The sequence below is a fragment of the Acipenser ruthenus genome, chromosome 26, assembly GCF_902713425.1.
Source record: "Acipenser ruthenus chromosome 26, fAciRut3.2 maternal haplotype, whole genome shotgun sequence".
Lineage (NCBI taxonomy): Eukaryota > Metazoa > Chordata > Actinopteri > Acipenseriformes > Acipenseridae > Acipenser > Acipenser ruthenus.
This window is the reverse complement of record NC_081214.1, coordinates 19,407,258-19,551,436: the sequence shown is the minus strand read 5'-3', so window position 1 is coordinate 19,551,436 and position 144,179 is coordinate 19,407,258. Positions and strand designations below refer to the sequence as shown.

General features: G+C 39.2%; 4 protein-coding genes across 8 annotated transcripts; all 4 read right to left on the bottom strand.

The window, feature by feature from the left end:
• Nucleotides 1–12,314: 12,314 nt before the first annotated feature.
• Nucleotides 12,315–16,000, bottom strand: LOC117963447 (thymosin beta-like). 2 transcript variants are annotated; one of them, XM_034903594.2, is made up of 3 exons: nucleotides 15,863–16,000; nucleotides 13,734–13,847; nucleotides 12,315–12,703 (listed from the first exon to the last, which is right to left on the bottom strand). In XM_034903594.2, exons 2-3 carry the CDS (start codon nucleotides 13,834–13,836, stop codon nucleotides 12,660–12,662), a joined length of 147 nt encoding a protein of 48 aa, XP_034759485.1. In that variant the 5' UTR covers nucleotides 13,837–13,847; nucleotides 15,863–16,000; the 3' UTR covers nucleotides 12,315–12,659. The 2 variants fall into 2 exon arrangements, with proteins under 2 accessions (XP_034759485.1, XP_034759486.1); XM_034903595.2 differs by having other exon boundaries at nucleotides 15,887–15,952.
• A 2,733-nt stretch (nucleotides 16,001–18,733) lies between these two features.
• LOC117412148 (solute carrier family 25 member 53-like) lies at nucleotides 18,734–25,040 on the bottom strand. The gene is made up of 3 exons (XM_034020155.3): nucleotides 24,973–25,040; nucleotides 23,888–23,977; nucleotides 18,734–22,373 (listed from the first exon to the last, which is right to left on the bottom strand). Exon 3 carries the CDS (start codon nucleotides 22,348–22,350, stop codon nucleotides 21,466–21,468), a length of 885 nt encoding a protein of 294 aa, XP_033876046.3. The 5' UTR covers nucleotides 22,351–22,373; nucleotides 23,888–23,977; nucleotides 24,973–25,040; the 3' UTR covers nucleotides 18,734–21,465.
• A 3,813-nt stretch (nucleotides 25,041–28,853) lies between these two features.
• On the bottom strand, nucleotides 28,854–37,671 carry LOC117430780 (ribose-phosphate pyrophosphokinase 1). 3 transcript variants are annotated; one of them, XM_059001026.1, is made up of 7 exons: nucleotides 37,346–37,671; nucleotides 31,816–32,011; nucleotides 31,364–31,462; nucleotides 30,993–31,117; nucleotides 30,657–30,830; nucleotides 30,220–30,379; nucleotides 28,854–29,913 (listed from the first exon to the last, which is right to left on the bottom strand). In XM_059001026.1, exons 1-7 carry the CDS (start codon nucleotides 37,465–37,467, stop codon nucleotides 29,821–29,823), a joined length of 969 nt encoding a protein of 322 aa, XP_058857009.1. In that variant the 5' UTR covers nucleotides 37,468–37,671; the 3' UTR covers nucleotides 28,854–29,820. The 3 variants fall into 3 exon arrangements, with proteins under 3 accessions (XP_058857009.1, XP_033907136.1, XP_033907139.1); XM_034051245.3 differs by having other exon boundaries at nucleotides 31,822–32,011; XM_034051248.3 differs by having other exon boundaries at nucleotides 31,828–32,011; nucleotides 37,346–37,670.
• A 2,039-nt stretch (nucleotides 37,672–39,710) lies between these two features.
• LOC117430241 (FERM and PDZ domain-containing protein 3-like) lies at nucleotides 39,711–128,613 on the bottom strand. Of its 2 annotated transcripts, XM_059001346.1 has the most exons (17): nucleotides 127,707–128,613; nucleotides 93,684–93,802; nucleotides 63,523–63,638; nucleotides 63,127–63,281; nucleotides 62,257–62,359; nucleotides 60,648–60,693; nucleotides 59,345–59,449; nucleotides 58,598–58,705; nucleotides 54,869–55,000; nucleotides 54,424–54,543; nucleotides 53,237–53,373; nucleotides 52,678–52,804; nucleotides 51,022–51,111; nucleotides 49,368–49,547; nucleotides 48,749–48,884; nucleotides 46,825–47,649; nucleotides 39,711–46,102 (listed from the first exon to the last, which is right to left on the bottom strand). In XM_059001346.1, exons 3-17 carry the CDS (start codon nucleotides 63,561–63,563, stop codon nucleotides 43,281–43,283), a joined length of 5,127 nt encoding a protein of 1,708 aa, XP_058857329.1. In that variant the 5' UTR covers nucleotides 63,564–63,638; nucleotides 93,684–93,802; nucleotides 127,707–128,613; the 3' UTR covers nucleotides 39,711–43,280. The 2 variants fall into 2 exon arrangements, with proteins under 2 accessions (XP_058857329.1, XP_058857328.1); XM_059001345.1 differs by lacking the exon at nucleotides 93,684–93,802.
• Between the last annotated feature and the right edge of the window lie 15,566 nt (nucleotides 128,614–144,179).

Below are 144,179 nucleotides of genomic sequence, written 5' to 3'. Positions count from 1 at the left end.
ACAAGCACCAAACCCGCCCATGCCCTGTGCAATCAAAGAAAGACAGGTGGCTCCAGTACTGTCACTGCCACACCTTTCACAAGTATAGTTTTAACCTTTCCGTGTTCTACTGTATGAGTCCCTGAAGATGTACGGTAGCTCTTTAAGAATGTGACATACACTGTAAAAACTGTTTGCCAGGGATCGTCACAACTCAGACAGAATGTTTATTAATTTGCAAAGCCCTCCCCTGTACGGTTCAGTAAAATTCCACTCCAACCGTTAAGTCAGCCTGATAACTTCAAAACAGTAAATTCCAAACTGTAAAGGGCACCCTCTGTAGGACATCTTTTAACAGTTTGGTGGTTGGGATCCTTTACAAGGAAGCCACTGCCCTCTGAAAGAGGACCTGATCTGACAAGGCCAGTTCAGCAGGTAGGACTGCAATGAAGCCAAGCACTTCCCCTCCCATCAAGGCTGCCAGGTGAGTTTTTTCCTGAGGACAAGTTAGAGAGGAGTGATGAATAGGAGAGGCATGCCCCCATAATCCCTTCCTGAATCAGTATATATGATGGACATTTTACTACAATATTTACTGAAACCATATTTTTCTATGTGTTTGGTGTTGTTAATAAATGGATAACTAAATTACCTGCAGGATTAATATATGCACAAGTCCTCTGCTGTTTATTTAATTAAAATACACACCCCCTTCCTCCCACACACCTTGTATCATAGAGCTGTCCCTAAACTGCTCCTTAAAGAAACCCTGCCCCTTTAAGTCCTCTGCTTGTAAACATTGTTAATGAGTAGAGCAGAGGACTGTGGGAACATCCTGTCTGATGGAAGCCCTGATTGTGCCACAGTGTTTTGGAAATACCCAGTTCCCCAGAGGAGAAAGTTATTATAGAGAGAGAACAGAAATCACACACTCGCAAAGCACTGTTTTTCAGGAATCAAGACAAGAATAGAATAGTCTGTCTGCAGTGGTGGATTTACTAATGCAACCAAGGTTATCTAAATAACCAGCCTGATAGTCTGATGGTAACCTAAGCTAAGAATGACCTTCTTCAGCAGTCCTAGTACCTTAGGAGATCACAGTGAACATGGTCACTCTATCAGTGAATGACAGAAGCACTTAGTAGCCACCAGTCCAATTGGCCATAAATGTTTAGTACAATTGGTGATCAGTTGATTCAGATTTTGCTGTTCGAGTACAATGCGAGGGTACTGCTAGATAAAGTAGGTCAAGGTTATTCATAATTACATGATAAATGGAATCTCTCTGCCATACACTTTCATTGGGATTCCAAATCCTGTTATCCTCCATAACAAGACAGTGCAGTTTCAATAAGCAAATGTCACAAAGGTTCCCTTTCCAAGCACAGCACAGGCTGCCTTTTATTAAAGAGCAAGTGACTTCAAATGTAATATGAATCTTTAGATAGATAGATAGATAGATAGATAGATAGATAGATAGATATGGATACAGATAAAGTCTGTTAGTAAACAACACACACTAATATATGTTTCTCCAATATTGACTTATGTGTTTTTTTTTCTCTTATCCCTGCCTCTACGTGACTGTTTTTCACCACGTCGCTCTCCTTCCTGATCCCAGAGAAATCGTGTGACTTTGTTGGCCTCCGATCAGAAGCAGGTGGAGCTTTGCACTTGAGAACAAGCTTTGTAAATCTGTCCCGTAGCGTAGTGATGATACAGCCCTTGTTATTGTGTAACGGTATCTGCAGAGTAGAAAACGAGGGGGGTTGTTTTTCCCATGTCTCTGTGTTGTGATGGGTGACTACAGGAAATCCTGTTGGTGGAGCTGTGTGTTTGTGTGGAAAGCAAGGCCGAGGGAGGGGGTCTCCTTATTTCAGGGTTCAAGGCAGGGCTGAGTGTGGTGATGAAAAGCAACAGGAGGTGAAAATTCTGCAGCTTGTCAACTTTCCAACTAAACACATGGTGTCAGACTAGAGGAATGAGGGACATGTTGATTGAGAACTGTTTAAAATACGCCAGTTGACTGCAGATATAAAAATGTATTTGATATCTCTCTTTCATAGTCAACCAGAAATGGTGTTTCTGCTCTGTTTTTCCCATGGGAAAATATTTTTTTGCGATGTCAATATTTATTTGGGATACACTAACTACATTTTTATTACATGTACAGTATTTACAACAAAATTATATGATCAGGAAAAATAACTAAAAATAATGTTTTTAATCTCTTTCCTCACAATCACAAAGCTGCATCTAGTAAATATCTGTACATTATAAATACAGTATAACTACATGTAGTTAATGTATCTATATTTTGAAGTGTATCCTTTATTTTTCATGCAAAATTATTCAATGTGTTTCGTATTTCTAAGCCACCATACAAAAGGGTACAGCAATGTACTACAGCGTATTGATTTATATAATTGTTAAACCATTGTGTTCATATAAAAATATACCACTTTGGTACCAGTGCACAAATGCTACATTGCATCATAAACTATTGTATTGTTCTGAAAGATCAGTTGTTAGGTAAAGCATTGTAAAATCATGAAGGATAAATAGGTGGTAAAGTACAGACATTAAACATGTTAAATACATATTATTGGCAAGGCAAAAACATTTCACTTGGTAAACAGTTACCAAGGATAAACCATGACGACAATCCACAAACCCCTTTGTTTAGTATTTAGGGTTCATAGCTCATAGACCCCAGTGGAGACAGGTAGGCTATAAGTAATTTGTTCACTTCTTTCCAGGAATACACTGTCCTTCTACAGACCTGCTTTTAAACTGACCTGATTGAACAGTAATGTTGTTTTAGATGGTATTATGTTAACAGATTCTAACTATCTACATCAGCAAACAAATAAAGCAATCCACATGATATCACACTCATTAATCACACCTGCCACAAAAAAAGCTAATAAAAAGTGCCTTTGTGTTTAGGCATTAACATGCTCACTTGATCTACAAACTAAATGTCGGCCTGTTTGCCTTTTCTTTGTTGTGTTTGTTTTTTATAATCACGATAGCGGCTCCCAAGTGGCGCATCCGGTAAAGGCGCTCCGCGTGGAGTGCAGGATGCGCCCTATAGCCTGGAGGTTGCTGGTTCGAGTCCAGGCTATTCCATTGCCGACCGTGGACAGGAGCTCCCAGGGGGTGGCGCACAATTGGCCAAGCGCCACCTGGGGGGTGGGGGAGGGCTTAGGTCGGCCAGGGTGTCCTCAGCTCACCGTGCGGTCTGGCCGGGCGCCTGCGGGCTTGCCTGTAAGCTGCCCAGAGCTGCGTTGTCCTCCGACGCTGCACCTCTGAGGTGGCTGCATGGTGAGCCTGCAGTGTGTAAAGAAGTGGGTGGCTAACAGCACACACTTCGGAGGACAGTGTGTGTTTGTCTTCGCCCCTCCCGAGTCAGCTCAGCACTTTGTCTTTCTTCTGAAGACATGGGTCCAGATCTAAGGTGCCAATGTGTCACATTGTTCTCAAGGCAGTGTTTCTTTAAACAACCTCCCCTGAAAAGGCCTCCGCTATCAGTAGGGCTCTGCTCCAGCAGCCGACTCCTCAGGGAGAGAATTCCTTCCAAGAACACACAAATCAAGACTTGCAGTTCTGTATCTTGTGGGCTGAATTCCTCAATTCACAGAGAGAGAGAGAGAGAGAGAACTGCTATTGCAGAGAGAGCTCAAAGCTGGGTTATATCAGCAGGGATTGCAATGAAGAGAGATTAGGGGGATAGCAGACCCTTCCAAGCACACTGTATTGTATTGTACCTACCAGTAACTTTTATTGCAATCAAAATGTGTTTTCTCTGCACTTCTCTTTCAGAATTGAACACTTTGAATACTGTGTTCAGTTCTGGTGACAACATTAACGCAAGGACATTGTGGCCTTGAAGAGAAACCAGACTAATATCAAAGTGTAAGATATACAGCAGGAGCTGAATTTATTTAGCATAGAAATCAAGAGTACGTGGAAACACACTTAGTAGACAGAGGGTATGAGACGTTTCTTTATACCGAGGGTGATGAGGGTATGGAATGGGTTCCCAGTCATGTTGTTGATGCTGAATCACTGGGATCCTTTAAGACCTACCTTTGACACAATGAGATTAACCAGTTCTAGTACAGTTGCTCTAAATGTTTGCTTCTACCCATTGCACAGCAAACAACCCAACTCCTCATGTGATTATGTGAGTTTCCCATGATCGCAGACACTAGAAACTGAGGTACAAGATAAAAACAGTTCCTCATATTATAGGATGTGTTCTGCTTTTATTCCCCAGTTGATATATGGTCTTTGAAGTGTGAATTAAAATATCAATACTCAGGGCTGAATATATAACATTTCATTTCAGTTCATTTTTGCTGTCAAAATCTACTGTGCTGGCTGCAGCCATAAACTGAACCTTAATTTGACACAATGTTGTGCTCCATTAAAGAGGAAGTTCTAAAATTAGATTAACAGCTTTAGAAAACTACTATCAGTGTGCTGTGCATCAATGAGTATTTAACAGTAAACAGGAAAAAGATTAGGTAAAGTACTGCAAATACCTGCAATACAGAACATATTATCAAATTGTACTACATTAAAAAGTAGTACTATAGCTGCATTTGAGGTCCTATGGCTTGTGAATGTATTTTGTAAATGTATGAATGCACAACTTAAATGTATAATACAGTGGAATCTAACATTTATGTGTACAATGATCTTAGAGTTGGTCCTTATTGAAAACGATTGACAGAGATGGTGACCTAGTCTTCATATGAAGCAGTTTATTATATGTGGAATGGATGGCATTTAAGACAACAACTTGCACTTCGGATTGGATGGTGTGGTTTGCGTGTTTCACATCAACCCCATATGAAGGCATGATTGCCATACATTCCAGTGAATACAGCAGTAATGCCAAAAATTCTACAGCACCTCTCTATAATTAATTGCGGTATAGAGGTGTTGGAATTTTAAGAGGCGTTAAGACAGAAACACAAAAATGTCACTTTAACTGTACTCTACAGAAGAAAAAAACAGACGTGTACAGTACATGCAAGTTGATATTTATAGGAACCCATTATCTGGTAGTGAGCAGTAAGTTGTTTGCTATACAATTCTTTCATTTTCAGTGCAAAAAAAGAGATGATTTGTGCCTTATGTGATAGGCACTACAGAGACTGGTACAGCATAAGTACATAATACAAATGTTTTTTGTGTTATTTTTAATATACATTTTTTAAAATCAGTTTTACCCCAATTTCACCCCAATTAGAAATTTGAATTCTAATGTCCAAACAACCTTCTGAGGTCTAAAGATCAGTGGATGACCTCCTTTGCCTCTATCCAGCCTATCTGCTCGCCTAACCTGCTTAACCAAAACAACGAATATTACCGTGCTACTGAACCCTGGAGACATCCGCTGCTCGGCCAGTAGGGGTCACTGTAGCGTGATGAGGTGAACGATCTCCAAGGAATATGCAAGATTTTAAAAAAAATTGGTATGCATGAAGTCCTTCTTTGTGTTTGTATTATGTTTGAAATGTTTTTTCTTCAAGCTTGCATTTATGGTCTTGCACGTCTTTCTTGACCCTTTTTCGGCATGGCCCAGTGCAAACTGGAATTGAAGCGCAATGGAAAATGAAATGTATGCATAATTTTATTGGTGCTACTTTCATAAAAAAAAAAATGCTATGAACAGGTATGTCTTGTAAAGGGAAATGAAATAGTTATGATATTAACTGCAAATGTATTTGATTATATTTCTGATATAGAAAATCACCATATCTGCAATTTATAATCAAATACTTTTGCTGTAAACAAGCAGGTCTGTACTAAGAATATTTATTTCAGCTGTCAGTTACACTGAAGTCTGTAGCAGGGGCAGAGTGTTGCTGAACATTCCACAGCAGTGCACGCTGAGGCCTGGCTGGTTTCAAAACCCAGTCTGGTGTTTCACAAGACAGGGCCGATAGCCAGAGAAGGAGGGAGCGAGCACCTTCAGAGACCAGAGTGAAGAATCCCATTGAAATCCCATTATAATAGCAGCGTGCTCCGCAGAAACCCTAGAATAACTATTAGCAGACCACAGTATTTAATGGCAATGCAGTAGATTTTGAAAAAATATATATTTTCTGAAAAAGTATCTACACACAAACTGCTTTTAAATCGCTTCTGATTATAAACTGATCAATCTTTCATCAGGATTTTCCTGAAATATCTTCTGTTGATTTTTTTTCATAACCTAATCTTTTGAATTGTTAATATAAAAGCCTGTTTCCCTTTTTTCAACCCTGATGTTAACACTAACAAATACTTTTAATCTTAAATTGTTTGCAAAAAAAAACTCAAATAAAAAAAATTAAACTTGTATTAAAAATGAATAAATAAATAAATAAATAAATAAATAAAATAGCATATTCCGAACTGAGACGCAAACTCCATTCTACACAGTGGAGGTTTGGGACGCAGCCTCCTGTGCCATTCAGGCATACAGCAACAGAACAGCAACCTAAAGCTTAAAGGCACCCGAACCCTGAAATATATAATAGGAGGCTGTGTGGTCCAGTGGTTAAAGAAAAGGGCTTGTAACTGGGAGGTCCCCGGTTCAAATCCCATCTCAACCACTGACTCATTGTGTGACCCTAAGCAAGTCACGTAACCTTCTTGTGCTCTGTCTTTCAGGTGAGACGTAATTGTAAGTGACTCTGCAGCTGATACATAGTTCACAAATAATAATATAACGTTAGCTCTACGGTACTATATTCCTAAGTACAAAAACACTTCTTTACCCTTATAGTGCCATTGAAGATTTGCTAAGTGGAGTCTGGTTTGACCTTGTTTTCTTTATTATTCTACAATGTACATTTTTTATTATTTAAGTTTTTTTTTCTTTTTTTTTTTTACAAGAAAATGTATCTTTTTCTGTTTGTAATATGTCAAGGAAGCAGTCCAGGCATGTTTAAGTTCTCCCGTTCTCCCCGCAAAATGTCTCCCTCCCTTTACTCGCTCGCCTTCTCTTTGTCTGTCTCTCTTTCAAATACAAAGCAAGCCAGAGCTTGTCTGGCTAATATAACAAGTGAACTAAACTCTGCTCCTCCGCCCTTTTCTCTCATACTGGTTCGGTTAGACTGACTACACTACAATGTAGCCCAGCAATCCTACTCTTACAGAAAACTTTGATTAGAAACCCCATTGCGATACTATTCTAATGCCAGTTTAAAAGCCAGAAGAAACATTTGAATTACCCGCAAAGACAATACAATGGATTTGGAGAGAACATTGCACAGTGTTCAGATGTACTGGTACTGTAGCACACTGCCACTGCTGTTACTTCTGCTATGGTACCATGGTATTTCCAAGGATTGCCATTGTCCGTGTGTGTTGGTGGTAAAGTGATGTCACAATACCACTGTGGTACTATTCTACAGTGCTCTTCTTAGTATGATCCTATTGTTGTGTGACATTCCCAGTTTTGAGGCTACTAATGAGTTACAGTCTATGTTACCAAGACATTTAACCCTGATAGTACCTGCTAAATGAGCAAGCAATTTGACACTGTGATAAAACATACATTTACAATACCACCTATTCAGCATCCAGCTATTCTGGTAATACCACTGTGATATTTGCATGCTTTTTGCATGAAAACTCACTGTTCATGGCACTTAACAGTAATGGGATTGTTCAGAACTTTTAAGGATCTTCTGGGTAGGTACAACTGTGTCCTCAACACATCAGCGTGTATTTTTCTAATTTCAACAGCAGCTGTACCATGTAGACAGTTAAGGCAAAGGCATGCGACAAAGGTTCAGGTGACTGGTTTTAGATTTGAAATCCATGAAAGCGGTACATGCTGTGAAAGGTTGTGGGTAGCAGTGCTCACTTCATGAACGAAAGGACTCTTCACCTTTGACATGCTTTTAACGGTGAACCTACTTGTTTTGAATGGATACAGTTTGTTCCATAAAGTAGAAATGGTTATTTTCTCTAGTTTAAAAACAGACCTCCCAGCTGTATTTAGTCAGGATCCCGAGAGAGAGAGAGAGAGTAGCTTTGGAAAGTTCACAAAAATAGAGATATTACCAAACTTGACTTTGTTTAAACAGTCAATGGGAACATATTTATCTACCCTGTTGTTTAGTTACAATGTCACAATACTTAATTACAGCTGTCAGCGTCATGGAAAAATATCTCCAAGACCTACCTAAAAACAGTATGCACATGGACATGCGTAAGTCTGACATACATACATATGTACAGACAGACAGACATCATATATATCTGGAGTTTGTTTTGAGCTTGTCAGCCTTTACATTGAGTTGGGGCTGAAAGGTCACATTGTCAATTGATTTGAATGGGATGAGGAAGGCTGTTCAGTTCTGGAATGTAACTAAAAAAATAAAAAAAATAAAATTGAAAACACCATTACATAAGGGGAGGGGAAAAAGGGAAATAAAACCAAATTGTAAAGAAGCTAATCTTTAAAACCCAGTTCCAACTGATGTTATTATTAACTACCTGTGCATACCTCCACGCATGCATTAACATGCATAAATAAAATAAATAAATAAATAAAAAATAACTACAGCTAAAGGCTCCACAGCTGCAAAGTACATTCCGAAGAGATCATTTCCAGTTGGCAGGGAAGACGTAGAGGTGGAGCCTGAGCTGTTTACTTCCTCTCTCTCCTCAACTGGCTGCTCCAAACAAACTGTTTTATTTATTAGCCTGTTTCGGCCTTGTGCTCGCTTCACACAGTGCAATAACATTAATCATGATAATAATCTTTTAGAAGTGCTTTCACGTTGTCTCGGGGTCATTAGCAGTTTAAGTAACAATAGCCATAATTTACCTCCTGAATCCCAGTTAAGTCTGGTCTTGAGAGTGACAAACACATTCTTTACTAGATGCCCTTGTATAGAAAACTAGACGGGAGATTGGTCAGAATCTCTGGAACACAGAGCCAGAGTTGAATGCCAATAAGGCTTGCAGTGGATATGGCTCAGCTGTTTTCCTTTCCTTTAAATTATAAGCTTAAACTAATATTCGGTGAAGGGATCATGGGGGCTTGCTTCTATTGATCCCTCCTCCCTTGCTTATTTAAACCTCAGAGAATCTCACATAGCTATTGCTAGTGCAATCCCAGTAGTATCTTCATCCTGCACCTCCACTTTATTTGCAGGCAGTGTCCTTGATGGATCCATCCTTCTGAGCTGGCCTCCTCAGATCAGCTCCTCTTACAGGGGGCAGCAGCTTCCTTCCCCCCTTGAGATCTATAAGTACTAACATACCCCTAACACCCATACCGCCACAAATGTACCTTGGTCTTCAAAATATTGAACCTATGATCAGGGATCGATACACGGCCACCGGTACTAATACATGTTATCTGAATTTCAAGATGACTGAATTCTTCCATGTCAACGCTATTGGAGCCCCAATCCATGTGCCAGATTCATACCCTTTTCTACTCTAAGTCGACAGACTGACTCCTTTTTAGACATACAGGGGTTGATGTAAGTATAAGCGCAGTGCAAAAAATTTAAACCATTGCAACCAGGCAATTATTGTGCACTGTGGCCTATGTAAGCTTAAGAGCAATGCAAATTACTCAACAGACACAAATAATGATCCGCAATTATGATAATGAGGGTCTCAATGAGCGCATCAGTCTATTTAGTGGCGGCACTTGCAGCCCAGAGGTGAGTTAGGAGTACAGAGAACAGTATATATATAAGCCTTCTGAAATCTTGTTTTTCTCTTATTCTTCCAAACTCCAGCACATTTTGCAATACTGACATACCTGGGCATGTGTGATCCTGCAGCTTCAGGGAGAAGGTGTCAGCTTGCACAGGATACATCTGGGTGTCTTGAGCTCCCATTCTGGGGTCCAATATTGATCTGTCTGCAACAGTGTGTTTATAGGTAAGAATTTAGCTGCAGGCGGTTACTGAACTGGGCAGCTCACATTCCTGCCAATCTTAGCTAGCAAACCAGCTATAGGGAGTCCATAGCTCTAAGGTTCTCAACACCTTTTTTTTTCTCAAAGCCATTTTTTATAAAAAAAATAAATAAAAAAAAATGAAAACTGTGAGACTGTGTTTTAAATATGTGTGAGTATCAGATTGCAAAAAAAGGATGCATTTCTAATTCAATCCATATTAAAATCATACCAATGTGGTTTTTCGGGGTTTCCAGAATCAATCTAGCATTCATTAAGAAACTCTTCCATGGCTGAAACCCTTGTTTGATATATTATTTCCCTGTTTTTCATGTTAATTTCAAATATAGTCACAAAATATAAAGTAGCATATGCCAAATTGATTTGGGCCAAAATGATTGACAAACATTTTATATGCACTTTGAGAGATTAAAAAAACACCAGTGGTGTGATCTTGGGAAAGGATTATTTGTGTTTTGGGCAAGATGGCACAACTTAAGGTATTGGTACCTATCCAATATCCTTCCCTCATAATCTCCTGCGCTCCATCCCCAAATTGAAGCAACTCAAATAAACAAACTGAAGAGACACTAAGAGGCAGGCTGCCTGAGGCACTGGCTCTGGCTCCAGTCTGGCGTGTGGAGGCAGGGGGAGCCTCACTCTCAGGGATCAGGTACTATGACTGCTGGGGCAGGAGAGAGCATGTTTAAGACCAAGGATGAAAACTGTGATCACTGCCAGCACTTGGGATTTTTCATGATAAAAATGGCAATAACTCAGGTTTGGAGCAACAGAACCCAGAACCATTCAAAGGAATAGCACACCATAAAATAGAAAGAGATACAAAATAAAAAGGCAACAATTAAAATAGCATTTAGCTTTGCTCTTTAATCAAAGAAAACATGGCATTGTGTTAAACAGTGTGGAGCACTGCTTAGACTGATATTCAATACTGTGCAAAAAACACAACATAGAGCATCTTGATTACACAGGTTTGTATTTGACCAATAAACCTGGCCTTAAATGTAAACAAAGGAGCCTTTTTGTTAACCATTGAGTAACAAGCAATGGAACGTTTTTGCCAAAAGTGGGAGAGTCTGCAGGTCTGTACTTAACATTACAACCTAACGGCAAACTGGAAAACAGGACTAACAGCTTTCTATTTAACTTTCTACATGCATCACTGCTGCATTGAACTACCAAGATGAAAAAATACTGTGCTGCTCCACTCTCTTATGACACTGTGTTCATATCTCGGATGTCTCCTTGTTGATTCTGTTACTTCACTCATTTCAAGTTTGTTTTCAGTTTTTACATGTTTAAAGCACAGACACAAGGATCTGAAAGACTATGTAGCAGTGGTGTGCCACAGAAGGCTCTGCAGTCCCATGTATGTCGGCCTGCTAATGATTTATTAACATGGCCATGGTCTGGGACGGGGAAGTTAGAATATTGAAAACTATTTGAGCATGAATGCTTATGGACATAAAGGGCACATTCGCAAATTTAAACAAGGATGTGAAAATAGTTAAATTGGGACAGAATAGCTGTCTGTTTTCAATCAATGATTTGCGATAGTTTAGTTCTTCATTTGACATATGGTTCAGCAGTTTGGAAAGTGTAAGCACTAGTTCCCCCAAAACCCCTCATCCACAAATACAGTGTCATTTAATAATTAATTTGTTTTGGTGAGGGGAGGGCGATGACAATCAACTTATTTAAATGACTCAATAACTTCTACTGGAAATGTTTCATAGCATGCTTCTTTTCTAAACTTGCAATATGTTATGTGTATGAAGGATGCTTTGGAGTTGCTTCTGGTTATCCCTGGCCCAGAGTGCCGCCCACTATGAAACCGACACCCAGGAGAATGAGTCACTCACAATAACACCACCAGTTGGATCTTGTGTATGAGACAATCCATGTTTATCTTTGAAAGTGTCTCTTGCTCCAGAATGTTCAGGGGTGGGTGAAGCCTGGCAGGAAGCCAGGTTGAGTGCGCTGTGATTGGATGCTTCTCCACAGCATGGAGCAGTCACATCCGGGTTTTCAGTTTCTGGTTTTAACATTCCCCGTCCCACCCTTATAACACCCCGTTGAAACACTCCGCAGAACACAATTACGTTTATAGAATAAAGAAAATGCATTTGCTATTCAGCATTTCCTCTGCAATGATTCACAATCTAATGTCATGCAGGTCTTATTTTGCTGCAGTCAAATACTCTTGTTTTACTAAAATCTAACTATGGCTTTAGATACTCTACATTTAGCTGTCAACTTGTGGAAGTCAGGTCTAAAATACTAAAACCGACTTTCAAAAATGAATTCACTTTCCGCTAAAACCAAATTTACTTATCCAGAATAAAATGCAAGACAAAATATTAAAAAAATCCACTTTAACACATTTACATTTTGTATTTTTTTTTATTTATTTTATACATTTCTTAAAAAGGAAGACAACTTATGTGGCACCAGATACAATACATGTTAATCTTTGAAGACATCTATCCACTACAGACTAGCTGGAAAACCCATGTGAACACTTAAAGATGCGTCAGCGATGAACCCCCTTTCCCCTCCTGCAGTGAAATCACAAAGCAGATTTTTACAAGCTACACTAGCACATGGTCTGCAGTTGCTCCCTCTGCTTCCCCAGCCCTGCCCAACAGGAGTGCTGTGAAAGTGTTGAAGTGATGGAGGACAGGTAGAGACGCAGGGAATGTGCAGCTGGTGCAGGACCGCTCCTCCTTCATGTTCTCCCTTCAGCATTTAATTTCTTCTCCTGCTCGATGGCTGGGGACAGAACACACAGGAAGGAATGTCAGACTGGGGCAAAGTTTCAAATACATAGTCTCTCCCCCTCCCCCAATAGAGGAGACCCTTTAATCTGATGGTGCAGTACTGGAACGGATTATCAGTGTGTATCAGTCCATGCGGTCAAGGTGCCTCAAGCACTGTATACAAGAATCTGTTAGAATGACGGATTCAAAACACGGAATTACCAAACTGGGCAACAAGCCTTTGTCAAGATTTGCATCATTGTTAAGTGAGGGGGGGATATTCAGGATCTGGAGATGGGATGAGACTGTCTATGTTTAGACCCGGACACCCAGAATAAAGCACAGAAGGGAATCGGTTGCTAAATTCTTTGGGAGTGCGCTCATTGGGTTAAGGCTACCGTAAACAGCCATAATTGGAAATAAAATAACTCATTTTTTGCTGCTTTCTCTTTTTTTGGTATTATCTAAAGTACTGGCAGAGCAGGACAACTGAACAAAGTGTATTGTAATAACCCTGCCAAGGATAACGTAAATAGATAATTGCAATTGAATTACAAAAGTTTCTATTAGTTATAATGAATTATAATGATAAAGTAGGTCACACCAACTTTGACAGCATTGGAATGCAATCTTGTAACAAATCTGCATACAAAGTCTTCACAAGGTGAAGTTCCTAAAGTATTTCTTTAAGATAAGGCAATCTGAGGAAAAATATTTGACAGAATGACCATATCGCATACCAGCGCACCTGGACGAGCTGGTCTTGCTATAAAACGGAAGCGTGACTGCAGTGCCTGTAATGGACTTACATTACTATCAAATAATGGACTATTTGAATTAGGCATTGCTATCTGTATAGCGGTTATTGAATGTAAATACCTGCATATCAACTAGTTTTAATTGGATTGGAAATAATATTGTTAATCCACACATAAAACATGGCCCTTTTGCAAAGGCGGCTATGGGGTGTCCTGACCAGCAACACAGGCCTCATCTGAGCTGAAGAGCCAAGTTCCACCACCCCCAGACTCTGCAACACTTACTTTCTTGGTTTGGAAGCGTGTTCTTCTCCGAAGTACTAACCCTCTTCAGACTCTTCTTGTTGAACTTCTCCACATCCTCTTTAATGACCGGCTTGTCTGACATTTTGGAAGAGTCTTTTAAAAAAAAAAAAAAGTATTATTTCACAGATTTTTGATTTTGATCAGACCCACTGACATGATATTTGATCTGACCTTGAATGATTGTTGGATGAAGTTTGTTGTATATTTAATGTGGAGTTAATTTTGTACGCTTTATTTTAGTTAAGCATTCCTTGGACCAGTAACTGTTCAGTGTGCAAATAGGGATTTTGCGGCCGGTGCAGTCCCAACCTTCCATAAAGCAGAAGTCTTTGCTATGCAATTCTCACACAGTGCCTTTGTTGTTCTACTGAAAACTACCTGCTTATATAAATAGAAGAGGGCCATAAGACACACCTATATCTCAGCAGATCGGCCGTGAAAGGACCTGCAAATGGGGAAGTGAAAGCCACAAAAGTGAAAATGCCCCAGCTTCTATTTTAATTGTATTTGGCAACAAGCAGTACTAGACTAACAAATCTGCTAGAATTTAAAAAAAAAAAAAAAATTACCAATCATTAAAATGTACAGAATAACTTAAAAGCACCTAGGACCATATTTTCAAAGCATTTACTTGTGATCTACCCAACCGCCCAGCAGAATAAAGGACTGCACCCTTATTTAAAAGCGGTTCCCTTATCGGATAAAATGCTGGCAATGATTTTGCTATAGTCCCTTTCCACGCTCTCTCTGGCTCCCAATACTCTTTATACAACTCTGCTGATGAAGTGGATATTGTGCTGTTCTCCCCACACACCTTCCTGTAACTTGCACAATGCCAGTCTCCAGTGTGCTGGATTGCAAAACAGGGTGTGTGCAGTCTTTCTTCAGTTAAGAGGGAGTGCCCAAGCCAAGAAAATGAAGCTTTCCAGCTGCTGCGCAAATTCAAGCAAATGCAGTAGCGCCCATAATTATGCTAACAAGGGTACAATTCCTTCATTTAAAATTATAATTTTTTGATCTATGCATTCTGTTAATGTTTATTTCTGCACCAATAGAATTTATAAAATAAAAACATAAGGCTATGATTTAGGAACGTTGCTCTGTAGTATACCTTCTGGAGGCTGTGTCATCCAGTGGCTAAATAAGAGGGCTTGTAACCAGGAGGTACCCAATTCAAATTCTGGCTCACCTCACTGTCTGATCTTGAGCATGTCACTTAACCTCCTTCTGCACCACTTTTCTGGTGAGACGGTGTACTCGTCTTACTATTATTATTATTATTATTTATTTCTTAGCAGACGCCCTTATCCAGGGCGACTTACAATCGTAAGCAAAAACATTTCAAGCGTTACAATACAAGTAATACTTGTATTGTAATACTACAAATGCAACAGCCACGGTATGCAGGGTACTTCTGAGTATGTCGGTATGTTGCAGCATACCAGTTACAATAGGAAAACTATAGTTTTCCAGACAGCTACTTATCTGTGGTGTAGGCTTGCTTCAGACAGAACTGCAGATAAACGTGTACCAGCTGCAGTCTCCTTACTAGACTACACAAGGAGTGCGCAGTACCACACCATGTGTTCCACCAGCTCACACTACTGAATTGCAGGACGAACTCAAGCACGACTGCAATATATATATATATATATATATATATATATATTAAATCTCGTGCCTTAAACGACGTTATTAAAAAATGTTGCGAAATGGTGGTTACCTCAGACTCGATAGCAATAAGGCGGGCGTGGTGCCCAGCCTCCTCCCCCCCCAAAAAATAAAAAAAAATCTAGCATTTTTTTGCACATAAAATAATAATAAATGCACATCAGTTCATTTTTACAGGAATGTAGCTTACATCAATATATTACCACACACATCTCCAATTCAAAGAATATAACCGTATATATTTAGTCTAGTATGGACACCTATACACAATTGTTCTTTTAAAAAAAAAAAAAAGCCGCATTCCATTAACGTTTACATGTTTTTCATTCGGAAAATACACAAAACCCGTCCTTCGATTAGCGTTGCTCACGAAATCCATAGACAATATTATGTGTTCATTTTACTATGCTTTCAGTAAAACACTTTAGAACCATTACCTGTGATGCTCGCTGCAAACTAACCTTCGTCAAAATTCTCCTTAAGGTGCTTCTGAATCAAACATCACCGAGATGGGGGTTTAAATACAGCAGCACCGCCCTACGCCACCTTAAAATAGAACCCACCCGTTTAATCTCATTGGCAGAGACTCCGAAGAGGCTAAATGATTGGTCAGTTCAGCAGTCGTTAAATAACAGAACCATGTCCTTCTTGATCAATAATTAATTATGGAGCGACTCCAATGGATAACTCTTAATTTATTAACGACAGTAAAATATTTTAACACTAAACACTCATAACAATAACATAATTAATGCGATATATGAATAGTTTAATATTGCATTATTTGTTGTTTTATTTCGTTTTTGCATATTTTAAATCTGGACAATACTGACCTCCTGTGGCTATATAGGCACATTACACCTTCCCTTTTCAATGTTTTTTAATTTTGTGTTCCACTGCATTTGATTCACTTGTGTGGCCTCCGGGGCACGCATTTTCTAACATTGCATATAAACGCTGGATCTTTGTGTTGTTCTTATTTTCATTAAAGCATAGTGAAAACATGAGACAGTATAAAAAAGTTTCCAGCCATATTATACATGGAGTCAAGGAGGTCTATTAACATATTTACCAGAGGTGCATGTTATACCGTCCAAATCCAGTCAGTACAACACGTAACCTCGGGGACAGAACAGCAATCTAAGCATATATCAGACGGGCTGCCTTTCAACGGCTCCCTGGTGCCCTGCCTTTTCTCGACCCCTTTCTCGTGTTAGTTATTGCTTACCTATTTCTTGTGCTCCTGTGCTGCCGGGTGTGTTTTTAGACGCAGTCTATTTATTGGACTGCTGCTGGTAGATTCATAGCTGTGTGCGTATTGTATGTCTATGCAGCACGTTGCTTTCATGTACAGTACCTTTATATGCTGTCAGTGTTGTCAACACAAGAGAGTGCAGGTGTATGTTCCCTGCACTTCCCCATTTGAAGAATAATCCTCTAGAAAAATAGTATAAACAAGACTAGTACCTGTAAGTAACAATATATATATATATATATATACAGTGCCTTGCGAAAGTATTCGGCCCCCTTGAACTTTGCGACCTTTTGCCACATTTCAGGCTTCAAACATAAAGATATGAAACTGTAATTTTTTGTGAAGAATCAACAACAAGTGGGACACAATCATGAAGTGGAACGAAATTTATTGGATATTTCAAACTTTTTTAACAAATAAAAAACTGAAAAATTGGGCGTGCAAAATTATTCAGCCCCTTAAGTTAATACTTTGTAGCGCCACCTTTTGCTCCGATTACAGCTGTAAGTCGCTTGGGGTATGTCTCTATCAGTTTTGCACATCGAGAGACTGAAATTTTTGCCCATTCCTCCTTGCAAAACAGCTCGAGCTCAGTGAGGTTGGATGGAGAGCATTTGTGAACAGCAGTTTTCAGTTCTTTCCACAGATTCTCGATTGGATTCAGGTCTGGACTTTGACTTGGCCATTCTAACACCTGGATATGTTTATTTGTGAACCATTCCATTGTAGATTTTGCTTTATGTTTTGGATCATTGTCTTGTTGGAAGACAAGTCTCCGTCCCAGTCTCAGGTCTTTTGCAGACTCCATCAGGTTTTCTTCCAGAATGGTCCTGTATTTGGCTCCATCCATCTTCCCATCAATTTTAACCATCTTCCCTGTCCCTGCTGAAGAAAAGCAGGCCCAAACCATGATGCTGCCACCACCATGTTTGACAGTGGGGATGGTGTGTTCAGGGTGATGAGCTGTGTTGTTTTTACGCCAAACATAACGTTTTGCATTGTTGCCAAAAAGTTCGATTTTGGTTTCATCTGACCAGAGCACCTTCTTCCACATGTTTGGTGTGTCTCCCAGGTGGCTTGTGGCAAACTGTAAACTACACTTTTTATGGATATCTTTAAGAAATGGCTTTCTTCTTGCCACTCTTCCATAAAGGCCAGATTTGTGCAGTATACGACTGATTGTTGTCCTATGGACAGAGTCTCCCACCTCAGCTGTAGATCTCTGCAGTTCATCCAGAGTGATCATGGGCCTCTTGGCTGCATCTCTGATCAGTCTTCTCATTGTATGAGCTGAAAGTTTAGAGGGACGGCCAGATCTTGGTAGATTTGCAGCGGTCTGATACTCCTTCCATTTCAATATTATCACTTGCACAGTGCTCCTTGGGATGTTTAAAGCTTGGGAAATCTTTTTGTATCCAAATCCGGCTTTAAACATCTCCACAACAGTATCTCGGACCTGCCTGGTGTGTTCCTTGTTCTTCATGATGCTCTCTGCGCTTTAAACGGACCTCTGAGACTATCACAGTGCAGGTGCATTTATACGGAGACTTGATTACACACAGGTGGATTCTATTTATCATCATTAGTCATTTAGGTCAACATTGGATCATTCAGAGATCCTCACTGAACTTCTGGAGAGAGTTTGCTGCACTGAAAGTAAAGGGGCTGAATAATTTTGCACGCCCAATTTTTCAGGTTTTTATTTGTTAAAAAAGTTTGAAATATCCAATAAATTTCATTCCACTTCATGATTGTGTCCCACTTGTTGTTGATTCTTCACAAAAAATTACAGTTTCATATCTTTATGTTTGAAGCCTGAAATGTGGCAAAAGGTCGCAAAGTTCAAGGGGGCCGAATACTTTCGCAAGGCACTGTATATATATATATATATATATATATATATATATATATATATATATATATATATATATATATATATATAAACACAGTACACTGAAAAAGTATATACAATTATAACATCCAGGTAAAGATTAATCAGAATCAGATAATATTGCCTTTTATACATTACACATTCCAAATTTGTGATGTGAATTCCCATTTAATGACATTAATGGCATACAGTACAATTATACATTATTACAGTACATTTATTTGTTAAAAACATTGTGGTAATTTAACACAAAAGCATGATAGCTATTCACAATTAATGACAGTAAAAGGATACTTCATTTTTGTAAATTAAAATACAGTTAAATTAAAAATATATGCTACTGGCATATATTTAAAGTTCTAAGTTCCTGAATCACTTACTGCGAGAGAGAGGCTGTGGGTGAGGTGTGCTTTAGTGTATGAGCTAACATACTTGGTTATCAGTGGCAATACAATGGTGTAATACCAATGGTATCACAACGGTATGATCCACCATGGCAGTACCAAGGCACTATGTTAATACACTATATTTGCTTCAGATCCCTGCTGTTGCCTTTGCTGATAAAGCTGTGGTTTTGCATGGGCTTATTCAATGTAAATGACATTTATTAGAACGGTACTTTCTGCCAATGGTATCTCTCTGCTTACTTGCAGTTTACAGCTTGTTCTTACACCTACCCTTCCCTGACCCTGATCAGCTGTCAGTTCCCGGTTAAGCTGTACCACAAGGCCTGGGGACAGGTTCTGCTAGTCAGACCATACTGCATTCAACAGCAGTATGGAGGTCACAGATTTGCAGATCCTCACAGGACAGTAGTACAATCAGGACACCACTGCAATTGTATCGCCAGCGCTGGTTTTAAGTTTGTCCAATAGCTTCTAATTCTGGGTCTAGGCAAAACAAAACTGGTTTCTTTTGGGTTTTCATTTACCAGCTATGTGGTTCATCTTTATAGATTAACCCCACCTGAATCCACCCAGACCACTGTTAGATAAAATATTACAGTATGTTGTTATACTGTAAAATGTCATTCAGTGCAATGATGTATTGTACACAGAAAAAAATGATATAGAGAAAAACTATTCCGTCTGTAGGACTCACATTTGTGTAAATAGGATGTCCCTTGCATGAATAGGTCACTTGTATTTAAAATAGCATCCCTCTAATGTATTCTACAATATATAAAAGCTGCATTTCCCTGTTTTAAGAAACGGAGGCCAGCACAAAAAGCAGATCTGACACAGGCTGGCAGGTCCTTCCTTATCCAAGACTGCAAAATATGTTTCACATTACTGGTTAATAGTCTAGAAAAAGAGACTTAGAGGTGATAATTATAGAGAAATGTATCCTTCCAGAACAAATAAACACTGACTCTACACGTGTGCTGTTCTGTTCTCACTACTGACTGTGTCATGACTGTGTTTAATAGCTGTTATTTAAAGTAAATGAAAAAGTGTGGCACAGCGCCATCTATTGCACCAAATAAATATTACTATATTGTTTTGTAATACTATACAATATATTAGTTTTCATTATTTTCAATACATTTAAAAACAGTATTATTGAGTGTAAAAGTTAATAGATATATTCAGAGTAGTAATTTTTACCTGATTTGGATGTCTTAGTATCTTGATTCAAGCTTTGCAAGCTACATGTAAGATAATAAACTTATTTAAATTGAACCTGCCTTTTACTGAATTAAATCTACACAATAATGAAAAAAAAGAGAGTCTAACATGAATCTGTGCTGACACTCCCCATCACAAAACAAAGAGATTCATGGTGAATACTACAGGCAGCGTCCGTCCCATCATACGAAACAACACGTGCATACAGGATACAATATGGCAAATATCCAAAGAACTTTAAAATATGTTGAGACGCTATGGTAGAAACTCATTTATAAAGTCTTTTCTTGATTCTTTGATGTTGAGACCCAGCATTCCTCATTGCACAGCACCAGAGACTGCTGGATTCGATAAGACAAGATACAAGCAATCTTTAGACCCTGTTAAGAGAGTAGCAAGGCGATACATCCTTTACAGTGGTTCAAGCACAGCTTATTAAAAAAACAAACTACTAAAGATTACGGTTAAAAAAAAAAAAAATTTAAATGATATTAATAAATCTGTCACTAAAAATCTAAATAGGCATAGCTTTTGAACAGAGAATCACATGGACATCTCACATAAATAGAAGAAGGTATCACATTGATCTTGAATATTTAGTTAAGGCCACTGACCATTGCTATCAGGCTTGTTTCCTTAGTTTGTGAAAATAAATATTATGTAGCACATCATTGGAGAAATATTACCAGTATATCCAGTCCTTGGTCATTTACCTTTGAGCGACATCTACCGATACAGTGACTTATGATCCACATTCACGAAGCTTTAACTTGAGAATGTTTTGATGTATTTGAGTAATTACAAAAGGAACCAGTCTAAAGGACTGCCTACATTAGAAAAGGCATGGCCAACTCTAATGTAATTTGAAGAACCAGTTTCATGCATACAAAACTTTATATCATCCATCAAAACAGGCTTCTTTAGAAACTTTCTTTAATTATCATTAAAGCTTTGTGAATAGGGTCCTCTATATATGTCCCTGCCCTGACAGTAGTACTATAGTAGTAGTTTTTTGTAAATTTTTGGCAGAGGTATTGATATGCTCAGTTCTAACCTCCTTGCCTGAGAGACTGACTTGCCAAAGGTAGACAACGAGTATAGTATATATAGTTTAAAACTAGTGTTCTAGTGCAGTTAATGTACCAAGCTGAAAGGAAGTGGACATTTAGAATGAACTTGGTCAAGATATCCCATCAATGTGTCCTGAAAGAAGGTGAGAGACAGTCCCTTGCTGACTGGCCCTTACCCTCCCCTTTCAGTTTCTCCCTATTTTCCTTTTAGGGATTCGTTGATGGCAGTAGTCAGTCCCCAGGTGATGCAGGAGCGGAATATAACCAGAGAGCCCCCACGGTACAGCAAGGACACCCTGCCTTGACGGGACTCCCAGAGTGCCCTGAAGGAGTGGCCTGTGCTGCGCACCTCCCCTCCCACCTGCGCCTGCATGTTGGTGATGAGCACGCTCAGGGGGTAGAGCAGGAGGCTGGCCCCCATGCCGTTGACACTCCCTGAAACAAAGGAGGAGAGCCAGCTGGGCAGCCCCTTCTCCGACAGGGCATCACGAATGGGGTCCTTGAAGCCGAAGTAGAGGGCACTGCCCAGGCCGTTTCGGAAAATAATGGGGAAGAGGCCCCTGTAATACCCCAGCTTCAGTCTCTTCCCCACTCCGTACGAGTTGAATTCCTGTAGGATGCTGCGGATGGTGGGCAGCCTGGCGTCCTTGCGGCTGTCCTGCAACACATTCTGGACTCTCTCACAGGGAGTCAGGACCAGAGCTTCGATAAATCCAGATAGCATCCCTGCAAGGGAGCAATGATAAAGGGACTGGGGCCTGTTCAGAGTGGCCTGGGGAGACATCCAGTGCAGTACTGTGTCATAAGTGCCGAACAGCACAATCCCCTGCACTGTCTTACCCAGAAGAGGAGGCAGGACACCTCTGTAGAATTTGGAGAGCCCCTCTTTGTGGAGCTGCTGTAAAGCCTCCTGTACCATCACTGTGTGAAGCTGCTGCCTGAAGATGGTCTTGTAAATGGGGAAGGTCACCAAAGTCGTCAGAAAAGTGGATGCCGCCCCATTGACATAACTGTTGGTCCACAACCTCAACCCCCCCGGGAGGGTACCCGCCTCCTGGCTGTCTGGGTTACCTGCCTGCATTCTCCTGCTTCTTGATGGGACTCCTAGCATAAACGAAAGAGAGCATCATGAAACCCAGGCAATATTCAAAAAGCATTAATGCAACATAACCTTTTGGATTCAAACTGGATTTGAACTGGACTCCAAATAAATTATGTTGACATTCAAAAGTGGTTCATAGATGAAATGGTAGCCGTATCAGTCCAGGGATGATAGACAAAGAGAAGGAGATGTGATGCCTTTTATTGGACTAACTAAACAATAAAACATCAATCTCTCTTTCCTACTTTAACCTGAAGAAGAAAAGTTTGAGGTCTTGAAAGCTAGTCATTCATTATTGTTTATTTAGTCCAATAAAAGGTATCTCCTATCTCCTACTCCTACTCTATTGAAAACATGTGATCTCAATCAAGCCCATTGCTTTTTTTAAGGCTGTGGCCATCTCTTCCAATGAGGGTGATACAATACTGCACTGTACATGCAGAGTCTCTTGACAAATGAGGAAAGCCCATTTGAGCTCAGTATGGTGTGCGGTTAACCTGACAGTAACATTTTCTGTCATTAAAACACACCAGCCCATCAGAATGTGTTACCTGCACGCAAAGTGAAAAGAACATGAATGCAGCAAAATACGACCTCAGAGAAAAGGCAACAAGACTAGGTACCTCCTGTTGAAGCAGCTTGAGAACGGTGGTGCAACAACATATTTAAGAAAGCTATGTGGTTTCAAAACAAAGTTGAGTTCTGTTATTTAGTTCTCATTGGCTAGCCCATGTCAACTTTCACATTTCCGTTGATGTGAAGGTGTTAAAAAGTAGTAGCAGGGTTCTGCAAAATATAACGTTACACGTCCCCACGTGTTGCTACAACTGTTTAAATAATGGACCTGTAATTTTTCTTTTCATTCTTAACATCTTGACAATTTTTACACTTATAACTTTAAAGTCTGATTCAAAATGGCCGCTCTAGCGCACTAGAGTTTGAGATCTGTCCTCTAAATCACTGCAGAAAGAACGATAAAAAATAAAAAAAACCATAACAAGTGCTCTGTCTTTTGTGTTCCGTATCACATCATGGATCATTATTGCTGTGTTACATGTTTGACAATGTGGGCAATACAATCCTTACACTGTCAGTGCACTAGAGCGGCCATTTTGAAAAGATCTTTGATCTTTGTGGGGGATGGGGGAATGTCTCTGAAATTGTAGTTTTGTTTTTACATTTTTTTTTTTATTTTTTTTTTTTTTTAAACACAGAAACAAAAACAGACAAAATCCTCCTGTAAAACCCATCTGCTTTGGGAACCTCACTACAGAGTGTTCAAGAGCATAGTAATATTATTATTATTATGTGAAAAAATGACAATAAAGGAAAACAAACCATAAGGTTCAACATATGCACAGAAATGTAAGAACATATGTGTACATATATATATATATATATATATATATATATATATATATATATATATATATATATATGAATAAATAACCTTGATTAAGGACCTTTTGTCAGAAGACTAGTCTCTGAATTTAAAGTAATTACTTAGATTACTTACCTGTCTGTATTGTTAAAGAAGGCAACAGGATGTCTCCTTTCAGTTTCTGTCTTTATATCTGATGTTCCAGTGTTTGGAAATCAAATAAAGCTATGGAATAAAATCATTTTATTATAATAATGTTAAGAAATTAAATAAAATAAAAATCCAAAGCGCTTGATGAAAATGTGACTGAAATGCAAATCACATTTCAATTACACCTCAAAAAGCATTCATACCTGCCATTAATGTATCTTATCTTTAGCCTAATGATAAAAAAAAAATGTTATACAAAACAAACAACATACTCACTGAAGTTGGTTTTTCGAACAAGAATCAAAAAGTACACTAAGTATGGTAGCCAAACAAATTCTGTCCACTGATGCTTCTATCTTGTTCCTTTTTTAGTTTCAATTTCACGCTGACAAGTAAATTATAAAGAGAACTCTCCACCTTACACGATGCACAGTATGACTAGTGTTCTGCATTTTCGGTTTTTATCTTTAAGAGTTTAATTTTTGAAATATTGTTTCGGTTTTGTTTTAAAAGCAGCTAATAAATAATTAATTGTAATGGAGAATGACACAGCGGGGCGCGTCTGCACATACAATGGCCAGTTCATTCGTATATAAATAATACACATAAATGGGGTCTGCAATCTTCAAATGACTGCATTTGAAAACGTATGCTTTGTTTGCTTAATATCAACTTCATTTCTGATTTTATTTATTTATAGTAGTACAGCACGGTTGTAAATTCTGCTTATGAAATATGTCTGCCCTTTTCTATTTTAGGAAGGTTTAGTACACTAATCCTCAGGCTGCTTATTGAATTTGATAAGACTACCTCTGCATAATATTAACACTAATTGCTGACGCTTCTATTCCGTTAGCTTTCTCTCACCTAACCAGCTGCTCACTACTGGGTACCGGTATCTTAAATTAGTTAAACCCTTCGGTGCTGTTATGTGTAATCAGATGCACACAATATTATCTGTGATTTGTTTTTTATATTCACAGTTCCAGTCCCCCTTACTATTACTACAGAGTTCTTTACTTATTCTTTATATTTATTTCCTCTCCGAAAACGATGTACATTATACTTACAGTAATTATTACTCCTACAGTGTCTGTCCAGGCAGAGTGGTCACCTCCCACTGCTGTATCAATCACCGCCAATCTGTTCGCGGTATATAGACAATACACTGCCAATCAATTGTCACTTGCTGTAGGGTGCCGCGTCATATATATATATATATATATATATATATATATATATATATATATATATATATATATATATATATATATATATAATTTAAGATGTATTTTGGCAAACCGCATGTTGTGTATAATTGATTTACATTGTTCCTAGACAAGATGTTGTGATTTTGTAAATCAGCGCCCCCTGACAGCACAAAGCGATAGAGCACATAATGCAATTGCATCTTGATTATTTCCATTACACGAGAGTAGATGTTAACACTTCATGCTGATTTGAACTCGGCTCTCGCCAAGATAAGCACCAACTAAGACGTAGCTTTACAGTTTTTCTTTTACTTTAGGAATTTCGTCGGTTGTAAATACTGTATTTTTATTTATTAATTGTTCTATGCTACAAATTGAGGAACACGGAACATGTGTAGCATTCACAGTATGTGGTGTTTCTGTTACTATTGGTTGTGCTAAGTGAACAGAATTACAGCATATCTTGAAGATTTCCATCCAGAATCCAGATGCATGCATCGTTCAGTCGGTTACCCGTAATTTAAAACAAAGTTTTTTCGCTCAGTTGTTTCTTACTTTCGATATATATATATATATATATATATATATATATATATATATATATATATATATATATATACAGACGTGCTCAAATTTGTTGGTACCCCTCCACAAAAAACAAAGAATGCACAATTTTCTCTGAAATAACTTGAAACTGACAAAAGTAATTCACATCCACCATTGTTTATTCCATATTTAATAGAAATCAGAATTTGCTTTTGATTTTTTTATTCAACATAATATTGTAAATAATAAAACAAATGAAAATGGCATGGACAAAAATGATGGGACCGATAACCTAATAATTTGTTGCACAACCTTTAGAGGCAATCATTGCAATCAAACGTTTTCTGTAGCTCTCAATGAGACTTCTGCACCTGTTAACAGGTAGTTTGGCCCACTCTTCCTGAGCAAACTGCTCCAGCTGTCTCAGGTTTGATGGGTGCCTTCTCCAGACTGCAAGTTTCAGCTCTTTCCATAGATGTTCGATAGGATTCAGATCAGGACTCATAGAAGGCCACCAGAATAGTCCAATGTTTTGTTCTTATCCATTCTTGGGTGCTTTTAGCTGTGTATTTTGGATCATTATCCTGTTGGAGGACCCATGACCTGCGACTGAGACAGAGCTTTCTGACACTGGGCAGTACGTTTCGCTCTAGAATGCCTTGATAGTTTTGAGATTTCATTGTGCCCTGCACAGATTCAAAGCACCCTGTGCCAGGCGCAGCAAAGCAGCCCCAAAACATAACTGAGCCTCCTTCATGTTTCACTGTAGGTATGGTGTTCTTTTCTTTGAAAGCTTCATTTTTTTGTCTGTGAACATAGAGCTGATGTGACTTGCCAAAAAGCTCCAGTTTTGACTCATCTGTCCAAAGGACATTCTCCCAGAAGGATTGTGGCTTGTCAATATGCATTTTAGCAAATTCCAGTCTGGCTTTTTTTTGTTTTTCTTTCAAAAGTGGAGTCCTCCTGGGTCTTCTTCCATGGAGCCCACTTTCGCTCAAAAAGCGACGGATGGTGCGATCAGAAACTGACGTACCTTCACCTTGTATCTCTTTGGCAGTTATCCTTGGTTCTTTTTCTACCATTCGCACTATCCTTCTGTTCAATCTGGGGTCGATTTTCCTCTTGCGGCCGCGCCCAGGGAGGTTGGCTACAGTTCCATGGACCTTAAACTTCTTAATAATATTTGCAACTGTTGTCACAGGAACATCAAGCTGCTTGGAGATGGTCTTATAGCCTTTACCTTTACCATGCTTGTCTATTATTTTCTGTCTGATCTCCTCAGACAACTCTCTCCTTTGCTTTCTCTGGTCCATGTTCAGTGTGGTGCACACAATGATACCAAACAGCACAGTGACTACTTTTCTCCATTTAAATAGGCGGAATGACTGATTACAAGATTGGAGACATGTGTGATACTAATTAAAGAAACAAATTAGTTTGAAATATCACTATAATCCAATTATTTATTATCTTTTCTAAGGGGTACCAACAAATGTGTCCAGTCCATTTTAGAATATCTTTGTAGAATAAGCAATAATTCATCTTTTTTCACAGCTTCTTTGCTTTATTCTATGACATACCAAAGGCATGCAAATATACATGATAAAATAGCTTTTAATTTCATCACTTTTCAGGAGGAATGAAGTATTATTTCAATGAGCTGTAAGGGTACCAACAAATTTGAGCATGTCTGTGTATATATATATATATATATATATATATATATATATGTGTGTGTGTGTGTGTGTGTGTTTGAAAGTCATCCTTAGAGTAAGCTTGGATCATGTTAAAAACCATGCATGCTTAAGACACATTTGTTGGCCTTTTTTTTCAATGGAGTATAATGTAATTGGTTGTCATTTTTCTGGAGTCTATATCAAACACTGTCTACAGCAATTGACCCTACCATTTAAAATACCATTATTTGTTTTAGGTTGGTCAGGCTGGGATTGTAGGAGTCACCAACTTAAAATGCTACCAGGATACTTTTGCCCTTCCCATCAAAAACTGACGGTTCAAATTTCACCCACCTACTTCAGAAATGAAAACTGGAATACACGACTGTTGCAGATTCCATAATTTGATGCCATTTGTTTTGCGCTGCTATGCTGTGTTAACAGTTCAGATTGTTTTATGTTTTAATTATCAATGCCTTGATGTCCTTAATAAAAGAAAATCACTAAAACAGAAGTAATACACAGCCATTGATAATATACTGTATAGCTACCAACATTGAACACCATTACATCAATTAAAGGACATTGGATTATGGATAACGCCTCCAAAAATGTCTCTTATTTTGGTGCCAGTAAAAGCACAAAAATAAACCATTAAACAATTCAAACCAAGTAACACATTTAATATTCGGCAACAAAACAGTTGTTTTTTTAGTGTTCTATTCTTGTTTTTTGTTAAACTGGATAGCAACGTTGCTTAAGAGGCTTCTGGCAAAGCAGACTACTTTTGGAAAGCAATCTTGGTTGTTTTTAATTCCTCTACCTTTCGTTTGTGTAGTGCTATAAAACGAACCCAAATATAAGTACTTTACGTACATTTGCACCGTCACAAAAAAAAAACAAAAACCACACCCTACCATACACTTCACAAGCCCCATTCACACTGGCATGCTCTACCGGGCTCAGGATCCGGTCTCACGTAGGTCGGCTGTGGAATTTCACACAGCTTTTGATAAAGCATGACTGACAGACAAACACGCATATCAATGTCCCGGAAGCAGCGTGTTACAGATGCTTCCAGCCAAGCTTCTCTGGATTGAACTCAGATGTTGACTGGAGCAAAAGTTTAATCCCAGCTGCAATCTGGCTTGTGGTGCATCTCAAATAAAAACGTTCCTTACGGATGTGAAACCTTCACACAGGCGTGGCTGGTTGTCATTTCATCGGCCGTCATGCATTTTGTCTTGATCAACCTGGGTTAAAGCACGTTAACCCACATGCGGAGGTGGGTCGCTGGGACCCAGGTACGTGGTTTCACACTACGCGGGGCTGTGACCCAGGTATAAGAGCCAGTGTGAAAGGGGCTCTAGTTGAAACTCAAGAAAGCAGTGTCGATGGTAACAAAACAGTGCACATGCTCACAATTGACTGATTGTACAATATTATGAACCGATGCATCATTTCAAATAATTCACTGCAACCCAGACAGCACGAGTAAAAACACAAACTTAATACAAGTTTTGTGAACACTGATGACTTTAATGTTCCATTAAAAAACAGTACATTCCAAATGCACCTTTGGTATGAGACACATCAAGGAGCTCAGTTTCTCACACTGGTGGAGTTGGGACACATCACTGGAACTAGTACTTCATTTATCACATTAAGGTCAATGTGCAAGGGCTAAATAAAATTCTCATGCCCCTCCACTGTAACAGTTTCTAAAGAGACTACAAAATTAATCCAACATGTAAAACTACACAAACAGTAAAAGACAGTAGGAGTAATAGTACACAATATTAGAGTTTGAAGCAATATGTAGCTATTTGCATTGGGCATCTTCACCCATGGGGAATTGGTGCATCACCAAGCCATTTATATATTGAGGATTTGATATTTCATGCACTTAAATGAACATTAAGGCGTAAACATTTTGGTGTTGCTGCCACCTGGTGGCATTAAATCACTTCATGTTCAGTCAACTATAGAAAGCATATCACCTTGCACTAAATAGCAAGCCCCCAACCTCTCCTCTTTCTTCATATGAAATTTAACAGAAGAATTTAAAACATTTGGTTCAAATCAAAAGGGAGAAAACAGGAGCAGGTTGACAACAGCTTAAGGCAAGCTCTAGAAATTGTATTCGTCCTCGCTCTTGATCCACAGAAACTGCACACTTCCATCATCTTGATTGCAATAGTGTGCCCAAGTTCAAAAGACATCAATTTATTGCTTCTATAAAAAGGAAAGCTGCACAGCTCACATGACTGACTAGACAAGCAGTACCAATGAAGAACACTATAACTGTAAAGTAAAGGGGGTGGGGCCAAAAACACGGAATCAGGGAAGTGGGACAGGCCAGCTGACATCAACCCCATAGCAGTCTTGTTTGGGTTTTCAGGGATTTGCATTGCAGGCACTGCAAGGAGAATCGTTTCCCTTTTTGGTAGAACTGGCTGCACTGAAGCACCAGGGCTCTGTGGCGTTACAAAGGGACATGGCTGAACAGGTAGGAGACGGACTCGCCGTTGTGTGTCCTGCGGATTGCTTCTGCCAGAATCATGGATATATCTATAACCTGCAAGCACAGGAAACAGATTGGTACGTTAGAAAACTTAACAGGCATGTTAACTTGCATCCCAGCCACAATTGTAAATACAAAATTAGAACCACCGGCATCATAAGCTTAATCTACAGTATGTGCCTGTATAACAGTTAGTAAACATCCATACAACATTTCACCCAAGCTGAATAAGCAGTTGGTATACCCCAGCTTCTAATACAAGTCCCTAAATGTAATATTGCACCACAACAAATTAGAAATGTCACCCACAAATTTAGTTTGCAGCATATACACTGCCTCTACTACTGCAAGTGTCCTCACCTGTATTTTAGGACAGTGCTTCATCTTGTCCTCCTGTGGGATGGTGTTTGTGACAACAACCGCCTCAAAGCAGGCATTGTTAATGCGAGAGATGGCTGGGCCAGAGAAGATGCCATGAGTCAGGATTGCATAGACCTTCGTGGCACCTGCAGACAAAAGCCTTGAGAGAAAAATAAATTACAAAAAAAAAAAAAAACCATGTTAGCTGATGTATGTGCATTGAGCAGAAACACAAACTCCCAATTTACTTAAGTCCTGCAACAAAACAAAAAAATACACTTAACTAAATCACACCATGCAGCTACTAGTCTACCACATGCCATAGTTCGTATGAATTCATTATTTATTTTTTTAATTGCTGCAACAATTCCAACATCCACCACGACGTAGGATTTGGATCTCCGTTACTGTGCAGATGGACCAAGGTGACAACTCACTTGTCAGCAGCGTGACAGATGGTCCCACAGGTGTCAGCCATGTCATCAACCAAGATAGCAACCCGGTCCTTCACATCACCGACTAGAACCATGCGGTCCACCTCATTGGCCTTCTTCCTTTCTTTGTGAATCAGAGCAAAGTCTACATTTAGACGATCAGCAATGGAAGTGACCCTGCAAGAAACGGTGCACAAGTAAATAAACAGAGCACCTGAATGACCACTTTAAACCCTTCTATTCCTAGACACATTTTAAGCTAAAAGGTCGACCAACCCATTACTGCTCCATTGCAGTGTCCACGGAGGGGGACAAAGACTTAAATCACTGCATCCTTACCTCTTGGCACCCCCAGCGTCTGGAGATACAATGGTACAGTTCTTCCACTCTGGAATGTTTTCTTTGATCCATTTCAACACTGCTGGTTCTGCATAGAGGTTATCCACTGGGATATCAAAGAAACCCTGGAGAGGACGGGGTCAAATTGAAGTCAGGAACCTTCTTACACAGACCACAGCACTTCTATGTATAATCAAATACCTGGTAAACCAAGGTGAAATTAAAACTTAATGCAAGTCAGCAGATTGTCTGGATTTTAGAAAGGGTAGTTTAAAATTGCTTTTTCCTTGTTCGATTCCTTCTAAATTTAATTTCACAGGAATATCTTCCTGGCTTTAGCCTTACCAACACCCTCCTTATCTAGCCCTTACCTGGATCTGGGAGGCATGCAAGTCCATAGTGATGATATGATCTGCTCCAGACACAGACAGCATGTTAGCAACCAGCTTGGCAGAGATGGGAGCTCGACTCTGTGAAGACAAACATTTTATAACGTTTAGCCATCAAGACCTAGCCCAGATTTGGTACAAGGAAGTTTAATTGACACGTAGCAAATAAAAGACCACTGGGCAGAGAAAGAGAACAGAGCCGACTAGGGGGAAATAAATAGCCAATTGGTAGGCTTAAAAGGTTTATTTTCAACTGCTGATACTTCTGCTAAGATAAACCAATTTAAAAAAGGATGATCTGGGAAAATGTCACAAATAGTATTGTTGGCCTTTTAGACCCAACATGCATATTGAGAGGGTTTTAGTCAATCACAGCCTCTCCCTGGCATTTTATTAGCTACTAGCGCAGGGAATAAGGGATAAAAGACACAAACCCTCACCCCCACCTTGTCCTTTTTGTCCTGGCGGGCGTATGGGAAGCAGGGGATGACTGCGGTCACACGGGAGGCAGAAGCGATTTTGCATGCATTGATCATGATGAGAAGCTCCATCAAATTGTCATTTATTTCACCACAGCCACTCTGAACAATATAGACATCTTCCCCTCGCACACTTTCACCAATTTCAACGCTGAGAAGAAAGAAAAAACAATGTTAGGCTGCATCACTCGCAACAAGTGGGTATGCATTACAGACTGGGCCAGAGTGCACAGACACATGTAAATGGACAGTGACAGATAGTCAGGTGCTGCAAAAACAATAGACTCCCTTTCCGGAAACCTGGGCAGGGTTCAATTAAGGTTAGTCCGTTTGTCTAGGACAGTCAAATTTGGACAGTCAAGTGCATCCAATGTATTCAATGGTCCGTAGGACAAGCGATTAATATTTTAACAAAGTCTTTTCTAATGAAAGCCAACACTTGCAGTTTGTCAGCAGAGTAGTACTATTATGGGATGTATATGGACATCCTGCAGGTGACTGTGCATCCAAGTCGGAGTTTCATTTGGTCGCTATGGGATTAATTGCAATAGCTCGGCATGTTTTACATCTGGCTTCCCTGAAATTCAAGTCAAGGAGACATGAATAATAATATTTACTGTACAAGTCGTTGCTTTATTCATTTTTCCAGGCGGACGACGTGCAACGCAAACCCAAGGTTGAAATTAGGGTTGCACAGATGGGAGGAATTGACGCCAGGAAATAATAAAACAATGTGCGTTTCACGGTCATTACCACCGATAATGTCTCAAATCAGCAATGTTATACTTTAAAAGTTCAACCTGGGGAGGGTCAGAATTCTCATCTCCAACCCACACTATATACAAACTGCCACCCCAGACTCTATCTCCCCTTCAAATCAAGCAAACGTGCACGCTCAGAGCAGTGTTGTGGGTGTGGCGCCTCCTCTTTGTTGTTGCAAACTGACATGTTAACGCTGTATAATAGATTTTCTGTTTATGCATAACCACTGTTTGTATGCTTGGAGCTTTCCAAGTCTTTTCACGCAGTTCACCCGAGGTCCTTGGACCTTTGCATCAGGTCGGCCTACCGGTTGTAAATAACTAGGCCTGCATACATAGATTATAGCAAATAGCCTACAAGCTAGGTTTTTGGGAAATTATTCAGAATAGTTACGTTTGGTTGTTTGATGAACATTATGTACTAAATTCAAAATAAAGCTGGTCTTATTTTTAGAAGACTAGATTCTCATGGTAAATGCTGTGTTTCACATTTGAAATGTTGAACAGATATTCAATATGAATAATACAATCTGTAAAAGTGCCAAGCTTAAACCCGTATTTATAAGATAAAATCAGCCCATCCCTATTTCAAGGTGAATGTCACCTTGAGTTATGCAAGCTATTTGCCATGCTTGTCTTTTGAAACATGCAAAGCACTATATACTGTAGTACACTACTGTACATTTGCATATTAAGTGTTTACATACAAACACATGCATTTGTGTTGCAGACAATCTGTTTTTTTCTTTGTCGACAACCAGTGATCTGCCTTGCACTTGGTCGTGGGACAATCAGAAAAAAAATCCCTTAAAATCTAGCCCTGCTGGGTGGAGGTTGGAAAGGTCACAGGTTTAAAAGGAGATCTAACCCCACCCCAAAACATGCCTTCCTTCCCCACTCTCAAGAGTGTGCTGGACTGCCGTTTCCTCTTGCTGCCAGTGGGTTACAGTATGAAGTACACTTCAGCAGTCAGGCACACCTGCCACAGGAGCAGAGAGCCCTGAAATTAGACAGCAGTTCCAATGGCAAAGCCAAAAGACTTGTCTGCAGAACAAGGAGTATCGATCAAGCTTTTGCCAATTTTAAGGTTACAGGACTGCCAGATGAGGATTCAGTTTCTTAGAGTATAACGCAGGCATTAGCTAGTCGTTTTTGTAATTGTACACTGCATGTTTAACCCCATTTAAAAAGGCTTTACAATTAAGTTAGTATTAGGGATTGATCAGTGTAACCTAATGCACACTGTTTGACTTCTAGTAGAAGCAAACTATGTGTAAATTAAAAACGCAAGGACCTTAATTATACAATGCTCCCAATAGCACAATTCTACAAAACGTATTTATTTGAAAATTGCCAAATTTTGTTGCCTTGTATTCAGTCAATGTGAACAGATCCCTGCTTGAGTGCCCCTGTAATGATTTCACACAGCAGCTTCTGCCCGGTTGCTAGGCAGCGAAACAATTTCTGGGAGCACTGCACCAGCAAACTACATTTTGTAAACTGAAATAAGTTATTATAGCAAGGGCTAAAAGGAGGATTCCAAAATTGGGTAACATAGAAATTAAAATGCACACTTTATAATGAATATAAAAAGGACAAATGCCAAGCAGAACGCAAAGAAAATGCAAGATACTTGGAAAGGAGTTATTTATCACTGGACTGCAGTTCAATTCTACTGTTGACTTTCCGTGAATGAATGGTGGAACGTCAACATTCACACTGACCATTAAAAGCACAACAAGGTATACTCCTTATGTACACATTGAACAAAGTAACTTGACTTCATCTGATGTCAGTACTTAATCATACGGCTAGCTGTAATTGGCAGAAGTGTTAAACTATTGTATTTTCTATTGATCTGGCCAGGTTATAATATATGCACTATTCAGATTTTATTTGTTAGAATTAGAGACGTAGAATATTTAAGTTGCTATACGATGTGTTTTATTCTGAATACAGCAAAAATTTGGTATGGTTTTGTACTACGCAGCATTATGCTACTGTAGCATTAACAGGGTTCTCCCCAGGAATTCTGTATAGCCGGACGGCAGAACATTATAGCCGGGAGCACTTTCAAAACTGAATAAACTTGCTTTACCTTAAATATATAATACAACAAATGTTAATGTGTTGTCTTACGATGACCATCTCTGGTTGCTCTATGTTCCACATTTTCATTACTGTTTATGGTAAATTACCATGCTTATTTAGGCACTCTATGACTTGACTGGGGAAAGAACACAGGTTTTTTGGAGTTCACAAAAAAATAAACTAACCTTTTCACTTCCTTTAGCTTAATTATGGAGCTTATTGCTTCATTTAAATTGTTTTATTTAAGTTTACAGGGCATTTTGTTAATGCACATCTTTGTTTTTCGTTGTTCTACATTTTTTGAATGCAACTGTTCATTTTAACCATTTACACAACAGTACTCGCACACGTTTGGTCACCGTAACTTGCATGAAACCCGAGTGTAATAATCCAGCACCTCAGCACTGATGTGTATCAGCGGACAGTATCACCTTTCTTCTTAAAGGCGCACAGCCTCTATACATGAACCCCTCACAAGCACCTGGGAACATTTTTTACAATATCACAATAAAAGGAATAGGCTTTTATGTGAATATGTATTGCTATTACGTACTATATCAACTTACAGTACAATGACAAAAATGGACAATGATAACTCAAATAATCTTTAATAAAGTAGCCGGTGCAAATATAGTATTAGGTGGTGGACTGCACCGATCACCGGCTTATTTAGAAAACCCTGCATTTTATCACTATTTTTGCTTTGAAAATTTTTTTAGCAGTCATTTTAACCTCTCGAAGTGCTTAACACCAAAAACCTGCCCCTTCAACTCTGATTGGTTAAATATTGTGTCAAAATGCAACACAGCGGTCATGTGAATGTTCATTAAGAATTGTCTCAATCAGTCTTCAATACAGTTCAAAGCTAACATTCATGGGTACCAAGTAAATCCTTAGCTGGCATTGCTGCAGCTCCAAGAAAAGGGAGTAAGGAATAATTATTCCTCAAGTTAGTTAAGGAATAAGTGCAGCACTGAAGGCAAGACACAATGCACTATACCTGGAACTTGATTTATCCGGTTTCATTACCTGTTCCAGTACAAGGCACACACTATGGAAGAGTTCTAAAGAACCTGCTGCAGCTTACATTCAGCTAATGCAGAACACCATTAGTAAAGGCACTCTTATAAATTAGAGTAGGGAGATGAATACTGCTCCACTTCAATACAACAAGCTGTTGCACACTGCAGAGTAGTTTACACACGAGCAGCACCACAGGTTGTGCTATGAAGGAGCAGGGGGAGACAGGCTGCCAGCCAATGGGTTCTATTATAGGAAGCTTCCTAGATATTTTAGAGCCATCAATGTTTCCTCTGGGGTAGAAGCGCTTCTGTTCAGAGAACCATCTCTGCAGGATCATCATATGACTGCAAAAGGGGTCAGATTACCTGTGCCTTTTCCAGCCTGCAACAGCTCTTCACTGCTAAAATGGAATGAGAATTCAGGTCTCCATCTCCCACACTGTTCTGAGCCAAGGGGTTGGTGGAGACTAAAAGTTGCGATAACCTAGATTCTGATACGCTCAAGAACTAGGTAAAATAAATCGCTACATAACGTTATCACAATTGGAAGTGTGGCATATACATGCCTGTAAAAACAAAAACAATAATAATTAGTGCTGCAAAACTGGGTGTCGCACACAATTCAAAAGACAGCCCAGCCTGTCACCGACTCAGAGAACCTGCCATTTCATGCCCCTGAAATAAAACTCCCTTTGAAGGCATGGAGTGTTTAAATGCTACATGCTTTCTGCTTACAGCTATTGGCAACTGCAATCAATTAATTACGAGTCAGGAGAGCTACCGACTTATTGCTTTCTAGAGAAAATAAAACTATATTTTAGATAGATAGATATAGATAGATAGATAGAACTACACTATGAAAGTAGTAAACGGATAGGAAAGACATTTGTAAACAGAAGACCATTGGCTTTTCGTATTTACTTAATTTACCACGACCAATAGCACAAGTTAAATTAAAATCACTATGTGGGCTGGTGACCGTAAACGTTTAGTTCAAATTCAATATACACTAGAAATAATGTGTTCCTAAACACAGCAGCATATACATTAGATTATTTAAATCCTACAAACGCCTTATCTGTTCAGTCTCAACTAAAACCACGGAAATACTACTCTCAAATATAAACTTGTAGTGTGCTGTGCAACAACATTATAAACTTTACAATGTTTTTAATAGAGTTTCCGTTATTGTGTATTTAACTTACAGTAAAACATGACAAAGTAAGGACCCGTTTCGCCCCCATTTTAGGTTTTACAACACATGGTCTCCAACAGAAGCCGCCATGCCTTGTAGTCCTCATGCGTCACTAAAGGGCACGGGCTTTAAATGTGGTCAAAGACTACTATTCCCAAGTATCCGTTTTTATAGGAGGGTTTTGTACCGTGGTCGCTTATGGGAATAAGAATTTTTCTAACCCCTCTACCGAGGCATAGTAGTACATTAACACCCGGTTGTAAAACTACAATCCCCAGAGTACACTGCGAACCATTTACTGCGCATTAAGCTACCTGTTACTCGGCGCAGATATTCATGAAACACTCCGCTTCACAAAGAAACGGAAACATTTGCACCGAAACAAATATACAATAATCAACATCTCATATGCTCACCACGTTTCTTGGTTGCTGAACTTTTTTGTCACGACCTTCCCCAGCTCAAGACCCAGGCGGTCCGCTATCTTCTGGGAGAGATCCTGATGAGAGCTGCCGCTGAAGATCTTGATATTGGGCATTTTTGGGCGATCCAGGGCGTCGGTTAAATGATAACAAGGATATGGTAATAAAATAAGACTTGCCTTAAACAAAACAAGAATTTACTTAAAAATCATGTAAAATTAGAGTTTCCAATTTATTATTTTTCCGAGCCTAGACGCACCGCTTAACAAAAAAATATCTTCCCTCATCTATGCCACCATGTTGCTGAGCGCGCTCGACACTCTGCAAGCCTTTTTGTATCAACTATATGACGTACTTTCGCCTTGCCTCCTCATTCCTGCGTTCTGATTTGTCTAAAGAGCAAAGTGTATTTAGCCCAATTGGTCATATTTAACTGCCAATCAATGTCTACAGTGGTTAAATCTCTTTATCATTGGTCAGGGGGTTGAACTGACGTAATCACATACAGTATTAACTAAAGGCTAGATTCTTAGGGCGGTGGTGGGGTGTGAACTAAAAAAAAATATATATATATATCACATTATTGACGTCAGCAATTAAAATACTAATTTGGAGCCATACTGTGCACATTAGCGGGGACACAGACAGACAAATGCAAGTCATTTTTCCGGCAATGAATTAGGTTGTACCAAAGAAATCGGAATTTAGGGGAGAATTCTAAATAGCATCCTCGCCGACCGGAAAACAAATCGAATGATGAGGTGTTAGTTACAGTAAGCACACTATGGTTTTACCGATACAGTGTGGCTAGTCAAGCTTGTAGTAAAACATGGAATGTGTCAAACTGCCAATCAATAGGAGTCTTATTTCCATCCCTGCATTAGATGGTGCATGGCGCACAATCACTTTATGAATTGACATAACATGTGCAGATATTATTGCCAGCAACTTTGCTAATAAAAGTACAGGCAATTATTTCTGGCAAGTATTGCTGAGTGTGGCAGACAAGTAATACTGAAGAGCAGCACCTGAATGTGAATTACCCTTAACACAGACTTATAAAATAGAAGCCAAAAAAAAAAAAAAACACAGTATGAGTAATTGCAAGGAGAAGCACTCGGAATAATTGCAATCATATGTTTATGTGTTTTTGTAAAGTACTCGGTGATGAGGGAACGTTGAACAAGTCTACTTAAGCATTAAACCAGTGAAAAGGACTGCCTGTCTCATGCCATTAAATACCCGAGCCAAAGGCATGGCCTTATCAGACAGTAAAGACCTCTTAAGAGGGTTCTATTGCTATTACAACAATGGATAAGTTAAACAAAATAACACTGAAAGTTTGACTGTTTTTTTTTTGTGATTTTATGCAGCACCTGTATTTGTTGCTAATGAATACAAATGTGTTCCTCAATATTCCATGAGTAATGCGGATTGCTTAGAATTCCATATGTGGTCTGATATCCTCAGCACAAGAACAGGAAGATTGATTGTAATGCTGCTGCTAGTGATAATAAGAGGTAAGATCGTTTATTTAAAATGGAGTTTGCTGCTTTGAGGAAAGTTAAAAACGTCCTATGTGTATGTCATTTTATAGTGGTGTAACTAAAATAGCTGGATCATGTTTGGATACAAAATAGATTTTTCCTTTCCTCCAATCTGAATATAGTCTCCAGTATTGGACAGTGTGGAGTAATGTGGAGTAAGTCACATATGTCAGCTCCACATATGGAGTGTGGCTCATTTGGCACAGCAGTTGGTCTGAACCTACAAAGACTAATCACGTTGCCTTCTGTTTCTTACACCATGATGATTGCACGTTCTCTGCCTTGTGATGATAGTATGAACACCATGACAATTGCATGTTTGGGTTGGCTCCCCAGTTCAGACTATAGAAGGTCTTGACACTCATGAACTTGACACCTAAGACATTCTGCAGTGTTGAGAAGGTAACAGGACAGACAGCCTTTCAATGTCATTAAGTCCTATTTTGTCAGCTATCAAATTAAAGTACAAGCCAGGTTGGAAACTGAATATATTTCTGCTTTCCATGTTTCTGTATTGACGTAAGCTTCCAACACACACACACACGCACACACACACACACACACACACACACACACACACACACACACACACACACACACACACACACACACACACACACACGCATGCACGCACACACACACATATATATGCTGACAATAACAAAACCAAAATGTCTAAAAGAAAAATAAAACTAGGAGGTGCAAAACAAAATCAGCAGGTATTCCATATGACTAAGGGAGGGTGTACAAATATTGTGTAAAATACAGTAGGTTTAAAATGTATATATTTTATAAAAATAAACATGGCCCACGCTTTTTTTTTTAAATATAATTTTTAGACTATTCATCTCTGTAACTATGGTACATTACAACTAGAAAGAATACACTGAGATAGTGGTGTGGATTTACAAAACAGTTCAAAGCCTTTCTGTACTGTCGGTGTTGAATATTTAAAAGAGTGGATTCATCATCACAAATTACCCATATTTTACATTATATACAGATTTATATTATAATACACAAATTAGAATTAAAAAGCATAACACTTTCAACCAGAAAGACCCCCACATACCCATATACACCCCCATTGTTGTAATCTAAATAGTGATATAACATTATTCTCCAGTACAAACACATGTGCCAGATTAGATACTACATGAGTAGAATTATTATGATTTGTTAATTCCTTTAAGCTGTTTTGATTCTGGCTGTGATTACAAAAATGAAAAGCTGCTTGTTAGTTGCACGGCAAGATTTGCCTTCATTGCAGATTCTTCTGATCTAAACAGTGGTGGATCTAAAAACTGCTACCACTAAAATATTTAAATCTGATTTATCACAGAGCTCATTTCACTGTGTTTTTATTTTACGCTATATTGAGGTGACCAACAACTCAGCCCTGGTAGAAAACACCAGCAGCATAAATACTGAGTTAAAGGTAAATAAGATCCACCACTGTTTTGATCATTAATATGATCATTTTCCATCTGAAACTGAGAACCGAGAAGTGATTGTTAACCTCTGGGACACAAGCAGCTCATACAGCTACAGTAACTTTAGCGTGACACTGTTAATAGAAAACAAGCACATTGCAAATAGGATCACGTTTCATTCTGTATTAATTTATACCAGTAAAGTCAAAGCATCCTAAGGGCAAATATGTAAATGTGAATAATCGGCACAGCTCTAACACACACCATCCTCCTTGGAAAAGGAGACTTCCCCTTATGATAACATGTGTGGAAGTGCCCAAAAGATGCTCAAGAGAACCACATATGAAATACAATTCCTATCTCTACAGCAAAACAAGATACATATGTGACAAATCTGAAATGGGAAAATAGCAGTGTGACAGGGTAAAGGATCATACTGGTGAAGTTCAGCCTCCTGATGGGTGGTGGCGCTGTGCTCACTGACTCCTGATACCTTTCACCAAGATGGAACAGATCATAAGTCTACGGTCAGGTTGTGGTGGCCATCTTGGTGAAGGTAATGAAGACAGATGCTTCAATACCCTAATTACGAAAGACAGCCATTTTCTGATACAGCTGTTACCTAGTAACAGGTGTATCACTGATTCTGTAGGTGGAGTTAGGCGGATATAAGGGGAACATGTGGGATACGGAGTTGGTGAGCATGGGAATGTGAGAGGGGACGGTTCCTTACTGGTGTTAGATGTCATCATGATTTGTCAAACTAAACTTGTCTTATTATTGAATACAAGTGAATATCAGGTAGAAGAAACACCGACCTGGATGGGAGAGAGCCAGGAAGGAGAACTATTGACTTGGCTGATGGAACTCACGGCCTCACCAGAACCCAGGAGTATTACAGTGAGACTTTATTATTTTTGTTTTGTGATTACTACTTTGCGGAAGTCTATTTTTGTTTGTGTTAGCAACAACGGCGTACCCAAATAAAACTTGAACTTTATTGGACAGGTGCCACTTTTTCTATACCTTTGGAATAAACATAAGTAGAAATAAATTAACATTAACAATAATAGGCAAACCAGAAATTTAGTACTGGGCTAATTAAATGTTCTATTGATTTACTGACACTTGAAATGCTGGCACCAAAATATTTAAGTGAATGCAACATTTTAATAAATGCTGCAGCACTACATACCTTACAGATCAGTCTGCACATGTATCTGTGTGTGTCAGAGGGGCACTCGCAGCTTTAGGACAACTATTTAAAGCTATCAGGCGCTATCATCCATCACTTTTGAGAATTAATTTTACTTATTATTATTATTATTATTATTCCTTTTACACACGCAAAGAGTTAAAAAAATAAATAATGAGCCTCAGTTCTTCAGAACTCCCTTGATTGTAAACGTTACACTTGCTTTGGCATTTTTACATTTTTAGATGAAAGATATTTCTTATTTTGAATTTCATTTTAATAACTAGGGTTTTAAACAGCATGGTGTTATTTTGGCAGCTTAATTCACCAAGGAGGGGAGATGCATTCTTAAATAAATCTCTATGCAGCTAATATATACATTTGTAATTCCCTTGAATGCAATGCTTGTCACAGTGCTTATATTCTTGGTTTTAAGAGAATTATATATTTAATATTCTAAGTAATATTCATATAAGGAACTATTTTCAATTTGCCACATGCCTTTCTAGTAAATTTCTGGTTGTAGAATTTGTTGAATTACATGACTTGTAGGTAACCCATAGATTGAGAGGTCAAACTAAACATCATTACATATTTGTTACACAATTCTCCACTGTTCTATAGAAACAGGGCCCGTGACTCATAGAAGATGATTGGAGTTCCAAAGGCAGATATAAATTTTCATTAAAAAACCTCACTTGAAAAATGAAATACATCTTACCATTGAAGTAATTATTTTTCAGCTAGATTTTGAAAAAAGCATAGTGAATCGCATTACCTTGAAGGTGGTTGTCATATAAGCTTTATGTCCTTTAGAATTTTCATTGCTCATGAGATTCTCTGACCTGGACAGTTGCATCTTCCTGCCTGTCTCTCATAGTTTATTTACACCAGAATAATATAGTATTCTTGTGTTGAAATTTGGATCAGTTGAAATGTAAAAGCAACATAGTATGCCTTTAATCTCGTGCTTGTTTTTCCACTTATGACAGTTTCAATATCACAAAACAGCTAGCTGTTTTGGCATAACAAAAAAACAAAACAAAACAAAAAACAAGCACATCATTCAATCAACCAATCAATAAATTAGATAACTAACTACATATTGATCTACCGAAATGACCCTCACAGGTATATTCTGCTCAGCGTACCCTTTAGGTTATTTTTAGTATATGAGTCTCAATAATCAGTTTGAATAAAGCAATACGACTATTGCAAATTAAGTGAGTGTAATGTAAGATTTAAACTATTTTTGCGTGGGAGCAGTTCAGCCCATTTCTGTCCAGCTTCTTTGCCTGACTGCCTTTGTGAATATGTGTTTAACCCTGGCTTAGTTGCTGTTCTGAATTTCATTGGTGCCACCATGACCTTAACAACAATCCCAGCCCCACAGTTGCTGTGGGTTACCTGTGCATTGCCCTACAGATTAGTTGTAATAATCCAAATGCAGCAATAAAGTGCTGCTTTTGAAACTGTTACTTGACCACTGCAATGAATGTCAGAAGATGGAACAGAATTATAAATAACAAAGAAAGTTTTCTTCTCTCCCTAGTGAAATGTCCAAGAGTCACCAACACAAGTAAAAAGGGCCCTGTTCCACCCCCCACACCCACACCCAACCCTACCCACGTTCTGCCCAAAGTCTGAACCCAGTATTGCCTGTGAAAAGCTATACTGGTAAGGGATAGGGTAGCATTACAGTTATTTTGTCCTTTACAAAAACAAGTGATTTCTTTAGTGGCAGTCCATTAGCTTCACTTGGGGATGAGTGTTTTGATGGCGCGGGTTAGGGAACCAGCCTTGTTGCCCCCATGTGCGGGCTGTGGAGGAGCCTGGGCACTGCTGCTACTGCTACTGGTCTGGGTGGGGAGGCTCCCGGTCCGGCCCATGAACTCCTCAGCAGCCCTCAAGAGGAAAGTATAGTTGAGAGCTACCTCCTCCACCTTCCTGAGCAACTCCTGCCTTTGAGCCTCCAAGCGCACCACACATACCAGCTTGATAAAGGTTTCCGTCAGGCTGCAGAGGACCTGGAAGCTGGCTGTCACTGCTGAGAGCATGCGGGTTGGGCTCTTCTCCACGCCAGCCACCCTACGACAGGAGGCCCGGAACTCCTTGAAGCGCATTGCCAGCTCCTGCTTGTATTCTGCTAGCCGAGGTGCCTGCAGCCTGGGATCGCCCTCTCCCTGTGGACTCCCTGCGCATTGCCGTAGGATGGAAAGTAGCTCATTGGCATCCAACTGGGCAGTCAGGAACCCCTCAGGCAGCAAGAAGGCTTTGCCCTGCAGAGCCTGCACCCGGGACAGGCTGCCCTCTAGGGTGGCAGAAGTCCTTAGATCAATTTCCTGGCTCTGTGGCTCCTCCTCCCTACTGCAGCCATCTGCATCCAGCACCTGCAGGGTCTTGCTGACTACAGGGATGGTGTTAGCATCCAACTGCATCCCCGGGAGCACCTGCAGCGGAATGGAATAGGAGAGCTCGTCCTTCTCGCTACTTTCATCCTCTGTGTTGCACTTGCGGTAGCAGAAACAGAAAGAGCAGCACTTATCTCCATCCTCATCCTCCCCTGGTAGACCCATCATTTCATCCTCCCCTACTTTGCTCTTTTGGAGCAGCTCCAGCTCTCTCCCAGCCTCCCCTTGGATGGAAAACACAGGTCTTCTTTTCCCATCCCCCAGATGTGCACAGGAAGACTCTTTTGGACCCTGTGTCTTTCCAGAAGGGGCTATTGGTCGCTCAAACTCCTTTTCCGTGCTCTTACCTTTGGTAGGCTTAGTTTCAGAGTACAGGGGTGCACGCTCACTACTGTCTGCTTCACCAATGCTGTAGCGCCTCATAAGTTTCTTGTAATCTGGCGCCCCCATGCATTCGGAGCGAGAAGCACAGGCAGGCAAGCAGGAGACAGGCTTCTCCTGAGGTTCCCGGGACTCCAGGCTGGTGGAACGGATTCTGGAGGTCTTAATCTCTATTGTCTGTGGCCTTTGGGGCCCTTCCTGCTGCTGGGGCTGTTTTGGTAGAGGAGGATGTTTATAGGCAGTTCTTTCTCTCCCTCTCCTCTCCAGGGCTGATCCCACAGGGGTGTCAGGCAGGCGGATCCCACGGCATATCCTTTTGCAGTCACAGCTCCTCCTCTGTTCTCTGGAAATCCCCGGGACTTTCTGAAAAGGGCTGGTCCTGAGCTGGCAGGAGCAGGGTGTACCTGCTGGTATTGGAGAGGGCCCCTGTGGGAGGAAATCCACCTGAGCACCCCTGGGCTTGTGCAGCTCCTCCAGGAACTCCAGTTCATACTGCCGTACCTTCTGAAGCTGGGCTTGTCGCTCATCCGTCTCGCGCCTCATCCGTGCTGGAAAGGTGGCCGACAGCAGGTTCCGGAAACTGAGGAAGGGTGCACTTCGCTGCTGTTTGGGTTTACTGGCACCCTGCTTTTTATCTTCCACTGAGGCTTCCACTGAGCCTGCTGCCTGTGTGCTCTCCACCCTGGGAGTCAAGTTTTTGGGACATTTCTGAGTATCACTGGCATTTTTGCTCTCAGAAGGCTCTCCTTTTGCTTCCGCCCTTTCCTTTCGCTCCGTCTGCTCTGAAACCAGAGGGGGATACTTGGACAGGACCTGGAGACCTGTGCTGGATTTGTGGCCTGTTTCTACTCCCCTCCCTGTGCTCTCTTTGCCAAGGGGCAGCTGAAAGCCTTTTGCTTTGGCACTGAGCCGCTCATCATCTGTAGGGGAGGATGAATGGCAAACTGCTACTTTCTGCACTTGTGGGTCCTTCAGACGCGACGGGGGCCCACCCTCTCCGAGCATGGGGCAGGTACACAGCATCTCAGCACTCTGCTGGTTCCCTTTTGATTTTGAAGGCTTGGGGGTCTTATTGGCAGTAGTCTCTTGGTCCTGACAGCTATTGGTTTCTTGGCTCTTGGCAGAAACAGCACTGTCAACTGGCAAAAGTATTGGTAAGGCTTTGTTGACATCCTCTGGGCTTAGGGAACCAGAAACCTTCCCCCTTGCCTCTAAAGAAGGATTTGGGCTAAGCCTTCTGTCAACATAACATGGCACCTTAAGCTCTTTGTTGACCTGCTTCTTATCTCCAGGGCTATCACGTTTGGGATCCAAAGCAGTTTGAGGAGAAGCAGAAGAGCCCTTGAGAATTCCTGGGCTGGCTGCCCGGCTTCGCTCCGGTTGGGGTTCCAGGGTGACCAGTTTCCCTGGTTCTTTGAGGCTCTGTGAGGAGGCTTGTGTCCTTCCCTGCTCCCCCATGGCTGCTGTCTCCTGGTTAGGACTTACCCTCAATTGGGCCCCTTTGCTGAGAATTAGGGGTTTGGCAGGGCAACTTGCCCGCAGCTGACCCATGGAGAAAGTTGCACCCCCCAGGGCCTGAGTGGTGCACCCCGGGATAGCGAGTGGGAAGTCCCGCTGGCTGAAGATCCGATCCTTGCTGATGTGATGGGCAAGTAGGTAGGCTGAGTTCTGGTGCTGCTTCATGGCTGTCACCATCTCTGAGACGTCTGTCAGTTCTGAGGAGTTTGTCTCGTGGCCGGAATCCAGTGAAGACTCTGGGGTAATAGCTGCTAGCACAATGAGACCTGGAGGACAGAACAATCAGAATCATATATATGTATATGTTAGCACAATAAGCTTAATAGGATTTGTGTCATATGTCAGAGAAACCGTATATACTAAGTTTAAACCATTACAGCCTGTCAGAAGATATATTGTGGGTTTATAAGCTTGAAACTAGGGTAAGAACAGCTGTACTTTTAAATGTAGAATAATTGTTTATTTTTAAATACATTTTCTCTCACTGCATTCCTGCTGTGCTTTACAAAACAATAACATTTGGCTTAGTTATTTGTTTTATTAACTCTTGAGCATTTACTAGAGTAAATGATATAACTGAGTGCCTATTTATTGTGATCCTAGAAGCATTAGATAATAAATGACATGACAAATGCTCCTGCTGATGCCTGTATTCCACAAGCTACACTACTTAACAAAAGTGTTCCGCATATGCAGGGCAGATTTGAGGTTGAAGGGAAGAATATTGATCTGTAAATAGAAAATACTTTTTTCTATAGTGTTATTATTATTATTATTATTATTATTATTATTATTATTATTATTATTATTATTATTATTATTAATAATAATAATAATAATAATCGATAGTGAATATTTCTTAGAACAGGAAAATTCTAGTCATATAAAAAGTTACAGTTGTTAGCTTGTCTCTGTGCTACCCGTACACCCCTCTAGGTTGCAGTAGCATTTCTAATGATTCTAATGATTCTGAAAGATGTGGTTCCACCTGCTGTCTGCTGGGGCTGGTGGTGATGATGGTGGGGGTAGTCCTCTGATGCTGCCAGTGCCTCTAGTGCCTGTAGGGTGGACACCAGGGCATCATCCAGCTCTTGAGCATGGTCTCGGACAGTCCGTGTTGCCACATTATCTATCAGCGTCACAGGTACCTCTTCAGACGGCTCCACGCCCTCTGCTGTTGCCACTATTGCCCGCCTTTTGGGGTCCTCCTCATCTGAGCTGTGGTCACGAAAACCTGGTGGGGGAGCAGCAATGGCTGGGGGTGGAGGCTGAGCAGCACCTGCCTCCTCCTCCTCCTCTTTCTCGCTTCCTGGTAGCGGGAGGGAAATCAGGTCTACTGTGCCCTCTCGGGAACCACAGGAGTTGGTGCAACGCTGCAGGATCTGGGAACACAGGCCATCACTGCTGTCACCACCATTGGCGGCAGTGGCTACTGCTTTGAGCTTGGCCTTGCATGAGTCACAGTAAAAGTGTCCTGTCCGCTGGCTAGGGTCTAGGGTGTAGGCCCTAGCTCTGATTCCTGAGCTCTCCTGTACCGGGCTATCCATCACAGGTTCTAGATCTGAGCTTTTGTAGGTCGGGTCTGATTTGGTGCGGGGACGACTCTCTTCCAGGGGGATCAGGTTGTCATTGATGTCCATCTGTCTTTCTTGTTGCTGCTGCTGCTGCTGCTGCTGCTGCTGCTCTCTCATGTGCAGATAGCAGAAGCTGCTGAGATCTGAATCAGTTTGCTCAGATGATCTGTGGGCCGCCTCCCGTCTCCCAGCATGAGTAGAGAGAGCTGGCCGCTGGACTGGTTGGATACTTCTGTAACCTAAAGAAATTATTATCAAAACAATTGAAAGGGTGGGGCATTAAGTGCTGGACAGATGGAAGAAAGGAGCTTCCACATGAGGTTCTAAATGAAAACCTGGAGGAGAGGCCTGTACCTCATGGACGCTGAGAAGAGTCCTTTAAGATGGAGATGAGAGATCCAGGTTTTGTTTGTGTTTTTTAAGAAAGATCAATGCAAGCAAGAGCTGCAGTCTGCACAGATATGAGTCCAGCTGGATGGGGATCTGGAAAATGCAGCTTATGGTTTCAAATGACTGTAGCAAAGCAGTACCTTTAACAATCACAGGTGTAGATAGATTCCAGTTAGATGGAGATGAAAGGTTCAGATTAAAGTTGAAAATGACAGCGGTGCTGGAAGCAAGCAGCCTTTACTTTTTATTTTATAAGCAAAGATGCAAAAGAGTCCAGAAAGCTAATGTTGAAAAATGCAGATCATGACCTGTACCTTAAGAGTGGAGTCCAGTGTGATGGAGATGGAAGATTCAGCTCAGCCATAACAATCAGAGATCTAGATACAGCCAATTACATGGAGATGAGATATCCAGCTCGACCCTTTAAAATGAATCAATGCAAGCAAGAGCTTAACCTTCTACATGTGGAGAAGCAGATGAGAGTCCAGTTAGATGGAGTTGAAAGAGCTGACTATATAATATGACCCCAAGAGAAGAATGACACCTTTCGCATGAAGATTCATCTAGATGTACAGAAGATGTATGATTTGGATCGCTCGGTAAACGAAGATCATGGAACCTCAGGTGTCATAATTAGCAGATGGATTGATAATGTTATCAGCTTGTTAGGCATCAGTGATACTAGATTGTTCAAAGGTCTCAGAGCCTATGGTTTAAATTAACACACATTCTTCTGGGAATGCATGTCTTAAACAAATCCCCCGTCAGGAAAACTAAAATTGTATAGTATTCTAGTTCGAATCTGTAGGCCCTATTCACAACATTTTAATGAGTCAACATTAAAGTAGACTCAATGGATGATGTGTGCACTGGGGGCATTAATATCCTACTTGGAAGACATTAAGGAAAGCACAGCACTGGCAACAAAGGAGATGGCTACTAACATACCTGCCTTGATCATGTGAGCCTGACTGAAGGTTCGACAGAATAGCACTTTCTTTGGATTCACAAAGAGCTTGTAGTAGCCGGCTATCAGGCAGGCAAAGTTTGTGGCATCTGGCCACTCCATCAGCAGGACCAGGGGCTGAGAGATAGACAGCAGTGTTATATTTGATCTGCTATACACTATGGGAATTGGATGGGAGTACTGGACCAGCATAAGCCATACTATTACTATGAGTAAAGGCTCAGAATATAAATTGTAAAGGATTTATATAATATCCATCCAGCCAGAGTTGCACATTAGCTATATTTTATTATGCATAAATCCTGGCTTCACATCAAATGTTCTTTTCAACCAAGGCCAGTTGGAGACAGGATATTATTTACAGTGTTGACATGGAGAACAGTGAAGGGGAACTGGAGACTGGAGCATTTGACATTTAGTGTGAAATTTAGTATAGTATTGATGTGCATTGGTATTTCGATAGGACATCAGTGTCATGGGACTACAAAGGATTCCCCCCTTACATCATGCTAGGGTATTGGTTCAGAAGGGGGACCCTTCCCACTGAGTCTCCACATCTTGCAGTACTCAGACTCCTAGTTGTTGCCTGGCTTACAGTACCTTGGCCTCCAGAATGTTGACCTCAACGCGAGCCACGCCCTGGTTCTCCCTGAACAGCTGGATCTTGCTGAGACGGCTGAACTCGGACAGGACAGTGGTTAGGTTGGTCTTCAGCTCAATGACGTGGCTGATTCCGTGGCGGGGTCCGACCAGCAGGGTGGTGGCTGACTGCTTCTCAGCCTGGGGGACATGGAGTAACAGAAGAGCACCCATCAGCGCACCCCGCTTACTGAAGAAAATAAACTTACAATAGGAGACATAATACTTAGTATTATTCATACTGGTCTATGGTTTCATTATTCATTGTGGTGCTGTGAATGGGAATGTAACCCTGTTCTGTCTGAAAATGAATGTACTGTAGATTCTGAAGAACAGACTTTGCTTCAAATTTCAACCTCTAACTTCCTTGAAGCAAGGCAGTGAGCTATTGAGTAATGTCCCCCTATCCCCTCAGAACAGGTTATATATCTCACAGGCTTTTCACATTGAATCGGTACTGACCCAGTTGCCCATGGTGGCCCTACACTATTGACAGTGTACATTTTGTGGTAAAGCCTGCTCGAGAAAATTTACCTGGACCCAAAACTCCTTAATAATTATAGGCCAATCTCCAATCTGCCATGTTTAGCTAAAGTTCTAGAGAGTTTTTGCCAATCAATTACACAAATGTATATCTCTTAATAGATCTGTTCCACAGGGCTCTATTTTAGGTCTTTTTTATTTTTGCTATACTTCAGCTGGTTTGTTATTAGCTACTTGCCTAAGATTGTATATCTTAGTTTTCAGATTTTATGATCAAAACTCCATTTTGTGTCTCTTTTTAAATGTCAATTGAATGGTGTAATTGTTCATTTTCTGTGTGAAATGCTTTGGGATCGCTATAGAAATATGAATTGTATTGTATTGCATTGTGATGCACATTTTTTGCCCCCCTTCCCTTCATCTTTCTCTCACTATACAAAAAAAATATTTATAATAGTACAAAAGTACAGTACTTAACTTAGACATTTCATACTTTTCAAGTAATTATAGAGAACTGAGTTCATCGCTTTGAATCAGAACACTCCTGCTGAGTCCATTACCGTTCTATTTTTAGCCTGTGTGATAAAGTTGTCTGCTGTTCTTTTACATTGTACCTGGAGGTGAAATTGAAGGATACAAGGCAGCTCTAAATAGGAAGAGATTCTGGTGACAACTTTAAACACTAGCAACAAATACGTTTTGATAATTTCACTTCACCAGACCTCTTATAAAAATCCTGACACAAACGGATTGTGTGAAATCTGATTATACCCCCTTTTATGTTCAAACACTGGCGAATGGACGAGCCCTCTGAATTAACCTGTCTGGGATTAACACCAGAATGCAATGCTCAGTATGTTGGAATTCAGTCATTTTGCTACTGTTCAAATTATGTAGCACTGTCAAGCTTGTCCTCAGTTCACAGCTACTTCCACCAGAACACAGTACCTTTAAACCAATGAAATGGGAGTGTGTATAGGGATGCCAAATACTGCAATACTGAGCTTATCTAGCAGCTGCTCTAGCCAGGCAGTGTGACGTTACACATTGTGTATTTGCCTGGTGGAGTCAATCAGAAATACAGGGGATGTTGGGAGGGGCAAAGATAACAAAGATCTGAGGAATACAGTACCATCCCCACGGTGTGGAACAGGAGGCCCCCAAAAGGAGGCAGCTCGTTGAGAACTCGTATGTATTGCAGCTTCGCCTGGATAGCAGGTACCTGCAAGGATACAAACATGCCCTTTTATATAACAACAAATGGACTGGCAGGGGGCACTGTGCAAGCTCCCTCAGAGGGTAGCAAATGCAGGGTTACATTATTGAACTGGCTAGAAGCTAGGGATTTGAACAATGTTTTTGTATGTACTCTGGTGAGACTTACTGCTGTAGTAACATTGACAGTGTGAGCTATTCAGAGCAGATTCACCAAAGGACCTGTTGCCAAAGAGAAATTCCTAGCACCTGGTTACTGAAATAATATACTGGTACTTTAACATAGATGTCATAGTTCATCTCTTACTCTGCAGTGAAACAAATCATTTTACAACATTACAAAACTGATCTGCGGATGTTAAAATGAATGTCACGCAGTCTGTTTAGAAACTGTTTAAGAATAATGGCTTTCTGACATGCGGAAACAACTGATCTTTATGTAAAGCCATGGTAGTTTCTCCCAGCGTTGTATCACTGAGAAAAGGTAACCTGCTCCCATAAGCATGCAAAACTGATATATCATCCATCATTTGATGAATGTCTCGTTGTGTTTGGTTAGACTGAATTATGTATTCTGTAGAGAGGTGGCACCTCCAAGAGAACAACTTTGTTGTTATACTGTGTTTCTCCAACAGATGGAGCCAATGCATCAATAACTAAAGTGGTAAGGAGTAAGAAGCTAGTATACGTTATTACCATAAAATGCTTAATATAAAAAGATTTGAGAAAGCAGGTAAGAGCTGAAGATTATCTGTCATGCTGTTGTTAGACAAAAGTACCATACATTGGTTAGAACTATACATCTTCATAGCTACAAACAACCACAAAAAATAAACTATTACATTTGCAACTATTGTAGAACAAAAAAGGAAAACAAAATTAGTGACTATCCTTTTTGACATTTTAATGATAAGATAACACACCTGTGAGATGCAATTTTCTAGGTTACAGATTCAAAAATCAGTAACATAATAATAGTAATTTGACAGTAGTGTGACTGTTTGAATGACGTCATTCAGCAAGTCAAGATTTTTGAGCTCCAAAGATAATTAATTCAGAAATGCTTTCATTGGTGTTTGCAACCAGGATTACAAATCAAAAAATGATTGGTTTGTCATTCACAAAACATGGCAGGGAAACTAAATATTAAAAAGGCTTCAATAAATGTTTATACAGTATAATGTATTTTACTGTTGAAAATTGCTTCTTCAAAATAATTCATTTTGATTGTAAAATGAACCCAGATAAAAGATAAAAATAAATAAATAAATAAATAAATAAATAAATAAATAAATAAATAAAACAGGAAAAAATACTTTATAAATACAAAAAGTGATTTTGATTTGTCAGAACAGTCCTTCGGTGTTGGTTCCACTTGTCAAAACTCACAACACTACTGTAACATGAATAACGATTATGTTCAGGATGTCCATTTTGTTTTACTTAAATTATAGATGTTCCTGTGTCTGGATTGCGTCTATGTATTATGTTAGCATGTGCTGTGTTGAGTTTAGTGAAACGTGACACCTGACCACTTCCTGCCTGTAGGTGGTGCTGTGGCTGGGAATGTTACCTTGCTCCCTGAAGGAGGCGAGTGCTGATAGGTTTTCAGCAGCTGGGAAAGCGTCTTGCAGACATTCTTCTCCTTGATTGTCGGGAGCAACGACAGGGGCAAGAAGGGATCCAGTCCCCATTCTTTCCTGGGGGTAAAAAAATAAAAGCAAACAAATTATTCAATTGTGGAGAAAATACTGGATTAAAGTGTACTCCTATTATACGTCAGGAGAATTGACAACTCGGTACAGCATCAGCATATCCTGTGATAAAAGCAACGTCATAAGGGCTTTTGACATTGACCTGCACTTTCAAAAATAGCTCTATATAATTTAGAAAAACTAACAATACAGTAATGGTGCTTTGATTTAATATTCAATTACGCTTGTTCGAAAAAAAGAAAAAAATGGTCTGTCTTTAAAATATTTCAAATATTTAAAACCGTCAAAAAATTGCTATATTGTGTAACTAGAAGTTGTTTTAATTTTTACTTCAGGAGTTGTTGTGTGTAACAAGGTCCCAGACTTTTTAAGTCATTTTATTTCCTTAATTGCCTTAAATATCCTGCTCCCACTTACTCCACATTCTTGAGAGAGATTTTCTGGTTGGGTCGGGCTGCAGAGACTGTGATGTAGATGTGTAGAGCTGTGAGCTTGAGGCTGACGTCTGTCTTCCAGTCAGATCCGAATCGCTCCTTTATCACATCATTGCGGCTCTGTGGTGAGTGAAAATGTAATTTAAAATGTAACTGCAGTCAATTCTTAAGATTAAGCTTGAATACAATTAACGTAATGATCTGAACACAGCTGAAATTAACATTTTTTTTAACCCATTAAACTCCAGGCAAACGATTGTGGCTTTAAATACAATGTTCAAGGTCATCCCTCAGATGCTCAAATGGATTGAGATGTGGGATTGTGCTGGCCAAGGAAACAGTCATCAACAACACCAGCACGCTGGATGGCCACATTATCATCTTGAAAAGTGACATTCAGCATGATCAAAAAACAATGCTCAAGCACACAAAGGATGTTCTTCGGCTTTCCAGGAGAATAAAAAGGACCCAGCCTAGTGTCCACATGTACACAGGTGGAGGGTTCAGTGCAAATGAGTGGGCACTAATGATGTTATCAGTGGTTACCCACAACTTGGGACTGAAAAAAAGTCATTTGATAATGCAAACAACTACAACTATGAATATCCTTTACCTATTAGACCATTGGATATGTCCAAGAAGGCTGTCAAGGCTGTCACACAATTCAAACACAACAGTTACAGTTACCAAACAAAAGCATCTGACTCGTCTGTTCAATACAAAGATCAGCCACAGTACCTGTATATAGAGGTACTCAAAGATCAGCCACAGTACCTGTATATAGAAGTACTCAAAAATCAGCCACAGTACCTGTATGTAGAGGTACTCAAAGATCAGCCACAGTACCTGTATATAGAGGTACTCAAAGATCAGCCACAGTACCTGTATGTAGAGGTACTCAAAGATCAGCCACAGTACCTGTATGTAGAGGTACTCAAAGATCAGCCACAGTACCTGTATGTAGAGGTACTCAAAGATCAGCCACAGAACCTGTATGTAGAGGTACTCAAAGATCAGCCACAGTACCTGTATGTAGAGGTACTGAAAGATCAGCCACAGTACCTGTATGTAGAGGTACTCAAAGATCAGCCACAGTACCTGTATGTAGAGGTACTCAAAGATCAGCCACAGTACCTGTATGTAGAGGTATTGAAAGATCAGCCACAGTACCTGTATGTAGAGGTACTCAAAGGCGGCTGGGTCCCTCCTCAGCAGGTCTGCAGGGTCCTTGGGGAAGAAGCAGATACGAAACAGACACTTCATTGCCTGGAAGTAGGTCCGTTGCACTACCTGAGGGTAGAGAGACAACACCTGAAGGACCCAGTGGTAAATGTTCAAAACCAACAACTGCTTATCTCATTTTGTAGCAAGGTAACTAAAGCAGAATATAGTACCTGCAAAAGGGCTGTCCATGTGACAAGCCAAAGGCCAGACTAGAGAGGCCAATGTGTATGTCAGCAGGACCACAGGCCATTTCAGACAAATTCTCCTTTAAAATAATACTGATTTACTAACATGGGGAAATTTTGGGGGGATTTCTGCTTTAGTCAATACAGCAAAACCAGCCCTGAATTGATTCCGTGCCATTGAGAGGGACTTGTTTCCCAGCACTCACATGAGACAGTGGCTGGGTGTCCTGGAGCAGGTGTAGCCTGCTGCTCTGATTCAAGCCCCCAGACTCTAGAACCAGGGAGAAGTGCTCGATGTACCGCAGAGACAGCCGGTCCTGCAGGGACATCATCACATCCTAGAATAAAAAATAAAAAAAGAGGCTGCTTCAAGGAGGAGACCTCCAGAGAAACTAGGGAGACTGGGGAGACGGCAAGTTACAACAGATGAACGAACACTGCTGAATGCATTAATCCTTACTTTGAAACACATTTGTTTCTCAGCACTTGAAGAACTAGAAAATTACAGTCCATGTTGTTTACGGTCAAATCATGGTTACCGTCAACTTTGATATTAAGCTCCATTATATGTCGATTAACTGAATCCTGGTTAAGATAAGGCTAGAGGTGAGGTTTGTATTAGATACCACTGTATTACTTCCAAATCAGAAGAAACAATTCCCTCATTAGTAAATTGGGTAAAAAATTGAACTAGTTTATATATCAGATAATAGTGGCACTATTACCCTGTATCTCATATGAACATTTAATTAAAACATCTACTAAATTGCTTTTTAAAAACAAAGGATTCTCACACATTTAAGGATCTGGCTTTGTAAATAAGGAATACAATTTTTTAAAAGTGTTGAAGCCATGAATCCCTATGGATTAGGGCTCTTCAAAACATTTCTAATTAAAATGTTATGAAAGTGCCACCACTCATCCTTTCAATCCCCCCAAATCTCAAATTAAAAATTACATTTGCAACCATTGGACCACTGAACCACTGTTCATCACCACCTGCTAAATGGTTGTTTCATGAAACAGTTCTGCAAGTTCTTTGATGAGCTTACGGGGATAAAAGACCAGAGCCACATTATCTATCTGACTGACTGTGCAGTTGTGGGCTTCTTCTGATGATGGACTCATCTCCCCTGCCCGGGCACTTGTTGTATCTCCTGTTTGTAATTGCAGATTACGGGCTGCTTATCACTCTCTCAGCTCTCCAAAGAGCTCTTTGATTTTCTCCCTCATTTGTGTAATAGCATTTCAGACTTGCCGAGTCTCTACGTTGGCAGCCCATTATCTGTCCTGGACCATCAGAATTTAGTCACTGCCTTTCAAACCCTCCACTTTGAGAATCAAGAATGCAAGACAGGAATGCAGCTTCATCAGCAGCCTGCAGGGTCTTCAAAAGCAAACTGATTCAATTGTTCTGGTTATCTCTTCTCTGTGCCTGCAGCAGAATTGATTGCTTGTCAAAGGCAGAGGGCTGACAGCAGCATTTTTGATTGAAGCCCTCTCTCTATCTGTTTGCGTTGATGACAGGTAGAGCCCAGACAGGTGCAACCCAAGCATGTAGAGCATATGTGTATACAGCATAATCAAATGAATCTTCTAGGGTCCACTATTTAGCCCGACAACTAGGCTCCCCCTATAGGGATCCAACCTACATCCTCATTACCCGCAGGAAAGAATAGTGCAGTCATTTGTTTTTTCTCTGAAAGCTGGTGACTTCTTTCGAAAGATAACAGGTGTCCCTCAAGGCAAGCCCAGATGCCAAAGTGCATCCGTTAAAAGGCCACAAGCAGACAGTGACAGCCAGAGACATTTCATCATTTAAATTATTCTGAAAAAATAACATGGCCTTTGCCTGAAAACCTTACCTTAGCCCCCTAGGCATAGAAGCACATGCATTTTGAAATGCTCTGCAAATCGCTGTCAGGAAGCTGCAGAGAGTGAGGAGATCTGTCCCTGAGAGTTCCCTGGTGTCGGTGTGTGTCCTTGGGACTCTACCTTCAATGGAAGCTGCTTTATGAGGCTGGATGCACGGAAATAAACAGCAGCTTTTGTGCTAACTCCTCCAGACTCCTGTTGCTCCTCAGAGATCGTTTTGATAGAAGAACAGGCCAGAACAGTCTTGGGCCCCATTAGCCACACAGTCCACAATGCCTGGTAATTCCCTCTGGTCAGGTCTTATTGCTTACATAACGCACCATATAACCAACAGTCTACACTGTCTCCCAGTCTCTCATGACCAATCACAGCCACCAACTCCTTCAGTTCTAACCACTAGGTTCCGATGATTCACAGTTACTCAGCTGTAACTACCAGGCCCTACTACTATCTAGTCCATCAGCTCTAACCACTTGGCCACATTTCCTCCTAGTCCATCAACTCTAATCACAAGTCCTCCCTGCCTCCTGCCCTTTGAGCTGTAAATGCTCAGTACTTCCCACTCCCTCAGCTCAAAATACTAGTCCTCACTGCCGCTCAGTCCTTGAATTTAATCACAAGGCTTTCACTTGGCCATACTGTCTCCACTGCTGGAATCTAACTATTAGAAATTCAGAGCACAACTTTTGGATCTACAGATACAAATTCATTCAAATAACTATTTCTAATTTTATATAATCTAATAGTAGTAGACCTTCGGTAAGATGTATTGATTTTATTTTTTACTTCTTACTTTTTACTGTTGGAAAAGGCTCTTGTTTACTTTGCTCTCTCTCTCTCTCACCTGCCACAGGTTCACAATACCAGCTGGCATTTAATTCGATACTAGGATTGTCTGTTTTCTGTCAGTATTCTCTTTGATATTTTTGAAACACAGTCCTATCGTAGTTCAGTATGGTACCTATATCAGACTCCTGTTGATAAGGTTACAATATGTTAAAGTTCTGATGCATTAGGTCGACATGAGAAACAACAATGACCTCTAGATTCTAAGTGTTCTTAGAGACAGTCTCTTACCATAATAAAACAAACAGAAATCTAAAATCTTAAGAGATGACCTCATATCAGAGAAGTCACTGAATCCAGAGAAATTGATGTATTTGTATTTCTCTTGTATAACAATCAGGTAGTACTAACTACATAGGCTGCCCTGTACAGTAATAGTATAGATGACCTGCTGAAACCTCTTTTAAGTACAACGGTGCCTGGAGGTAAGAAACATCTGTAATACACTTCCAAGCAAGTGTGGTCATTGAACCAAGGAGCATCAATATGTTTAACTCAGAACTTTAATATATTGATAATAAAATACTTCTACAGTGCAGGGAAAGAACCTGACAGAAACAGACAGAACCTGAGAGACACAGGCGACCCTGCTTCAGTAGACTACGGCTTTTGTTAAAGCAAGCTGTCCCCTTGAAAGAGAATGTCTGGTTGAGGAATGTAAGCACCAAAGATGAAAAGGTAAACCAGCCTGGAGCTAAGGAAGAATTTCTTTGGGTTGGGAGATTCAAAGGTTCCATCCACTCTGAAGGTCAACAATAGAGCTTCAGAAAGCCATACAACTGTGTAGTTTTAAAGCAGAAAGACAGAGACAACCTCCCCTACTGTACTCTTTTTCTCAGTTTCATGTCATTGTCAAGAAAACGTGTCAGGTGGTTGCTAGTTGTCTGTACTGTCACAAACAGAGTAAAGTCCCCAGTTCTGTGGAAACTGACCCATAAATTGCATGTGTTGGCCCCAACTGATCAGGAAACACAAACAGAAATGCCCTCAACAGTATATACTGATAAATATATTCTCATAGATTTCTCATATAGGACCCATTTTCAAAAAAGAATAGGCCGAGTTAGTATACATGTATGTGTGTACCAGTATATTGTATTGAGCCACTTTGCTTTATTCCTCAGTCATGCCCAATATAACCATCATGTTTCCATTTTACCACATGCCTCTAAAAGCCCTTTGTAATAGTGTTTCAAACTGGACCCCTCTCCTACCCTGACAGTGGTGCGGCTGTCGAAGGTGAAGGACTTAATCTGCCCGTTCTCCAGGAACACCTTGAGCACGCTGGGGATCAGGAGGAGAGCGTCTTCCTTCAGCATCGTCTGCAGGATACACAAGGTGATCGGGGTGTTGAGCCCTAGATATACTACGTGATGTTGGCCTCCTGACACTATCAAGGTCTAGTGATTGCATCATTATCGACACACTGTTCTATCATTATCATACCATGCAACAGGTCTCAACACTTATTATATATAGAAATGCTAACAAAAACTTGACAACATTCAATGACAAGGTTTCTACTATAAGTCTTTCCCAATGTCTTGAGTGTAGTTGTAAAACTAAAACATTCCTCCTGTGATCTAGAATGGTTGTTTAGCTCTATTCAGCGTCTTGATATAAGAGTTGATTTAATCATCCTATACAGCTTTAAAATCAAACTTAGGTGGACTTTTCACAAACACACCACTGAGAAAAACCAACCAAACATTCCATTAGCCCTTTACTGAAACAGATAAAACGCCTTTGGAGAGTTTGATATATACGTATAGCGCTTTTGGGGAGTTTAAAGTTTGACGGAAATAACGTGGTTGCTGTATATTTGGATTAATAATCCACTGAACATGTGGAAAATTGAATTGAATATTAACATAGAGCAGGGATATGTATGGATTGCACAGACATTCTGAAAAGGAGAGCGTGTGATTAAAGAACAAACAGATGTAGTAAGGCTGACATACGGGATCTGGATCGCTGACAGAGACCTGCTCAGAGAAGCGCACTTTCGGAGGGTTGGATCGCAGCTTGGCTTTCTTGGCAGCGCTGATGAAGGCAGACTTTGGTGACTGTAAGGGAAATCAAACAGCCAGGGTCAGGAGCTGCAGCTGGGGAGCCTTTCAACTGACCTCCTTTCTAAGTCCCCCAGCCTGTTCTTGTGGAGAAAGACAGAAACATTTTCTTACCTCTCATTAACATTACATTTTCATCCAATACAGAATGTTGCAGGATCCAGCTAGGTCCTTAATCATTGACTCAAGCAGTACAGAGCATTGTTTCATCCAGGTCTTCACTATTGAACCTTCAATTAAGTAATTAAGGTCATGTTTGGAGCAAGGTTCTGGTTTGTAACGGACTGAAAAAGTCACAAGTGAGTACCACTGCTTTAAATAATCTTAGAAGAGGCAACACTGACCATGAGTAATAAATATTAGTAATACCACAAAATGTCAGATAACACCATATCTGCCAACCACTTTACATTCTGCTATTCACAATAACAACAACCCCATCTCCTGCTGCAAGCATGCGTTTGCAAAGATAGACAAGAGCATATTTTGCTGATGAAATTACACTATTCCAGAAGCCAGGGGTTCATGCAGTCGCACAGAGAGTGTGCATTAGAGTCTGATGGCATCCAGTGTTGATTTAGCAGCCAAACCTATTCAAATAAAATTCTACAGAGAATGATAATAGAGCAGACAACCACTGTATGAATGTAGTTTTCAACAATTTATTGATTAAGATCTTCCCTGTGCTTCTTTTTTATAGCTCGGAAGTGGATGAAGATTATCAGTACCACACACCATAAAGTGCAAGTTTAAAAGTTTACTGTGGTATGCCATGGTAAAAACATAGCAAAGCTGTAGTAAAGCATAGACAAGCATGGTGAAGGACAGGGAAGTATGGTTAATCTGTAATAAATGAACAGTTATTAGAATGGGAAAAGCATGATGAAACTAATTACTGTGCATATTTACAATGGCAGATATACAGTAGGACTTACTAGTACAGGCCAGTGTAATATCCCCAAATCATTAGAGAACCCCACAGGTAAAATAATACAGATCAGCTATTACAACAGATTACTAGTGAAGACATTTAGAAAGAGGGCCATTGTGTGATAAATGTTCTGAATCCCTGTTCAAAATGAATCTATTACAACTTAAATGCTGAAAGAATATGAAGACTTGCTGCAAGAAATAGCCTATCTACCACCTGTATGGTAGAGTACAGAGTGCAGGTAAGTAGTAAAGATAGACTCACCTGATGAGGCTGAAGCACAGTGAGCAGGATGGATTCTTTGCAGTTCCTGTCAAGATACAGGGTGGAGTCAGAACCTGGATACCACCTTATCGCTAATCAGCTGTCACCCGTTCTATCCCTATTGCAATGTAGCCATAGTCAAAGAGGCCTCGTCCAAAAAATATTCAGATACCTAAAGTCTGAAGCTGATATTGTATGCCACAAAACCAAAACTGATGGTTGCTCCCAAAATAAATCCTTCCAAAAAATCGTTCAGTTATATCGTCCAAAAATTAAGATGTAATGCTTTAAATTACAATATATATATATATATATATATATATATATATATATATATATATATATATATATATATATATATATATATATATATATTCTGGCCATTACTAATATAATCCTGAAAATTGCCTTGATGATTTATTCAAGTGACAACAATTCAGTTTGATGTGGCCTTTAACAGTATTTTAGGTATCTATCCAAACTGCTTAGTTCAAATATTTTAAGGTACTCCAATACATGGGTAGATGTTTATAGCTTACTGTTTATTGTTTACCAACTGGTACCAACTGGTACCAAATAATGTCCTACAGTACAGAGTCTGTTTTTGCATTTTAATGATATCACTAAAATTGACCTCCATAGATACATACTGAAAACAGCTGTTTTACACAGCTTTTTTATTTCCACACTTTCCACCTCTTAGAGCTAAGAGTGAAGATTGTTTGTGTCTCACACTCAGTCTGAGAATGATGTATTAACTGTGGTTTCCCTGAACAGAGGCAGACATTATCATACACCCTATTGCCAAACCAGTCTCTAAGAGCTATGAGTGAGACTTTGTCCAGAATCAATGTTGGTAAAACATCTTCCATCCCTCATGCCTTCATTTCTGATCCACTGAGTGCGATTTGGAGGCACTGGAAACAGAAGTCTTCTATTTTATCAGCAGAGAAGGGATAATAAGCAGTGGCAATATGGGCCATCCCACATTACCCAGGAATAATACCACTACCAACATCTTTTGAAAGCTGCGGTCAATGATTTTCTGTGCCATTTGTGTGCCCGTTTGTCATTGAAGGGCTTGATTTGATTAACTATATCCCTATAAGATAGACCACCCTGCATTTTACAGAACTATGTTTCTGGATTTTATTAGAGAATTTTACAGAATCCAAAAGTGGCTTCCCCCGGCAGGGTATAGGATGATCGAATCAACATCCTACGTTAGGAAAACCAAAATGATTTTGCTTTGCATTCAAACCCGGTTTTGAGATAAGATAATACACCACAGTGACACCTATATTTTTTAGTCTTTTGTGATTCAAATGAATTGAGTTAACAGCCACATCAAGGACATAGATAAGCAGTATTATATCCTTTGTATTAAGCAAGGTATCATTATTAATTTTTTTCCCCCCGGTCATCTAGCAACTAAAAAGGCCTTCATAAAATGACTTTACTTTCTTCAGCCCTTGACTCCTGTTAGAGAAGAGCCCAACATATTTAGAGAGATATCAATTACCCCCTCCCTCACACCTGCCCCCCCAATCCCTGGCTCTAAGTGCCCCCCTGTCCAGTCTCTACTCTCAGTCACAGTGATGGATGTTACCTTACAAGGTCTATGACTCGCTCCCTGGATACGTTGCTCACAGACTCCTCGTTGATGGCTAGAATCTGGTCTCCGGGGAGAAGTTTACCCTCTGAGGGGCCACCTGTCAAACAAAAGAGGGAGCATACATCAATATGTACGTCAGTAAATGCACTTTACTGAGAACAAATATCAGTGATATCACAGACCCTGTTTGACACCAGTCTTGACCTACCTAATGTTACATTGGGTAATCTTAACTAATATGCATTACCATCATTTACAGGGTTCATTATTAGCACAATGTACTTTTAGCATTGGTATCCGACACACACTACTGCTTGCTAAGTGACTGCCACAACAATTAATTGACTGATTAAAAAAGGGATTGTCAGTTATTTTTAGTTATTTTTGTACCTGAATCTAAATTAGTTTTTATATATTTTTTTTAACTTGTCCTACTGGGAACCTTATTCAACACATCAGTTTTACTGTACAATATTGGGTAACAAAATATACAGTAGTAGGTGAAGCCATCAGAGATGAAAGGCACATTTCAGAATATAAAATGGTGTGAAATTTTCTTTTCATCTCTGTTGAGTTCACCTTTAGTCGGGTTTAGCTACAATAAATTAAAGTGGAGCTCTTTTTTTTACAAGAAATACAGTCATGAAAATAGAAAGTAAGTGGCAAAATGAAATAAATAATACAACTGTTATAAAGATGTGTAATAAAGATGTGTAAAGGTGTGTATTAGTACTCTTACCACTACTTGCTTCTACTTAAAAATACCAATTATCCCAACTTTATTTCTATATCAAAAGAGCCATTCAGACTTAGATTATTAAAGTTGACCAAGAAAGAAGCTTCACATGTTCTCTCAGTTCCTACCAGGAGAAACGGCACGTACGATAACCGGCCTCTCACTGCCGGCAACAAATCCAAATCCCTGGGTGGGGTCGCGGAGAATTTTGACTTGCCGGGCTGTGCCGGGAGTCAGACTGCCACTTTCCATGTCATCGTAACACTCTTCGTGCATCACAGGACTGGAAGAAGAAGAAGAAGAAGAAGAAGAAGAAGAAGAAGAAGAAGAAGAAGAAAATAACTGCTCATATACAACCAATGAAAATAAGGGGGCCAATAATTGAAGATTAAAAAAATGTGTTTGTTTTTTTTAAATACTGCACATTCTAACTTCATTGAGCGGTGAATTACTGTATGTATTTGTCATGAGCGCCCACAGCTCCCTTGCAAGACCACAAAAACAAGCAAGCAGAAGGTGGGTACCTTCCGCAAGTGTCTGTATGTCCATCCTGGTCCTGGGCCATCCCCTGAGTGGAGGCGGTGTGGGGGAACTCTCTCTGCTGGGAGGGGCCAGGCGTCCTGCACACATTCACCTAAAACTGGAGAGGAAGGAACAGCCACATTGCAATTATTATATATTAACTGTCCTTCTCAGAGAGACAAGATCCAGTTCAAGAGAATACAATCATGGTTACTTGGTTACAATCATGGTTAAATGGTTACTTGCTGTCCTGAATAATGAGCACATTTTTATTTGCTTGAATTGCAAACATGTTCTCGTATAAAGACTACAACTCCAACGCCTTTCAAGTTGTCATTTAAAAATACTGTAAGAACTCATTGTAGATGTTGTATAGAGCACGTAAATTGTTGTAATAAGGTGTTATAGATAGGTTACACATATGTTTTTACAATGGTAACAAATGATCTATAAAATATGATTAAATACAAAATTATTATTATTATTATTATTATTATTATTATTATTATTATTATTATTATTAGTCGTAGTAGTCATAGTCATAGTAGGGATAGATCAAGCTTGTGGTTTCATTTATTCTGGAATCAGGAACCACAACCAACAGGTTCTGCAAGGAAGCTCAAGCCATTTGACATTTAGACATTTATAGAGAAAAGGGATTCAGTCTAAAAATTGGAGCAACCCAGAGGAAAGGTGGCTTTTTCACCTTATACCCTTATACCCCTTAAGTGACTTCATTGGAAATAAGCATAATTTCCAATTAGAAATCAAACCCAAGTCACAGGTCATCAAAAATTAGAATTCAGCAGCTCTGCTAAACCAGGTCACTAGAGACTCTATTAACTCTCCCTGGCACTATTTGTAAGATCCACCCAGACAAAAGCTCCTTACTCAATGAACCATTTCATCAATGTCCACCCACCAATATTAACACTACACACCCAAACACAGCCCCTTGGCAAAGCTTGTCTATTTGAATGCTTCCTGGAGTGCTTCACACTTACACTTACGTGTCAGTTAAGATAAATATTTAAAAACAGCTTTGCAAATTGCATCACTGTAACAAGGACGTTAATGGCAATCATTACACAGCTGTGTCTCGTAAAGCTGTTACATTTTGTCACCCTGGCTGTGCAGTTCTAACCATTCCCACTGTCATTATAAGACAAGTAGACATACGTTAGGCTAAAGGCTTCATCATTTCAGTCTAAAGTATTGGTTCTAAACTAAAATGTTTTGGTAGCACTTTATATTACAGGGAATAACAAAAAAAACATATAATAACAGGTAACACCTGAGTAACAAACAATGACTCCTGCTCTTACACAGTAACTGCTGCTGGAATTGTGACCTGTACCATGCTTTTACCATTTAATTACATCAAGTTATAAACGGTTGATCACAAGCCTATTACAATGCAATAACACAACAGTTAGAGTGCAAAGCAGGAACCATTGTTAATTACTCAGTTATTACAGTGTAACTGCATGTCAATATATGCCCTATACATTATTTAATAAGGAGCATTGATAGCACAAGAACAGCTACAATCCACAGTACAATGCCACAAACAGTAGCCTTTGCTGTTAAGACTATTTATTTATTTAGTTGACAGATGCCTTTATCCTACATTTTACATCAATCTTATCAAACATCCACTTTTATTTTATAAATGTTCAGCTTCTGTTGGAATGGCTGTGGCAATACCCTAGATTTGATTATTGAGAATACAGAGTAACACAGATATACACCCACCCAAATATAAAGGAATTCATAGCAGTAAACTAAAAGAAAACCAACAAAACCAAATCACAGAAACATGAAGACAGGAAGAAGAGAAAGGCAAAACAAAGAAGATACAAACTGAAATACGGAAATGGAAATGTCATGAAGTGGGTTGAAGGACAGAAAGAGAGAGGGGGTGAGGCGAAGGCTGGAGTTGATAAAGAGGAAAGAGCTGACGGAACTACTTTTATTGTCAAATACACAGGCATTCTGCTTTAAATATTTCTCAAGGGCATCAGGCTAGTGTCATGGTTCCCCTGGTTACTGATCAGAAAAGACATAACAATGCTTAAAGTAGATAGAGATTCCCAAATAAATGCTATTCACTCAGTACATAGCTAATTTCTATTGTATTTACAGTACATACTTGTGAGTCCCTGTGTGTACCCTGCTTAACAAACAAGATTGAACTGAACCACATAGAAGTCAAGTGCTTGAACGCCCAAAACTTTCATTTATATTTCAGTATTTCATTTCAATTTTATTCTTAAAAAGCAGGAAGCAAAACAATGTAGACTCTTCATGAAATACAGACGATAATACGCATGTCCTGCTAATAGGACACCAGAGTATGTGTCGGTCAATGAATGTTCAATTGAGGCTTGGAGAATAAAATGGTAACCAATAACCAATTCATTGATAAATCGTTGCATCTCTAATATATTTCAGTATATTGAGCTGGGATTAAAACCTAGAATACATTAACTCAGGCCTGCATGTTTTCCTGATGCAGGCACATAACTGCCTCCTTGAAACATTCGTTCTGCTCTTTCAATTTAATAGACATGCTTTTTTGTGACTACCAGCATCAGTAGGGGGTTAGAAATGTAATCTGCAAACTCTGCTGTTGTAGCTCAAAGAGGTAAAACAGAAATGTAAACAAAGATTCTTATACCTGGTAGAATAATAAAAACAAACATATGAGGCACTATCCTATTAACAACAAGGAAAACACTTTGATTTGTTTTTCACCCCCCTCTCAAAATAATTGACTCTTCCTTATCTCATCCCCTTTCAATCTTCTCAGGCTGTTAGTTCTCTTCCATTTCAATGTGTTTGGTGGCAAACACCTACACTGTTTTCTTTTTTCTCCTGTCCTTTTGCATTTCTCAAGATGTCTGTGTAACTCACTCCCTTTTAAGGGGCCACAGTGTTTGTCAAGGGCTAATAAATCAGAATGCTACAGACTCTGAATAGAAACCTCAGGGGCTCACCTGGCTGCTGCATAGCTTTGTGCTGTTTGAGTTTTGTTTTTAAATGTTGATGCTTGTGAATTTAGTGCTTAAGAAAGGTGAAGGACAATATCAGTGACTACAGGCTGGTACGCTGCCGGCAAGCCCTGCAAGCCATAACAATCCAGACCTTCAACAACCTTTACTATTCAAGCCTAGGCCTGTCTCAAGCAGACTGACACTGTTCTGAATTGTGTGGTGGTTTTGTGATGTAGGCTGTCCATTAAGGGCTGTGTTGAGAACCCCTAATTTATTTCACTGCTGGAGTTGGCTTTAAACTCCTGATGTCATGTCAGATGTTTGCAGATATATAGTACTCATAGGAACTCAGATCACGGTTAGCTGCACATTCCTAGAACATTGCTAGATCAAGGATATGGAATATTATATTTTTCTTTAAAAAGAGGACATAATGCCACCAGTGATTGAAAACGCTCACAATTGTGATTAGAAATTTGTAAAACAATCACATTTATAGGAGGCAGCAACAGTAAGCTGAAATGGTGAGGATGTTATAGAACTCAGAATTCAACGTCTATGGGTTTTAAGTACTTAAAAAGTAGGTATCCAGGTAGGGAGCCACCACACCTTGCCAGGTACCTGGTACTGTATCTGGCAACCCCAGCTTCATCTGGGACACCGTCTGCATTCTGCCAGTCAGCTCACAAGTGGCACAGATCACTCCTCTGCCTGCACCAGATGGCAGCTATTTAAGAAGCTAAGGAAAGCAATTTGTCACATTTTATTACGGAACCCTCAAGAATACTTTTTTCTTCTTTCCTACAGGCTGAGCAGAGGGCTGTCCAGAACCGGATTGCAGACAGTCTGCAGCAAACCCGGTGCTGGAGAGATAGAGACAATAGCCGGAGAAGGAAATGCTCTCCATTAACCCGGCCAGCTGCTCTGTCCTGCTGCACTTACAGCAATCTCATGAGTTTCGACCCCGAGGTAAAACTTCTTCATTACTGGTAGCCAACATCCAGGACTTTTGACAAGCAATTGAAAGCGAAATGTTAGCTTCTGTCTTTTCCTTTGTGCTGTGTTGTGCCTGCAGCACACAGATCAGAATTTGTGTTCAATGATCTATCTCCTTTATAGTTACTAGGTGCCCTTGGAGGACTACATTGTCTTGGTCTATATACAGCAATGAAATGCAGAGGCACGTTATATGTAAATTGCTCTGTATATGGACTACAAATGGTAGAACAAGAGCAACATTGGTTGGAATGATTGGTCATCCACACTGTTAATTATTTGCAGTAACAGGCAATGTGCTACATTGTCAGAACAACTGTGCAATATATTTTCCATTGTATTGCAATTGCTGGTAAAGTTGTGGTCTTATGGTCTAATACACTATTATTGTAATACTATCCCAATATCGGTTGTATATTTTAAACGTTTCTGTAAGGGATTGTCTAGGTAGAGGAGAACAGCCTACCTTAGTTTAACATCCAAACAATGTGCAGAGTTTGGGCTTGAATTCCCACAGAGTGGGCAAACTAACGAAAGCACGCTACAAACAAGCATATCAGCACATTCCAAGTCCTGATAAGCATTTTACTGAAGACTTCATTGAAGCTCAAATTGATCATACTTCATAATTTACACAACACAAACGAGCTCTCTGACAGCCTTGGGACCATCTGGGAAAACCCATCCAATAAAGACAAATGGACCTTCCACAGTGCATTTAATTAAGAGTGGAAGAATGTGGGGGAGAGAGGGAGAAACATAGAGAGTGGTCTGCTGAATTAGCAATCCTTTCGCTCCCAGCAGTCAAAAACACATTCAGACCCATCTAATATAAAATGCATTATACTGAAACACCAAAGAACATTGAATTGCTTGCAGTGTGTCTGCACTGAAGCGAAGTGGGTAATAAGTGGAACTGGAAAAGTCACTACAGTAGTTTCATTTTAATACACACTGAGTCAGTGTGCTGCTATGTCTGTTCATAATGTATTTTGGTTGTCATTTCTGGTATTGCTGTGGTATGTTAACAGTTCTGCTGGCATTATAATGGTATCCCAATATAAATAGTTTGGATTGAAGATAACCAGCAACTGTGCTAATAAGAGCAGAACCTGGGAAGAGCACACCCCATGTTTTTAACGGTTAAAGATTGCTTTGGCCTTTTTTTTACTTTCGCAGCCCCAAGTTACTGCAACCTGACGTCACACTTCTCTTCAAGCAGGGAGTGAGAAGGAACCATGGCAGTATTTTATTTCAATAGCAGCAGAGCCTGGTTCCCCAGGCATGAAGCTTTCGATCAGTGCTGACTAATTTATTAATTTATTTGTATTAATGACTTGATATTCTTGTTTGACCTTTACAGCACACATACATGCATATCAAAAGGTCCTTGATAAGCTTTATGTTTTGTAACTGCTTCAGCTCAAGGATAATTTTTGAAGGAGCACAGAGCATAAAATTAAAAGCAACCTTCAGTAAATTGCCCTTCTTTCCTAATGCGCTTCCTTTATTTCACATCTTCTTGTGCTTGCTGTAACATTCAATTAGGCACTGAAGCTAATTACTCATTCTAATTATTATATGGACTAATATTGGGACTGCAGTGCAGGAGGCCCTAAGAGGTCAGTGACCTGGACTCCAAATGACCTGGCAGCATGAACCCGGCTAATGAAAGACCCAAAGACCACTGACTGACTGCAGGGCACAAACTGCCATCTCTAATTGCATGGTTTTGTAACAGACTGGGGGTTAGCCCAAATAACCGTATAGACCGCATAACAACACAGATACACTGGGAGCAGGTATTACTTACAGTTTACCGGATTCAAAGCAAACCGTGCCAGAAACTTAGTGAAATACATTTTAAAGGGTAAACATTCTTTATTAATGTCATCTTTTCTGTTCAACTTTTTTTTTGGCTCAATGCTGTTAAACTTGAATTGGAAAATGAATGCTTACATTTTTTTTAAATATATATATAATAGACTATGGATACTGTGGAGTCGTACCCTTAATCCTATTCTAACCTAAATGGAAGCATTAAACACCAAGCATTATTTGCCATGTTTTTAAATTTGCTTTACCATACTTCTCTGGGCTTCACAATGCTTACCTATGCATTACCATGCTTGCACAATGCTTTACTACACTTTGCTATACTTTTACTATGATAAACTTTTATCAGGGTTGGCACTTGTGCTTCCGTGGGTTAGGGACTGAGTAACCATTCCAAAATAGTGTACCATTTTTCAAATTGTATGGTGCATACCTTTAGTAGATAGTATAGTCTGCTAAGAAATAATTAAAAAAAAAAAAATAGTAGATATTATCTTTTAGTGGGCTTTATTTATGTATTACTAAGGTACATGTCTTACTAGTTAATATGAAATGCTCATTTTATTTTTAACTATCAAAGGGGGAGAGGTAATGTTCAGATGGCTCTGGGCTGTGCAGATTTACAGCACATTTTCTCCACAGAGGTTAACGCTCATGGCACTCTTTTAACATGCTGCTTGCTGCTTTAAATGCCCCAGCATAATTACCAGCTTTGAACTTTATTAAGTGTGGGCTGAAAGCTTAGATTTGTTCTGAAATCGGAAAGCTTGTTCTTTCTATTTTTCTATTTTCATCTCCTTTATACCACCACCAGTGTCTTACCATTGCTTGAATTCTCTTTCATTATTATTATTATTATTATTATTATTATTATTATTATTATTATTATTATTATTATTATTATTTATTCATACAAAGAATGCTATTTTTGATCCTTGCTATACTACATATAATAATACATCAGCAATGGAGATACAAATGTATAATATTTAGGATGGTTTTATTAAAATAGATGAGCCCCAAACAGGTTGAAACATGTCTGTAGTTACTGTGCTTTGACTTTTAAACTGGGTTATGCAGCAGTCAGCGAACCAGACAGAGAGCTCAAAGCCAAAAAACTTTGATAACTATGTTTTCTGTTATTTATTTATTTACTTATGCTGTATCAGTTATATTTAAGCAAAACATATACGTCAATATTTATTTATGTATGCTGTATCAGCTATATTTAAACAAAATATATAAAGTCATATTTACTATCAAACCTTGCCTCACTTATTTTCTTAACTGATTCATATATTAAATATGTACTGTGGACTCAGCTTATAGTTGAAAATTAATTGTTACCTCCAGGGTGCCTGTGGCTTCGAGCATTATAGCCCCCTGTCGGTAACAACTGTCTTCCCTCGAGTCAATAATTTTCCACTATAGCCCTCCTCTCCAGTCCATATTTACTATATATATTGTGAGAGGGTAGTCCTGGTGGGAAAAACGGACTACATCTCCCAGAAGGTCACCGGCTGAAAAGCCGTAATTATGTTTAATTGTTTTATTAGTAATGATCCCCTGCACCTGGCTATCATTGTAAATTAGAGCCAGGTGCAGGGTATTTAAATGAAGCAGCCAGTCTGTTCAGGGCTGCTGTGTGGAGAGCCTGCTTGTTTGTGTACACAAGTGTATTACAAAAGGAAAGGTAGTGTAAGTCAGTGTGAAACCTGTGTGAAACCTGTGTGGTTTTGTTTGACTGTTTTGTTTAATTGGCAGGTAAACGGTTTAGCTGTCCTGCAAGATAGTTTAGGTTCCTGTTGTGTGTTTTAGTTAATGCTCAAGAAAGAGCTAGGTGTTTGTTTTGTTTATTTTTGTTTTTGTTATTATTAAAAAAAAAAAAAAAAAAAAAATAGTGCAAGAGCGCTTTAAACCTCCATTTCCTGTGTCCTGGGTCTGTGTTTAAAGGGGCAACGAACCCGGGTGGGTGCAGTAATATGAACATAGAGGGCACAGAGTTGGAAATACAGAATGAAGGCTGATTGTAACTAAGTACAGTAGATCACTTTAGCTTCCCTTGTAGAAGTTTATAGCAGTATATGATGTATAACAAACTGTGTAGAAGCTAGGGTTCCCACCTCTGACTTACAAAAAGCTGGGACACCAGAGTCATTTCATACGAAAATAAATAAATAAATCATATACTTTGACATTTAATGTCCCGGAAAGTCTCACAGATTTCCCAGGACAGCTGCCTCAAAAAGAGAACAATCCAGGTAAAACCAGAACGGGTGACAACCCTAGTAGAAGCATAACAAAGTCAAGCACGGTACAAAAAAAACGTGGTTAATAAATGGCAAAGCACTAAATTCCTTGCATGGAAAACCATACAAACTGCACAATTACTGAAAAAAAGGTACTTAAAAAGTTTAAAAACATCTTTACCTAAATGCAAATGAGATTTGCACTACTCCAATAGTCAATTACAAGGTTTGGCGAAATGATGATTCTAGTGCCATGTACTGTACAACTAACTATGTGATATACTCTTTAGTATTACTGTATCTTTAACAGTGTCTTTTTATAGGCTGCTTGTTGAGGTCTGTTTTTGAGGCTCTGTGCCCAACGCTAGCCTTTCAGTCAGACATCTGCAGGCATACCCATTCCAGGAGGCAGCTTGCAGCTGTGAGCCATGCTAGGTCTGGCTCCAGACCAGTGTCTACCACCTGCATACACACAGCCACACACACCCACACACCCCCACACACACACACACATGTTTGCTTATAGTGTTTATGATGACTTTCCATTGACTCTCACTATATTTTTATTTACTATTCCTAACTCCAGTCAAACAAAACTCCACAGAGGGTGAAAGTCAACAACAAACAAAATATTTGGGCACAGTTTGTTTTAAAAAACAATAATGACTGTTTAATATCTGTTTAAACACTACAAGGCCTTGGCCTGTGTCCTCATAAGTTAGGTTTTGTCAGACTTTCCCTTCCTCATGGAGACTTTTTTGACCCAGCAAGTACTATAAACCTGCCCACACACACACACACACACACCCACGCAGATGCTCACTCAGGGATGTTCTTTCAGTACAAGGCTGTAAAGCTGCATTTTACTCAGAGCAGTATTGTAATTTTTAATTAACATACTGTAGCAGTCCAGGTGGTGTGACCCTTTCAGAACTACAAGACTCATTTTAGGGGTGACTGGTCAAGTTGTAATGATTTGGCATCTCAACCCATTACATTCAATAGAAAGGCAAGGGTTGGACACAAACAGCAAAGCACACGGTTCAAAGACGAACGGCTTACCATTCAACTAAGGAGCAAGCTCTATAGTCGAGAGGTAAGTGCAGGTCTTATGCTGATGTCAGTATTATTAACTCATCAGCCACTAGGAGGAGATTCATTACATTCTCCCCCCACTTAATCAAAGCTCTTCCTCCAGCATAAACACAAGTGTGCGTCCACCTAGGCTCAGGGAGTTTCAATGTCAGGCTAGTAACCACGACCACTCGCTGTCCCCCAATATTCTGAGCAACTTTACAGATTCACATGTCTCACAAGCCAGCGTACATGCTATAGCTTCAATGCAAAGAAAACTGATATTTAATGACCTGTTTCAACCACAGGGTCAGGATTCTTCCCATAGGGCACCACTGTAATAAATTGGCATCTCAGCCCATTGAATTGAATAGAAAGGCAAGGGGTGGACATGAACCGCAACCACACTGTTCAAAGACGAACGCCTGACCATGACTGTAGTCAAGAGCTAAGTACTGGTCTTATGCTGATGTCAGTATTGTTAACTCGTCAGCCACCAGGAGGAGATTCATTGCAAAGTTCAATAAACACCTCCAGCTGGCTGTGGATTCCTTCCCAAACCAGTTATCATCCCATATCAGATGGGTTCTTAATTGTTCAATGAAAATCTACAACATATCTAGATCAAGTAATTAAAATAAAAAAGCCACACTACCATGCAATTACCAATTAGTTTCAAGGAAGCAGACACAACCATGTTGAAGTAACTATTTTACTGTCATTCTGATAAAGAAGAAGCTTACCGTGGAACACTTATGCTGTCAAGCTGACAAATGACTTGCTGGTGTTTTTTATGAATGCTCCTTAAAACTATTTATAAAACCTGACTTTACCAGAAAACAACAATATTGATCTATCTAGCTATCGATCCATCTACTGAGGTAACCAAATGGTCCCCTACATCCGAATAAAGTGGACAGAGAGTGTATATTCACATAAACAAGATTCGGTCTTGACTGGTCTGCAGTTTTGAGTGGAGTTGTATTTTCTAGACCATAAACAGGTCTGCAGCATTGAAAGGGGTAATGCAATCCAAACACTCATAGGCCAGTTATTTCCCCATGAACTTGTGCCATAGATTGCCCATTCATTTGTCATCATAATCTGAAAAGTCAAATCATATTGGCATACCATCATAAAGCCAGTGTATTATGCTGATGAAACCCTAACACTTACATTTGGTAAGGGTGATTTCAGTGCAGTGAGAGAAAGGAGATAAGGAAAGGGGGTCACAGAGATAGAGGAAGAGAAATAGAGGAGAGTCCCACTTCACTGCTGAAACAGACAGCTATTATCAGGAAAAGGTCTAATTTTCCCAAAATACAAGCTTGCACAGCAGGCGAAAATGGTTCTGCCATCAGCAGGCTGCACCTGTCACTTCTCAGTTATCAGGTCCCCACAGCCCAGCAATACAGAGCGGGCTCTCACCATTCGAATCAAGTGCTCACTTTCCTTACTTCTTCAAGATCATTTATTCTCTAAATATAGCTCCGGTCTGCATTGACATCACCTCCAAATTGACTTGAAACCACAAGATAATGGGAAAAAAGGAAGATACTACTTGGGGAAATAGACCTCACTTGACTTAATTTCATACAAATGGCCTCCCTGATATGTACACTGTTGTTTTCCCTGATCACAGCCTTGATATGACTTGGCATAGACTCCACAAGGTACTGGAAGGTATCTTCAGGGATGCTAATCCATGCACTCATTAATATTTCTCATGCAGATGGTGCAGGGAGTATGCATCGGATTGTGATTGACGAATGCATTGCTCAAGTTCATTTGCTTCAATTGGATTGTGATCCAGGGATTGTGGTGATTGTCTGTGCCAAGCTCCTCAAACCATTTGCGCAAAATTCTGGCATGGTGGATGGATGCATTAGCATATTGAGAGTAGCCATCTCCATTGTTGGATAGACCTTAACAGTGCTTAACAGTGCTAAAGTAAACTGCAGTATGGCAATGTTATAGTGCTGCAAGGATCACGTCTCATAAGCATCCTAATTTGCATCTCTAATTCAGGAGGATACCAAAGCCAATCGGGTAGACAGGTCCGAATAAAGTGAGGTAGTGTATGTTTAACTGCATATATACTATGAATAGGTTTGTGTGGTCTCTTTAAATTCAGATTATTATTTTTGATCTGAGAGAGCATGGTACGACACTGTGTCTACAGAGTCTCAAAGTCCCTCCCTATCATTCTCCGCTGGCTGAGTTTAATGATATAATTAAGTGGGCATGCTTTGGTAGTTTCTTTCTTTAAGTACAACATCTTTAAGTTTGTTAATTACTCTGAAACCCTGGCAGGTGTCTGAAATCCGATTTGTGGAACCTCAGGGAATCGGAGCAGAAGGTAGCGATTCTGTTTATCACAACTTTAAACCATCAACAAGGGTGAGAATGTAATTACTGCCCTTTGAGTAAAGCTCCTTTATGAAAAACTCATCAGCCTCTGCTGGGATAGAGACTGCCACAAACAGTGGAGATGGTGTTATTTATAAAGTGTCTCATGAAATTGATAGAAAAATAAAGAACTACAATGAGTGGAGTGTCCCTAACCCAGCATGTGCATTGCTTTCCTTTGAAAGAATCAACATTCCAATTCAAAAGGCTGACTTTGATAAATGTGTGCTAGTTACAGTTACCGGTGTTTACTAGTAGATTAAAAAACACGTTGAAGAAGCTCTTAAAAGATCTTAAGAAGATCATTCTTACAAGAACTGTTTGTTTTACTAACTTTATTTTCACTCAGATGAAGCCCACTTATTAAGTCTGGTGGAAGTACACTTCCTATTCACTTCCTGTTGGAGTCCGAGTTCTACGACCCGCTTCCGACCCAGACCCGACCCGACCCGTTTTAATAAGACCTGCAATTCTTTACATTTCTACCCCCTTTTGCATGCAGTCATTCTAGTTGTGTTCAATGGCTACAGTATTATCATCATTTTTTTGCATATACACTGTGTTTACCTGGCTCTGAGCTTGGAGCGTACCTGGAGATCTTAACTGGTGACACTTAACAAACTTCCATTCAAGTCATTAGACAATGGGACCTTTCAACTCTGCTGGTCCGACGTACTGTCACTCAGAATACATATAGTGTAGGTGGGGCCAACAAAGTTGAATTGTCCAATTGTCAAATGACTTGAATGGAATGAGGAACTCAGCTCAAAGTCTGCTGAAAGGTCAAAGCAGGCCCAGATAAAGACAGATAAAGAGAAAAATAATTATATATATTCACATTTTTTAAATAACGGTCATACTTTAGTGTAAGGAACAATGTGTAAAACATTTTCAAAGCAAGTTATTAAACTTGTTGAAGATTACTTTAAGGAATAATAGGTTATTACAATCATTTTGATGAGACAATACTGGTAGAAAGCATTTTATAAGTCATAATAACATGCTTGCTAATCCTGTATTACTACAGTAGTTTGGTGTTAATAATAACTGTCTAATGTTTATAAAATCCTTTTAGTTTAGGCAGCATTATTCATATTTTTCACAATGCTATATCTAACTGAGCTCCAATTGAAATGTTTGTAAACCCGAGACTCTGCGAGTCGATGGGGCCTAATCTAATTTTGCTGCTGTAAGTCTCTATGCTAATGCTTCCTGTTTAACATGGAAAGCAGCGCCAGCTGACAGCGAAGGTCAGAGACAGGCAGAGGCTTAAGTCTAAGTTAATACAATCACACAAGGGAGTGGGGCCTGACAAACAGTGTCATCTCAGCCCGGAGCATTCTCCCCGTGCTGTCACCGTGTCACTGAGCATGGCATCGCTCACCTCTCCTGAGCGGTCACTTGAGCTGAGTGGACCAAGAATAACTTGCTCATTTTCCCTGAATATAGACAAAAGGGGACAAATAAATCCATCAGTAGCATGCTATGAAGGGCAATGGAGGACTATGCATTTGCTAGAATATTAAGGTTTATGAATTTTGTCTAGAGCGAGGATAAGAAAGACACAGAGATTTGTACACGCACAATGGACTGTATATGCTGCAATACATAACAACACACTCCTGTTATTATTATTATTATTATTTATTTCTTAGCAGACGCCCTTATCCAGGGCGACTTACAATCGCAAGCAAATACAAATACATTCAAGTGTTACAATATAAGTCATACAATAAGAACAAGAAATACAATAATTCTCAAGTGTGACAAACCACAATTCAATAATACAGCAGATAATAGTGAAAGTTACATCAGGATATGATTAAATAGTGATAGTTACATCAGGATATGATTAAGTACAAAATACTACAGATTAAACACTTGGCAGATTACAATATTCTGAGGTACAGGATTAAATGCAGTAAAATAGGGGGCAGATAAGAGCAAAATAAAGCATATTTAAATGAAGGGTGATAGTGTCCCAGGATACAACAGAGGAGTTCTACAGGTGCTGTTTGAAGAGGTGAGTCTTAAGGAGGCGCCGGAATGTGGTCAGGGACTGGGCAGTCCTGACATCTGTAGGAAGGTCGTTCCACCACTGCGGAGCAAGGGTGGAGAAGGAGCGGGCTCGGGAGGCAGGGGAGCGTAGCGGAGGTAGAGCCAGTCTTCTAGTGCAGGCGGAGCGGAGAGGTCGAGTGGGGGTGTAGGGAGAGATGAGGGTCTGGAGGTAGCTGGGTGCAGTCTGTTACTAGACACAACCCCACCACATAAGGCATTCCTGTAGTTTATTTTGGCAACTCTGAACTATAACTTGCAGGAAACCTTGTGCATTGATCATAGAATACTGTCGTTATTCCATGAACGAGGATAGTCATAAAACAAGTAATTCTGTTATTGGATGCAAGATAGATTCCAAAATTAGATCAGGTAAAAAATATGCATTTGCAGCATCAAATACGAAAAAGTTATTCAATGCTATGTCTCTCAATACTTGTATTGTTTTTTTTATTTGTTTTATTATTATAATCCGGAAATGACACTGCTTCTTGTTTAGGTAATACAATGATGGATACAGTAGTCAGTCCCAAAGTGAAAAAAATCAGCAGATAATTATAAAGTACATCCAAAACATGAAAACAAATTTCAAACCAAAAGCAATATTTATTTTGATTGTGATTTATTGACAAGCAAGTTATATTAATAACCCTTCTCATGTAGGTTTAGAAGCTTGCTTTGTTGATGTTATCAATTATTTAGACTCTACATTGTTTGTGTGATTGCAGTCTGTCTACAATCTGTTTGTTTAAAAGCAGGCAAGATTTATAATTGCTATATAACTCGACAGGATTTGTTACCTGGTAACCACAGGCTCTGACAGATACCTTTGGAGGGATTATCAGCTAAAAACAAACCCAGGGTTTGCAGTTATTTTGTTGTTTTAGTGCAGTTAAACTGCAATTTGGCAAGCTGTTTTATACCAATTTATTGCTCTTTTGCTGCAGTAAAATGGCATCTGCTTGAGGTAGTGCATATAAATCCTCATAATAATTGGTATTTTCTTATGACAGTTTGAACATGATAGTTTTAGTAATATATGGATACTATACACTAAAAGAGCCGCCTCGTTTGAAAATTCACATGCTAGAAGATGGAGAATCATTCATCGTAGAGAACAGGAAAACAAAAGCACAATAAAGAAAACTGCCTGTGATATAAACCTGGTGAAAACATGCCTACAACAGGTGGGAGATACTAGAGACTTGTATGAAACGGGCATTAGGGAGCTTGATGTTCAGTTAGCCGACTTTATATACTGTATACAAAGTTGTGTAATCCATTTATTATAAAAACCATAACCATGTAATTTACTGCAGCCCATTGATTATTTTATGTATAATAGTCCAAACAAATATCAGCATAGCTGGAGTTTTTGGGGATTTTTTTATGGGTGTGAGGGAAACCTATTAAAGCTTAATATTATTGGCACATTTTCAAAGAGCAGAATTTCTTCAGAGCTATCAAGACAACAGGAAAATGTCATTATGATATTTGCAATGATGCTGAGATGCGCCATTATTAACGTATTACAAGTTGAAAGGTCACTCTGTCACATGGTCTGAGAAGAATGAAGAAGTCTGTTCAGTCCTAGGCAGTTAGAATTCTCCAGACAAGCTCAGGTAAAGACAGATATAGAGAAAAATAATAAGAACTCAATATTGAAATTAAATTATTCACTTGAATCCCAGCACGTGAATTAATTACGTGCAACCCCGTGCTCACATATTACATACTTTAAATGCACGTGAAGTGATTTGTGCCATCCTCGTGCCTAAATACAATTATACAATTTAAATACTCGTGCTGCACACACCCATTTATATCCCGTGTACCAACTACAATACACCAACATTAACACACCACACGCAACATACAACATATAAACGCACACAAGGGCAGGGCACATTGCCACAGGCTCTATGAGGATTTCAATTCAATACAATATTAATCAATATAGTGCTTTTCGTGAGAATTATCCCAAACCACAATATAAAAAAGCATTTGCAAATATGTCTGAAGTCTAGATTTGAAACTGGTTGTCCCTGTAATGTTTTAGTTAGGGAGTTACACAGTAGTTAAACAATCGGTCACTGAGTATTTTAAACCAAATAAGTAGAAACCCGTTACTTTGAACCCCTTTGCTCTGAATCGCTTTATTAACCGCACTGCAAGCGCATCCCCGACAAATTCAAAATGGCTGACAAATGAAAAAGGACAGCACTTACTCTAGCTGAAAAATTATTGAACGGTTGGAAAAGGCCGAACGCGCTGTTCAACCTGCTAAAGAGTATGATGTGGGAAAGTCAACAACTACTGACACAAAAACTGCAAAACAAAAACTCTCAAAAAAGCTTGTACATGGGGTTCATGCAAGACAGGGGAACGGGCACTCCGATTTCAGGCCCAGAAAGCATTGCTCTTCCATAATCAACTACATCGTGAGGACACGTTTTAAAGCTAGTGACGGATGGCTGTACAGATTTAAAAAAGAAAGACGTGGCATCTGGCAGCTTTGCTTAGCAGGGGAAAAAAAGTGTGGATACAACAGACCGTTTCGTCAGAAAATGCTTCAGTGTAACACTAATGAAACACAGCGTTTGGGGCTGTCACAAAGACGGCCAGAGTGGGTGGCGTCAGACCAGACAGGAATACACAGACAGAGACGGTGGTGATGATGAGCTGAGTGCAATGGCTGCACTCAGCGTTTATTAACAAATAAAAGGTTTGAACAATGGACTACAAAACAGGACACGGCACTTGACGCCAAAGTAAAAAGACAAACAAAACGACTAAACACTTAACAAACGGTGCACGGAGACAAACAAACACGGTGAGTACAAAACACTTATAATTATTCTTATCACTTATTTTAACTCCTTTCTCTCTCACCCGTTCTCCTCTTCCGAACACCCAACCCTGACTGACTAAAAATGTGCCTATTTATACTGTTGTGCTGGGATTCAATTACTAATTAATTATTCACTTGAATCCCAGCACGTGAATTAATTCTGTGCAACCCCGTGCTCACATATTACATTTAACCAGCACGTGAAGTGATTTGTGCTCTCCTCGTGCCTAAATACAAATCTACACTTTAAATACACATGAAACACAGACCCGTTTATATCCCGTGTACCAATCTATACACCAACATTTACACACGCAACATCCAACATACAACACAGATCACACAAATGCACACAGGGGCGGGGCACTTTGCCACATATACCCCCCCTTGTGCGCAGCACACATGGCCTCAACGGCCACCTCCCCCCTTAAAAACCCAGCAGTCCAGAACAAAGTCTCGGGCTGGGAAGGGAGGCTTCAGTGGGCCCTTGGCTGGCAATGCTGTCAGCACCCCTGCCGGTAGTGGCACGGCTGACAGCCTGTTGGTCCCGTCCTGCAGCGAAAAAGCTGCGGGGGCAGGTGGTCCCCCGACCTCCCCCTTCTTCGTAGCCGGCAGCTCCCTCCTGTGGGGCTCCGGCCACAAGAACTCCTGCAGCGAAACTGCTGCTGGGGAAAGTGGTCTCCAGACCTCCTCCCCCTTCTTCGTGGCCGGCAGCTCCCTCCTGTGGGGCTCCGGCCACAAGAACTCCTGCAGCGAAACTGCTGCTGGGGAAAGTGGTCTCCAGACCTCCTCCCCCTTCTTCGTGGCCGGCAGCTCCCCTTTCTGGGGCTCCGGCCACCGTACTCCCTGCGGAGGTACGGGCAGCAGAGGCAGCTCCTGCTCCTCTGCTCCGGGCGGTGGTGGAGGCAGAGGCAGCTCCAGCTCCTCTGCTCCTGGCGGTGGTGGAGGCAGAGGCAGCTCCTGCTCCTCTGCTCCTTGCGGTGGTGGAGGCAGAGGCAGCTCCAGCTCCTCTGCTCCTTGCGGTGGTGGTGGCGGAGGCAGCTCCTGCTCCTCTGCTCCTTGCGGTGGTGGTGGCGGAGGCAGAGGCAGCTCCTGCTCCTCTGCTCCTGGAGGTGGTGGAGGCAGAGGCAGCTCCTGCTCCTCTGCTCCTTGCGGTGGTGGTGCCGGAGGCAGAGGCAGCTCCTGCTCCTCTGCTCCTTGCGGTGGTGGTGGTGGTGGCGGAGGCAGAGGCAGCTCCTGCTCCTCTGCTCCTTGCGGTGGTGGAGGCAGAGGCAGCTCCTGCTCCTCTGCTCCTGGAGGTGGTGGAGGTAGAGGCAGCTCCAGCTCCTCTGCTCCTGGCGGTGCTGGCTCCCTCTGCTGTGGCGGCTGGGCATGTGCACGCCGTGCTGCCTTCAGCAGCATAGCGAGAGGCTGCTGGGGGACACCAGCATCCTGCCCTTCTCCCCCCCAAAAATTTTCAGGGGGTTGAGCCTGTAACTCCTCCCCTTCTGGCTCTTGGGGCTGAACCAGCAGGCATTTTCCCTCTGCTGGTGGCTTGGGTCCCAGGGCTGTGGAAGCCCCGACTTGCCTCCCTTTGGGCTGTGGACGCACCGACTCCTCCCTGTTGGGCTGTGGACGCCCCGACTCCTCCCTGTTGGGCTGTGGACGCCCCGACTCCTCCCTGTTGGGCTGTGGACGCCCCAACTCCTCCCTGTTGGGCTGTGGACGCCCCAACTCCTCCCTGTTGGGCTGTGGACGTTCGGGCTCCCCCCACTCAGGCGTAGGACGTTCGGGCTCCTCCCACTCAGGCGTAGGACGTTCGGGCTCCTCCCACTCAGGCGAAGGACGTTCGGGCTCCTCCCACTCAGGCGTAGGAAGTTCGGGCTCCTCCCACTGAGGCGTAGGACGTTCGGGCTCCTCCCACTCAGGCGTAGGACGTTCGGGCTCCTCCCACTCAGGCGTAGGACATTCGGGCTCCTCCCACTCAGGCGTAGGACATTCGGGCTCCTTCCGCTTGGGCTCCTCCCATTTGGGCTGTGGATGCTCAGGCTCCTCCCATTTGGGCTGTGGAAGCAAAACCAGCAGGCATTCACCCTCTGCTGGTGGAGATGGGGACAGCAGGTACTCACCCTCTGCTGGTGGAGATGGGGACAGCAGGTACTCACCCTCTGCTGGTGGAGATGGGGACAGCAGGTACTCCTCTGCTGGTGGTCCTGCTACCTGGGCTGCTGTTCCATTTATGGTTGCCTCCAGGTAGTTGAGGACAAACTCCACACCCTCCTCCAAGGTGTTTGGGGTGTGTTCCTGCTGATATGCCTCCCATCTCTCACTGTCCATCATCCACAGGACCCGGACGACTATGGGCAGAGACTGGGCCTCCAGCCCAGCATTCTCCAGGAACCAGCCCCGCAGTTTGATGGCGTCTTCTGCCATTGATTTTTTTTTTTGTTTTGTTTTTTTCCCCCAAAACAATATTTGTAATCTTTTTTTTTTTTTTTTTTTTTTTTTTTTTTTTAATCCAGACCCCTCCTGGTCTGACGCTTGGAGGCGCGGCTATCCCACGAAGACACCACGTGTCACAAAGACGGCCAGAGTGGGTGGCGTCAGACCAGACAGGAATACACAGACAGAGACGGTGGTGATGATGAGCTGAGTGCAATGGCTGCACTCAGCGTTTATTAACAAATAAAAGGTTTGAACAATGGACTACAAAACAGGACACGGCACTTGACGCCAAAGTAAAAAGACAAACAAAACGACTAAACACTTAACAAACGGTGCACGGAGACAAACAAACACGGTGAGTACAAAACACTTATAATTATTCTTATCACTTATTTTAACTCCTTTCTCTCTCACCCGTTCTCCTCTTCCGAACACCCAACCCTGACTGACTAAAAATGTGCCTATTTATACTGTTGTGCTGGGATTCAATTACTAATTAATTATTCACTTGAATCCCAGCACGTGAATTAATTCTGTGCAACCCCGTGCTCACATATTACATTTAACCAGCACGTGAAGTGATTTGTGCTCTCCTCGTGCCTAAATACAAATCTACACTTTAAATACACATGAAACACAGACCCGTTTATATCCCGTGTACCAATCTATACACCAACATTTACACACGCAACATCCAACATACAACACAGATCACACAAATGCACACAGGGGCGGGGCACTTTGCCACAGGGGCTATGAGAAGAATGCTAATGTTTGAATAAACCTTTAGAGTACAATATGTGTACATGTATTGCTGTTTTTTTGTAAACTTGCGTTCATCCGAATGTTCATTCATACCAACTATTTCTATGTCCCTCAAGCTGTTCGGATGACTGGGCTTCTTTTACAAAAAATCCTGCATTTTCAGAATGCTGTGCATGTTTCTACACATACTCAGCCATACAGGGCTTGGACAGTGAATTAGAAACAACCTCTAATGCTCACAAACCATAAGACCAAGAGCCAAGAAGCTAATATACAGCATTTCCTTTTTATAGTTGTATAGACCATGCTTAAAATAGAATTTGAAGAAGTTGCAGTACTTATTAACTCCGGCATTTCTGTCAATAATTGGTGCCAGTATCCAAGTGACCTGAACAGGTAGCTAACTCGACAATTTCTACATCCTAAATATGACTTCAGTATTACTGTCCAGTTACTCAATAGGGTTTTCTTGGTTATTATATTCCTTGATGGTCAAACTAGATGAACAGTGCTCAAAGCAAAGATACATGACTGAAAATGGATTGTATAAGCACTCTTAACCCCTTTACAGAACATAACAGCCAGGCTCATTTAGATGTACAGTTGCAGAACCCCAAGTTTGCCTTTACATGTACTACCTCTTTTACATGGCAGGGGTCAGTCTCGTACCAACTCTCTGCATCTTTCTTTCTATAGTACTGTATATATAACTAAAAAGGAGACAGAAGAGATTCACTTCTAGCTGAGGAAGGGTTAAGTCTCTCTGAAATTTTACAGAGATATTGTAATTATTATTTCAAAAGATGGTCCAGGAGCTTTTCATCACTTCATAATGCGTTTGATGTCTCAGAGAAGAGAATGGATTGATGGTTGGCTGCATCCACTATTTTAATCAAGTTAATGCGTTTCTCGGCAAATACTTACAAAAAAATGACATTTTTCATAATCATAGTGACTGTGGTGTAACCTGTCAAACAGCAAACAGAGTAGAATGATGCAAGATGTATAGTTATCAGAGTTATGACATTTGGAATTGCTAGAGCATAGGGTATAAACAAACACCTTAGCCAGTTGGCAAACCAGTTGATCAATTGTGGTTTCATTAATTCACTAGGTGGTCATAAGAGATGCTGCAGAAAGCCAGAGTAGGGAGAGCACTGGCAGTAACTTGTTCTGTTCCATGTGCCACAACAGAGGTTAGTTTGCCTTCCTAAAGGCAATATGTTTTTTTTCATTGTCTTTGTTTATTGAATTTGCATTTTACATTAAAAGTGTTCTGCCCAGAATTGACCTGCAGTTCACTGTGTGTCACTACCTGTCTTGACCTTCCTGACCATCAGTTGCCCTGTCAGTTTCCACAAATTACTCTTGTCCCCCAAATTAGTGGGACTTTGACCCTACATTGATAGAAGTCAACATTCCATGGTGATAGTACAAAACTAAACAATACTGATGTGTTCGTTTTTACATAATAGGGTATAGTTTGTTTGCTAAGGGCTACTGCAAATTCTCCACTCCTGTCATTGCAGTCTTAGACCAGTTCAGGAGTGTATTACTCACAGCACATGCTGCATGGCCCCAACTTCCAAAGAGACTGAGCTGCTTGTTTGGTCTACCATCACGTCTCTTCCATAGGCCAGCCTCATTATTTAAATGTGGCATTTAAAGATCTCATTCACCATTTTACCAGTCAGCAACCGAAAGCTAAAGACGCCTACTGAGATGAAGAATAGCAGAGCCTGTTGGGGGTGGGGGTGGGGGGGGGGGGGGGGGTTATATTTGTACTGGATGTATAATTCATTCATGTGCTTGATTAAATTGCACAAGCACAGCAAAGGACCTGAACCAAGGAAGGACCTGCAGAGGAGAAGGTACAGTATGCTGCATTGACTTCCGTTTACTAAACCATTCATTATTTTAGCTTCAACTCATGAGTCATTAAAGACTAGCCTTAAAGCCTGTTTTGATGGATTACATTTGGTTTGGCATGCATACAAAATTGTTTTTAATCCATCCAAATGGACTTCAAAGAAATTCACCTACTATAAGATAATTTAAACAACACCTTGCATTTCCAAGTTGTTTATGCTTCTTAAATAATTTCTAATTTTGCTGCTCATTCAAAATGGAAATAAAACCCTCGTTGTCTGTACATCAATTATGCTGGTGACTCGGCTACTGTGGTTTCATTGACTGTGGTTTCTATTATAAATCAACGGATCAGTGCAGTTTTTATGACAAATCAAGTTTTTCAATGAATTCAGTTCCACCATAATTAATCAATGAAAGTTTGTAGAAATGCTTTAAACCTTGATTAAATAATACTAGTTGATATATTGGGGGATGTATCATTTAATTTTGCAATTTTACATGACTAACTTAAAAGGAGAGTAACAGATTGAATTACTCCTTGTCGTGAGGAATTTGGAAAGGGAATATGCAGTGCAGTACCATCTTTAGAGATCCTAAGAGACCAACGTCTGTCAGTGTTGAACTAAATAATGTTGCAGGAAGTGGGAATTAAATTAAAAAGTACATTACTGCCACGCAAATCTGCTGCATCCTCAACAGCACAGCTCCTAAACAGGAAATGCAGTGCTGGCAAAACATTTCCTCCCAGTCTTCAAATTAATTTAGTTTATGAAGAAATATTCTAATGCCATATCAAAGTTATAAAAATCCTAGACTGATTATTCACAGCAGTTTGAACCGTGATAAAATCCTATCTCATAATTGTGTGTTTTCAACGCCGAATCATATTAACACATTCATGTTTGTGCTTTTCAATTGTATTCAAAGACAAATAGGACAGTCTGCGATTTTTCCTGAGGTCGAGCAGGGAAAACCATGTGACTTTACCAGCGATGGTACAGCCCACAGGCATGTCTACACAAACTGGAGTGTAAACAAAGTAAATACAGAAATGCAAAATAAAACACAGACGGAAAGACGCTGCTACACAATAAACGTTACCAATAGTCGGCGTACTGCTGCTTCCACTATGAGGGAGGTCCTCTGTAAACTAATTTCTATACTTGTACGCAAGCGTCCTTGCTGTCTCTGGGACTGTTGTTTGTCAGACACTCAGTCCTGGCTCATCAGCCCGGGTTCCCTTTTATAGCGAGAACTCCAACAGGACATGCCCACCTGCCAGTCATGGATCCGGAGGCGGCCAATCCCCAGCTGCCATTCCTTGTAAACAAAACACAGCTGGCTCTTTCCTGCAGACAACGGCATGTGCCCGAGAAGCCAGTGACGATACATTGCCCCTGTTACAAAGGGTAAAGTATTCATTTAACAAATAAAATGTCCAAAACAAAACTAACACTAGATTTAAAAATGACACTGCCATCCTTACAGTGACTCTTAAATGTAAAACAATCCTAAAATTATGATAACTTTGTGTGTAATTATTCATTGCGAACACTGCATAACCCCCCCCCCCCCAAAAAAAAAAGTCAGTTATCATCATCACGGTATTTGCTTGTTTTTTTTTACCAGCCAGAGTCGAGGGAAACACTTCTTATCAAGAGGTATTGTGGGAGTCTCTCTCTCTCTCTCTCTCTCTCTCTCTCTCTCTCTCTCTCTCTCTCTCGTAAATGAAAATGTGCAGCCATTGTTACAAAGAGCCATTGCGGTATCTCTGCACCAGAGTGATTTAGGAGCAGTATGAAGACGCCAGTGTGGATTTACAGATTTATTCATCTCTCGAGGAAAGGGAAGTAAAAGCTGACAATAATAAGGGTTAGTGGTGCACCAACTTGGAAGCGTATTCCCTCCTTTCTTTTGAAGCCAAGGTTTAACACTCACTGGAGTGGAGGAGGCTGGAGAGCTGAGAACACAGCTCGGGCTGCAGAGACAAGTGAAGTGGGGACATATTTTCTAACAGATTCAATTCTCTCATCTACCACAAACATACAGACAGGCCCCACTTAACTCATCTATTTATCGAGCTGTTGTAATAGGACTGTGTATGTCCAAATACAGGCCTCATTTACAAGATGCTCGTACAGGCCTCAGCTGTAAAAAATTGACGGCAATTCATGTCAGCTGGTAATTATGATAAAGCAGTTTATTTTTAAGACTGTTTACTACAGTCTTTCAGAGCTTTCTGTGCATCCAGAATGGTTCTGCTAGGGTGTCTTCAGGGTAATAAACTGGTGTTATAAATGTATGTATGTATTGCGTTCACGTGTGCTATATCTGTCTTGTGCTTTAAGACCTAATGGTTGTCAGTGCCTCTCCATTCACAAAAACTGATATCAATCATGGCGCCTGCCTGAGCTGTACATACTCAGCATGAACATAAATATGAGGAGCCCTGTGGCATTCTATTTCTCAAGCCTTCAAACACCAAATGCATCTCTCTGCCTGCATTGCCCTGTGCGATGCCTCTCTTGAATGAATTGCTTTTGCATTCCGTAAGCCCTGAATCTAGCTCATATATCTTCATTTACAAATTTAATATATATATACAGTAGTTCCTTAGAACACCACTATGTACCAAAGATGAAAGCCTCATTCAGTTACAGTATTTAAAGCTCAGACACTGGTGTCTGTGAGGTCTCACCATTCGCCTCACCCCCAGTGTATATCAGGCTTGCAGAAAGCCTATTTCACACTCTGCCGCTTCCCCATTGAAGAAAACACCATGCTGTGTCATATTTGCAAATTCTGTTGACATGTATTTGGCTAATTAATTGAGCTCAGCTTTGTAACAAATTATCAAAGTGAGACATCAACTATCTCTTGTTTGGCACTGCCCTGGCTGATATCAAGCCTATAGGAAGGAGGGGCGTTAGACACTATTGAAAACCATTTGTCTGGAAGGACTGCAAATAAAGACCACAGTCTAAAAGGACCAACTCTAGAAAAAAAAGTCTTGATACGTGTGATCAAAAATAAAAAAAAATAAAATTACATTTTTGAGAGAGTATATTGAGTTTGTAGTTGCGCTAGTCCCACCTCTACCAGTAGGGTTCTGTATGGAGCATGAGAAATCAAGCAACAAGGGTGTCAACAATACAAGAGAAGAAAATAAGCTGCCTCAATTTACCAAGGATGAATTCAGTATACCTACAACCACGATGAAGATAACTCATACAGTACTTTTAATCAGAGCCATAATTAAAATGTAATTCTTGGGCTAGTAGTTTATTGAAAAGGATAAACATGTCCATGATTAGGGAAGGCGGCTCTTCTCTCTCTCTTTTCACTTGGCAACAGTGCAAAGCCAAGCATTAACAATAGCTCATGGAAATAAAGCTACACACCCTTATGGCACACAGACAAATATAAGCTACAGGACCTGACCCCTTTACTGTATCTCGGCCTATTCTGTCTTCACCATAAAAGACGGCAACTCCATTTTAACTTCCCACTTGAATCACCTATTCAATAACCCAAAGGGCACTAATGGATTCTGACAACATGCAAGTCTGCCATGTACTGAACTGCAGAGCACAACTTTAAATCTTTTAAATAAACTTTGTTAGAAAAATAAATAGAACAGTCTAATTTACTATTCTTTCTTTGGTCTCCATAGCAACAAGCCCTTAAGCTTCACAGTATCAAGCTGTCCATTGTGGTTGGGCTGAAATGCCTGTATGCATAGGTTACAGGAAGCCATGTACAAACGATTCATAAGAATGGTACAGAACAGTTAATTCCTATGATCTACACACCCCACTTACTTAACGTTGTTACGCAACCGATCAGAAATATTCCATGGTCGTGGACAAATATGTTCATATTAACTTGATGGTGCTTTCAATCTGTGAGTGCTTTTATTGTCTGTACAGCCAAATCAATTTGAAACATCTGCATAAGCCTAGGAGTGTATGCTATTAGTTTGGTGATTTGTACAAAATGCAGCCAGATATCATGCTTATGTAGCATGTGACAGGCAAAAATGTAGAAAGAGAAAGCTGAGAGTAATTGGTGCTGGCTCCGCCCAGGCCTCCAAGGTTCTGAGACTGAGAATGTGTTTACTTTACAAGAGCGGGATGACACATTATCGTTTTAATGTTCAAACTGCATCCAAAAAGTAAATAAGAGAAAACCTACACGCGATGATGGGTAACTTTTTTTATTTTTTGATAAATTGTCATAGCTATAAATATTTCCCTTAACTACAATGCCATAGACTAAAGGTTGTTGCTGTTTCCTGGTAACTGATCACTACTTCCGCCTATTCTGTATTTTACTCCAATGTTTTCGGCATACTCCAGTTATTATATACAGCATACTCCAGTTATTACTGGCTGCTGCTTCAGCCTAATTTCAGTTTAATTTCTGTTGCTCTCTCAATTTTCCATATTGCTCCAAGTATAAACAACGCATACCCCAGCAGATTACCCTGCTGGGGTATACCCTGGGACAAGGGCAATAATGCAGCCAGTTTCCCCACTACAGATTGGCAGACTGCAGCGTGCTCTGCTTTCGATATAGCATTATCAAATGCACTACATCTGGAGAAAGTTTCATTATTATAATTTCTGCCCTTTAGTTTTCAACTCAAGGCACTGTGCTGAAAATCTCGAAAGGCCCCTATTAGATCTCTTACTGTAAATTGTGTAAATTGTGTTTTGTTTTTTATACTTCAAAATTGGTATAATATCTATAATCTAAGATATAAAACTATAGCTATTGAAACTTGGGAAACAATAAGTGTCTGTACAATGTTCTGGTGCCATTGTATGTTGCATATAACATTTATTTGCAGTAAATCACTGACTTTGCTACCTTTTTCAAGGAATTTCAAGCATTTCAAGCCTTTTCACTATCAGAATTCGACCAAAATATATTTATGTATACTGTACTACAAACTAAAGCAGTACTGATACATTTAATATTGAGAAATATATATTTTTTAATACAACCCCTTATTTTGTGTCAAATGTTATTCAAAGCAAACAACAGCATGTGGTTACATATTAGCACAGACACATATTGAATAATCCAGTAGGATGTTGATAGGATTGTGTTTATTTATATGCAGTGGTGTTAAGTGGCTATGGGATTAGTGGTTTAGGTGTGGTGTAGATGCAGTTGCATTATTTTAGAGGTATTTAGACCCTGACCGGCAGGTTGTAAACATTGTGTCCTATTCAAAATGTTTTGTTTAAACAGTAGTGCGCTTCTTAACCACTATACAAATGTGCCATGGTTGTCTACATGTGTGGTTATAGAGCTTTTACACTCCTCTCACCGACAAGTGTCAGAATCTGTAACGACAGAGTATCACACAACACCCAGTTCTATGCTTAAGTCCAATGGCACGCCCCTCTCTAATACTTGCTAAGCATGTTTTTCAAGCTTAAACATCTCAGTAATTAGAAAGATTTTAAAAAACTGACATACTAATGAAGAGTAGGTCATGGCCTTTTTAAACATTTACTCTTTTAATGTAGCTTTGATTTAATTTGGTGTTTTATGTGTCTCGCCATCCTTGAACAGCCCAATAAAATAAAGACACAGAAAGACCTAAAGATAATTAAGATGTGGCTGTAAATTAATCTGCTTATAAACTGTGGGGTAAATAGTGTTCAAGTGTTCAATCTCTGCGAGGACAAAATATTCCTTTACCTATAAGCATTATCTGAGCTGCCAGATTGGTGTTGTTTATTTGTCTGGGGCTCAGTGAGAGCATTACTCCAAGGTGAAGCCTTCTCTCCCGTGTGAAATAGTGAGGTAAAAGGAACTGTCTTCAGCCAAAGATGCTGGGCAGTATGTGAAATTCCCCACAAATCTTCCCCAATCTCCCCCAATGCTCAGTGATCTTAAAGGTCAACTTGGTATGGGCATGACATATTCTTCTTCTTTCTAAGATATCATTTTCTGTTTCAGTCATAAAATCCTAAAACAATGACGTTTAAAGCATTCCTGTGGCCTCAAAAGAGCTCTCAGAATCATGTCTAACCTCCCAAATACATCTGGTATGCCAGTGTGCAACCATTAACCTGTTGCCCTGCATGCCCCCTAGCTCTTGTGTATGTAAGATATACCACATAGAACAACTGTAGTATTTCTTACTTCTACCTAACTAGAGAAAGAGTATTACATGTTTTCTATCAGACACAGCCTGATAGCAAAGTGTGTTAATAGGGAGGTCATTCATTGAACTTGACTTTTAGAACATCAGAATATTGGGAAGGAGAAGAGACAATAGCAGAAACCCATCTCAGTTTTAACTCACCATATGTGTTTAATGTAAGGTTAATGCATTAGCCTGCTGTGCCACCTAGCTTTCCAGAAGCATTCTATACGAGTCTCCAATCTGAGCTTCTGAACACAAACACTGTGGAGATTACTCAATGACATCTCATTTACATAATGTCAGTCAGAATGTAATTGACCTATGTTTATACCAATCTGTTCCAGCTGCAACACTAGATAGGGTAAGAATGGGTTCTGCTGGCAACAACAGGCAATATCACATGACAAAACCAGTCGTCTAGTAGAATTAGGAACTCTGACAGAAGTTTTGTTTTTATGACAGCTCAAACCACCCACGAGGACAAGCGCTGTACATCGCTGCTTCTTGTAACTTAATTAAAATGATTTTCATAATGCATGTGTGCGTGTCTGTTTCCAATGTACATGTTGTAATCCCTTGCCTTAACAGGCCAGTTCAACAAATAATAAATACATAAAGATTGGCTGTCAACTGAAAACAGTACAATGCAGGGTGGGCTAACAGCAGTTCTTCCAGCTGTCATATAAGAGTTCCTCTCAGTGTACATGTGTGTATGCATATGCAGATTTTAAAACACTGGCCTCATCATCTACAGCAAAGAAGGTGGTACTAGCTACCAGGAAGCAGACAGTTAATTACAGTAATAACACATTAATACACAGTTATTACATGCTACAGTAACTGTACTAAATGACAATTTAAGGTAATTACATGTAATAGCTGTACAGTTCTGCGATCGACTTTGGTTTCCTAGCTGTATCACTGCCATTTTAAGATCATTGCTGTACTCTTTAGTTTGAACCATTTTTGTAGCCTTTTTTAATCACAAATTTCCAATTTATTTTTCAGCAATTGATGATTATGTGTTGGTTAGGTGTTGGTTTTCAATCATGATAATTGTTAATTAGCAAAGAATGGGTTTCATACGAAATATGTTGATTGCCCAAATACTTTTGTCAAAGTATGAAATTAGTTTTTGCATATTATTTTTCATTTTATGCATGTTATGTAATAATGTGTTGTTTTATTATAAATCTGAATCTCTACAGGTGCATGCTTGCTGATAATTTAGCATTTTCAGTCAGGCATAAAGATATGTGCGCTAACGAAAGAGACAAATGCCAGGGACGTTCATGTACTGTTTTTGGTAGGCAGCTGAGTGACATAGAAGCCAGGGTGTTCCTCTGTGGCTGCTTGTACTGCGGGCGTGTCTACTGTAACAGGAGACGTGTCTCTCAACACAGGCAAAGACTAACGAGCAAGCCCAGGTAAAGGTGTATGGGTCTGTAGCTGTTACATTACAGAGTTTACTACAGTACATTAAACAAGCAGTGTCAATGACAAAAAAATCAACCAATTATTACGATATAACCTAAAAAGAAAAAAGAATTAATTTTCAACTCTTTTCCACAACTCCACAACTCTCTTGTGGTTTATATTATCAGTGATGGAATTATTTTCTGGTAAGCCCCTCTGTTATTTTATAGTTAATTACAGCATAGTTAGAGAAAAAGTGTTAGCTGAACAATGGAGAAACTGGGATGAGTGTTTGGGAACCATCTAAGAGTAAATGGTGGAAACTCCAGTGTTATATCTCACAGTCTGAAGACAGGAGGGGGTAGCGGCGGGTACAGGCCCTTGAATATGTACATGAAAACTGCCTTGAGACCCTGAGCAGTATTAGTCTATAAATATTTCAACATTCATCGGTTGTTTGCTGTCCAAGAGAAAATGAGAAAAAGTCATGCAGAATGTAGTAATTAGAGAGACAGGAGAGTCACTTATTGCTGCTCCCGAGTCACACAGCACTGCACTGCTACAGTCAGGGTGCTTTTTTCATGAATAGCAAAACAGCACTCAGACTATACCTGTCCTCTCACATCTTGTCTCTTTTAATAGAGTGGTTGGGTTGTTCACCAGGAAATCCTTCCTGCACAGAGCATTGGGGGCAGTCATGTGACCTGGTGACATTTCAAAGGTCTGGCTCGTGTGACTCCTTGCAGTGCCAAGTAACTTAGGAACGGCAATAATTGGCTCCCTGTATCTCTACAAACTGTTAATTAGTAAGACCATACCACGATTGCCAGGACAAACCACATGACCTCTTGTAGGGAATCATTGCACTGCAGACATTTGGATCTGTACAGGCCAGGCTGCTCAGGATTGTTGTTGTTAGGAAAGGGGTTTTTAATTCTTAAACTCTATACTGGCCAAACATTTTGTCAAGGTTATTTTATATTTTGACTTATCAAAACGGTTGTTTAGGCGACATCAAGTTTTCTTTGTATTTAAGCAAAATAACTCACAGTACCTCAGGTCCCGTTCACGTGACTTAGGATGACAGCGTGTGTGATCGCCACAGGGTAGACCGTCACAGGGTAGATCGGTGACATTTGGCTATTTGGTGCAGGAAGAAGCATTCCTGAAAAACTAAAAAAAATAAATAAATAGTGGCAACTCTTCTAGCTTTTGTAAACTGAAATCTTAGTGGCCTGATTTGAAATGAATACCTACATAAGACAAAGGCATACAACTATTCCACTTTATTGCTTGGTAGAATGATATCATATTCTGAGGAAACAAGTAGAGCAAAAATAACCTTCATTTTTTGTTCTGGTCAGAAATAGTAAAATTGTTTAATTGTCCCTGTTTTGCGATTGTATTACTGTTTTTATAAATTACAAAACTGAACCAGTGTGCTCATTAAGATAATAGCAGAGTAATTGTTTAGATTGTGTTAGTGTCATTCAAAAATAAAAACCATTTTATGGATTATTTGTTTGATCATTCTGATTATGTGTTGTTTATCATGGTAAGAAATTGAAGTTACTTTCACCTCTGCACATAGGAAAGCGATAAACAGAATCCAGACACATACCAATACCACATGGTAACAATGCTTCCAGATCTCTCAGCACTTGTTGTATAAGGTGTTTGATGCTACTTACCACGGGGTCCTGTATTTGTAGACATAAGTCCAAAAGGAAATAGTATAATAAAAAATCATTTAAAAAAAATCCTCTTCTCTTTTCCACAATAGTATTCCTCTGACTGCTCTCTCAGGCCCTTTATACTCATGTGTTAATCATTAATAAATTAATTTAAAAAATAACTTTACAAATTAATTGAGGCCAATTACCAAATACAAGCTGGTTAACTGATACAGCACAGCAACAGACAATTTATGAGAAGGGCCCATAGCAATGGCTTGATAATCACATGACCTGTTCTAAGCTAACAGACACAACCATTTTGGATCAAGCAAGAGTAAATGGGGAAAGGCACAAAACTCTATGGTTTTTATTGTTATAATTTGAAGGCATATATTATGCAATCTATGAAATGATCACTCCCTTGAGATATGTTAATTTAGTATTTTTATATATTTTACTGGGATATGTTTTTATGTTGTTTGTGAATTATTCATGTGTGATGTTGGATTATGTTACTATGAATACATAAAAATGTTAATGAAACATGAGAGGTCACATGGTTTGTCCTGGCAACAGTGGGCCAGACTGACTAATTAATTTCCCACTTCTGTGCCAAATTAACACTTTTTAGAGAGACAGGGTACAGGCCAATGTATGCCCTTTGTTTTTGTGACTGTTCCTTGTGGATCATGAGCACTCTGTACAGTCTTGGATATGGAAGTTCCTGTCAATGAAATGGTTAGCTGTCTGCCTGTCTATCAGTGAGTAAGATCTGCTATGTTTCCCAGTACAAGAATATCATACACTTGTCCTTTGACAAGTTCACAGAAATGTCAGGGAAGAAGAATACAACTATAGAACAATGGGCCTTGGCAGGTGGCTACAGTAGACAATGTAAAAAATAATGGAATGACGGACACCTTGCATTATAGGGTGCGGTTTTGAGCACTGAACTGTTTGATTGAACAGCTGCACATACTTTTGTCTCTATGCACATTATACTTGACATAATATTGGATTGGGTCATTGTTTGGCCTGATCACAGCATTGACATGGCTTTGCATAGAGACCGCACAATGCTCGAGGGACGTTAATCTAATTAGTCATTAATATTTCAGGCAGTTGGTGCAGAGAGGAAGGCAGAGGACTGTGTTGATGAATGCGTCTTTCGAGTTCATCCTAAAACCATGCTCAATCAGAATGAGATCCAGGGATTGAGGTAGCCATGAACATGGCTAAAGTCTTTCTCATGCTCTTCAAACTACTGACACACAGTTCTGACAATGGCTGCATTATCGTCTTGAAAGTACTCATTGCCATCCATTAGGTGGATCTACGACAATGCTAAAATAAACTACGGCATTCGTTCAGCCTTCCAGAGTAATCCTAGGGAATGCCAGGAGAATTTGCCCCACACCAGGGCAATGCCAAATCCAGTTGGGTAAATAGGCCCCAATTAAGTAGCTAGGCAGTGTATACAGTGTATTAGAATGTTGCATTGTAGTACTAAAAGGAACATTTAGAAAAACAAAAAAAATATATTGGAAAAGCTTGTCCTTGAAAACATTAGTCTAAATCACTCAATCTTATACTACATTGTTTAAAGTATATTAGACTTTTTTTTATATTACAAGTGGAGAACGCTGACTGCAGACTTAGAGGCTTCCCATAATTCTGTGTATTGATTGTGCAATGGAAGCCAAATGGAAGCCCTGCCCTCTTCCTTTATATATCCCTTTAACCACAAAGGTAGCTGCCGGCTAATTTACATTTTAATTAACTTCTAGCGCAGCGCTACAGATGATGGTCCATTTATCTGCATCTAACAGAGAGCTGCAATGAAAACATGACTCACCATGCCGAGGTGTATACCATGCCAGGAGACAGACATCACAAAGAGCACCTGACTCTGCTCTCTCATTGCAAACCACTGAGGAAAACAACCTGCAACTCCACATCACTGTGTACCATAGGAGATGGGTGTTTTTAAGTTCATTGTTGAGAGTAACAGAACCTAGAATCACATTACATACTCCATGTACTGTTTAATTGTACTCTCTAATGTGGGGTATTACCTATAACACAGGAATTGAAGGTGAAAGAAAGTACCAGTACAGTAAAACCTGAAATCCCCAGCCAATTGTAGCAGCGTATTCAAGGTGCCTATGTCATGTATTTGTATTGACAAATTATTGTGAGAAACAGAAGCATGGAAAACAAAAATCAGCAAAACAGTATGGGCCCATGGAAATGTTGTTGTGATAATGAGAAGGACATGTATTTTAAAAGACTTGGTTGCTACTTCAGTTTTAGAAACCATGAGTGTAATGTGAGGCAAACATGTTCCAATGTTCTTTGCAGAAAGCCAGCTAAAGTAAGATCACCTCAAAACAAAGAAAGTAAACCACCTGGTGTAGATTTGCTGTGTGGATGGTTGGGTCAGAGATGCTTGGAGGCGCCATCCACTTACACACTTATATAGACTGTGCTGATTTAGGCTGGTCATACTGATTTCGTATTGCATTAATCAGGCACTAGGTACAGTTAGCTGTTAGTTCTGTTGTCAGTGCATACCAGTTACTCATCCAATGCACATTTAACAGGGCCATACGATGCTGAACAACACAGCTTTTATAAAATATGTATTTGAATGTAATTAGCAGTAGCAAGCAAAAAGAATCTCACTAGATGTTCATGAAATATTTATGTAACATAATAAGTCCATTATTGCCAAATAAAGATTAACTACTATCTGTGAGTAAACAGCAATCCAAATTGGAAACGTAATACCTGCAAAATGTATGCAATCAAGTATTCATTCACTGTTAAAAGCACACCTGCCAACATATAATATACTGAACATATACACCAAGCATGCTCTATGAAGACAGGTTGCTTAAACCAGAAATTCTGCATAGAAAAGTGAAAGGAGCACTTACACAGAAGCATACTGGTATACATTTATTATAATGTTATTCTGATTTATTGCCAGTGTTTAATACTTCATACCAGGCACTTTAAAGTGTTATTAATTGAAACTTTTCCTAGACTTATTTCCAGTATGCACATGCTACTTGTTCATATATATTTTTTCCCCGCAGCAATGCCCAGTTTTTTGTTACAAACGTCTGTGGTTTCTTTGTTTTTCATTGACTTAAACCAGTTCATTCAAATTTGTACTGAATTTAGATGATACCTTTCCCCCTTGTTCATTCCAGTCCTTGCGCCATATGTTCTGCAACATTTCCTTTCTCAGATATCTTCTAACTCACTGCAATGCCTTGGCACTATTCCATGCATGTGTATTTTTAAATCATCAGTACACTTTATTTAAAGATGTTGTGTGTTAAAAACTGTTTTAATCGCCTACAACCTGCCATTCAATTCTCTATATTAGTACTACAAGTGTTTTCAACCAGGGCTGATTTATTGACCCCTTCAATTATTTTACAAAACTAAATACAGCAAAGTTATAACAGAATTTTTCGAAGGGGATCATTTTTGCTGCCTTATTTACAGTCATTTATTATCCTTGTTTTGATGCAACTTTCACAATTTTATTTCTATGCAATACACTCACATCCACCCACACACACACACCCACATGCACACACACACGAACATGCACATGCACGAGCACACACACAGACGCACGCACGCCCAAACACATTCCTATATTTGTGGGGACTTCTCATTGACTCTCACTATATTTGTATTTACTATTTCTAACTCCAGTCAGACAAAACTCCACACAGGGTGAAAGTCAACAACAAACTAAATATTTTGGCACTTTTATTGTTTGAAGGCAGATTTAGTTCTTAAAAACGTGTTTTACAAAGTGGGGATGTCCCCGCGACGTCGTTTTTTCAGGAGTCACTATCTTTGTGGGGACATTTTCTCAAATTTTGTCTACACATTGGTAGTAATATCTGCACACACACAGACACACACACACACACACACACACACACACACACACACACACACACACACATATATGAATATGAAAGATATCCAGGCTTTGTGGCTGATTGCTGCCGTTGGGGAAAGAGCAATGTGTATATTTCATACAGTCAGTTTACATACAGTATGCACACATTACTTGGTTACCAATGACATATACTGCTGTTCAGACATGCAGATACTTTTTAAAACTAAAACAAACAGCACCAAAATTCCCACAGAACAAGGGTAGGCTGTTTAGAAGTCATCAAAACTGCTTGCTCTTAAATGACAACATTTTCAGCATTTTGTCACCGCAGTGGGTAACACAAAAACGATGATACTGTATGGGCAGTGACATTAGTCACTTCTTTTGAAGCCAAGACGCAACAGTATTTCCCAATCATAGTAGAATCTGGGCTAATTACTTACTATAGATATAGGGCAGGGGACACTATCAAAGGTTACATTCGCATCGTTGCTTATTACTGTGGAGTAGGGCGATGGAGGTCTGACAGAGCTTTTGTTTCTGTTGGGTGATTTTAAAGCATGACGTGTCACTGCATTACCAACGTGTACTCTAAGACATTGGCTGTCAACCCTGTTAACTCATTTTAACACTTAACTGCATATGAGTGGACTCATATTGCAGCTTTGTGAAATACACCTCCCTTTCTCCACTGTATCAAATGCTGGATTTGCTCCTTTGCTTTTTCCTATGGCTGAAGTATTTAACTATTAAAGAGTTCAAATTGCATGGTTTTGTCTTTGACCCGAATGCAAGCATTAGTTATTTTTATATACACCGAATTACATTCGCCAAACTTAATGTACAAGTATTTATTATCTTCAGTTCTGTATGGAGTTTAGAGCGAGCTTGGGCACAAGAGAAAATTGGATTTAAATTGAACAAGAGAAAATGTTTCCAGAGCATGTGATTAGCAATTTTAAAATAAGAATTTGCTGTTGAATACTGAAAGCAAATTGTCACCTAGGGTAAAATATAACAAAATCTGTTTGGACACACATCTTTGTGAATTGCGCCCTTGTTCTAGCAGAAAATGATTTAGCAACAGTCTGTTCTGCTGTCAGGTTGACAAATAGGGCTGAGAATCAAGTTTACGCCATGCACAGCAAACTAATAATATAAAATGTCTTACCTTTTTACCATCTCTTGATGTGTGTTCATTAGAAATCTGTATTTCAGTGTCTGGCTGCATCATTATCTGTCTTGTTTCAAAAAAGTCATTTGTCTATCTATTTTTGCACGACACTGACTACACGTACACGTTCTTAGTTGGATGTGTTTGCTGGACCGTGATCAGGAGAGCCCCTTACTGAACTGAATCTCTGTGGCTTTTTGTATTGGGTTCCTTTGGGTGGAGAAGAGCATGACTGGGGTTTGGTTAAAGATGGATTGTTACAGGCTGCTGGACCTGTGAAGTCAAAGGGAAGGGGGTTAAGTCAGGGTTCAGGAAGGCAGGGTTAGAGGACTTCAGAAGTTTGAGTTGAAGCAGCAAGAAGCAAGAATGCTAGAAAAGGCTAGGGGTCAGCTTCTCTTCCTTTTTTTTTGTCCGTGGGTTGCACCCAACCTGGAAATGATTATGTTGTGAAAATATAAAAGCTTTTTTGTTTTAATTGTATTTTTTGAAGTACAAACAGCAAAAAACAGACAACGGTCCAACAGACTAGACCAGACAATGCATTCGAATGCAGGTCATGTGTAAAACAGACTGAAGATGGAATGGATTATTTACTCTGAAGGACAAATAGGCTGATGTTGGTGGTTCTAGTTCATCAGCATGCAGAAACTAAGCTGAGGGAATACAATCAACAAACCAACACTCTTCACACCAGCACAAATAAATGAGTATGCACCACATTGGCAGCTTGGCCTCTGCCCCAACACCACTGAAAGAATTTGTGGTATTTTTTTTTTTTACTTTGCTGTTAAAAAACACCTTTACACACACTTTTGTGTAAATGATCCTTGATCATATGAGACAATCAAGCAATTAGTCTGTAATATCTTGAAACATGTAAAAGATACATCTCCCAAATGCCAAATGCATCCTGTCAAATTTCAATTACATTGAATGTGCATTTTATTGAAAATACAGTTGTAAGTTAACTTGTAAAAAGTATACATTTGCAAATGAACTGCACTTGAAATCTGCATGTCCCATTCTTATCACGAGCATTTTTAAACCACAAAAGCACGGCATACTCAACAGGGTATTGAACAAATCGGAAACACTGACAACTTGCATCCACAGCTTGCTGTTCACAGGCCTGTATTATTGTATCACGTTTTTTCAGAATGGTTTACAAAGTGTTCTTGGGAATGTCGAAATCTGCAGCCACATCTTTCTTTTTCTTGTATGCTGGTGCACCTCCACTTTTGTCTGCAAGGATAATGCATGTTTTTTGTGCTACTTCATGGAAATGCCATTGATACATGAGCACTAGTGCAACTTGAAAAGTTTGTCTATGGCAACTCGAAATCACAGGATCAGTAGCCCCAAAACAGCACTAAAATACAGTATAGAGATGCTAATCTGGATGCAAGTTAATGCATTTCTCAATATCCTTTACACTCAGCTGTTCGAGCTAGGGCAATTCTTTTAATTACAATTTTTCTTCCAATTTGTATTATAAGCAGTAATTTACAATAAGCGACTGCTGCATTTGGCCAGGACCTTGTATAGAATTCGTAGTATTGGGAAATGAGTTTAATCTGAGTTTGTTTTAATATAAACCTTCCAAATACATACACAGATGCTTCGATGGCTTTCTCAGTAGATTCAATGTAAACTGCAATCAACAATCTTGTTTCTGCCTGACTTTTTACTAACCTGCTGTTTTAGCCCTCTGAGACCCATCTGCAACAAGCTTTTCCTAATCACCGGAAGCCTTTTCTTCAGCGACTGTGTGCATTGATTGCAGGCTTTTGCTGGTTGCCAGGGCCTCTGTGTTGTTATTAAGAGGGTCAGGAGGAGGAAGAGGCAAACATAACGGCTTACATCTGCTCTTAACAACTTTGTATCCCCACATGACGACTACTGAGCAAAAACACAGCAAACCGTTTAACTGGAACCTGTTTGATTGAAGCTATTCTCTTGCTGGTAATAAAACATACAGTGCCCTAAGCAGAAGAATTACATCTCTTCAAGATGTCACCCATGCAGGACGCAAATTCCCATCCATCTTTAAAAACATTTTAGGGTCCGCCTAATATTAAATATCCAGCTGGCAACCTCGCCCTTTAACTCTTTTTACTCAGGCACTGTGAGAGACAGTCCTGCTCGTCACTGGAAAGAGGAGATTCAGACCTTTAAAACGAGGTCCTACTTGTGTATTTCCAATAGATGACCATATCAGGAGATAGCCTTGAATGCAAGTGTTTTGGAATGTTGCTGCTGCGCTGAAGACAGAGCTACCTCGGTACAGTAAACAAACCTTTTCACACAACATATTTACAAAAGAGAAACGGCGACATCGAAGGCACATGGACCTATTTTTTCGATAAATATATATAGTTTTTTCATGTCTGTGGATCAGATGCACGAGACCAGAGCTGTTTAGGGTTATGTTGCCCTGGTCGCCACACTCTAGCCACAGTGTACAGCCCCATCTTGTGTCATATGATCAGGGGCATGGGAAGAATTTGAATGTTTTTTTTTTCTTTTTTCTTTTTGTTGTCTTTTGCACATTTTCAATCAGGTTTTTTTGGTTGCTTTTGGTCCATTTTATATATATGGCCATAATTCCTGTATTTATTATCCAATGTGTTCAAAATGCATGAATTCCTTTATTTATTATCCAATTTGGCCATGCAAAAATAATTTTTACAAATAATATTTTTTTCTAAAAAGTGTCTCTCTTTTTCTGAGGTTTTTGTTATCTGTATTGAACAGGGTGAGTTTTTCACTTTTTTTATGTACCTATAACCTTTATAGTTAAATCTAACAATTAAAAAAAAAAAAAAAAAAAACAGGAGAAAATGTCTCAGACCCTGAAGTCTGTTCATTTTCTACATTTCATTACAATGCTTTATCCAAAACTCACTCAGTATCAATAAGAAGGTTTCTTGTTAAGCCTAAGAATGTTAAAATAAAGGTTGTGTCAGTGTCTTATCAACTAAACAATAAGTTCTGCTCATGTGGGGTTCCACTTTGTTAAGCTAAAGATGATTCTTGTCACTCCAACAGCGTCATTCAGGCGTCTATAGCAAATAGAAACTCTCTGATGCATATCCACCAAGCATGCTGTACTACTATATGTGTTACAGTGGTTTAACAATTTAAACATTTTCATTGTCTCCATTGAACTGGGAAGGTCGAGCTCCCATTAAAATGAGTCAAAGCACATACACCTGAACTTATTGCACACTCTTTATTAACTGTCATTCCTAGCAACAGACTGAACAAATTACAGTGCAATGGGGTGAGAAGGTGTGCTGAGGAAGAGAAAGTGGTATAAATAACAGCCTGTACAATAAACGCTGCAGCAGGGAATGGGGCCAAAGATATTTGCTATTGATCTGCGTCTCTGTCTGTCCCACCAATGTAGAACTAATTAGATTTGCATGCAAAACACGTAGTTTGCCGCAGAACTACGGTTTAAGGAGAAGACTTGCCAGGAATAATTGCAGTAAAATTGTGCAGACCTCACTGTTTTTTTTGTTATTATTATTATTATTTTTTCTACTGTAAAACATTGAATTATTCTGTGACATTCTGTGTTTTAATAATACCAAATAAAGGAATGTGAAAACAAAACAAGAGAATATAACATACAAGGTCTGATTCAAACTGTGATTATATCATTCAGTAGAGGGTTAGTAGTATTCAATAAATACTGAATTGAGATTTTACAACAATGAAGATTTAATATGGATCATAAACCTACATCAAACAAATAGAGCATATGAATATAATGAACTGCAAAATAGCTTGCTCCTAATGATACTAAATTGGATGTTATATTCAACCAGAGGGTTTTACCTTCTCTGAGAACCTGGACCCTTTTTATAAAGCAGTAAATGGTTATACTAATATTAATATTTGTAATATTTATACATGATACATTACATGCAGTGGAATATAATTCAAGCATTAGCTAGACAGTGTTTTAGTGCCATTAGCCTTTTAGCAAAATCTGCTGTCTAAACAAAGCCTACACCATTGGCCCTTATAATAACAGTACTGTTTTATTAACCTAATATCAGTACTGTTTTATTAACCTAATGACAGTACTGTTTTTAACTAACAGAACCATGCATCTAAAAGTGAGTGCCTTAACCACTGCACAAAAGAAGCAGGTTTGCATGAGGAGTTCTAGAGCTTTTAACCTCATCTCACTACCAGGGGTTAGAATCTATAACAGTGCATCACACCTTTTCATGAATATGCAATGCAATCAATACCTAACTTTTCACAGCTACGGTTATCTGTATCAAAGCTAATAGATATTGCATAGGCTAGAGGGTGATTACATTGAAGACTAGTCATTTATACAGTTAGTGAAGCCTGCACAATAACAGGTTGCAAAACAGACTGCTTTCATTCATTGGAAATAATAGTTATTATCTGAACCCGATAATGTTATCTGTATAATTATATACACAAGGTAAAACAAAAATAATTGTCACAGATTCAAATTATCTTAAAGAAATTTTTCACACAATTGTAATATTCATGTCTGAATACCAGCTTAAACATATTGTGGATGTTAGATTGTGTTCTCTGATAAAAACCAACAAATACAAAATAATTTTGAAAAATCATGATTTGTAGTTATGCTCAGAGAATTTGGGGCTTACCCCTAGACATTAAATAATGTTTATTTTATCTTCAATCAAGCCCATTTATTAGATCCAAGCCAAATGCTGTGCATAGCAGGGGGTGTTCTTTCAAATAAACTGCAATACTTTGTAATTAAGCATCCCTCTGAGGCACTGCCATATTGTAGTCATGTACAGTATTGATTTACAGATGATAAAGACCAAATGCTTTTGACCTGATATCTGGTACACAACTGTATTCTATGATTCTCCAAGTCAAGTATGAGCAATAGTGAGTCAGTAACATACAGTACACCCTCAGCCCAAAGATGCAAACACTGTCAAATTAGATTGACATACACTACTGTGCAAAAGTCTTAGACATGTTGCATTTTTCTACTCTGATGCATTATGAGCATCAACAATTTACTCAAAGCCTCCACTAGTGTTTTCTACTATTATAACAACCTTGACTTGCATAAAGAAGGAAAAACATTGAGTGAAATAGCTTGCATCACTTAATTTTCAAGGTGTGGTATCCGTAGCATAATCAACAAGTACAGAGAAACATCATCTGTGATTGAGAAACCCAGGATTAGAAGACCTATGAAGCTATCTAACAAGGATGAGCAATACTTGAAGATAATATCCTTAAGGAATAGAAAGAAGACAAGCATTGAATTGACAACAGAACTGGCAGAAGGCACGGGTCTTGTATGATTAGAATGCATTTTGTGTTTATTTAAAAACAAGTGTTTTTGTTTGTCATTGTTTGGCAGTGTGGATGGGGTTAAAGCCCCATCCCTCTAAACTTGTTCAGAATGTGACCATGTCCAGATTGATTAATATATTGCTAATCCGGAGACGGTCTCATGTATAAAAACAAGCAGCTTTTGCTGGTCGTGTGGGTGTTTGAGAAGAGGAATGAGAGTAAGAGAGAGGGAAAACGTTAAAACAAAAGTAAAAAAGAAAACGAGAGTATAGGATCAGTAAAGGCGACTGCCCAGAGTGACCTAGGTATTGTTTTTTTTTGTGTTCGTGATTTGTTTTGCATACACTTTTTATTTTGCTCTGTGAGTGTTGCTATTTAATTATTTTCTTTTTGAATAAAAACCGCACACCTGCCTGTGTCTCTCTGTCAGCTTCCTGGTCTGGGAATGTCACCACTCAGCTGTCCTGTCACAGAGCGGAAAATGTCTGTAGTTATATAGTTATTAAAATCTTATTACATGGTAATGTATGCCCCGTAATCTAAAGATACTGAATATTCTTTCCAAGTTTCATCTCAATTGGATGAGCAAATCTGTCACGATAAAGCAATTCTATTAAGAGATAGAGTATTCTCTATATTGCATATAGAGAACCGGTTAGATAAATAGTTGGAAGATATAGCAGTATAGCTAAAACACATTTTCACAGTAATCTCATTATGTCACACACCAATAATACATTGTATTTAGCATGCACTCTTCTTATTTCTGCGGAAACGCAGTTCATATTGCGGCGAACATGTATTTACTAATGCCTAACTCTGTACCCTGATGCGTTTTGTCATGCATGTTCCTTCTTTCTATTAACAAAATTGCTCTTTTTGTGGATGTATCATGAAATGATCCCATCAGCCTCCAGACTGCCCCTTAGTGTAGACTAACCGGATGGCAGCAATCTAACAATGATATAGACCACACACTCTGAGATACTGTGCAGTAGTGTCTTTCTGCCTGATGAAATATAAAGGAAAGAGTAAGTGGCTTCAGATGTCACTTTAATAGCCCGTTACGAGTTTAAAGGTCACATTGTGACATGATTTGATTGCAGTGAGGAAGGATGTTCTGTTCTAGCACATAGGATTCCCGCCAACCCTGCCTCACCAGAGTTCTGAGGCTAGAGCTCTATTCTATTCTATTCTATTCTATTCTATTCTATTCTATTATATACAACACACTATATATCAGTAGGGGCAACAAGCCTCCATAGGAAAAAGCGCTCGCCTGTTTCCAGTGTCACAGGAAAAGAATCAAGAAAGAAAATGTAAAAAATGCAAGGCTTTTAAAAGGTTACCAGGAGATATTTCTATACATCAATAATCCTTCTGTACTCAACTGCACACAACCTTGAAAACACAGTAGAAAAAATCTGATTCTGGAATCATTTCTGAATTGTTTTGTATAATATGTCAGTCACTTGGTATAACGGTAGTAATATAGCATGTTGAAAACAGTTTATTGATGAATAAAACCACTCCTATGCTTGTTTCATAAACACCTCAGGCTTTACCCTTCCATTAAGACACATATTTATTATAGGATGGAATCAACTTATTGAAAATTGCTGAATCAGAAAAGTTCATGGATGAATCACATGCAGTAGAAGCCCGGTCATCCGAGCAGCTTGAGGGACATAGAAATAGTTGGTATGAATGAACATACGGATGAACGCAAGTTTACAGAAAACAGCAATATATGTACATATATTGTACTCTAAAGGTTTATTCAAACATTAGCATTCTTCTCATAGCCCCAAAAGCTGTGTTTCCTTAGTGTTACACTAAGCGGTTCTAACTCTGTTGTGTCAGCGCTAAGTTTTTCCCCTGCTAAGCAGCTTTTTTAAAAATCTGTACAGCCATCTATCACTAGCTTTACAGCTTGTCCTCTGGATGTAGTCGACTATGGAATAACAATGCTTTCTCTTGAAGTGCTGGTCCTGAAATCGGAGTGCCCATTTCCCTTTCTTGCATGAACACCATGTACAAGCTTTTTCTCTTGTGTTGTCTTGACAGAGTCACACAGTTCTTCGCAGTGCTGTGGTGGGGCTTGATTCCGTGGTACTCGAGAATTTCTCGAGAAGTTTTTGTTTTGCAGTTTTTGTGTCAGTAGTTGTTGACTTTCCCACATCATACTCTTTAGCAAGTTGAACAGCGCGTTCGGCCTTTTCCAACCGTTCAATATTTTTTCAGCTGGAGTAAGTGCTGTTCTTTTTCGTTTGTCAGCCATTCTGAGTTTGTCGGGGACGCGCTTGCAGTGCGGTTAATAAGGCGATTCGGATAAAAGGGGTTTGAAGTAACGTGCTTTTACTGTATTTACTTCAATAGGCAACAGACGGTATAATTGATCATGTTATGCAAATAGGTTGGAAAAACAATAAAGCTGCAGGTAGCTTTTTCTTTTAAATCCCTGTATATTTTTGTGCTCAATTTGGTAATATGCAATGGCTCTGTACTAAGGCAACGTGTTACTGCTTTTTTGACACACATTCATTAAAACAACGGTATACTCCAGTATGCTCTATTAAAATATTACAGTTCCATGGTAAAATCAGGCATCAATATCAGTGTGGAAGCATACCAGGACCATTGCGCAAAACGTTTCTGAATTAATTCATGGCTGCTATTGCTGGGAATGCTGTGGTCTGCTAATACACTCTTGCTATTACAGTATCCGTTTTGCCTTTTTGTAAAGGTGGTCAGCTGTAGCCTACCGCCCACATTAACTCTCTTTGTATTAAAAAAATCAGTAAAGGATGCTTTGTCGATTGCTTCTTCCCACACACAGCACATTGTTTCAGCATCAGTAAGTTCATATCCCAACTGACCTGTCCCTATTCAATGTCTCCCTCACCACAGTAACTGCCATGGTTTTTGTTTAACACATTGTACAAAGTAAAATACAACACAGGGATGTAACATTTAGCTTTAAGTGCAGTCTTCGTTGAGAGTGGGGAACGGTGAACCTACAAAGCACACATAGAAGCAGAGATAAAAGACCACTGACATCGCTGTCAGGCTGTAGCGAATGCATTTTGTGCTTGTCTACAAGATATCGCCTCGGGTTAGATTCACAGAGTGATGGATTGCTTCTACATTGGATATTCATGGAAGAGTTGTAATAGCCCACTCGCTGAGATCCACACACACTGGGGATTTTAAAAGCTGCATGTTCTGAGATGCCTTGCATTTTTACTGGTCAGAACTCTATATACAGTATGTACAGTACAGTATATATAAGGCTGGTTGCATTCCCTGAGTGGCTTAGACATGAACTACTGTAAAGTGTCAGGAGTTTTTTAGTTCTACCATGTCTCTGTTTATACTGTGGCTTCAACGCAGTTACTTGTCAAAGTACTTTTGCACCCTCTGTCGTGGCACTAAAAATCCCTCTGTTACAGATAATCTGGCAGTCAATAGTGTCATTAGATACTGTGGCTCTGTTTCATAAAACATGATTATTTGTATTAAAAAACAGATGTATTTTATACCCCGATCAGCCCCTATTCACAAAGCTTTAACTTTTGTTTTGTTCGTTTTTTTTTTTTACTAAATAATGTTTAACAACAGAAAAATGTCTTGATTTTTTTATAGATACCCCTGTATTTTTTTTTCAACATCACAACTGTTTGATCTTTTCATTCACATTTTCTGGGTCAGTAAACCACTGGAAAATGCAGTTGAACACCATAGATTGTATTCACAGGAGAATGAATTCAGCTTAGTGTCATATCTCTGGTGGTGTATCCCAATAAAAGCACACACTTACAACCATCTGAGTCTGTCTAGAAAAAAATGTTACATCCATGTATAGTCTTATTTTTTGGTAATTTGTTACCTATAGATTTGCAGACTGTTAGATGAAAGTATAAGTGGCAGCAACTGTGTGCTTAACATTGAGTTCTATGCAAATTAGCCACGTGGTTTTCGAATGTTCTGTATTCCACTACATAAGCATCTGTGTGTGAAAAATTTGTTTTGCTGTGCCTAAATGTGTTTTGACCCTTGGATTATATATGGCTCTGGTGCCAAACTGCATTTCATCAGTGGAAGTAGATGTATTAGATTTTTTCATAAAGCCATCTGCAGACATCAGCTTTCTTTGAGAAAGTGACCCTACACCAGACTGACAGCACACATTTATTTGGGAGTGTTTTTGTTTTTCTATATAAAACATTAGGTTATTTAAAAACTTTTTTAGTGTACAAAACAGCATATTGTTTTTGGGGCCTTGCATCATTTAACAGATAAACTACCTTTCTACATTTGAATGGTTATCCTTGACACTGTGTGGTCCATCACAGCAATTGTAACTATCTGACTTAATCAAACATTCATTTTCTCTGTAACTTCATTAATCTCCAACTGCTGCCAAGAGGGACACCTCACTTAATAAGATGTATCCTCTTATAAGGATTACAGATGAAGATTTTTAATTAAAGTCAGGTAGGATTTTAGGGTAATGGGTTCTGGTGTATTAAAAGCCGCTTTGCATGAAATCTTTAGGTTAATCCTTACTGGATGATCTATAATGGGAATGTGATGGCGCTACAGTGGTATTGGTTCTAGGTGATACAACGATATCTTCAAAGATGTGAGTCATCGGTAGAATTGTACCAAAGCGATACATGTTAGGATGCACCAATGGTATCCCAGTGTGTGACAGGGTAGCCGAGTGTTGACGTTCCCAGACCAGAAGCTGACAGACACACACAGGTACTACGGGTGAGAAAGCGCTGGTGCGCCGTTTTTATTCAAAACAAAAAAAATTAATATTTAAACAAAAACACTGCTCACAGATCAAAAATAAATGTTCAAACAAAAACAAATCACAAACACAAACTGACACCAAACAAATACCTTGCTTCCTGAACACCTTTCTTTCAGTTTATTTTTATTTACTTTCATTTCTCTCACTCTCACGTACCTCCTCTCTGTACACCCGCCTCGTGTTTGACTCCTGCTTACCTGCCTGACATTGGGCCACCATGTTAATCCTAACATCAGTTCCAAAATATTTGTTGCTAGCATTCACAGCATTGAGAGCTTGGTACAGTTATGTGTCATATATGTAATCAATAAATTAACCAGGCATATATAAAAACACAAATAACTGACGTTGCTCCTTCATTCTACAGCTTTTTTTTCTGCATTTCCTTCCAGGATACCTCTTAGGGTTTACTGCCACCTGGAAATTCCACAATAAATGTTAAAGTGCCTCTTTCTGCCTGGCCCAGCGACCATAACTCTAACAGAAATAAAACCTATTTTATCTCCTGCTACCTCAGCACTATACCAGCCATGGCCATTCATTTAAACAGAGCTGAGGGAGCCATATAATTAACATCCTTATCCAGCATGGTTAGCTTCCCTTGTGAGGAGGCTCCCACGGCCAGCAAATGGTTCAAATGAATACAAGTAAAAGCTTTCAGCTTTGGAAACATCCTGCAAGCTGTGACCAACTATCCTGAAGGAAAGTGATGAACTTTGGGATTTGATGGTAAAGGGGCAACTTCAAAGTTCATCAATTATTACCAGACATGGATCCAGTGAGTATACTCCCATGCTTTCATACAAGCAGTACAAGAATATATTTTTCTATTTATTTAAAATATTTACTTAGAAAAAGCATTGCCGAGCTGCATCACTGTCTCCGAATGGGACATGACCTTATTAGAAATTCCCAAAAGGGTCAGCAATGTTAGTTTTTTTTTTATTTTTGTTCAGATGCCATGTGCATTTTCTGAGTTTGTAGAAGCGACATAGATTACAGCTACATGGTTTTAAGGAATAATCATAGAGAACAAATGATAGAGAACATTAGAGAAATAGAGAAATATATATATATATATATACTGTGTATATATATATATATATATATATATATATATATATATATATATATATATATATATATATATATATATATATATTGTGAGCAGGGAGAGGGTTAAGTTCCTCCCTGCTGAAGAAAACCATGTGCAAATGGGTTTAATTTAGTTGTTTTGTTTAATGGTTTAATTAGAATTGTTAATTGTTTTATTATTAATTATCCCCTGCACCTGGTGATCATTGTAAATTAGAGCCAGGTGCAGGGTATATAAAGGAAGCAGCAAGTCTGTTCAGGGCTGGTGTGTATAGAAAGCCTGCTTGTTAGTGTGTGCAAACGTACAAAGATAAAGGTACTGTGTAAAACCTTTTTGGTGTTAGTGGTTTAAAAACTCTGTGTTTTGTTTTTTTTGTTTTGGTGTGTTACAGGTTAACAGCTTAGTTGCCCTGTTTTATAGTGAGGTTCCTGTATTGTGTTTAGTTAGTTTAGGGTGAAACGAACCTGAGCCTCAAAGCTCGTTTCGTTTACACTATATATATATATATATATATATATATATATATATATATATATATATATATATATATATATAGTTTTAAATGCATTAAGAAGCACACATTTTAAATGATTTACAATTTTACTTAAATATGGAATAGCTAATCTACAGATTCCTACATGATCGAGTTGTTTAGTGGAACTTCTTAAGGTACTGTAAGTAGGGTTAGGGAAATGCCACCACTACTGCTCTTCATTGATAAGTACAAATGCATTTTCTTGACAACTCAGCTGGGCATCTCCTCCATCTCCAGCATCTCAAAACAACTCGTTGGGCATCTCATCATTATCCACCACAAGTAGCTCGCCCTCTTGCAAGCTGTGCCTAGCGGCAGGGAAGGAGCGACGGAGGATCCTGTGATTGAATACAATTCTGAAGTTCAAGCCGGGTGAAACCAAGAAAGCTGGCTAGAATTTCACGTGCAGAAATACCTAGATAACAATGGGGGTGTAAATCTGCATGACAGCTGTGATTAGTGATGCTGCTGTTTTGCTTTTTGGTTAGTACATCACTATACTGTACATGTATTTTTGAACTTTTTTGTTTTTTATGTCCACCAGTGAGCTAAGGTTGAGATCAGACTAGACCAGTACAGCCCAGGAGATTGTAAATATGTATACATTTTTAAAGAGGATGCTTTTAGCATGTTTATTCATGCATCCCTACCTAAAAGAGGCTTGCTGTTGCCCCGGGATGTCTCGAAGAAAATGAGCCAAACTTATTACATTTTAAACCAGACTAAAAGAGCTGGCAGTCATATCCACAGCGGCAATGATGTGCTTTGTTTTATTAATGCTCAAGCAACAGCGTAACATGAATATTCTCTTTCTCTGCTACTTGGATCTGGGGAATGCTGTAACTCAAAATACACCCACACACTCACAATATTAGAAGAATTATAATAAAATAATATAAAAACAATGGGGGGTTCTTTTTTAACCTTAGGGATCTTATGAGCGTCACTCCTGATGCTGTGCTTTTGAAACCATGTAAATGTAAGCTTTAAAACAACGTATTCAAATGTTTATTTTAAAACTGACTTGTGTTAGTGTTGAGGATTAATAGAAGATCATTCAAAGTAAAAGTAGACATATTAATCAATCACATTGTGTGTGAATGTGTGTAATGGATACCGAAGATACCAGGAAATGATTTTGATGGGCCTACAAGTTTTTACTAACATTAAATTGGTAAGTAAGTAATGTACTGTGGCAATGTGGCCACGCCCTTGTGCGTAGTTTGTTTATATGTTATGTGTTGTGTGTAAATGTTGGTGTATAGAGATGGCTGCACAGGATATAAATGGGTGTGTGCAGCACAAGTTATTTAAGATGTAATTGTATTTAAGCACGAGGTTGCACGTAATTAATTCACGTGCTGGGATTCAAGTGAATAATTAATTAGTAATTGAATCCCAGCACAAGAGTATAAATAGATGCACGTTTCATTCACTCGGGGTTGGGTGTTCGAGAGTGGAGAACGAGTGTGGAGAAGGAGAAACTAAATAGTAAAACGAAAGTAAGAACGTAAATATAAGTGTTTCACGCACCGTGTTTGTTTTGTTTGTCTCTTTATTTTGGCGTGAAGTGCCGTGTCCTGTTTTGTGTTCTGTTTAAACCTTTTACTTTGTTAATAAACGCTGAGTGCTACCATTTGCACTTGGCTTCTCATCACCACCGTCTGTCTGTGTGTTTCTTCCGGGTCTGACGTGTCACCACTCAGCCAGCCTTGTGACGTGTACTAACACAATTGATGGTCGGATGGTGATCGACAACCTGCAGCTCCTCATTATCTCAGTATCAGTTTGGAGGCAAAGGCTTTGTTGTAGTTTTGAAGTTCTATTTACATCCCAAAGGAAGGACTTATCGCTACTTGTTCTCTTTGAAAGTAAGCCTACAGTGGTTTATTATCCCCTAATTTTATACATGCTTTAAATTGATTTATCATCTCCTGTTTTAAAGCGAAATGGAATTAGTTGCAGAATTTCATAAACAGTTTAATCTTAAGGACTGTCAGGTCTAGCCAAACGCATTTTCGGGAACTATATGAAGCTTCGTAATCAGGCAGCATTGCCTGTTGGCATTAGTCAGAAATGCAAATTGCTTTTTTTATGTTGCCACTAAAACGTCGGCATGCTACTGGAATAGGCCTTCACAGTGTAGCCATCAATTAGAGGCTGTCGAATCGAATCAGTGGCTCCCTTTTTTATATTAATTTAAGAGACATTTATCACATGAGCAGAGATCCTCTTAATCCTAGTGCAGTTTAGCAGGGCTGGGGACTGTACTAGAACAAGCCCACCTCAGGTGGATAACACATACATGCACTATGCCTCTAGGATGTTACTGTGTTAAATTGATTGAAAGACCCCAAGACCTAAAAAAAAAAAACATTGCACATGTGTAGTGCACTGCTGTAGAATGCAACATTGAGGATGACACTGAATGCACAGTATACTAGTAGTACTTGTAGATGCTGTTAAGGAGATTGGTGTTGACAGTAGGATATTATTGAACTGAAGAGAGAAGATTCATTGAGATACATATCTGCATTACTGGAAAATAGCAGCCTTTCGAAGTCACATGAGGGTTTGCAGGTTCTGGATATGTCTTTTCTCCACTGTGTGTGTTTTTTCATCGAAGTAATCTGCATAAACAATAATACCCCTGTCAGAGAGCATTAGAAGAGATAAAAAGAATGTTTTCTGGCAGTATTGAGCCTGAGTCAAAGGCCTGTAATTGTGGTAAATCCCAAAGCAGAGGACGTTATTGAATCATATGTCAGTGGAGATCTTTAATTTGCAATTCATTTCTGCTTTATTTTTTTATTGTTGATGTATTTAAGGTTTTTATTGTTCTGCTGGGAAAAGTAATAGTAATAGATTATTTTCACCTTCGATATTGTTGTGGTGTGTAGCCCAGATAATATGGTATTAGGCTGTGGCCAAAAGTTTAGCATCACCAATTTTAGGATTGAGACATAATAAAAAATAAAAAAAAAACACTATATGAACATAATTTAGATATTTTATTTAATATCATGTCATGAAAGAAACTTCAAAATTATATTGCAAAAGTCTACTGGAAGTCATAATAGTAGTACAGTATTTCATGTTAGATTTCAAAATGTCACATTTTTCACTTTGTCAGTTTTTCGTGAAGTATATGTAAAACTACAAAACGGTATGTTATTCAATATGAAGCAAAATCAGTTAATCCTATAGGGTGATGCAAAACGTTTGGCCATAGCTGATCAGTAAAGCTTCTGGTCCTGGCTTTTCGATTTTCCATCCACTGACATAATGAAGTGATAACTACAGGACGAATTGAGTGTGCAAGGAGATAATAGTGATCCCGAGTGGATCAGATCTGAGACCAAGTTGAGGATTTTATACTTGTGTGGGAAAAGTTGTCTGCAAGTACACTCAGTGCCTCTTCTATTATGATTTGACAAGTGCTTTAGTCTCTTTTGTGTGAAGGTCCTGTTTTTTTAATAAAAACAAGTTTGTCTTAAGCTTGGCTTCAACTGAATTAGTAATTCGCCAATCCAATCCCATTTACTGTCAAGAGATTCCATGTGTCATATAACGTATAATGAACATTGCCACTGTGCATACAGTTAGTTTTGGATGTAACCCTCAGCACTTGTGTTATTTCAATACTTAGTTTGAGTAGCTAAGCACCTGTAGGTCCTGACAATCTGGGAATGGCTTGTAATTATGCGTACCTGGCCTCTGTGTGCAAGAAAATATCACAGCTCAGTAGTATTCATAATTTACACCAAGGAGAGTATAACAGAGTTATACAGTTGTCCTGTCAGGCCAACCCCAATTCGCTGTTCAGAATTTAAGATACGCCTCCACGGGAAGCAAGTTATTCAGTGGGTAACTACTTAGCCATAACATCCAAATTAAAAAGGTGGAGGGGCACCTCTCTAGTGATGGGCCTTATATTTAGATAAGGATAATGGCTAGTTCCCACAAATGGGTCATTTTCCAACTTTTTTCAGTGGCACTTTGGTGTGAAAATGAAACACATAACCACAGGAGAAGCCCCTACAAGGATATGTTGGAGAGAAATTCTGAGGCCAGTTATGCATAATTACTGGCCAACCCACTGATGCAGAGATGTCCTCCGTTATTGCACTGCCCAGTAAGATCAAAAAGACCGTTTGTGCAATTTGAAATTTTTATGAATTTGTCCCATGTGACTTATAGGACCGAGGGAGGCTGAAACTGGAGCACAGGTGTCACTGCAGATTGTAAGGTCCAGTGCCTTTAGTAGGTGAACCACTAGGTACCCACAGATTGCCACCCTGACCTCCCCTGGAATATAGACAATAATCCTTTAGGAATGGTAAAGTATCTCTCCAGAACAATGACAGCGTCATTTTCAACCAGTGCCACAAGGATACCCATGGTAACTTTATAATCTATTGCCAGTAAGGATGCTGTCATTTGCTACTTAAAAATTATGCTGTATTGCTCTGCAGGGTAAATAAATATCCCGCAATAATGCAATAATGCTCAGCTGTTGCTAGGGGAAACCTGTTCATGTTTAAACTATATTATACAATACAATAGTGTGTACAATAATCTTTCCTCTTCATATTTGTGGACAACAGCTTGATAAAGTAACTTGTTTTCGGGCATGTATTTAATCAGCTTAAATAAAAAAGACACATAGACACATGTCCTTGGGCTAATTCAAACTAAATGAATATCTGCTCAATATGAATGAACTTTACACCTACATATATAATTTATCGGTGCTCACCTAACACATACATATTATGGCATATTTTTATTTCACTGTATTTTTATTGAGTAAAGTAATGTAGGACAATAAATCACGCCTGGGAGGAAGCGGCAGCTGGATTAATATAGAGTGAAATAGAGCTGGCATTTAGATTCTCCACTGTTTGGTTGAGCAATAAAATAAGATTTTAGCAGCTGTGTAACCCTCTCCTCTTCAGTGAGAGTTGGCATCTTTCATCAGTACATGACAAATGGGTGACATGCTTACAGAATCTCTTCTGAATGGCCAAAAAAAAAAAAAAAAGGCTTCTCAAACTCTGGGAAGCATGTTTCCTTATTCTTGAAAAAAAGGAAACATACAGCACACACAAGGAAACATTTTGAATGCTGGGTTTAAAATGTAGATTAAATCATTGTCTTTAATCCCCTTGATAAGTACTGCAAAACCTTTATGATCTATCTTTAATCTTGTAACAGAATCATATCCAAAAAATGTGTTCTAGAAACTCCTCAAGTGGAATGTGCAGTGACATTAGCCTAGCAGTCTTGTCACTTTTTGGTTTCCAGATGATGGAGACCAAACACTCGGGGCTGTATTTTACTGTTCTCTCTGTCAAGTTTGATTATTCCCTTAAAACAAATTACACCCTTTTTTTTGCAAAGTTGTTGTACAGTAGCACCTACAGAGTAGATTTAAATGAATGTAAGATACACAGACAACTCCCAAACCTCTTGGGTGATTCTCACTAGCCATACTGCACTAAAGTCTTACTGGGAAATACAGCCCTTGATGTTGAGTAGAGACCCGAACCTGCTTTCTCACTGCAGCGCTAAGCCAAAAGATGAGTTACTCTGTTAGAGTCTGGATGTGTGTGTGTCTCTCTGTGATTGTGAATGTGTGAATCCTGCAACACTACTGACTGAACAGCAATTACTCTGCTAGTCGTTTTTAAAGGTAATGCATAGATAGAGATGCTGCATCATGCTCCCAGACATGTAGACGCATGGTGAAGATGTGTTGTGAAGCACCAGTATAGTTTTTTAATCTGTAAGTCACTAAATCTTCAATTCAGTCCTGAACGCTATTAATATGACCATCACACTGTGCCTGTTTATATCGATAACAACACTAGCACACAGAGGGATCAATATCTCCACTTAAACGATAAATTCTAACTTTGACCTGCTTCTCATTTCACTCTAGCATGTGGGGGGCAGGGAGTAAGGCTGACACAGGCTACACCAGAGAAGAGATCGATATCAGGCTCAGTTATTATTGTCATTGGCTTATGGTTTGGAAGTTGTGGTTGACAAGAGATTCTTTGGTACTGTGACCCATGTACACAATACCCCTAGTTACTAATCTTCACTTATTTAATAAAGAAATAGTCGACATGCTTATTATTATTTTTGTATACAGTGTAACAGGGCAGAGGCTGGGCACAAAGCAGTAACCATGCACAACGCAAGCGAGCATCTTGACCAATATGCAAAACAACTAGGCACACCTGCATTGGTGGTTATAGAGCTTTTAACCTCATCTTACTGACAGTGCATCACAAAACGCTGCCCGTTATATACCTATGTTTAAACTTGTGATTTGATTTGCCCCTTGAAATAAGTGAACCTTTGCTGTCTAGTGCTTGTGATGTGTTTTTTTTCTCACCATCTGCCTGTCAATAGAAAACAATTTTGCTTTGTTAACACCCACAGGCGTAGGATAAATATTTCTCTCTCATAATCAAACTATTTTATCACCACAACAGTAAACTGCTATGACAACACTATAACTGAACAGCATGTTGTTATCCAGAGTCCTGAGCTATGAATTAATTTTAAGAGGAACTTTCATAACCTTCGGTTTATACTTTGCTTCTGTAGACCTTTGCAGTCTCAAAAGATTATATATTTTAAGGACATATTTAGACAGTCCTGTTAACAAGTTTCACAAAAAGAAACCCTTTGTTGTTGTTTAGATAAGAGGATCCTGTAAATTCTTCTAGGTTTTACAAGTAGTCATCATATACAATCTCTATGTCAGTAAAAAAACAGAAAAAAAAAATCTGTTCACCTTTTAAAATGAACTAAAATGTACTACATTGCATTGATTTTTAACCTAAAGCCAAATAAAACACTGCCTGCCAGAAACACACACTCCTCTAACATAATACAGTAAATACCAGCAAGACTGCTAAATACATTGATTCGTTGAAAGGTAATGCTATAAATGTTACTTGCATTTATTTATTTATTTCTTTATTTTTTAAGGTTTCTGGTCACAGAATCCCTGACTAGCCAAGGTCTGGTTCTGAGTGAGATGATACAGTTAGTGTCGATGTGCATTTTAATGGATGCGAGCTGTTCAGAGCTTTCTTCTACCATGGGTGTTGACTTTGTGGCCTATGGTCAATGTCTTAAAATGTTAAATGGTAATGAATTGTATATTTTTTGCTAAGCATTCTGATTAAGTTCCAAAAATGAAATTGTGAAAGTTAGTGCATCAATCATTAATGAAAAATCTCAACGCTTCATTGAATTGATAACTGTCAAACAGACAAACTCCAACACTCAAACTGATTTATTAATTTTAGATTCTGAGTTTCTGTTTTAATTATTGAGCTTTGTAAATTTGGCATATATTTATTTGATCGGTGTGTTGAGCAGTTTGGCATATATTAATTCAGTTTGAGTGTTGAGCTTTGTCTTGTTTCACAGTTGTTTTTTTCAATTGAGCTTTGTCGTTGATGCAATGACTTTGACAGTTTACTTTTTGTTACTTTCCCCTTTCATAATTTGGCCACCCTTACCTATATAAATAACTATGGTACCCGATGACAACAGTTCCATATCCACCTATGTATCGAGTTAAATGGTTTTTATCTCCACTGTTGAAAATTACATGTTTTAACACAAAACATTATTTACTGCCACGTGTGCTGTGTTGAGGATACTCCATGAATGTTCAAGGAGTACTGTAATTATTCCACAAATGAGGACGAGGATGGAAATGTTGAGAGATACGGCATTCAATAACCTTTCCGTAGTCAATGCTGCTGAGTGATTTTAATTTTTTTTACCAGAACTCATTTGGGGATTTTATTGTTCCAAATTACATCAAGTTGCAAAGGAAATGTGGAGCTTAATCTGAAGAAAGTAATCCTCTCAATTCAGTTGTTTAATTGAGGTTTAAAATGTATTATTTTCCTGACACTGTACTTGTTATAAAAATATATACTCAAAATATATGCTACAGTAGTCAATGAATGTTAATAATGTAGCCTCTATTTATTTTTTAAATACAGTATGGATAGGCACTATATATATATAGTCTTAGACATGTTGCATTTTTCTACTCTGATGCATTATGAGCATCAACAATTTGCTCAAAGCCACCACTAGTGTTTTCTACTATAACAACCTTGACTTGCATAAAGAAGGAAAAACATTGAGTGAAATAGCTTGCATCACTCGATTTTCAAGGTGTGGTATCCGAAGCATAATATCCTTAAGGAATAGAAAAAAGACAAGTGTTCAGCAAAGGTAAACAAATTCCAAAAAGGGATTTTGAAAAAAAGTTATATTAATTTCTAATGAAATATTGAGGGAAAATAATATTTTTATTTTTTATTTTAATCAAAGAAAATATTCTGTTTATGTATATTGCATTTGTAGCATTAAAAGTGAGATTCAGTTTGGTTTACTTTTGATCTCTGTTTCGCTCCATTTACCAAGAGCCTCCCCAGAGAGATCGATCCCATGGTTTTTGAAAAAGTGCACAAGGAATTGAAGCCGCAATGGCCCAATAACCCTTTCTCCAAACACTAATGTATTAATCCTTTCAGTCATTTGAGTCTGCTATTTTAGACCCACGCATGTCAATACACAATAAAGCGTCTAGAATAACTCAAAGCTTTTGCCTATGCTTTATAAAAAAAGAAACAAATTGCAAATCATTAATAAACCTTAATAATGATGCTAAACATCCTCCTTTTAAAGGCTTAAAAAAGAAGTGCACAGATTCTCAAACAAATTACTCCAAATTGCTCTTAGAAGACAAACAACCTAACTATGCTATAACCCCATAAATTAAGCAGCTTATTTGTTTATTTGTGTTTTTTTAATAAAAAAAAATGCTAATGACCATGCTTTGAGAATGTAGGCCTAAATATCAATACAAATAATTTAGTAAATCTTACTTTATGCCATCTTGTATGGAGTACTCATATTACTTTATAGTCAAAAGATAAGAGGAGCCTTGAGTTCCTGTGCTTGCTTGATATGCGTACGTGACTGAAAGGAGACACTTGTCATCAATCTATACCCCTCACAATCCATAAACACATCTGCCCTTTCCTTGCAAAGCCAGTGCAATGTATAAGTGCAGGTGGCAGCACACTGTCAAAGCCTCAGATCTCAGTGACCCAGGTTCTGACTTCAAATTTGCAGTGTTTTATAAACACACTGTGCTAAATTGGTTGGTAAACTTGGCCAAATAGTGCTGTCTTCATTTTATTTCTTTCAATGAAGTTCCATTGGAGATGTTATCTGGTAAAAACTGTTTCATCGCAAAACTGTGTTAACCTTTAGGCCAAATCGATAATACAGATCACACACTCTTTCACATATCCATTTTACATGATGTTTACATGCTATTCAATTAGTGCTGACATTCTATATACATTATGCCCCCAGGGATGCTTTGTTTTTGTTAATAAAAAAGCACATTTCTAGTTTTAAAATGTGTGTTTAATCAATAATTATATATATATACATAAGATCCTCTTCATGACAAGTCATTTTTTAAATGTAATTTACTAAAAGCAACGCATTCAAGGTAAGACTTGATTAATGAATACACTTTTAGTCTTTAGTGTTAAGGAAAACAGCCACCCAAACAAAGCCTAGACCATCACATACTACCTCACATTTTAGAACTGCGACTCAATGTAAAATGAAGGACATTACATAACAGGCTCTGTTTTTATTTAATTTCACGCTTGGGTAGGATACACTGGAGTAATTAATCCCATTGCGTATTCACAACCCTTATTTGTAAGACTATTTTTATACCAGTGTTGAAGGTTAACACTCTTTTGCTTTCTTCAAGAATGTTGACTTCTATATGTGTGATACAAAACACAGCACATGCAGCACAGAAACAACCCTTAAGAGGAGAATAGAAACAGCTTCACACAAACAGGATCTCACAACACAATGAAAGTTAATGTGTTAGATCATAAAGCCTGAGTTTACTATGAAAGTTAGCAAAGGAAGGGGGAACGACTCCATTGTTAACAGCATAATTAGCTTCTAGCCTACAGCGATTCTCCTTTATGTGAAAAGTGAAATGATATCTCACTTATACATACCTGTCAACATTGAGTTTTCAAAATAAGGGAGCTTTTCTAAACTGAAATCTCGTACCTGTCAACTTTTGAAAATACAAAATCGGGGGGGGGGGGGGTGTGCAGGTGCATGGCTAAGTATGTGAATTTCCCTCGTGCACTGAATGCATTCCTGCCACTGGACTCCCCTGGGTCCTAAACCCTGCTCTGTACAGACAGGGATTGCAGTAATCACACACCGGCCATGGATTTTGTAGACATTAAAGGTTTGCTGACATGAGGGGGTTTAACAGTAGAATACGGGAGAAAATCTGTCCCAGGAGATGTCCAGGAAAAGGGTCCAAAATACAGGAGACCGCCGGTGAATACGGGAGAGTTGACAGGTCTGCTTATATATGCGTAACACATTAGCTGATGGAAATGTTTCTATGACTGAACTTTCTTGAAATTCTCTGAGGAAGCTTAATGTACAGCTATGGCCAAAAGTTTTGCATCACCCTAAAATTATATAATTTTGCTTCATAAAGTCGAATGAAACCTGCTGAACAATGTTACATTAACATTAAATTACATACCGCTTTGCAGTTTTCCGTTTGCTTAATTTTGAAAATTTAAAATGACACAAATTCCAAAAACATCACCAATCTTGGATTTTTTTTATAACAATATTTGACCTAAAACCTCAATCAGCAGCAAAATGATTATTTATTTTAAATCTCAACGAGGTGTGTAGATGTACAGTATCTTAAAAAGTTGTAATATATTGGTATTGAAGTACAGTGTGCATCATTTTTTTATGTGGACTGTTCACAAGGTAAAATCAGACAAGTGTAGCCTTTTGTCAGTGTTAGTTGTTCAGGATGCTGTGCATGAGTAATACTGACAAGAAAAGCCAATACAAATATTTAACTAAAAATGGAATAGCCTCTGAAGTCTTCCGGGACCGCTGTTGCAGCTCACAGTGTTTACACTTTGTGTTCCCAGGGCAACGACTGTGTGACACTGACATTGGAGGCGTTTCTCCATTACGGGCCTCTCCATGAACCAGCAGGCAGGATGGCTCTAAAGTGGCCTCCGGCCAGACTTTAAAACAGCATCATTCACACCTCCTAAAAAGATACTCTAATGCATATGCAGGGTTTGAGCACGTGTAAACAGCTTAAAAATGACCTCAGCCGGGGTCTACATCAATATGGCACAAATTTCAGTCTACGTGGCAAAGGACTGGCTACTAGGGGTTGTCAGGATTGAAGTACATCAGTGATGATGTCAGGGGGTGTTTACATTGACCCCATCCTACATTGTCCCTGACTTTACCAAGTGCTGCTAGCTCCTCCCCTTTCATTGCTGATTCCAATGTAAGAAATCTCCTATACCAAGTTGCACAACAGTAATTACATGAGCCAGTTTAATCCTAGTTTATAATTGGAATTGTGCAGCAAACTCTGAATTACAAAACATTGAAATTCTCATAAAAGAGCAACGATTAAATTTTTATAGTGCTTAGAGTAATAATATATGTATAATAAGTAAGGTTTAGAAAAACAATTAATATATCTAATTGACTTGTATATCCCTTTTACTGCCCTCATAAGAAAAGCTTTCATTTAATGCTAGTTTTCTTAATTATAAAACATCTCTTAAAGGTGCAACACGACTGAACAGCTTTTCACACCCATGTTGGTCAGTTGGTATCAGAATTCCCCACTGTCTTTAGTTCTGAACACCAGTGAAGAAATATTTATTACTATTTAATGTACTTGTCCTACGGTTTCAGTAAGCAAGATGGAACTGCAAGTGTTAAGTGGAATTATTACTGCAGAGCAAATTACCCTGGAGCAAACCTCCTTCACAGATCAAAGCAATGTCATCTACAGTATGGCAACAGTGGTACTGATACACTGGTACTGATATGGTCACATAGATTATCCTTGTGTATTAGTTCATTCCATTGTAATCGTATGTCAAAACAAATTGTAACCACTGTAGTCTACAAATTGTCTACCAATGCCTAAAGCTGCCATTGCATTTCCTTTGCAGTTAGTGCAGAAACATCGCATTGCCATTGTAGTGCTGCTACTCTTTTGACGCCTCCGGTTTGCTGAGTTGTGGAGGAGGGCTCTCGTCCTTGGCACTCTTATTATTCTTGTTCGGTCTGGTAGGTTTCCATGGAAATGCGATTGAGAGTTACATTAACTAGAAAAACATATCCTGATATAACGAGCCTTTCAGAAGTCATGTTTATTTCAGTCAGTTATTTGACCTAAACTCTCAAAGTAATAGCCGAGCAGGGTGTAGATGGAGGATGGGGTGGAGTGTTGAAAATGTCATCAGGAAAGGTATCATGGGATCAGGAACTAATGAATATCTATAAAGCACTCCAGGATTATGCACCACACTCTTCTTGTTTTACACTTATTGTACTCCTTGTATTCTCTATTTCTATTCCATAATTCTCCATATTTTAATTAGGTAGAATTGTTAAATGTATTTTTGGTTTGTACATACAGCTATGGCCAAATGTTGTGTATCACTCTACAGAATTAGCCAATCTTGCTTCATAAAGTCAACTGAAACCTGCTGAATAATGTTATGTTAACATATTGAATTGCATACCACTTTGTAGTTTTCCATATACTTAACAAAAAACTGACAAAAATTGAAAAATGTGACATTTCAAAACCTAACATGAAATACTGTACTACTATTATGGCTTCCAGAAGACTTTTGCGATAACATTTTGTAGTTTCTTTGATTACACAATGTTAAATAAAAGATTATGTTCATATAGTTTTTTTTTTTTTTAACTATGTCTCAATCCTAAAATTCTAGGTGATGCAAAACATTTGACCATAGCTGTATACTTTAGTTTCATCATATATGCATTATAGAAAAGATATTGTCTTAGATAAGGATACACAGTTTTGACAGATGGCAGGGGCTTGCTTTCCCCATACACATCTAATGAGTTGTAATGTGTTTCACTCTTCTTCATCTGAAACCTTAACCCATAACCCGAATTCACAAGAAGAGGTACTTCTATAAAATGTCACCAGGTTATTGCTTGCCATCTCTTTGTAAAGTTCAAGTTGACCACTTTTATTTATACTTGTACTGGTGACCACTTTATTGCAGATAAGTTTTGGAGACCCTTTAGATACTTACAAATCCATTTCATGGATTTGGAATAAATATTGCACTGCGGTCCTAATTCTATAGTATATTGTCACTGCAATGGATTACCAGCATGTAGTAGTTAATATCATTGTGATAGCACATAAGAAAATGTAACAATATCATTCTACTGACTCATAACATTGTTCGGTAGCTGCCATTGAAGCTGACATTGTGCTGTCATTGCTCCATAGTATGAAACCCTTCCATTACTATTGTAATTCCATTCCTATAAGATTCAGTTTTCCAATCAGTCATACACCCAAATACTACCCATTCATATACAAGAGAATACTATAGATTCTAAAGGATTTATTTTATTTGCAAGAGACTATGACTAAGAAGACGCTTGACAGTTTTTGTGACCCTGGGCTTTCATCAGCAGGAGTTTATATATCTTTTTCTAATGCAGTTTTAGTTCACTCTCTTTGTCAACTTCTTTTAGTTTCTTCCCTTCATCACCCTTTTGAAACAGAGCTACAGGACTCAGCAGTTCCATGCTGCAAACGTTAAGCATTCCCTTTGTCTGCCAGAAGTCAGAATACACTCTCTAACAGGCTTTGGTGATCTTCTAAAAACGAGTTCTGCTACAGCCCACTGGAATAAATGCCCCTGCTTTCACCTGTCTTTCTAGGTGGAATGCATAAGTATTTTCAAGATCGGAATAAAGCTATCTTGCAGCATTGAATTGCTCTTGTATCTAATTGGTGTAATCTACTCTTTTAATTCATTACGTTTTTTATTGTGCTGTCATCTGTCTATACTGTGATGTATGCCTCCTCAAAGTGTCTCCTGTGTCAAACATTAATCAAAGTATATTTAATGCTGCGTTCCAGCAAACCAATAACAGTGTTAGATCTGCTTTGTAAAACAGTTATTCAAAAGTTACACCTATTTTCAATGGGTGAATACTGTAGGCATGATTGACGTCCTTCAAGATGGGCAACATTTTTTTCCCCACAGCCATCAGCTAGCTTTATAAAATGGAAAGAGTGGTGGGAGCAATCCCATTGGCTAACAAGGGATGGCTCGGAAAGTTCAAAGCCACTCTCCTTGATTCCCTTGTCAACCAATTCACTTTACACTAAGGTGTTCAAATATGGTCTTGTTTGCTTTCTTCAGAGGGTAAAATTGACTGATAAACTACAGTTACTTGAGTCACCTTTACAGTGGAACAGTTGGTTAGAGGCATTAGTGCTCCACTCTTTTCACCTCTGGGGTCTTGGTTCAAATCAAGCCACAACTAAAATAAGTTTTAGGTCCCATGTAATTGCTAGCAGAACTTAATGTAGGTAACACAATTTACCACCATTGTAATCCTGATATCTAGCAGTCCACTATGTTAAAGAAAGTTCTCAGTTTCCATGTCTCAATCTCAGAAAGTCTGTTGCTGCTTCACTTCCTAAATCATTTTAACACTGCAGTGGCTTGTGAGTCAAAACATGTTACAGGCTGAAAGCATGTCAGTCAATAGGGAAAACAGCTGGTTTGTTAATGACTGCAGATAAGCAATTGAAAAGGTGGAGACATTTTCACCCTCTGAAATGACCAGGAAGTTTAACACTATTGAAAGCTAGGAAACAGATTTCTTTAACCTAATTTAGTAAAAATATACAAACTGTATGTTTAGTATAAAATGTGTTTCTTTTCAAACTGCACATTTGAGATGGAAGTGGATAACAGGTGAGATTTATTGAATTGTTTTGGGAGCTACAATAACGTTAAATGAACTTGACTTAGAATTACCTACTCCTACAGTGAGATTTTCTCCCCAATTTAGATGTATTACACAGGATGTCTGGGGAATCTGTCAGTCTGTCATGAGCAGGTAGTACATGCATCACACAATTAATAACTTTATTTAGACATGTAAATAAAGCTAGCAGAACACAGCTGCAGTGTTAATTGACCGCTGAATCAGTCTGGGGCTTTCAAAAGGGAGAATGCTTAAAAAGATGGAAACACAAAAGTCCTATTTTTGGGTGTAAATCTGTTGCTCTCTTCAGGTTTAAGTTTGGCAAATTGTATTTCAGTTTTTATAAATCATCTCTGGTTTCCAGGTACCTTTGTCGACCCCTGGCTTATAAAACAAGCTGCCACTCCTCAGAGCTAATGACTTCAGACTGACATGTTTGGAAATCAAAGAGGAAATATTTGTCCAGTTTAAGTGTAGCTTACCATCAGCCTGCTTTCCCTGTGCACTGTATCTATGCGTAGCTCATCTGTTTAGCAGTTCACTTCTTTAAAGTGATCAGTAATTCAAATTCAGAGCCTGATGTGAATGAACAAATGCTATAAAAAAGCAAGAATTTGAATTTAAATCCCTCAATACTTTAATCCTTCTAACTACTTGTGAGTACATTTCTTACACCAGACACAATTAATTATTCCCCTGCTCAGATGTTTACAGTATAGGAGGCTGTTTAAACACTCGGTCACATTTGCTACTCCTGCCCATATTGCATACATCTACCGCATTTCACTCAACCTGTAGCTGGGAGCTGTTCTCAAGGCACCCTGCAGTTCCCTGACTGTAGCTAGTTCAGTGCAATTTTTCTTTCCCAGGCAGTATTTCACCCTCATTCTCTGTCTCTCACTGACAATCCAGTATATGCAGAAGCCACACTGACAAAACCGTGTCTTGTATTAAATGAGTTCTCTTTAATCAGATTCCTTTTGTGGAAAATTCACTTTGCCCGTGCTTTAAACAACTACACAGGTTCAGACAGACCTTCAGTCATGCATATACAAGATGTCCTGTTCCTTCCTTCTATAGATAACAGCATTTCCATTTACCCCAGGGTAATCATTGTAATGAATTCTTATGCAGATAAAGCCACTTTTAGGAAACCAATTAAAGCCTTGCTCTAGCACTTTGTTTTTAAACATGCTTAGAATAGGGGACTGTTCATGGATTTTAGAACAGCACTTTTTAATATAAAAGATTGATAGACAACCCAGCATAGAGTATTAAACGTATATAAACAAACAATAATGTGTACAATGGTATGTTGAAGTAATAAAACAGCAGCTTACCTATAAAAGAGTATATATATATACTGTATAAAAGCCCAGCTTGCATTCCATTGACATATTGACGGAACATTGATTGTAAAGACTGGAATAAATAAACCAAATAAAAAAAAAAGCAAGCAGCCTTGCAATTTGCACTGCAAACCAAACTATCCAACCTTGATTAAATACACAGAAAAAAGCAATCGATCAGCTGATGGTCAATCACTGTCCTTACCTGCATATGCAGGGGGCTCCTCTATCCATTAGCCAGTTGAATCAAAGGCTACCATCTCATTCCCATTAGCTACCAATCTGTGAGACCTGCGGAGGGGTAGGGGCTAGGAAAGCCTGTAGCAGTAACCCCTGTCACAGGAGCCTGCAGTGCAATCAGCTGCTATCCCTGCCTTTCAGCTCATAGCATCTCGACTGGGGCTGGCTTCAGTGGCTAGTGCATCCTCCTCTTAATAACCAAGCTGACAGAAGCAGACGTACAGTACATGGAACTCCAACATCCCCACCTGGCGCTGGATCCAAAGATTCAAACTGCAGCCAGGAAGTTTGTTGGGTTTTTCTTCTTTGCTGAGGGATCCCTGACTGTAACAGGAAGGAGAGTTGCAGAACAGAAAGAAGGGATGCTTTTTTTCTGTTTCATCCATCTGCATCAATCACTCAAGAAATATAAGAGAGTCTCTTGTTAGCCCAAGCTGAGCTGTGACTGCTGTCAGATGAGGGGGTCCTGGTCCTGTAACAGGGGGGGGTTAACTTGCGGAACGTAGCAGCAGCAGGCAGGCAAGCTGGGAATATTCAATTCCACTCATAAAGCTCTGGGCATTCCTCCGCAGTCAGCAGTGCTATTCATATTCTGGAGTGCAGGTCACCTAAACCAGTAGACCGAACGTCGTCAATCAAGCTGGTAGAATGAAAGCAGACGTGAAAAGGAAGAAAACAGAAGGGTCTCCGTTCTTACTAAACAAAAATAAATCAAAGAGGAACAAAACAGATGCATTTCTTCTGAGGCAGCCCAGGCCACAAACAAATACATCATTATTAATCACGTAAGTAGACTCATTGTGTTTTCTGGACACAAGTTATTTGAGGCTCTGGTTCACGGTCAGCTGCAGCCTACTACTGAGGTAAAGCTGAAACTGAATGTGAGAATGAGAGCAAGGGGGGGAGAGAGAGAGAGAGAGAGAGAGAGAGAGAGAGAGAGAGAGAGAGAGAGAGAGAGAGAGAGAGAGAGAGAGAGATCCAGGCAAACAGCCTAGTCTGATAAAGAACTGGGGACATATTCCAGGGACAGGGGGTGCATACTAAGCAGAATACCCAACTCAAAGCCTGAATGAAACTATTCTCTATCATTTTAATGTCAAATCTCCCAAGGCAAAGAAATTGTTACCAGGGAAATCCTTTTGAAAATCTAATGTGCACACTCTTTCTCTAATATGCACGCAGACACACATTCACAAAAACAACACACACACACATACTGTACACATGCCATTTGTATTCATACACAAATGTATAACACCCATAAACAAACAGTAGGAATCTAAACAGACACTAACCAGATTCAGCACATATTATTCACACCTCCAATCTACTAGCACTGTTTAGTACATATATGTTGTGGTATCTAGCATTGCATTTACTGTATAGTACCATCCAACTGGTATCGGTGCAGATATAAAATGCAGAACAACTAAGGTGTGGCAGTTGATTTCCTTTTCCCCCATTTCTCTTACCACTGGTTATTAAATAACTTGGAATCTCTGAATAAATAATTATTCCACATTGAAAAGATTTACAGTGTCACAAGTTCAGTGTTGCAGAAAATGTTCTTCATTTTACCCCCCAAAATGTTTCTACAATGGTCACTACACGTTATCAATCTGGCAGTAGTCATGGAGGGCACAAAATCACATTTTTGCCATAAAATGAAGAACAAATGTCCCAAGCATTCAGCATCTTTTCCATACTGGTTGGATTGTAGTCTGTGTCTCCTCATATCAATTAGATACCCTCTATTCACAGTAAGATATAGACGTCAAAAGCCATTATTTAAAAATCAGTTGGTGTTATACTGAATAATTAAAAAATGTACCATAGCCACACAGCTTGATGTCCAGATAGCTGCTTCTGTAGCTATAATTAACATACTTCACTGACACTTTGACCTACAGCAAGGTTTTTTTTTTTTTTTAAATATATCAAATTTAAAGACCTCAAAGGTCATTGAGAAATGAAAACAGCTTTTATAACATGAGCCATAGACTACACAGTAAATACTGAAATATAGACTTACACAGTATCCAACCATAATAATGTAATCATTTAAATAATCAAAGTGTTACATTATAGTTGTTACTACAAAGTCTGTTGACCCAATACATTCTTCAGACATCCATGAAATGCTATTGAATGTATAATGAATTCTGAACAGCAGGATTTATCATCTTTATCTTTCTGAAAAGGACAGATAATCAGATCAATGAATTATAAGTTGTAAGACAGAAGCCAAATTGACAGAATTTACTGATGGAAGGAAGCATGGTGGCAGTTTGGGAGGAGAAGGAGCTTGGAATCAACGGAGAAAGAACATTTAGAAAATAGGAAGGAGAGTAAATTATGAGGGGTGTGGTTGTCATGGTGATTTTCAGACATTGCATGCCATTTATTAAAGTTACAATTGCCCACTGCAACTCGTTGTTACAAAAGTAAGGCTGACTTGAAAAGAGATTTGAAAGGCGAGATTCCTAGGGCCCATTCCCACTGCTTAGCACTTGGGATTTAATTAGCGTATGGAACTTCTAACCATGACAACAGACATTGACTGCAGAGTAATAATAAAGTTTATAATAATGTTATCGTCATGCCTAAAATCCCCCGAAAGATCATTTCTTAGAAAAGGTGAATTTCCCATTGGTACTGTATGATTCACCTTCTATAGGCTATAGGTATGTGCAGATTTGATTTGATCTTTTAGAGAAACATTATAATTAAGTTAGAATTTTTTTTTGCACCTTCCTGTATATATACTGTTTATATATTTAAAATATATGGGGTATATTTAAAATATATTTTAGTCTGTAATCCATATATTTATTTTATATGGATTACAGACTAATGAATATATATGGTTCACCATATATTTTCAACATATAAAATAAATATATGGATTACAGACTAAAATATATTTAAAAAAATTCTATATATGAAAAATATAAGGATCATACTTTTCCACCATATATTAAAAATATATGTTTTTTCCATAAGGGATGTGACAGAAATACAATGATTCTTGGTTGTAAATCTTCCTCCCGACCTGTGCTAAGCAGCGAGAACAGAGTTCCTTGGACAGGCTAGTCTGACAGTTCTTTCCCAAGGTTCAAGGGAAGTCGGCCAGCCTGGAAAGGGGGCGAGACTCCGTTGCAATAAAGCATTGACCCGGAAGGAAAACGACGTGGCAGCCTCAGATTGGAGAGGCCCTCGTTTACCAAGGGGCCATGTGGGACGGCATAAAAGGGGACAGAGAATCGTAATCTGTTCCTTCGCTTTAGTTTTGTATTAGAACCTAGAAGGACTGTGAGAGACCCCAGAGAATGTAACAGTTTCATAAGTGTTTTGTTTGTTTTTGTGTCTGTTAGTAATTTGTCTTGTTTGTAAATTACCAGATGGCTAACACGTTTCCAGAGCTGTCGCCTTGGGCCAGCACAAACATGCACAACACTTCACCACTGTCACGAAATAAACTTGTATCACCCACCAGGAGCACTACTGCACACACCCAGGACTGGTGACCGTATTTGTATTATTGTGGGGCGGATATTGTTTATTATTTGGGACTGCAATCCTATTGTTATTTACCCCGTGCAGTACATATTGTTGTGTATTGCCGGGGGATTATTGTTTGGTCGCCAGACCTGGAAACAATTAATAAAATCCTTTCCAAACTGGATTACAATCATCTCTGTCTGTTTCATTCACGCACTGCATCACTCCTGCACCTGCATCCACTCACCCACTTTGTCACAGGGAGTATAGGGGAATTTGCATTATTGCAAGCAACTACTATATCGTTATGAAGGTGCTAATATTATAATTTGGAAGGACAGGAGATCAAGAAATATAGGTGTGAAGCTGTAAAATGCTAACATTTGGTACATGAAAAGATGAAACTATGCAATGCTGCACTTGGTCTATTGGTGCACTAGCAAGGGGTAAGCCTTGCTGGACTGCATTGCCTCTTCTTGGTCCCAACATTTCTTAGGTTCTCAAGTATTTTGTGCAGCTCACGTTCTTTATCAGAAGTAATTTTTGTTGTTAGTCAGTTCCATTCTCTCTGAATTCCCCTGTGCTGTCGGCTTGGCTGAAGTCTTTTCACAGCCTGACAGTATAAACTGTTATAATCCTGTCTGAGGGTCGACCCTCTCTCTCTGTAAAACTATTTAATTTAAGGTCACTTGCTGAAGCTAGCGGGGAAAAAATGGAGGCCAATCCATGAATTAATAAATAGGTTATTTTGTCCACCTGTCTTGGGTTTGAACACCTCAGTGAAAAAGTATCAGTTCCCATTAAGACCAGGTGGCCATCCCACTCGCTAGAAACTGCATCTGATTATTTTGGAGAAAGGCATTCTGACCTCTGGCTGATTGAGGTAGGAGGCTTTACCTGGTATAATAAGAAACAGAGGGGCTGCTGCAGTGAATGGGAGAAAACACCCACACTCTGTACCATATTAGACTGGATTAATGGCAATAGATAGATATTTGAATTGATAGATTTTTCAGTTACAAACTGTTTAAAACAGCACACAAAGAATTCATCGAAGCCGACTCAACCTAAAAGTTTTCTTTTAACAAAGTGGCACATTTAAAATGACTAGTTTGAATGTTGCCTCACTGCAACATTAGGATGAAGATCATCATAGGACCTCTGTTCCTGCTGTAAAGATGATCTCCTCTTTTCACCCACAAAACCTAAGCAATGTATATTAGCATGCTACTGAATACTGAGTCTAATGTCCCAGCCTAGGACATCTCCATCTGGGTTTGTGAGCTTCCTGAGCGGATGTTACTGAAGTGCAGTTAGGTGAGCCATGCACACCTGAACACATAGGAAAACCTGTGCATCACTTCCTGTGGGCCCTGAACCTAGACTGGCAACTCAGCATGACCATAATTCGAATCAGCGAGCTCCTGATTGTATGACTTCTGAGTTGTATGGCATTGGGCACAGGGGACACAAGTGTAATGCATTTTTATTTCAATGTTAAAAGGTTTAATGGATAAATAACAGGCCTAATTAACAAATCATAGTGTTGAATCAATGTTGAAGTAATCCAGAAGATTTGTTTTTTTTTATAACAAGTGAAGAATTTTTAAGAAGGAAAGCTGCCTCAAACTAAATGAACCACTCCTTTGGCTGTGCTAGGCCTATGGGTATGTGCAACATATGAATGAATGTGTGAGCATTCACAATGAATGAATGTGTAAGCATTCATTCATTGTAATTATTAGGAAGAATTGCAAGTATTGTCCTTTTTCTTTCTTCTATCACACTATGCCTAGCCCTGCCCTTAACCCAGAATACCAAGAAAGAAAGACAATGACAGCTTGTTAGCAATAGATGCTCATTAATCCCTGTTCAGTGTTTCCACGTTGATAAAAGCATAACCAAATGTTGTGATAGGCAGAAATCTTTATATAGGAATACAATGAGAAGGAAAAAAGAGGAGAAGAAAAATGCCTATACAGTAGTTTGAAACTCATAATGCTTAGAATGTGATGACTTGACAATCAATAATGCCTGAACTCAATTGCCTCATGCACAGTTACATTAGTTAATGTTTACCACAGTGCATCACGCAGTAATGAAGAGAGGGGGGGTTTAACTCTGCTCAAGGGGTCTGGAACAGAATTAGAAGCACAACTTCAGACATTGTATTTTGAGATTCTAAAAGGCAACATGCATCTGTCTGGAGGGAGCTATACCTTTTTTCACACAACAGTAAGCTTGACTGCTTATTACAGTATTACCAATGGCAGTCTCCCTTTTCTCTATCCTGTTGACTTTTGCAGCAAATGTGTCATGTTGACCATAGCAGCAGACACAATGACTGTGATGCAAGCCTTATGTAATGAATACCCGATTAAGAGCTCTGGTCTAGTGCTGTTTTTCCCAAATAAAATTAAGATCTATCATCAAGACTGGAGCTCTTTATCTGTTTGTTTAGTTTATCTGTTTTTTAACCTTTGTTTTATGTTAAATATTTTACAATGAAGAACAGGCCAAGGTACACATTTACAAGACACAATCATTACTACACATCATCTGTCATTAGTCACACACAGTAGCAACTCATTATCATACAAAACGCTGATAATGTTGTGAATAATTTAATTTAATTTAAAGTGGATCTGTGAGATTTCAAGGCCACACATGCCAGATTGATTTTTCTTTTGCTGCTTTGATTTTACTGCTGATGAAATGTAAGGGACAAATTAACTGACGACTGTGTGACAAAATCCTGGAGGCAAACCCTAAACCTCACCCTCCAACTCTGTGAGCGTATCTCAATCCTGACTGTAAACCCGCTGCCATGAATTCCTGGATTTTACTCAAACAGAGACTGAAAACTGTGCCTAATTATGTCCAAATCTTACAAATTGTACACAGGTTGTGGTAACACTTTAAAATGGAAATGGCTATTGTATATAGCATTAATAACACCTTAATAAACACTACATAACACTGTGTATGCAAAATCCTTCAGAATCACTTTGAAAATCGACATGCATACTGTATAAGTATTCATAACCTGTTGCCATAACATTTGGTACAAACAAAATGTACTGTAATTATACATTCAGCATTTCATAGTGCATGTATGTGACACCTCCCAATTAACACTTTTAGTGTAATTAATTAAATCTAATAAATAATTATAGTAAAACATGTTATGACAATACATTTGACAAACAAGTAATGTCAGCTTTCAAAGTGATTATGAAAGGAAAGAGTGATGTAGTAATACAGTGCTATGTAGCCTTTATGATGGTGTTAAAAAAAATCCCCCCTGTATTTTTCTTGATTTAAACATCTTCATTGGACTGTGACGGCCTGCACAGCGAGATGGGAACCCTCATCAATTTTCCCTCGCTTGCTGATGGTGTCATTAGCTATGCTCCTCATCTCCTCATTCTTCCTTGACGTGATGATTCTTATTTTCTAGACACAGCTCAGACTGGCTTCTAGTATATTTATATGCCCCCCCCTCCCTAAATGGGCTGCAACTGCCAGAGACGAAGGACAAGTCTGCAGAAAAATGAACCTGCTGGAGGCTGTCATTCCCTGAAGAGAGTGTCTAACGCCTATTGGCAGCTGTTGACTCCATTCAGATAAAACTGGTCATTTGCAAACTCATTAAAGCTGAGGGCCGGTGGGCTGTTTGTCAATATTGCTAACCACGAGATGTGAAAGGCTTGTTGACTAGAGTGCTGGGCTGTAATCAGTAGGGTTGTGGGAGGCTGTGTGGTCCAGTGGTTAAAGAAAAGGGCTTATAACCACGAAGTCCCCAGTTCAAATCCCACCTCAGCCACTGACTCATTGTGTGACCCTGAGCAAGTCACTTAACCTCCTTGTGCTCCGTCTTCCGGGTGAGATGCACTTGTAAGTGCAGCTGATGCATAGTTCACACACCCTAGTCTCTGTAAGTCGCCTTGGATAAAGGTGTCATGCTAAATAAACAAATAATAATAATAATGATAAAGGTGTTCAGTGGTGTGAAAAAAAGCATTGCATTTAGTGAAACAGGTTGTATTTGTGAAGGAATATAACTGAATTTTTGGTAAGAAGACCACCACAAATATACAATGATGTTTTGCTATTGTGCTTCTGAGAAGTGTGTCTTTTAAAAAAAATGATATGGATCAAACCTGGAGAAATGACAGAACCAATGGCTTCATTCATTCCATATACAAGTACATTCTGATATAGGCCTACCTCTGTAAAAACATAGTGAACCAGTAAATATGGTAACGGATGGCAAATACATAGTATAAATCACAGGAAAAGTAGTGTAAACCACGTGCATTTACCATGGTCAACTTTTACAAGTGTTAATAAACAAATACATAGAGATATGTATATATTTTTGGAGCGCTTGATTCCTCCTTGATTCCAGACTTTCTCCTGTCTCTGATTCCAGACTTTCTCCTGTCTCTTCTTCTCCCTGTTGAAGATAAATGGCAGTGCCAGAGTGACATTAGCTTGGCTCTGGAAGAATTCTTAAACAATAATGACTATTTATAGTGTTTCCCACCCATGAAGGGCAACTAGCTTCCATCTTTAAATTTACGACAGAGACAGTGACAAGGGAGAAACATTTAAGAGCCGCTGACTTAGTGGCGTCATATTTTATGCAACCAAGTAGCATCGAAGGACAGTTAGAAATATATACATTTTTCATGCCTCCATTTTTATTTACACATTAACAGTCATGTCTGTTCACTGAAACGAGAACCACTGAATGGGGAAAGGACATTAAGTAGCTTTTTCAGTCTGCATTAACAATGAGATGTTTTTAAAGGCTCTATGGCCCCATTCTCTCAGTGGTAGTGTTAGAAGCCAGAGTTTTAAAGGCTTGGTCCCATCTATTGAACAAGCAACCACCAATTGGTGCCAAATTACAGCAGAAACAAAATATTTTGAAACATACTGTGGCAGGGGAGAAGAGAGCCCTGCACATAATTGGAGGGGGCAGGACAAAGCCCTGCTTGTAAATAAATGTAGTGTGTTTATTTAGTACGGGTGAATGTATTGTAAATACTCTATTGTTTGGGGGTTTAATAATGGGTGATTTAATGTATTGTTTTGTGTTTTGTATTATTTGAAAGTATGTTGTGTTATTTAAGAATACAATGTTTTTGCTTTGTTACGAATATGATGTTTTTGCCAGACAGCTCATGTGAATGCATGGTCGACAGTCTGTGATTATTGACTGACGGCCATGCAAACTAAAAAGCATGTAGAATGTGACCATCTCCGAATTCAATAATTCAGTGTTAATTCGGAGATGGTCGATCACAAGTATAAAAGCCTACAGCTTTTCTTGTTCGGGGGGGGGGGGGGGGGGGGGGGGGGGGGTGTTCGAAAGGAGGAACATATATATATATAAGTCTCTTTTTTTTCGATCAATTATAAGTTTACGACATATAAAGTTATAATCGTAAATGAAATCTGTGAAATCTGTGCTATCTGAAATTTTACAGCTATTTGGCCTGACTACAGTACTGCAGGTCTCAGGTGTCTTGTCATCATATCAACCACTAGAACTGGACACAGCACAGTCTCCTGAACCACATTAATTATCTTTAGCACAAACTAGATTGGACCATCTGTGGAAGGCCCAAATACATTCTTCACATACAAAAATAAACTACAAAACAAGGTCCATTTTGCTTACGAGTTTCCTTTAATGCTGCTCTGTGTCAATAGGAAATAACAGCAAACAGAAAGAAAGTGATGTGATGTTTGTGCAGTGACCTGTGGCATTGTAGTGGCAGTGGAGAATGATGTATTATTTTTCAATGTTACTGCACACAAAGAGCCTTAACTTGCACACAATCCTCCCAAATACAGACATGCAGACACAAATGAAGGTAGGGTCACATGATGTATATGATTTTGTTAGAACAGAATACAATTGGTATGATTCCATATGTTCAGTATTTCATCTCTACAGGGTTTGGATACAAATGACATATGATGCCTTTACATTGACTATATCATTGCTGATAAGGGTAAGTTGTTATTATACACTGAATCTTATTCTTATGTATACAAGGCCTGCCCAGCCTCCGCCCTGTTACATTAGCACAATACAAATGATAATTAATATTATTATTATTATTATTATTATTTATTTCTTAGCAGACGCCCTTATCCAGGGCGACTTACAATTGTTACAAGATATCACATTATACATTATTTCACATTATTCTTGCATACAATTCCCCATTTATACAGTTGGGTTTTTACTGGAGCAATCTAGGTAAAGTACCTTGCTCAAGGGTATAGATTTCATAAAAAAAACAACAACAAAAAACATTCTGATATAAGATACACAACAAGGAATAAATGTATATATTTTACTAAAAGAACTAGCAGACAAATACGCGATTTCATTCTATGAGGGGAATTTTGAGATATAGAAAGGTACTGCTAAGACTCTCAGAACAATACAATGAAGGATTTAATGCAGTCTAACATCATGCATACTCCCAGTGGGCTTATTCTCAAGAAAAAGAACAGAATACAATCCTGGAGGATTACTGACCAATGCAATAGAGCATTCCCATTAGGTTACAACAGGAATATGTTCCTATAATAAAGGAGGTTATCTGTAAGTAGGCACTAGTATTTTTAAAGATGTAGTAACAATTTGCAAATTAGATTCTTTAAAAACAGATTACTGTAGATTAACTAATATTTGTAAATGTGGTAGTAAGATTGCTGTAACAAGGAGGCTTGGTGGTCCAATGGCTAAAGAAAAGGGCCTGTTACCAGGATGTTCCCAGTTCAATCCCAGCCACTCACTCACCGTGTGTGACCTTGAGCAAGTCACTCATCTTCCTTGTGCTCCATCCTTCGGATGAGACGTAAAACCGAGGTCCTATTGTAAGTGACTCGGTAGCAGCAGTTGTTGATGCATAGTTCACCCCCTAGTCTGTATAAGTTGCTTTGGATAAAAGCATCTGATAAATGACCAATTAATAATAAACCAAAAAATAAAAAGAATGACTTCTAAAATAAAGTGACCAAAAAGGTTAAGGGAGATAAATGTTTCATTGATGAAGGAAGCTTCTTAGATTGGCACTCTATTATAAGATGTGTTAGCAGTGTGTTGTTTTTATTTTCAGATTTTTTTATTGTAAAATCCCTTAAATAAACAAACAAACAAAAAAGAAACTAGCTGGCAAATCTAATATCAAATCATAACATTGCTGTTTGTAAAATTGAGTTTGACTGCTTTAGAAGCATATTTGATGCAATCTGCACAACTGGTAGACAATGCTGAAGCCAAGCTATTTAATCTAAATGGAAAAAAGTAACAATTCACTCCTACTGATTCACAATGAATGATCATGAGCTCTGAGAATAAGTATTCAAGTCAGTCGATTGACAGCCAGTCAGTCACACAGACACAGTACAGCAAGTCGAGAGTGGAAAAGACAGAAATTAAGTTTTTAAGCAGTATCTGTAGTCAAAACTTGCATTGCTCCATCATCACTATGAATTGGGAAATAACTGTCTTGCTTCAGTGCAGCTGTCACCTTGTAAATAATCTACTGTCTGGATTCAGAGACTGGTCCTGGGTCACAGAGCATGTCAGACAAGAGCCTTGAATATTTGAATACTGTCCATTAAAAATCACCAATAAAGATGGCTCCTAGCAATGGCAATGGATTCTAATATAATCACGTAAACAAGGCCATAGACCCCCCTGCTAATGACGGAACTCTAATTAACCGTCCTCTTGAACTCCTGGCTAGAGGAGGACATATACAATTACCTTTTGTCCATTTCAGAGAACAAAAAGACACAGGCCAGCACTCTCATTCAGTGAGAAGACGGGAGGAAGGGAGAGACATAGAGACTAGATCTCTCAGTGATTGAGGGAAGGGAGGGACACACAGACTTGAATATTCAGTATATGAGATTGATTGATGGAGTGGAGTGAGAAACACACACATACCCAAAAACTTGTCCCACATCCAACACACACACACACATACACACACACACACACACACACAGAAACACACACACACATTAAGGCTCACAGGTATTTTGGGGGCTCTTAGAGGTACTTGGGAACTCAAGAGAGTGCTGCCATTTAAAAAAAAAAAAGCTGCAATTAATTGTGTGATATCCACTTCTTGAATAATAATTGCTTCAGCGATTCAATTCAAACGGCACATAGCAGCCACCAAGGCTGATTAGTCTCTCAGGGATGAATAGACAGGGGCTGTGGGAACCAGGCCAGAACGTACACCAGAAGAAACCCATCACTGAGATAATACAAGAAAGGAAATATGTACCCTCCAGTAATAAATGCAGCAACACTAAAAGTAACTTAATAATACATCTAGTAATATTAAAATGAGTTTTATTTTGGTACGCAGAGGGAAGTGTCTCGAAAGCTAGCCTGGAGTGATTATTCATACGGCTCACCCCCACGGATTCAGTGACTCAGCCCTATTTAGGGCTCTGTTTCAGGAGACTGGCTTCTAGGTGCGCAATGGCAGTGCTGAGAAGCAGTGAATGGAGTGATCTCGCTGTTAGACCTGACGTGGGTGTGCCGCAGTACAGTCTCCTCACTCTCTTGACCCCTCGCCTCCATCTATCAGAAGAGCATTGTGCTAATAGTGATGCTGACACTCTCTGGTGCCATGTGAAGAGCTAAGAATGTCACATCTCAAAGAGCACCTGTAGCCTGCAGCATCAGAATAGTGAATTAAAGGGGAGCCTCCATGCCCAGCCCAGCAAAACTAATTTTGCTTCATAAAGTCGAATGAAACCTGCTGAATAACGTTACATTAACATATTGAATTATAGTATATTGTAACCAGTGGGTCCGCGTCATCACAAAACAGGAAGAACAGGAAAGAGTGCATGTACTGAATATTTGAGTAATTTTTATTCTGTATAGCCAAATCAATTTGAAACTTATATATGGTGCTAGCAGTGTATGATAAGAGTTTGATGAAGATTGTGTAAAATAAAGCCAGTTATTGTGTTTACCATGTAGAGTGTGACAGGCAGAAACAGATGGATGGATAGACATGATTAGGCAAAAAGTGTGAAACAGTCTCACTGTAACATAGGCCAATATATGAAAATTATGATATTGTATAATGGCAACTTACTGCAGAAGCATAATATGTATAATAGCAAAAATAAAAAATCATAGACATTGCTAGGTTCAAATTATTTTTACTTTGTTTGTATTTGTTTGTATTTTTTATTTTTTTTTACTTTATACTGGGGGTAATTTGTGTTTGCACTGCCCAGTCCTCCAAGGTTCTCAGACAAAACATGTGTTTATTTTGCAAGAGCATGGTGATGCATTATCATTTTAATGTTCAAACTGCATCCAAAAAGCAATGAAATGTATCAGAGGAAGGGAAAACTTGCACGCAATGATGGTTAACCTTTTTGTTAAACTATCAAGCTTATAAGTATTCCCTTTACGGTGAGTGGGCGTCCTCTGATCCCATGACCAATCCAATTGTCTCTTTACTCCCAGGAGCTCTATAGCGACTGTCAACTGGCAACTGGAGGACAAAGGCCAGCCATTTGAGCTCACATGGCCATTGTAGCATGGAGAGGAATGCCAGATCCAACACCAGAACCAATGGCAGGGGTGAAAATTTGGTGCTGTGGCACTAGCGCCAGGGTACCTCATATAGCGCCAGCAACATTCAATTCTGGCACCAAAACATCTCCCTGTGATGATAGTCCCTTGGAGCCAGTTCTCTAGAGCAGTAAGTGTGGCTAATTGGTGGTCAATTCCTCTTGCCTCAACTCCCACATGCTGCCTGTGCTTGGCTGATCCTGCCAGTGTGGATACATGAGATACTTTGTCTATTTGTATCCCCACCCTTGAAACCTACTCCCACACCCCCTTCCACACACCAGCATACACTATGAGTCAGATAAAATGGACTGTGAATTTGTCAGTTTGAGGCTCCAGGGGTCTCTATTCCTCATGAGGAAATTACATTACTGACACTCTGTTTCATTTGCAAGATGTTTTCATTGTTCTTGTAGGATACATGACTAGTTGTCAATGATTCAGGGAAGTTAAAGATTAAAATTATTAAAGTCTGTTCTCCAGAATGGTTTCCATTCTGTATGAGGAGACTGATTTTTGTGATTCATCAGTAATGTGTGCAGTCTTAGATACAGAAGCACTTTCCAATCCAACTATCAATATCAGAGTCATTTGTGCTGTAATGAAACTGGATTACAACAGGGATGAATGTGATCTATTACACAATGTCAGGGATACAAAAATCAACGATGTCAGTGACACTACATTTAATCTGTCCAGTTACTGACTGCACAAGCTGCTATATGCTGGGGTGTTTTTGTTATATTATTCATGGACATAAGCTGCAAACGGTTCATCTCTGGTGACAAAAGTTCAACTCAGAACTCATTAATATATGAATTGTCCACATTATCAGGTCACTGCTGCTAATGTAAAAGCATGCATTATTCATGTCATTACTAAAGATCCAGTTTACTACTTCTAATTACCTTTTGTACCATTCTTGCTACCCCTTGTGGAGTAACTCAGAATAAGGTCAGATTCCGGTTACACTCAGTTTGAATCATTGATCCACAGATATGAGTCTCTTTTGCTCTGTGCTACTGTACAGTGTCTTCATAAAGTATTGAGACCACTGCAGGTTTGTGGTGCTTGATAGTGGGATATCTGTTGCCTATTTCACACCATTAAAACTGCTTTACATGAGGTGTCTGCAATTACTGTAATTGCATGTGTGGATACATAGTATTTACATTGTATATCAACAGAGACATTGGGATTATACCGATTATACCGAGCCAACATTTTTTATTTTAAAATCATGCTGTTGCAGGTTAACTGCTGTACACAACAATATGTGTAGTTACTATGTTAGTACATTGCAATTACAGTTTAGCTAGTGACACATAATGTAATGTGTTGTCAAATATCTTGATAAACCTGGATATGCACTGTAATTGTCTGCTTTTCAGATATGCAAATTAATTTAATTACCAGTTTCAGAAGAACTGTGGTACTCCAAAAGGTTATCCGTTTCAAGGAATGCTAAATGACTGGGGTGAACATTTACCCACTAACTCCACTCAGACACCTGGTTTACTAAACATCTTAGTATCCCTACATAGATTATCTTCTTCAAATTCAGGTGACAGATTTTAATAAGCAAAATATCCTCAAAATGTATTTATTTAATACCATTAAATGACTGGGTGGATTTGGTCTTGATTTTACCTCAAAACAGTTCTGCAGTTGAACTGCCGAGACAAACAAGTAGAACTGAAGGATGGTGAGTCATTTATTTTTTGCATCATATGTTTCAGGTTTTCTTCCCCTGATAATAGTGGAACTTAAGCTGAAGACTGTCCATGAGCTTCATGTTCTTACCCAATTGGCAGAATTCATTTTTAGAATGGGAGTGAATGGGGTAAACAGGCTATGTACTATATAGGATTTTAATGTTGCCAGTGCTCATGCCTCAAAAATCTATTGAATGAAAATGGCTTTTTGAAATCACATCCAAGTTGGAGCCCTTCCAGGCCCTGGAGATGTAAGTCACAATCCTTTAATGCTCCGTAACTGAATCAATTTTACGTTCTGTTGACCTCTGGGAGTTCTTGCTCACCCAAACACCAATCTATCTAAGGAGGCAGTGTGGTCCAGAGGTTAAAGTCCAGGGCTTATAACCAGAAGGCCACTGGTTCAAATGCCACCTCTGCCACTGACTCACTGTGTGACTCTGAGCAAGTCACTTAACCTCCTTGTGCTCCATCCTGCAGATGAGATGTTAAATCAATGTCCTATTGTAAGTGACTCTGCATATAATGCACAGTTCACAGCCTACATCTGTAAAGCACTTTGTGATGGTGGTCCACTATGAAAGGCGCTATATAAGGATATAAAGGCATTCAATCAGACAGGATGGCATTTGAACCACTAGGGACAGCATTTGATTTTAGAGGCAGGACAGCCTTACTATTTGTTAAAGACAGCTAATGCAGTAAAGCATGTCTAATCCAGCTCCTCTACTTACCAGCATTCTGTATAATTCTGGATGAATTTTGGGTCCATATCCGTATTGAAATAAATACTGTGATACCCTCTACAATCTGGAATCCAGCATGATTTTTAAGTTTCTTCTGTGCAATCTGTGATTTTTTTTTTCTAAGTTTAAAACTAGTATAAAAAGCAAAAGCAAGATGTTGCGTATATACTCACATGTTTGAACTGTGCAGTTGAACAGCAAATAAATCTCACAACAAGCTATTGCTTGAAAATGTGCACCTACCAAAAAACCTCAATGTTTACCAAAACCAGCACAAAAAGAGCTAAGTGAAGAGTTCAAAAGAGTTCAGACATTCTGAAAAGAAAACATGACAACTTAAAAGCAACACATAGAAAACCTGAGTGAAGCCAGCAGAAAGTGCCTTAATCCCGCTGGTACAGTGTGAACAAGTGAATGTTTTTCTATGCCTGGGAATGGTTTAACAGACTTGTGCTTTATTGTGTTTATTATACTGTGTATGTACAGTAATAAAGTTGTTTATTTTCTAAATGGTTCATATAGTTTTGTCATTTTACCTTTTTTAGGTACAGTGTTAGATTTATTTGATAGTAACTCTCTAATCCAGCACACTGTCTAATCCAGCACAATTTTCCAGTCCCAAGCACCACTGGATTGCACAGGTTTTACACTATCCTAGAATATGTTTTCTATATCTGTTTATATAAAATATGGTGTGATGTTAACATTTGGAAGGTTTTGTCACGTTTCTGAGTGTGAGAACTACACTCTCAGCAAATTCAAAGTTTAGTTGCTTCTAATAGATTCCAATGTGGGCATGATTTATAATAATGTTTGCTACTATTCGAGTT

Coding starts and splice junctions, on each gene's coding strand:
- LOC117430241 (XM_059001346.1), bottom strand. CDS start 63,563: ATGGCCCAGGACCAGGATGGACATACAGACACTTGCGGAAG. Junction 53,374..54,423: donor TTGAGTACCTCTACATACAG/GTACTGTGGCTG, acceptor CACTCACCACAG/AGCCGCAATGATGTGATAAA. Junction 47,650..48,748: donor GGCTCACATGATCAAGGCAG/GTATGTTAGTAG, acceptor TAATTTCTTTAG/GTTACAGAAGTATCCAACCA.
- LOC117963447 (XM_034903594.2), bottom strand. CDS start 13,836: ATGTCAGACAAGCCGGTCATTAAAGAGGATGTGGAGAAGTTCAACAAG. Junction 12,704..13,733: donor CACGCTTCCAAACCAAGAAA/GTAAGTGTTGCA, acceptor TTCTGTCCCCAG/CCATCGAGCAGGAGAAGAAA.
- LOC117412148 (XM_034020155.3), bottom strand. CDS start 22,350: ATGCAGGCAGGTAACCCAGACAGCCAGGAGGCGGGTACCCTCCCGGGG.
- LOC117430780 (XM_059001026.1), bottom strand. CDS start 37,467: ATGCCCAATATCAAGATCTTCAGCGGCAGCTCTCATCAGGATCTCTCC. Junction 31,118..31,363: donor TGCATGCCTCCCAGATCCAG/GTAAGGGCTAGA, acceptor CGTCCTCTCCAG/GGTTTCTTTGATATCCCAGT. Junction 29,914..30,219: donor AGCACTGTCCTAAAATACAG/GTGAGGACACTT, acceptor CTGTGCTTGCAG/GTTATAGATATATCCATGAT.